This window comes from Manis javanica, chromosome X (genome assembly GCF_040802235.1).
Source record: "Manis javanica isolate MJ-LG chromosome X, MJ_LKY, whole genome shotgun sequence".
NCBI classification, from domain to species: domain Eukaryota; kingdom Metazoa; phylum Chordata; class Mammalia; order Pholidota; family Manidae; genus Manis; species Manis javanica.
Genome location: NC_133174.1, coordinates 98962983 through 99077966, shown reverse-complemented (window position 1 = coordinate 99077966; position 114984 = coordinate 98962983). Strand labels below are relative to the sequence as shown.

Below are 114984 nucleotides of genomic sequence, written 5' to 3'. Positions count from 1 at the left end.
TGAGACTGTGTGTTTTGTCACTGAACTCCAGCACGTGACAAAAGAGGCTATCATGATTTGTTGAATGAACGAATAAATGAGCAATTGAATGAGAACTTGAATTAGTGGCTATGCCTAGACCCTCTCCTCTGCCAAGTAAGGGGTGCCTTTGTGGAAGTTTGAGGAAGAACGGCTAGGCTTGTGGAAACTGGCACATAGGGCCCCTGTTTGGTTGCTGTGTCAAGTGAGCTGCTCTGCCCTTGGAAAATGGAATGTCTTTGGCAATTTCCTACATGGACACATGGAAGGTTGTAAGACAGCCCAGCTGAAATTTGAAATTCAGAGGTGACTAGCTAGAGCAATGTTTGCATCTTTTACAATTAGTGAGTAATGCAGGATAGGGGCAGAAGCCTGAAGTGAAAGCTCAAAAATAATGGTGGCACATGTAAGTGGGGGAGATTGACATGGGAACTTCAAGTGAATAGAAATATGTAAGAGTTTAGTCAGTCACTCCAAAAGGGAATCTCATGGAAGTCCTAAAGTAACAATAATGTTACCCACTGCTCTGTTCTAGGGCTCCGATAATCTGCCCTGATGTGCCGACATTCTTGGGGTAGGTATGCAGATTGACTCCTACCACTACATTCAGTAAATTTGTATTTATGGAAATTCATACTGTTAGAGCTAGAAGGAACCTTAGAAATTACTCATGTAATTGAAAAACTAAGCCAGAGATAGCAAAGGATTTGGGCCTTGGGATTCTCTGGCCTTGGTACTGAATTTTGCCGGGTCTGAATTTATTTTGTGTCCCGTTATTTTTTAAATCTCTGCCCCACCCCATCCCAATCCTTCCAAAATTCAGATGAATGAAAGCACATGAATAGGTCAGCATAAAGGAGGGAGAGAGGAAGTTCCTCAACAGATACTGACTTCACTTCTTTTGCTTACCCAAGTGAAGGTACCTGGGCATTCAGCTAGGTGCTGTAGGAGAACAGCCCCACCATGGCACCATAGACTCTGTAGGCCAAGGTTTAAGCCACAGCTACTCTGTGTCTTGGCAGAACACCTATGATACTTCCAGAGCATGAGAGGATGAGAGGACTGCAAGGAGCTGTTTCAAGGCCATCTCCCCCTGCCTCCGTATCTCCTCTGACTCCTGGGAGGCTGTCAAGAGAGTTTTTCATCCTTTACCACCTCCTGAGCTCTGATGAGATGAGACACTTCCTGACTCAGAGAGCTACAAACACTAAAGCCACTTAGCTTCACTCAAGAATTGGCTTCCTAACAATGGGACTACCATTGCAGTCCTCTGGCCCCTTTTGTTTCAGTGTCATCATTTTTGGTGTTTGGGACAAGGACCACTAGGAGCAGGAAACTTTGACTACTTTTTCTTTCACTGTAAATAATAAACTGCTAGAATCTAAAAGTGATTAGCTATCTTTACCTGCCAAATCAGTCAGGCCTTGGACTTGGGCTTAATGCTGCTTGCTGTGAATTTCCCATTTCAGGTATATCACAGCACCCTTCCTTATCACTGAGGGATTTAAGCTGGACAAGAAGATATGTGGATCATAATGGCTTTTCCCTGCCACTGTACATCAAAGAGAAAATCAGCCCAAATTCCATTTTGGGGGACTTTCAGTCTGCCTGGAGGAGTAGCAGATCCTCTTTGCATTCTGTGCACAAGGCTAGCCCAAAAGAAAGAGTTGACATCTATATTCTGTTATTTGAAAGACTCTTCTTTGCCCAAAATATGTCTTGAAGCCTGCCAGAGTATTTATTGCTGGCTGACCCTTCCAAATCTGAAAGTCTGAAGCTTGCCTTCCAGGCCTTGTCACCTCCAGGTTGGACAACAAAAGCATTGTTTCTAGAAGGCCCTTGTTAACATTTTCTTGTTTTCTGAGAAGCAAGGAAGAGGTAGAGCGAGAAGTTGGTAGGGATGTGAATTTTGTGTACACTCCTCCATTAGTATATTATTGGTAACTAATTTATTAATCCTTCTAAGTGTTCCTTTTGAAGGAGAATGGCCTTAAAAAAACAATGAGTCTGTTTCCAAGAAGCAGTTGTGGGAATGCTGAACCAGCAATACAGGCCTGAGGGGTAATATACAAGTGGTGGTATGGAGTTCACATAAGACAAACTTCACAATGTACAAAGTGGCCTGCTTGTCATTCTGCTTATCAGGTTATGCTTCTATAAAACCAGCATTTACTAAGTATCTCCTTTATACAAGTCAGATAAGAGCTTCCACAATCATCCCTGTATCTCCAGTAAAGGCTTCCTTTTTCAGTGCCACTAATAACCCTAGTTCATAAACTGAAAACTATTTGGGAAGAATTACTGATTTGGGTACCCACTTGTCAAGGTCCCTGGAGTCACCAGCTGGATTCATCATTCTCATGTGAAGCTGTGGAAAGATCCTGCAGTGCAGACTCACAAGGCCCAAGGACCCAGTTAAACCTGTGAGCCTGTAGAAGATCTAAAGTATCTTTTCAAGCAAAAGTCACCTAAGATAAGTGCCCCATGACTCCAGTTTCTTGGGTCTTCCTTGGTGTCTCCATGGGAGTGAAACTTGTCATTTTCCTTATTCTCCTGTGCTATTGTGGACCCCCTTCCTTTGGCCAGCAGTATTTCTGTCCCTGTTGGGTTTAAACCTTGAAAAGAAATGGCCTTAAACCTGCCATTATTACTATTATTGACCCTCACCTTATTAGTCCCTCTCCTGGCAGCTGTATACCCTCTAACCACAATAATTAACAAAGTTGCTAAATTAACCAACCAAGCCAATTGCTGTGTCTGACCCCACCAAGATAATCTTGAAGATGATGTAAATCTTCTGGGCATTCTGATGTCCCTAGAAACTATTGCTAATACTACAGCACAATATTGGAGATTTTCTTATACAATTTACACTACCACCAAAAATGATGGAGTTGGTGGAGGTCTGCTACCCCTAAATCCATAGTGGGTCACTCCAACACCAACTGAATAGGTAGGTAGAGTCCATCACCTAGCTGCAAAAGCTAGTCTGTGCTTCTGTAATTCCTGGGACACCAGTCCCCTCTTGGGAATCCTCAACTATTCATTCTGTAATGTGACCTTTATGTATGATCATACTTTTCATGAGTGGGAACCACAACTCCAAAAGGACTCCACTGATGAAGGAGAAGAATTTAACATCTATAGCCTTAACTGTACCATCACCAGGGAGCCATATTTCCAAGGTTATGGTGGGGCAACAATAAGTACAATGCCACCACGCATTATGCAGGCAAGTCTTGGGCCATAGTCAATAGTTCATTGAGACAGGGACAATCCTTGACATCCCAAATGTCACAATCCCAAATCTTACCCTCCCTCCTTCAGTTCATTTTCAGAAGCCTTCACTGCCAGATTCCTTATACCCACAAGCAATCCTTCGACAGCGTCTCTCCTTTATGTGTAGATGATGATTTCACAGGCATGTGCTACCCTCTACTTTTGACCCTTGGGGACCATGGGATCCCTCTATTTTAGCCAAATATAGTAGCCTCCTAACTTCACACAAGTATGCTTGTCTACAAGGATGGTCCACTGGGGTCACGCTGGCAGGAACAGGACTATTCTTCCTTTGTGGAACAAACGTACTTGACCCTGACTAGAGGATGAAAAGAGTACTGCACAATAATTGCAGCCATCCCTGATGTATTGACTCTTAACAGTACCTCCTTCCCCACCTCTGGGCAGCTGCCTAACCTAGGCTCCTTCCTGGATGTGTCATTATGGTGCCAGACTGGGAAAAGCCTAGTGCCCCAGCCCCCCAGTATCAGCAGGCTAGCCACAGATAACCCAATATTAGACATGAACAGCCTAGGATACTCAATATTCCATGGTCGGTCTCTTTTGGTTTATAAAGATTCCTGAACTTGAGAGGAGCATTAGAAACATATCCCCAGTCATACAAGACACCTGGAAAGTGACAGTAGCAGCCATAGTAGCCCAGCAAAAATCCTCAGACTCCCTAGTGCAAGTAGTCCTCCAGAATAGGAGAGCCTTAGATGTCTTCACTGCCGAGGCTGGCGCACAGTGCCATACTTCATGATATCTATCATTTGTATGTCAACACCTCAGGTTTAGTAGAAGAGAATCTAAAAAAGATCAAAAGAAATATCCACCTCTTTGACAAGCCTGCCAAAAGGAAAACACAGGCCTCCTGGCTAGGCCAGATCTCAAATCCCTCACAGGGTGGGTGTGACCTTGTCCTTGGAGTAGTGGTATTAGCTCTCATATTTGACCATGCTTACTTAATCTTCCAATCCAATTTGTGTCTTCTCACCTAGAAGCACTCAAACTGCAGATGGTCATGACACAAGGATTCCAACCCATACCCTCAGATGACTACACACCCATCTTCATGGGACCACTTGATAGACACCCCTACAGCCAGCCTGAGTCCCCCTTGCCTCAGCAGATAGCAAGTGACTGAGACCCCTAGATAGGGTACCCTTACTGACCTAATCTCCTCCATCCTGATAGTTAGCAAGCAGAAGGACCCAAAAAGCCCACACTGTCCCTCACAGCAGGAAGTAGCCAGAGCGGTCATCACCCCTCACCCCAATGATTTGGATCCCAACTGCTTAAGGGGGGATTGTTAGGCAGAAAGGTAGACACGAGCAGTTGGAGGGAGAATAAAGGCAGTAAAGCCCACTAAAAGGGGCTCAAAGAGTTAACCTGATAAAACCAGAGAGATGGAAAAGACTCAGAGTTAATTAGTTGAAGTTTCAAGGACTAGGAATTACTTGGAATGTCCACACACTCCCCAGACAAGAAAAAAAAACATATCCAAATGAGATATCTCCAAGCACAGACTCTCCCCAGATAAGAGAAAGTAAAACATCCAAAGACAGGCACAGAATTCATCAGAGCAGCCCCTGTCTTCTTTTTATCAATTAGACCAGGCCTTCAAGGCCAGAGATCGTTAATCAAGGACTTCCCCACCCTGCCAAGACCCCATAAAATAAGCCTCAGAGTAAATTGCCTATGCCTGTCTAACTTTAGGCAGACCCACTCTGCTGTACAGGGTGAAATAAAATTCACTTTACCTTCTTACCTTTGGTTTTGTGTCTCACTTTATCTGATTTCTGGGCATGTTCAAATCGACCTTCTCCCCAACACACTAGAATATGTTAGGAATACTTTTTTCATCTTATTATGTCATCCCAGAAGTGAGAGGAATACTGGGAATATCATGAGTGATCAACAAATGCTTCTTGAATGACCAGGTCAAGCCACTCAAAATTGTAATTTGTATATTGTGCTCAGAAGTTATAGAAAGTCCAACTTGATCCTTCACCCCTCGAAATCCACAGTGGGAGAAACTAATTCTCATTAGCTATCACACTATATGCATTTCCAATATCCCTTAACAACCTAGTTGGTCTGTTACTCTTAAACTTTGTATCTGACCATCTTGCCCCCACAGTGGGCTTCACTGAGACTCTAGGACCAACCCTACTCCTCAACAGCGGAACATAAAGAACCTCATGTCTGCTCTAACCTGGCACATTAAATGCAGCCAGGCTTTCCAAATATCACCCCCCCACAAAACACAGAGAATCTCCACTGTAGATAATAGCCCTATATTTGGATTTTTCACAGGCTGCTCTCCAGTTAAACACTAACCCCCTTATATTCCAAATTCCTGCCTCTTTCATATTTTAATTCTCCTTTTTTGGGTTACATTTCCTATAAGCCCTTGGTCTGACAACCTGTTTCAAGCCACTTCTCTAGCTACTCCCTGTGACTGGCCTGCTTCACTTTACACTGCATGGCTCCTTTAGTCTTGGTGCAACCATGAGTCTGATGAAAGGATGCCCAAGCCCAGCTCTGAGGCATCTCCTAACCCTCCAAGCTCCCCTACAGGCCAGGTATTTTAACAGCAAGTCAGCTCACTTCTGGCCCTATAGGCCGTGACCTTAACCAGTAGGTTCCAGCAATGGAATTTTGTTAATCCTTAATTTCCACATTCTGCCCCCATCCCTGAAACCAAGTGTATCATGTTTTCCTGGGCCTTATACCTTCATTTCTTTGGTCTTCCTGACAGTATCTTGCTCCTGAAACCAAATTCTTCATGACTGGATCTTGATTTGCAGATGCTCTAGATCCTCTCTGTCCAAATCTCTACCTATTATATGATAATTAATTTTCCCCAAGTTATTTAGACAATTCCAGTAACGCATGGCCATCTTCATTTTAATCTTCCCCATTTAAACTGTAGAGAGAGACAAGGACTCATGTATACATATATATATTTATTTAATTCATAATATACCATTTTGGATGGGCTGGGATATTTTAGAGGGATGAGGCTGTGTAATCTACAGATGTTCAGATTTCTGTCACTAGCAGAAATGCTATTGGTCCAGAGCTCCCAATACAAACCAACCTGGGGAAAATATTTGATTAAAAATAGTCCAACAATAGTCTAATAAATATTCTAGCTAACAACAACAACACAGCATATGTCTGAAGCTGGCAGACCAGACTGTAAAAGGCAGTTTTACCTGACCTGATGGCAGTCAACCTGGCCAACCTGTAATACACAGCCAAATGCAGCCCAATGGCTCCAAGGCTGTTAATTGGCTTCACGAATTGAAATAAGTATGGGAATGGTTCTTATCTGTCAGCCTCACATTCTCCAATCTGTAGAGGATAGGGTATCAAAAAGTCCATCCATGGATTGCTCCATCCAGGTAGTCATATATAAATATGTAAACCATGGAAGCTTAGAAAATTCACCTAGTGTATTTTAGTGGAAAAGAACATGTAAGTGGTTCTGCTGCAATCTGAATTTCACTGCATCCAAAGTTACACAATGGAATTCATGATAAAAACACATCCAGATGCAGCTACTCTTACTTACAAGCAGCCAGAACTCCAATGTGGCATTAAAATTTATTTCATATTCTCAAAACAGGTTTAACTTTGTTTTTGATTATTTTTGTGCTTCCTTCAACAAGACAATATAAAAATTGGAAACAAGCATAAATTGCAGACAGCATAATTTGCTAGCAGAAAGGATTATAGGAGAATAGGTAGAGTAGAGCAACAACAGTGAAAACTTATGGAGTCACCTTCTTTAAAGATGTTAAATAGAAATCCTATTACCTTTCTGCAACTGGATTTAGCTAGAGGTAGTCAATGACTTACTTCTCTTAAGGTCCCTGGCATTTCTACAAAAGTCTTAAGTTTACTAAAGTGAGTATCTGATACTCACTACACCACCACTGAATATTTTGCCACCCTGTTGTTTTTTGGAAACCACTTTTCATTATTTGGCTCAGTAACCTCATTGCTTACCCCAAAACACAGTTTTATGTCCAACTTTATTCAGTAGGCTTAACTCTTGAGTGATTTTTGGCTATAACAAAAACTTAAATCCACCTTCAAAGAATGAAGTGTGAAAAGATTGAAAAGTTATTGAAAAGAATGGTGCCACATGCTCCAGACAACTCCCCCCATTTATATGGATGAATCCTGGGACATCTTCAAAATTGTATCAGTACAGCCTAAATGGAGAAGTAACCAACCTTTTTCACCCAGGCAACAGCAAACACCAGTATGGATATCGGAGTACAACAGGGAAACTTGATTATTCATTTGTTCATTCATACATTCATTCAATAAACATTAGCCAGGCAACCACTCTGTTTCACACATGATGCAAGGTGTTAAAAATACAACAAGAAAAGATACAGTCCCTGCCCTCAAGGTATTTATAGTCTAGTAGGGAAAATGATTATTATACATTAAATTTTTATGTGCCTCAAAATTATCTGGGAGCTTGTTACAAATGTAAAATGCCACCTATGTGCCCAGATGTTCTATTGCTTTAGCAAACCCAAACGTCCAAGAGGTGGTTTGAAGACCACACTTTGAAAAACACTGCTCTACAATGTGATCATTGCCAAGTGGGGAAATGTTCATGGTGCCACGGGAGCTCCAACGAGGAGAATACAACCCTGTCTAGGGAGTCAGGGGTTAATCTGGTTGACTGGGGGAGCGGGAAGTAGTCCAGGCTACAGACAAAAGTAAGGTGGGGAAATTAGAGCTTTGTTCCAGGGCACTAAAATCAAAAGGGCACAAAAAAATGAATGGCATGGAAGACCCAAGGACAAGGTAAAAGAGGTTGGACTGGGACGGAGGTGCAGTGTTCTGCACTTACAGCCTTTTCACCCAATTCACTTACTTTAAGAGTATTTCCTACTGTTACTCTGCGCTCCAAAATTATTAATAATGAATCTTTTCCAGGCCCAGAGAATAATTTATGTAAATAGTTGAGCTTGGCTAGAGTGACCACCATGAGGAGGCAAGTGCAAAAGATGAAGCTGGAAAAGCAAACAGGGACCTGAAAAGCCAAACCCTAAGTAATTGGCACCTTCTACTGAATGCTCTGGGAATGTGTGAAAGATGTTATGAAAGGGGGAAATCATTTGTTTTATTTAAGAATTTGGATATAGGTCCTAGAGGAGAGACCAGGGGAATTTAGAAATGAAGGGCATACATTTTAAAGAACTGTTACACTGTATTGAGGCTGGGGCTGGGGCTGGGGAATGGGGGTAATATTTGTTGCACACTTAGTTAAATGCCAGGTGGTGTACTAGGCAGTTTAAAAACATGTGCTACCTTTTTTAATCTTTCTAACAGCCTTGTGAGGTAGGTATTACTTTACAGAAGAAGAAACAGGCTCAGAGAAGTACTTACCCTGGGTCACACCACTAGTAAATGGCAGAGGAACTAGGATTATTTTAGTCCAAAGGCTATGAGTTTTCCATTACAGTAAGCTATTTCCCAGCACTGCTGAATCATACTGAGGTTGCTCACATCCTAATTAGCAGGAAGTACATATAGCTTTTAAAACCGAAAAGCTGACTTTGCCACTAGATACGTAAGGTTTGAGCCTGCCGTCTGTATCTGCATCAGTCTTGCTTTCTATGTTAGGTGAACAAACAATACAAAGCAATTATTTAGAGGGTTTATATAGATATTTTGTCTCTCCTACAGAATAGTAGGCCATTTGACAGCAGGGACTGTATTTCATCAACATGTCAGCAGCAGGGTTGTACCTGGCATCTAGTAATTTGTTGAATGAATTAACGAATGGACATCCACAAAAGTAGTGGAAAGAAGAGGAGGGGAAATTTGGGCATTGTTCCAAGGCTCCAATCTGAGGGCTTGTAATAGCTATCACTTTGCCCAACAGTAATATTTTCACAGCTTCCAAGAAGTAGACTCTTTGAAGTAGACCTAGCTCCAGGAAAGGAGAAACCTCTGGTTTTGACATCCCCAGTCCCTGGAGAGGAGTGGACAAAAGCACAGACCGTAGAGCTTGATTTCCTTCAGTGATGGTGATGAGAACTGCAATGAAGTTGACATCACACGGCATTTGCTATAAAGGGTTGGCTTAGCAGATGAATAGTGTAAACAGCATTGCAAGAGGAATGATTGTTTAACCTGTTTACAAAAACTGTTCTCAGGAATTCTTAAGTACTTCTGAAGTGTTTTATCTGAAAATACATTTATATGCAAATACTTGTATCAGTAATACTTAATTCTTACTGGTTATGTAAATAAAGCAGGTTCCTAAAGAACCTCCATTATGCAACTCATTTTTAGCTTAATTCTAGCAACTGTATTTAATAAAAGTAATAAAACTGTATTTCTTTGAGGTATTCTGCAACAGAATTTTTCACAATTCAGATGACCCTCCTCCATTAGGTAGCATCAATGACACTGTGCTACGCATCATTCTTCTGCCTGGATCAATTTTCCATCCAGTAAGAACATCTCTTGTGCAATCTTGTCCCCTCTCCTAACCCAACCCAGAGCTCTTCCCACCATCTATGTTATTATTGCACGTGTATGCATGTGTGACAGGAAGAAGGAAGGGAGGAGTGGATGGAAGGAAGGGAGAAATACCGGCGGATTGTGCTGTTCCCTTTAAGGGACAAAAATGGATGGTATACTTTATTTTCCCTCCTAGTATATTTCTCAGTCAAATGAGCAAATTAAAAAATTTATTATGTGTATATATAATTTATATAAGATGAATATATATAGTCATCTTATATATATTATATATACACATACATGTTTTCTTTATAATAAATCCTTGATTGTAGGTTTTTATCAAAAGCTACATATAATGTATGATCATTTGACACTTCAAAATTCTACTTGGCTACATTGGCCAGTACTAGAGAGCCTGACACCCCTCTCTTTCTCGGGCTTGCTAGCCCCTTGTTCAGAGCATCTTTCTACATTATTTACCTAGAATTACCCTAATTTCTTCCATTATCATTTATACTCCTAAATCATTGGGAATTTTTAATTCTCCAATTACAAGAGAGGCATTCTTTAAATTTCTTCCCCAATGGCTTAAGTTCTGAGAAACTTGATACATTAATTGAAATACAGGCTTTAATGCACAAAAATTTAATCTATAATATCTAGTTATTTTGGATGCTTCAAATGAACTTTATTTTGTGTCTCATATATTGAACACTAACTGAGGTTAGGGAGGGGAAGAACTGCTGAACTGGAGAGCCAGTGAGTTATATGCTCTCTTGAAAGTTAATGGCAAGCTTTCATCCCAGAAACATAAGGGGATTCTTGAGGCCTGCAGTTACATTCCTGGCGCTCAGGGTAATCAATAAAATCTGGGGCAGGCAAGCCAGACAGGATCATTAGGGATTTGTTCCAGATTGTGAATGTTGGACAAACTGGAAGAATGAAGGTCACATCAAAAGTATGAAGATGGAGAGAATTAGCTGGGTCATAGAAAGACAACATATTGTTGTCATAATCCAGAAGGACACCCAGACGCTTCAACTGTGGGGGCACATCCACCAGCATTTCCTTGTTGTTATGTCTCACGACAAAGTTACTATTGCATCGGGAGAATACCCATGAGGAGGCATTCTTGCCAATCCATTCATTCTTGGGAGCTGATTTATAGGCAATGCCAATTGCATACCTGTGAGACAGTGGAAAGGAGAGAGAAATAAATATTTATTAATGACCTGAGTTGTGCTAGACACTACAAGAAATATATAAGAAATAGAATACATGTTCTTCCTTAAATAGTTTACATGTAGATACATAATGCTGATACCAGTAGAGCTTTACAAAGTTAGCAAGTAGAGTGATGTATTAATTTCCAACTGCTAGTCTAGTATATTTTCCATGATTTTATATGAAAAAAAAGCTGGCAATTTTTTCTAGGAGTGGTTTTCATCACATGCCTTTTAACCTTGATTTAACTGGTACTAGGTCTGTGCTACAGAATGAACTCTCTCAGGAAAGTAACAACAGAGGAGATAAGAAAAATGAAAAGTGGGATCCACTCACCATGTTGAGGAACTCATGACCACTTCCCAGTAGTGGCAGCCACTGTCAATGAATATATTTCCTGCTGCCCCATAGCACCCTGTGCCACTAAACCTCTCTGGAGTATGACTCTTCTTCAAAGAGCTTTCATCCTTCTCCATCTGTAATCCATCATTGGAGATCTTCAACTTCTTGTGAGTCATTTTGGGATCCAGTTTAAAGGGTTGGCCTGAAAAAAGTAGAAAAAAGAAAACACATAAGGAAGTATTTAAGAATTCTATCTTTGTCCTCCAGGTCCATCGCTACCAGGGGAGCCTCACTTATGATGATCATTCTTGGGTCAGTGCAAGTTGGCTGCTGTTTGGATTCTATTAAGGAAGCAAGCCAGAAGCCACCATTTTCAGTAAGAACAAGGTGTCCCCCTTCCATGTTATCAAATTAAATGTGGCTCTCTGGGTCTCATGTTCTCAAATATGTTTTTACTTTGCTTTATTTCAGTGGGTGGTGGGGGATTTGAGTAGCTTTTACGGACAGGAGTATCTCAGGTGAAACAACATGAGAGGAATTGATGGGGTAACTGCTGCTTGGTGGCAGAACAAAAGAAACGGACAATTCAGTAATAGGATGATTTTTTTTCTGCCTTCTTACAATTGGTATGGGAACAACATATACTTGGGCAACTTGGAATGACTGTTGCATCATCAATGATCAGAGAAAACATTATTGTGTAGAATCATTCACAACGGAGAATTGCTTATAACTTTATGACAAAACCAGTAACTAGGAGCCAATTTCTGGGTATGGCGAGAGCTATATTATACAGAATGTGTCTGCAGCAGACACTGTTGTTGAACACAATACCCATTTCCTACTTTTTCTTCCTTACTTTCACTATAGAGGCCAAAAGAGCTAAATATGCAAGTTCCTAGCTAGCCTACCTTGTTTCTAGGGGTGGTTAATAAGATGGAAGCAGAAGTCAGAAAGGGTGGGGGAAGCTTCTGGGGGAAGCTTCTAGAGGTTGCAGTGGCCATGTGACCACGTGGGAATAACCCAAGCACAAAGGGAGAAGCAGCCGGGGTCTTTTACAACATCACAGAACTGCTGCACCAGCTCTGAAACTGCCCCTGAATCACCGACTTCCAAACTTCTTGCTATGTGAGAAAGAGAAAAAAACACCCCATTTGTTTTAGCTACTAACAGATACTCTTTGTTAAGCTAAATTGGTTGGATTTTTGGTCACCTGCAGTCAAAAGCATTCCTAATAGGCATGGCTTCTCTGCACAAGTATTTTACCAGATTACCATAGAGTACTCCTTTATTCAGCTGTCCCCCAGGTGTGGGGGAGGGGTACGTGGAAAAACCCTTCTCTACCATTCTGCCAAGCCACCAGCTTTATGTGTGTCTCTGCATCCATATATCCCCCAAGGGCGCCAACAAACCCCTTGCCCAAAGCACACACTACAACCATGAAGTATCTCTATCCAATATCTCTGAGTTTCTTGTGCTGCCGTGGTGTCTGCTCAGGTGAAGTGTACTCCCTGGCACAGAGGGGGCAGGTGACCTCTCCTTTCAGAATCACTGCAACGTACTGTTTGTTTTCAGCCGGGTCGGTTCACTATTCCGGCTGCCCGCTTGGTTTATGGCTTTAACGATGAAGATGTAGCGCGTCCCGCTCTGGAGTCCATGTACTGTGTAATGGTTCTGTTTAATGTTGGGCACAATCATCCAGCTATCCACTGAATTGTACAGGCCTGTAAAGTGGAGAAAGACAGGGATGTTAACTGGAAGGTCGTAGAGATAGGATGAGAAGCATACTGAAAATTCACTGTAACTCCTCCCTCCAAAAAAAGTAAATTTCATTTTGATTTCTTTTGAGTCCTGGAAGACATAATGAGATGAACCTCCTCTGTTTCTTTTCTCCCATGGCTCTAGGCTTATACCAGTCTCCTCACTTTTGGCAAATGAATGTCAACATTAGTGAAAGTTGGGTCACTTCAATTTTCTGCCAAACAATACAGAACTGTGGGAAACTATATACAAATCACAGAACCATCACTTTTACACAGTTTCTGGATCCTGGATCTTTACCCCAAAGGTCCAAATCCTCTGGGAGCTGAGTCTAGCCTTAAGTGGATGGAGTGCGGTCCTGTGCAGAGCACAGGAACATGGAACCTCAAAGCTGAAAGGCCACCTAATGCCATATTTTCCTCACTGAACAAATGGGAAACTAAGATCAAGAGAAGAAAAGTGACTTGCCCAAGGCCCCAGATTGTTGGTGATAGCACTGAGAGTACAATCCTGGTCTCTAATTCTAGGCCAGTGTTCTCTCCACTACATCACAATTCATAGGGGTGAGCAACAATGCTCCTTTGTCTCTGCAAGGTAGCAAAGCTTTCAGGGCTTATGACTCAACTCCTACCCCATCCTCACCCTTACTTACAAAACTAAGTGGGCTCCAAGGTATAGAAAGCCAAAGAGATAACATGATAACCCACGCAAAATGTCATCTTCTCACTTGACACTACCCATTTTTATCCCTTCCTGGTTCTAATTCCAATACCCATTTGAGGAGGTTGGGTGGTTCAAAAACACATTGTTGGCTGGAACCTTTTTTTCCCTCCCAAGTAGGAAAAGGGATCAGAGATCTAGGGTTCTGCTTTTGAAATTCTTTAGACCATAAACATTGATTTAAACAGAGAAAAAAAAGCACATAATTAAAAACATGTATTTGGCTGTTAGTAAAAGAGAGATTGACATCCTAGTTTGTGGATTATCTATACTTCTCTCTTATTATCTGATTTTCAGGAAGTTCACTGATTTTTAACCACAATTCTACCAGAGGGTGGAAAGGAAAGGAAAGGAAAATGTGTGGCGAATTTAGTCACTTCTATGCAGCTCCAGCAAAGGGCTTACTGAGGTTGAAAACCGAAAATAATAATGGGTGTTTTTGAAAGAGATCTCATGAGGGTCTTATAATTAACTTGGGGGGAGGCTGAAAAAGTCTAAATTAAAACTATAAAAGGAAGCATAATGGAGGGCAACCAGATATGCTATGGAAAAAAGAATAATTGGTGGAGATGCTCAGTGAATCTCATGGAAAGACAATAAGGAGAAGGGCCAGGAACAATGTTTGAAGGCTTAGCTGTCTATGTACCAATGCACAATATGAATCATAAACTGTGCATGAAATTTTAATACAAAGAGGGAAAAATATAATTTTCCAGGTAAACTTCTAACAAAACAAAATAAACTTCACAATGAGGTACTATGCAGCTCTGACAAAGAATGAGGATGATCTCTTTGAACTGATATGAAGTGATTCCCAGGGTATATAGTGTTATTGAAAAAAACAAACTTCAGAAAAGCATATATATAGTATGCTACCTTTTACATATATATATATTTGCTTGGATTACAAAACAACAAAACAACAAGAAAGAAAAACCAGAAAATAATGAACTTGGTTACCTATAGGAGAAGGGGGTAGGGGGTGGGATTAAAAGGATATGGCAGAGAATGACACTTTTCTGAACATACCTTTTTTGTACAGTTTTGCATTTGGAAACATGTTTTATGAGTATGCTGTTTTACAAATACAAAAATTAAAATGAATGAGAAGAGTGGGGACCAAAACTGAAGGAAACTGAAATAAATGGACCCAACTACATTTCAAATGAACACCACTACACAAAAGGGATGAGGGCAGAAGGAGAACTGAAAACAAATCTGAACTATTGTGTGGTTTTGTAGTAGTATATAGGCAAAGCAATTCTGAAACTATTTTAGATATGTTATGGGAATGAGCAAATGAATATATATGTTGATGATGTTGGGAGCCAGGGTTCTCATTGTGGAACTAAGAACATACAAATACAGAAAGGCAAGAAAGAACCTGTAAGGATGGACTGGAATTGGACGCATTGGTATGATTTCATGATTTCTCATATATATGTGTGTGTGTGTGTGTGCACATATGTGCACGTTAAGAATGTGTGCATGTATATTATGTGTGTGCATATGTATGTGTACGTGGGTATATGTGTGTATTCCTAGTAGCCAGGTTTTGGTCTCTAATACCATTCTTCCACGAAAAGGAACTGGGGTTTCTTGGAATAATGACTGGTTTCAAGGCTGGCACAGGATAAGGTCAAAAATGGGCCAAGAATCTTTTGTTATGCTGGAAAGTAAGGAAGTGCTAGAAAAAAATGGGAGAATATAAGGACCCAGGAATCAGTTTAAAATGATTTTACTGGTTAAATCTGGGCAATTGGGGCACCAAAATGAGTAAGAGCAGTAAAGAATTATAAACCACTGAAGAAAATTCAAGTCCATACTAAAAAGTAGATGAATGAATAAAAGGAGGGTGGAGCTTTTGCTTATAGTAGAATGCAGAGTGTCAACCTGTAAATGTGGGAGGGAATGCTCAGTTGGAAAATCATCATTTTGCAATCATCCGAGTAAAGATTGGATCAGGCAAGAATTATTGACTGATGCTGAAACAGGAGTGGAGATGGGATTGGTTCGATGAGAAAGTAGGATATTTTCATGGTCTTAAAGTATCACCACACATATTGCTTATTAATTGCAAAAGAAAAATAGTGACTCCAGGTTGAAAAGATCAGGCAACACCTTTGACCAGATGATCAAAATTAGCATCACCAATGAAGGGCAAGTGGACATTGGATGCCTTATGTAGTATTCTAGCCATGAACGCATAATCTGAATACAATTGTGAGGAAATACCAGACAAGCCCCAAATAACGAGAAGTATAATAGAGAAATAAAAGGGCATTTACAAAAATATCAATGTCATTAAAGACAAAGAAAGGCTGAGGAAATGTTTCTGATTAAAGGAGGCTAGAGATATGACAATTAAATGCAATACCTGATCCTTGACTATAAAGGAGAATATTGGATCCTTTATATGTTATAAAGGATATTATTAGGTCAACTGTCAAAACTGAAGTATGAATGGTGGATTAGATAAAATATTTCATCAACATTAAATATCTTAAAATTGATAATGATACTAAAGTTATCCTTATTCTTGGGAAACATATACTGGACAATTTGGGGGTAAAAGGCCATAATGTATTCAATTTACTCTCAAGTGATTCAGAGAAAAATTGAGAGGATACTAACAAATGATCAAGGAGATGGGCAAAATATTAATGATATGTAAATCTGGGTAAGAGTATATGGGTGTTCCTTGTACTAGTCTCACAAAGTTTCTGTAATTTTGAAGTCATTTCTAAAATTTAAAAATATGATCCCCTGGGTATCACCAAGACTTGGTGAGATGGGATTTATGACTGAATTATGGTAATGGAAATATACACTTTGCTCAAAATGGAAAGACCACAATATTGAAATCTCTGAACCTGAGTGTAAATGTGTGGTAGGGAGCATTTGCAAGAGCATGAAAAGAGGTGGGGGGGAATAAAAATTATATCTTTATGTCAGTATGTTATAGACTGCTTGGCCTGCCAGAGGTTATAGCCAGTGCTTTCATAATGCAAAACACAAAATTGAAACAGAGAAATGATATATGGTAATGGGGCAGACAATTATCCAAACATCTGTTGGAATTCTCATTCAGCTAACATCACCATCTGAAACATTAATGGCTTGTGGCCATTTTGAATCTTAGAAGAAGTAGGGAGGAAATTAAAAATGAAGGAAGGAAATAAAAATAAATAAATAAGGGGAATTACTTCTCCAGACAAAATTCTAACCAGAAGGAAGAAATTTCCAGTTGGAGAAAATGTGGAGTTTGACTATTTAAAGGTTCTTCATATAACAGGTATCATGCAGTTTTTATCCTTCTGTGTCTGGCTTATTTCACTTGCATAATGCCCTCCAGGTTCATCCATGTTGTCCCAAATGGCAGAATTTTCTTTTTTAAGGATGAATAACATTCCGTTGCATGTATATACCACATTTTCTTTATCCAATTCATCTGTTGATAGATGACTTTTTGTATGTCAATTATACCTCAGTAAAATGGTTTAAAAAAGAGAATATGTGGAAAACCTCAAGGGAAAGTAGCTCTTGGAACTGAGGTTTAGTCAACAGTGGCAGAACAGTGTGGCAGGCCAGACTGACAGGTAGGACTGAGACCTTGAATCTTCATGAGTATTTATTCCTAGTTTCATCTTATCTGCCCATTGCCATCTGAAATCCTGCTTCAGCACTTTGCCCTTATCCCTGTCCTATTGCATTTTTCTATCAATGATCAGAAGAAGACATAGAAAGCAGGCTGGGAGGGAAAGTAGGTGTATTGGAGGGCAGAAACTGGATCCAAAAGGATTTTGGCAGTCTGGATTGAGGAGTCAAAGCTAACCAGATAAAACATAATAGGAATGAATTCAACTCATTATATTTCCACTTAGATAATCAATCATACAGGAATAAGATTTGAAATACCTAGAGATTTCAGCTGACAGTATGCTCAGTCAACACTCAGTAGTCAATGTAGCTACTGGAAAAAAAGGTACAGGTCAGGGGAGCATCAGGTAATGTACAAGAAAAATAATCCAGCTATTCTTTGCAATGGTCAGACCACTTTTGGAGTATTGTATTCACTTTTTGGACAGCATCTTTTAGAAATAATTTTGACAAACCAGAGTGTGTCCATAAAAAGGATACCAGGATGGTAAAGGGTCTGAAACCATACCACATGAGGAGCAATTCAAAGAACTGAGGACATGTAGCCTGGAAAAAAGAAAGTTTAGAAGGGACATGAGCGCTAACTAATATTATTTGAAGAACTTGCATGTGGAAGATGGATTAGGATCGTCAGTGAGGCACAAAAGGGCAGGTCTAGGGCTAATTGGCAGCTGTGGTTTAATTCAAGGAACATTAAGCTTAAAATCTTACAGGCCTAGGGTCAAATCTATGCTATCAGTTTGTAGCTTTGTGACCTTGGGCAACTCATTTAACTTGAGCCTCAGCTTCTTTATCTATAAAATAGAATCACTATCATCTATTTCATAAGGCTAAATAAGAACTAATGAGGACTAAATCAGGCAATGTATGTGAAATCATTTGGAAATGGAAAAGCATAATACACATGTGAATTATTATTGTCATTATTTACTTGGAGGAAGAGTTAGGCCTTTTATAAGGAAGCACTGACAATTATTTATAGCTGAACAGCAACTGAATGGGCCATTTTGTTAGAAGTGAGCTACCCGTCACTGGAATTTTTCAAGCAAAGACAGGATGATCAGCTACTGGGAGTCTGGTAGAAGGGAAGAAGATTAGACTAGATGACTTCTAGGGTTCCTTCTAATTCTAAGATGCTATGATTCTATTGTTATTAGGAATTATCCGATCAGCTTTTCTTTACAAAGGACTATACATCCTTGAAAATAGAGGTGAAGCTTTTAGATCTTTGTCACTTCTTGGATTTATGCTCAACTCCCAGGAGACCACTGTTCTCCCCATATCAGGAAAGAGAAGCACAGTTGCTGGTTCTGAGACTTTCCAGAGCAAGACAGACAGACAAGTGCCGAAAGGCACATTGGGGGATGCTTAGAATTTATGACTTCATAACCAGAAGAAACACCCAGGAACTCAGCTACACCCAGGAACACAGATGGCTTAAGTTGGAGCTGCATGAGGCAAGTGTTTCTTAAGAGTTTGACCCCAAATGTCTTCTCACCTCCCTAACCCCACCATTACAGCTCAGAAATGTCACAATAGGAAAAGGAAGCCTATCAGGAGAGTCTTGTTGGAAAAACTTCTCCCACGCGGGCCTGTGAAGTCAGACACAGGAGCACAAACATGAAGGTAAAAGAATATTCTAATTTGCAGCTACACAGATGCAACCTTATGGTAGGAGTCAGTTCCAGTTTTGAATCCAGCTTTAATTCTCTTTTCATTTCCATTTTTCCCCAGTGCACTGAGGGAAACTTGCAACTTGATCCCTCTTGTCTGGCAATGGACGAGTTAAGTTCTCCTTTGCTTTGTCTCCTTCCAAATTCATCAGAAGGTGAAACCATAACACGTGAGCAAAACAACGGTTTTTGAACATCTTTCGTTTTGTGGCCCATCAACACATTTTTATATTTGGTGTAATTCTTGAAGGAAAGGGACAGGGGTAAAGGGAAGAGCAACAGAGGCAGGAGGCTTGTCACTATTCACTGATACAAATAGGTACAGTAAAGGAAGTAGTAGTCTTTGAACATAATGTATTTTACCATGATAATGAAGTGGAAAAAGAATCAAGACCAGAGATGTTCACACACATAGAATTAGCAGTGATGGTGGCTTACCTATCCAGGAAAGAATTTTGTTCTGTGTTCTGACTTGAAAGAGTGGAGTGACATGGATTAACTGAGGAAAGGCTAAGGATTACATAAACCAATGGGAGTGGCCCCAGTGATTGCCCAGCAAGGAAATACACAACATGGTTGTCACCCATCAGTAAGGTTTTTGCAATGCTCTGGGGGAGCTTACACTGTCTAGGAAACACTATACTAAACAACCTAACATGTCTTACAACACTTGCCTCGTGGCGCCCCGGCCAATCTTGAGCAGCTTACTGCTTCCTTACATTTCCTTATCTCTGGCCACAGGCCCCAACTACACCATGACTTACTGATGAAGTTAGCCTGGCCAGTGAATATGGTGTACTGAAGCTCATAGGAGCTGATGCTGAACTCATCATCCGAGATCCAGTGGACTGTAATGGTGTCATGGGAAGCAGTACAGAGTTCCTCTCGGATAGATGGTGGATTTGGGGCTGTAAGGAAAAGTGGAAAAGAAGGTAAGGAAGGCACATTCTCTGTGCTGGAATTTTACAACCATTACTCTTGCTGCCCAACCCAACATCTTGTGGCGCCAAGGTCTTCTTAATAGGAAGCTTCAGATGGCACATGCCATACAACCTGAAGCAAAGTACTGAGACCTCAAGTTCCCTAAAACCACTTTTGCTTCAACAATAAAGATATTTTAGGCAAAGATACAAGCCTAAGTTCCTGAGATGACTGCCCAATTGTCTACTTTGCCTGTACAAACACATATGTAGATCTGAGAGCAAAACAGTCACATGGTTTCCTTATTACACGACCTTCATTCAACCCATTTCTTTTATTTCAAAATTAAGTTTTGTTATATATTTTTGACAGTATAGCCAAGTGAAAATAAATATGAGTTCCCTCATCTGTAAAATGATGACAATTGCCCTACAGATTTGTTGTAAGGATTCATGATATAAAAATTAGTATACAGTATCTTGCATAAAGTAGATGTTTAATAAATGACAGCTATCTTAATATACTAACAAAAATAACTACAAGCACAAAGTTATTGTGTGTATGTATTTTTCTCATGAAATGATCATCTAATAATTCTGAAGGCAGCCAGCATTTTTAAAACACTAATTGCATCTTTCATCTTCTAAAATTGTCTGCAAGCCAGATATTTCTTACACTTCTCATCCTAGTCAGCTAATTCCTGTTTCCTTAAAACAGAGCGGTGCATGTACCCATGTGGGACATTCTTTAATACTCCATAATTGCCACCTAACTTGTACCCCCATAACAAGCTACAATATATTACCGACAGGCTCATCAAGAAATCTATCTGCAACTTCTTGTTTTTTCCCTTTAAGTATGGATGGTGTACCCATTATGTCCCCAGAAATATCTGACAAATGACCTTTCTTTTCTGTTATAAAAACTAAATATATTTATCTAAAAAGATACATGTATTGTTTTAAAGGTTATAAAAGTGTTTTCATTAGAAATATTGTCCTTTCCAGATTATCTTAAAGTAAAAGCACACCAAAAGGAAAGGATTAGAATGGAAAGGAAAGCGCAGTGTTTTCACACCTGTTAAATAATCTAGCCCCTCCAACAGTTTCTTTTCTCTGGAAAAATCTAAAGCAAAGTTTTCGAAGGCATCATTAAAATTGATGTCTGGAATAAGAACTTGAGAAGATGCAGTTGCCATAGCGACCCTGGAAAAGAGAAAAAGTACATCAATGTATATCAAAATTGGTTTGCAACCTTTATCTAGTATATGATTTCTGGTTTAATAAGGTGAAAATAAATGATTTGTAGGGCTTGATTCATTGAGTGAAAAATATCATATCTGTGCTTTTCCAATGGAAACCATCCAAATTTTAATCATCAGGAGCCAGTTAAGGGTTATAGCATATTTATTCACATATGTTCACCCCTCAAACATACTCCTGCAGCCTGTCTTAATTTTGAGAAATAAATACAGGATTTTTTCCCCTCTGCATCATTTTCCATCTGGCAGGCAGCATCAAAACTAGACCTCCCAAGGCTTGGTAAGAGCAGTTTGAGAAATTCTTTTCTCTCCCTTTGTTTTTTTATGCTAATCAACAAGCCAGCAAGCTGGAGCTAAGTTAAAGCCTTCCCCTAAACACTATACTTTATTTGATCTTTTGTAACATTTACAATTAATTTTATTTTTCTCTAATTGTGTAATACTATACTAGTTTTATTTCCCCAACTAATTCTAAGCATCTCAAAAGCAGTGTTCATATTATGTAACTCTTACACCGTCTATGGTCCCTAACATGGTGTTGGACACACAGTGAACAAATAATTGTTGAATGACTAACTGAATGGCTAACAACAACAGTAATATAACTGCTAACATTTATTGAGCTTTTAGTATATAGAGGACACCATGCATGCACTTTATATACATTATCTAATTTTACTCTTTACCATAACCCTGTGTAGTAAATGTTATTTCCATTTTGTAAATGAGAAAGTTGACATATAGAAAGGTTAAGTAATTTGCCCAAGGTCACACAACCAGTACGGGTCAGAAAAAAAAAAGAAATACAACCGAACCTATGTTCATTGGATTCAAAACTCTATACCCTTAACCATTTAGACAGTCCCTTTTAAAAAAAATTAAGGTATATTTTCACATACTTTGGCAATTCTTAACCATGGTTACACATCAAGATGATCTCAGGAAATTCTCACTAAAACATACATGCTTAGGCCCTGTGCCAGACCTTCTGAATCAGAGCCAATGAACATCTTTGAGCATGCAAATGATAAGAGTGGAAAGAAAGGTTAACTTGGCAACAAGATGCAGGTTAGAATGGAGGGATGAGGCACTGAATGTAGGAAGACTAGAGAGGAAATTATAGTATACTAGTTGTAAGGGGATAAGGAGTACAACAAATGTATATCCTCATGCATGAATACCCTGCTACATATCTGCCAATAATAGCTCTTGGCTGTTGCTGACAATATGTTGACAAAGATATTTCAGAACTAAACTGCAAGCCAGGATAAAAAAGTGAAAGACTAACTCAGTACAATTTAAGTTCTCACACTGAATAGCCCAATCTCCAGAATTTGATGAGTAAGAGGGTAATAACCTCTTTAGGGCAAGGGTTAAGGCAGAAAATTGGTTCAGGAAACTTCTTCCTGACTTCTCCAATCTCTTCTTTCCATCCTTCTGACCATCCATCCATCCAACCATCCATCCATCCATCCATCCATCCATCCATCCATCTATCCATCCATCCATCCATCCATCCATCCATCCATCCATCCATCCATCCATCCAATACTTACTGAGAACAGCTAATGCGCTAGGCACTAGAGATACACAGGCAGAACAAGTTAGTTGTGGTCATTACCCTCACAAAGCTCACAGATCATGGAAGAGAAAAACATTGTATAGACAGTAGAAGTGGTGCTACAAAATGGAGCATAGACAAGAGCCACCCGGCAGGCACTTGGATGCTACAGGAAATCTCCCTGAAGCAAGTTCGTTTTAAGCAATGACCTACACAGTGAGTAGGAGCTAGCTAAGCAAAGACTATGTGGATGTTCTCTTTGTCTGAATCCTGGAGCATTGGCAAAGTCATGCAGGGTCTTGTAGGCCATGTTATAAACTTTGCACTTTATCCTAAGAACAATAGGAGCTGCTGAAGCGTTTTAGGCAGAGGAGTAATATGCCCAAATTTATGTTTCAAGAAAAATACTCTGGCTGTAATGGATGGACTAGAAGGGGTCAAAATTGGAGGCACATCAGATTTCAAGATGTCTAGAAATGAGCAGAAAGTAAAGTGACAGTAGTATAGACAATAAAACAAAGTTAATTCACAAAACATAAAAACAAATAGCCAAAAAATATATTAAGAAGACCAATAACATGAGAATCAAATAAATGTAAATTAAAAGGAGATAGCATTTAAGATTATAAATAATGACAGTATAGGAGCTTTATATGCCTATATTAAATAATGCCTACATATTTTTATTAGGACGGAAATTGACAAATTTTAGAGGTCAATTTAGCATTAAATATCAAACTAGTTTAAAATGTAAATATTCTTTGACACCACAGTTCTGCTTCATAAGTTTTTTACTAAGGAAATTAACTGAGATGTATGCAAAGATACAACCACAAGAGCACTGAACATACCATATGTAACCTAATTATTCAACCATGGGGACTGAGCTAAGTAATGTGTTATACATCCAAAGATGAGGTACATGAGGCCACTGAGAATCAGATTATACAATAATATCCAATGACAGGGAAAAGTTCATAATATATCGTTAAGCCTTGGTCCTTAATATACTATAATGAATAATGGTAAGGAAGAATTTCGGACTCTATGAGAGACCAGTAAGGAAGCTATTTAGGTTGGGTTGCTGATTCTCAAGCCATACCTCATAGATAGCCATCTATTCCACCTACCCCATAGGCTATACCTAATCCTACAGAAAGAAGATTTAGATAGAGAGTTGGGAATCATCAACATCTAGATGATATTTGAAGCCCTAGGAGCTGTAAATTTGCAACAGGGAGAATGTGTATTAAGAGAACAGAATAGCCTGAAACAGAATGACAAAGAGCAATAGCATCAAAGGAGTAGATCAAGGAAACGTTGCTCACAAAGGCAAAAGAAATTAGATACGTAGGAAGAAAACCAGGAACATTCATGGAAGTTAAGGGCAGAGAAATTTTAAGTACAAATGGTTAGTAGGGAAAAATGCTGTTGAGAGATCAAGTATAATGGAACAGTAAGATAAAACAACGGAATTTCTATTATATTTAGCGACAAGGTATTCATTTGATGACCTTGGGAAGAACATTTTCAATAGTGTGGTAGTGGCAGAAGACATTTCATAGAGTTGAAGAATGAGTGGGGATGATTAAATACAGTGGTTCAAATATATATTTTATATCTGCTCTCTTGAAATACCAGTGAAATGACAATCAAAGAATAAAATGCCATAAACCCACAAAGACAAAGAGAGTGGAAAAAGAGATGCCAGTAAATAAGAGTTGTCAACAAATATTTGGAAGCTAAAAAGGGATGGATGAGTGGTAACCAACAACAGACCGGAGAAAGCTGGATCAGGAAGCCAACATCATGCTGATTTAGTGCCACAGTAAGGTTGAAAATTTGCATGAGGAACAGCTAGACCCCAGATCCACTCACCCAGAGACTACCCCTCCCTCATCTTGGCAAGAGAAATAAGGTTTATTTCCTATAGAGCTTTGACGCTATACTAAAACCAGTCTTAAATCCCTCAGCTCCCTTTCCCTGCTTGGCTCCCAGAATGGCGGCAGCCAAGCTTATACCCTCCATCCCTCACCAGAAGTGGGAAATTAGTGGGTTCCTTCGAGGGGAGACTGACTCAAAAGAAAACACCTACAGAACTGACACTTGGGGGTCAATAAAAGTCTGGCATTATGCCTTACACTCTGATGGCAAAGTTTCCCAAACAACAAACTGTGTTCATATCCCTGCAGATTTCCAGTCACCTTTTAGTGCTTAAATTCAAACAGGCAGCCAAAAGCTTACCAGACACTTGGGGAGAGCAGAAACTAAAACTAACAGAAAAGGAACTTGGAGGAAAACAAAACAATACAGAGTCTGGAAGAAAACTTTTTAAATGATCATTAATAGCTTCAGCAAGACAAACATATAGTTTGTATCCACAAAGCAAAGATAGAATGCTTAAAATGAAACAAAGATCATGAAAAATTAAGGAAACCTTAGATAATAGAACAAAGTCATAGAAAATAGGAAACAAAAGATTTAAAAACTAGGCTGTCAGACATCTGACTAATTAGAATCCCTTAAAGAGAAAAGAGAATATAAAAGGGAGGAAATTATTAGCAAATACAAGAAAATGTCCCAGAACTAAAAGTCACTAGTCTTTTGATTAGAAATGCCCACTTAGTGACCAACAAGAGTGAAGGATAAAAGACCCACATCAAGGCATACCTTGGTTCAGAAAATCCAGAATAAAGATAGACCTTAAAAGCTTCAGATTTTAAAATACAGGTCATATTCAAAAGATCAGTAATCAAAATAGCAGTGGACTTCTCAACACAACACTAGAAGTTAGGAGACTATAGAGCCATTCCTTCAAAAATTATAAGGGTAATTTATTTCCAACCTACCAAATGTGAAAATACATTTTAAATATTTTTAAAGCAAAGTGGTTTCAAAAATTTACTTCCCATGTACTGTTTCTCAGGAAGCTATGGGAAAAATTTATTCCAACAAAATTGAGTGCAAAATGGTACATGAAGGTGAAATCAGGCAGGGCCTGGTAGAGTCCCTAATTAAGAACACAATGCTGAGAGTCCAGAGGGAATAGTTGGTTGGAGTTCACAGTGCAGAGTACCAGAGAAGAGAAAGCTGCACAGAGAGAATTATGGAGGCCTTCAGAGGGTTCCCCTCTAGCTTTCAACAAAATACTGAGCAACATATATATATATATAAGGAAAGTGCCCAATGCCAGGGAAAGAGCCACAAAAAAAGATTAAAGGCAACAATCCCTGGTGCTCAGGCAGGGCCAGGAATAGTGTCTATTCCCACCAGACAAACTTGAAAGTCTGACAGAGTACTTAGTAGAGTATTCAGAAGGGTCTTGCCTCAGTAGTCGGGAAAGATTTCCCCTAACACTGCTCTGATCCCACCTACCAAATCTTAAAAGTAGGATCTGGAAGGATTAACCTATTTCCAAGTAACATAACTGTGTCCCAGAACAAAGCTTATGAATATTTAGGAATACAAAAATATACAGCATCCAATAAGATAAAATTTACAATGTCTGGCATCTTATAAAAAATTACCAGGTATGCAAAGAAGCAAGAAAATACAACCCATAATGAGGAGATAAAGTAACCAGTTGAAACCAATCCAGAACTGATACAGATATTAGAATTAGACCTTAAAACAGTTATTAGAACTGCATTCCACATGTTCAAAAAGCTAGAGGAAGGTCTAAATATGTTAAGTAGAGATATGGAGCTAAAGTCTTCAATGAATGAGAGGGAGCTATAAGGAGGTCAAATCTGGCCTAATGATCCCCAGGAGCCCCTTGATGACTATGCTGAACAAAGTTTCACTTTAGACCTCAAAGTTTTTGCAAATGGCATATAAACAGGCTTCTAAGGATCCACAAGTTCTCTGAAATCATATGTATGTGTGTATTTATCTAATATGCAGTTTTTTTCCTTAGGGAAAGGGTTCATAACTTTCATCAAATTTTCAAAGGGGTAACATTAAATAAAAGCTTAAGAATTACTCCTCTAAAGGATTTATATGAGGAATAACTAAATGACAATAGACACTACATGTAGATATAGGAAGGGCACACACCTGTCTATGTGGCTTAAAGTTTCTCTGCCCCTACACAAATACCAACATAGAAAGTTTCAGCCCCAGGGGATGGGGTGGAGAGCTGCGGCACAGCTAGGGCATGTGAATGGCTGTGTATTAGGAGAACTGGTAGGCTGCAGAGACAGAAAGAAGGGGACCAGAAATCCACAGGGCAATGTAGCACTGAGGCTTAGTAACTAACTAGCTGGTAAAATCTTCAGGTGGCAGCAGCTACATACATGGCTGAACAGAATTAAGTTACCTGAAGCTGGCCCCTTTTCGTAGGAGCAGTCATGTCAAAAGAACTTAAGGAACTCACCTCTCAGCAATATTTTTTGCAGACTGGAGAAACCGTGCCTGGTCATTTTCTTTCAGGATATGCTCAGCTTGGTTGATGAGGACTGTTGACCGTTCAAGACACTGGCGGCAATTAGCAACCTGCTGTGCCAACTTTCTCAGTTTCATAACCTTAAATGAATTAGCGACAGAAAAATAATAAAACATCCAGTGCTTAATTAAAAACGATAAGACAACATGAAAGATATTTGCTACAGTAATTCTAAATAAGGTCGATTTATATCACATGGTCCCTGAACTAGCCACTCACCTTCTCATCCTACCCTCTACGTCTGTCTTGCCAACCCCTCCTCCGAACTATAGCCACTTACCTATCCTGCAATACATTCAGTCATATACTCTAGGTTATCAGCCTCCTCTTTTTATTGAGACACTAATTTTTCTGATTATAAAAGCAAGGCATGCTCATTATAGAAAATTTGGAAAATAAAATGTATAAAAAGAAATACTACCACCTGGAGATCATCATTAACACTTTATTGTCAATATATTTTCACATACATGTTCACTAAAAGTACCTCCCTTTTCTTTATGAGTATCTACATTTCTCTATATATATTTCTCTAAGTATCTTAACACATACCTGTTTGTTCACAGATCTGTATTTTCAGAAACCTCAATTCTTGTGTTATTTGGGAACACCCAGCATGGCAAAGTATATTGGTCATCAATCCAGGCTCTCAAAACTTCTCACATTGTACACACAGCATAAGTTTATAATCACTACACTGACCAGCAGACCAATAAGCTTAAAACCGTATAGTTGCATGGAGGCTCACATCTGACCTTGACCATGATTCTTCAGGTCCCAGGCTAAATGACTAGAAGTCCTCTCTCCTTTATTGTTTACATCTAATCAGCCCATGATTCCATCATTTCCCTTTTAGCAATGCCTGTTATGTTCTTCCCTTCCATATGTACTGCCACTTCCCTGACTGAGGTCTTCATCAACTCATGCCAAGAATCATTCCATAAGCCTCATAACTTGCTTCCCTGACTTCAGTATTCTCTCATTCTGATGTTCCCTGCATATCTCTGCCTTATCAGTCTTCCCTCTCCCTAAGAAACTACAATGGTTTCCCAGTGTCTTTCAAATTAAGCCCGAAGTCCTTATACTGGCATTCACAGTCCTTCCATAATTCTGGCCTGCATTTCTACCATTACTTTTTTCTTTTGTATTGGTTTGTAAGATACAGAAAGTAAAGCACCCGAATCTGAAGTGCACAGCTCAATGATTTTTTTTTTTGCATATACATATACCCACATAACCATCAACCAGGTCAAGGCATAAAACATTTCCAACCACAGAACTGCCATCATTTTTATTGGTTCATAGCACTAGGTGCTTCTTCTTTGTGTCCCTCTCTAAAACCTCATTTCTTTTTGCTTTCATGATCTAAGTTCAAACTAGAATCACTGGGATGAAACTTTGACATTAGTAAAGTCAACTCTGCCTCGGCTTCACTGGAACACTGTGCTTTACCTTTGTCTCTTTGATTTTGACAGCAATCATTTGCTTCCTCTGCTGGATGATCTCTACCAACTCATCACATTCTTCCATAAGTTTTGCTTCATGCATAGCAGTATTCACCTGCCAAGAAAGCCCAGAATATTACACAGTGATTGCTGCCTTGTCCCCTGCTGGCTCTCAAAGGTTCGGACCGACAGCTAAGCATGCACAATTTCTTCCATACCTCCCTCATAAGATCCACTCCTAGAAGAAGGGTAGAGATGAATATTAATGATGCAAGGGCATTGAAGCACCACAGACAGGAAGCTCTCTGGTCTCTGGTAGGTCATGATCGTTAATGGAAGGCTGGGCAGAAGGACAGATGAGATGGGAGCCTATTATTCCCACTGTGTAATTCAAAACTAGAATGGCAAACATTAGAAAATATACTACTGTAAACGCATTTTCTAGAGAAAATGTAGATTGAAGTGAAGGAGCTAGGGTGGGTTTGCACAGTTGCATCAGGTGAGATAAAACAGCCACGCACAACTAATAGAGCAGAAATATGGCTGAAGAGGCAAAATCTCAAACTAAAGGTAAAGCAGTGATATTAAAATATTTCCATGTCAAGAAGCAGCTCAAAAGAGCAGGGTCCTTGAGTGTTTTCTGAACAGGAAATACTCCAGGGAAAAACTGTCTTCATGATGTGAATAAAACATCTCAAATTGCTTGGAAGGCATTGAAAGCCCTGGCATTTTCCTTGTCTGCAGTTTCTTTGAAAATATAGTGAGGTATTTTCTTGCTTATTAACTCTTAGTTGAAAACAACTGGAGTTACCTTGATATGCATTCTTGGATGGTTGGGTGGGTGGGTGGTTAGTTGATTGACTGGTTTGTGGAAGACTCAATCTCTTTCTTTGACTTTTGCTCTTTAGTTTGGATTAGTAGGTTTGACTAAATGGCTTCATGTCTGTGGAAAAACTTATCATCTCTGAAAATACCACTAAGGTAATCTTAGCAACCTACATATGTAAATCTCTCCCCAACCCCAAAAGACTTTTGGAACGGTTTCTGATGTTTAAGACTAAGTTTCAGTACCAGTCTTCCAAGGCCTAGGCATTAGGGAACACAGGCCTTCCTTTTAAGTCACTACATCCTCTTCTTTGCTCTGTGCTCTTTCCTTTCTTCCCAAAGGCAGCAAGAATTTGACTTACACATTTCTTCCCAATTGCCCACCTTACTCTATTTCCTGAAGTTCTTTCCTACCTCCCAGCCTAATGATTAAACCCAGAGTCAGACCTAGTCTTCCCCAATTTCCACTCTTCCCTGACAAAAACACACACATACCCTGTGTGGAGAAAATGAAGGTTCCTGTGGCCAGGATTCTCCCCTGGCTCTGGTCAGCTAGCTCACTACACACGTGTGCACAACATGTTGTTATTGACTCTATATAAAGAGCTCGGCCAGGTGCTCTGGGATGCTGCACGGCTGAAGGGCTGCAAGGCTGCAGGAGAGCAGAGGCTGGAGTGGTGGCTGCACCAAGGACAGAGACTGAGACAGCTGCAGGGGCAGGGAGACCGAGAGGCAGAGACCTGCTTGCTGCAGACTTGCTCTGAGTGGATGGGATTCTAGTGATTGACCTGCCACCATGGGAATGAAGTTGGGTATAAACCGTTTTACCCCAAGAATGTTCCATTCATTTTTTCAGTCTCATTGAATCCATAGTGAATTTGTCCGGGGCTGAAACCCATTGGCAAGACACCTTGTTTGAAGGCAAATATGTAGTTCACAAATGCCACAAGCCGCAGAGGTTTAAGAGACTACAAAAAACTGATTTTGGTAATGCTCCTGTTCTGTGTTGAAATGTAAATGAACTAGACCTTTTTACCTTTCACTTCTTTCAGAGAGCATATTTGATAGTTTCTTGGGAGATTTCCCACATGCATATTCTATAGACCTTTTATTCCTGGATTTAGAGTTTGTCAGCCTACCCTCCAATCCACCCCCATGAAGAACTTCCCCACTTATACCCTCCCCTCAGCTCAGTTGTATCCATCAGTCCTACAGAGCACTGCATGGGAGTTCAGAAGGAACTGAGATTTCCTGTAGAGGTGGAACAGTATGTATGAAATAGTGGGTGAGCCCTATACCCACTGTAGAGAAAATGGAAGTTCCTATGGCCAGGATCCTCACCTGACCCTAAACTACTTAATAATGTAATTGGCCTACTGTGTAGACTAATGTTTCCACACCCATTGGCAACTAGCCATTATTGTCAGTGTTACTATATAAAGAGCTCTGTCCAGTGCTCTGCCTGGAGGCAAATGCAGAGATGGAAATGGATTGTGAATGACCCAGAAGTGAACATGATTCTAACATTCAACCTGCCACCGTGAGAATAAAACTTGGCATAAATCCTTTTACCCCTAATGTTCTCTTGTTGTTACTCAGTCTCACTGAATCCAGAGTGAACTCGCAGGGAGCAGCACCTCTCAGGGAAGACACTCAGGCTTACATGAAATTGACTTATGGAAACAGAACTCCTCATTGGCATCTCCATTTCTACAGTGTCCTCCACTCTACAGTCAATACCAGCCAAGTTTATTCCTTGAAATATTTTGCCCAAATTGATTTTCCATTTCCACAAAGAAGATTGTGAAATGTCAGCATTAAAGATCATTTAGGAAAGTTTTCATTTCAGCAAATGTTTATTGTGTGTTTACATCACATACAAGGCACTAAGTGGGTTCCTGATGGAACAGAATGATGAAAAAGACTCAGCTTCTGCCTTCAAGGTACTTACACTCTAGTGGAGATGAGTACATTCAGCTAAATACAATTTAAGGAATAGCAGAACAGGTAATGTAACAGAATACAAACAGAGCTTTATGAGAGCACAGAGAAAGGAAAAGTAGTTGCCTGTGGAAAAGGACAATCATGATTAGGGAAGGTTTCATGTAGCTGAGATGGTCTTCAAAGATGAGCAAGACTTGGACATGCAGAAATGAGATTTAAGGGGAGAGAATTACAGGCAGAGAGGACAGTATGAATCACATGTGCAAAAGCACAGACAGGAAAGTAGAGAACATGTTTGGGTAAAGCATATCAGCCAGACAGATGCAAAGGAGGGAATAAAGTTAGAAACGGAGGTTGCAGATATATTATGGAGACTGCACAGTCATTTTGAGTCTTTCAGTGTATGTGGATAAAATTTCAGAATCTTAACATTATAGGAACACCTTAACTATTGTTAGTTAATGCGTTAGTTGATAAGGTGTGGACAGAAAAAGCAGGCACAGTCTTCAAAGAAGTGGGAAGGCACAACAAACTTCTTAATTCCCATTATTGCCCAGCACAGGACCGCTACCCTACATTCTCAGACTCCACAACATCACAGAAAAGAGGCTGAGGTGGGCTTTGTTCAACATGCAGCACTTTCTGTGCAAAGGCAATGGGAAGGGTAAGTGAGAAGTAAATCTGACATCTGATGGATTATCAAGGAATTGTTATGAACAGTTTTGTCACCCTACTGAGCTGCAAAGAATTCATTACTTATAATGATGCACTCAAGAAAATGCAATATTCTCTTTGTTTCTTTGGGTTTGGCTTTTTTAGATTCCTTGATTGTAGTTAACAAGACTGTATTGTATACTTGAAGCTGCTCAGAGAGTGGATCTTGTATGTTCTCACCACACAGACAAAAAAAGGGTAACTATGTGAGGTGATGGATATGTTAACTAACTTCATCACTAACAGCATTTTGCAATATATATGTGTATCAAATCACCACATTGTACACCTAAAACTTACACAAGTTATGTGTCAATTATATCTTAATAAAACTGGGAAAAATAAAGAAACACAGTATTTATAAAGGAGATGTAGCACCAACTGAGGCAGCATCTCAGCTAAGGTGTTAATCCAGATCATACACACCATCCCCACCACGGCCCTCTGTACCAGGAATGTTCAAGGCATAAAAGGAAGAGAAAGATGGAGCAATCTTCTTATTTCTTTTCTAAAGCAAAACACTGCAATATTTCAAAAATGGTCTTGCCAGCTTTACATAAGAACTAAATGAAGCAGGGATGGTTTATAAAATGGATTTTATTTGTGTTTTTAGATCTGGGGGAAGGGTGGTCTTTTAAAGGGTTAGGGGATATGTAAAACTGTTAATAGAAATTTTTGTCCTCTGCATAGAGCAACCATGGCTTAGGAGGCCAAAAAATTACAGAGGCAGAGCTAAGCAACCTACTGCCTTGGTGCCTATGTTAATTTTTTGGCAGAGGAGGCAGTAAGGGGTTTGGTGGGTAGAGATAGTTGAGGGTTTGGGATGTTGAAGTTAGAAAAGTAGTGTGGGTGGGGAGCTGGTAGCCAGACCATCTCTATTAGCATAAGAATTCCAGTATATTGGTCTCAAGAATCCATGCTGTGGGAGGTCTCCAGACAGACACACAGACATCGACTGACAGACATGTTTCCTGTCAGGTTGCGGGTGCTTACAATGCAACAGGCACTGTTCTATTTGTTTCATACATTTAACTCACTTACTTCTCCCATTAATCTTAATGAAGTTTTCACTACTATAATCATTGCCATTTTACAGAAGGAAAACTGAGAAACATAGAGGTTATGTAACTTGGCCAAGGTCATATAAGTAATAAATGAAATGGCAGAGCCAGGAATTACACCCAGACAGTCTGGCTCTTGTCCATGATTTTAACCACTGTGTATGCATGTGAGAAAGAGAGAGAGAGAGAGACAGATACAGATACAGAAAGACAGAAACTGTGCTCACAAACTTACTACTTTGCCTCTCAGAGTTTGTCTTTCAAGAATTTCACATCCCTGAGTGTTAATCATTGCAAACATTTTGTGTAATTCCTTCTTAACTTTTGAAAAAAAAATACAATATAAAAGTGCATATAATGTAACATTTAGAAAACATATAATACACACACGTATATGGACACACGCACATTCTCCATGTTTATTTTATCCTGAATTCAACTAACAAAAATATTGTCAGCAGAGGGAGAGGACAACTTGTTCCATATACAAGCCTTAAGAATGGCCCTGTGGCGACTCCAAGAAGGGACTAACGGTTACCAAAAGGAAGGGGTTAGGGAGGGGGTGTAGAGGGATGGAGAAGGGGATTAAGGGGCATTATAATTAGCACACATAATATAGGAAGGCAGTATAGCACGGAGAAGACAAGTAATGACTCTATAGCATCTTATTATGCTGATGGACAGTGATTGCAGTGGGGTGTGGTGGGGGTAATAGATAATATGGGTGAATGCTGAAACCGCAATGTTGCTCATGTGAAACCTCCATAAGATTGTATATCAATGATACCTTAATAAAAAAATAAAAATAAAGAAGAATGGCCCTGTGGCATGTGGCAATTCTGTATTGATTTTAGAGTCTTCTCTCCTCAGGAATCAGACCTCCAAACTTTGTAGCCTTAGGGTTAATTTCTTTGTCTGCCCTCCATCCTCTTTCCATACAAGGTAATTGCTTAGAACATGCCAGAAAAAAGTGGGAGAGGTATAATCTAGATTGAACCCAGTATTCTTATGGATATAGCTATAAATCCTACTTGAAATGAGGCAGAAACTGGAAACCTTCTCTCCATCTCTTCAGAACCACAGAATTGTTAGATCTGTAAAAGACTGAAGAAATTTTTTATTCCTAGCCCTTCTTTACAGGTAGATATATGAGGCCTAGAGAGGAGAAGGGCTTACCCAACATCATGTTACTGATCAACGACAAAGCAAGGCTGGAGCCAGATCTCCTGACCCCCATATGCAGTGTTCCCTCCATTCTTATTGCCTGTTTTGTGAAGCACAGCACTTGCTTATTATCTCTGATGATGATATAAAACTCTCTGGATCTCACCTCTGTGTATTTATCCTAGAAATATGAACAGTTTTGTCTACACAAAAAGAACTACATGAATTTATTTGTATTAGTTGAAAATTGGCAATACCTGAAATGTTTTCCAGTGGGGGAATGGGTAAACAAATTATGGAACATCAACAATAAAAAAATTTTTTGAACTATTGACACACACAACAACTTGAATAGAACTCAGGGCATTATGATGAGTGACATAAGCAAATCATAACATGTTACATACTGTATGAGTCCATTTACATAATATTCTAGAAGTTAAAAAATTATAGTGATAAACAACAGATCAGTGGTTGCCAGGAGGACAGATTTGACTATAAAGAGATAGCACAAATGAATTTTGGCGGGGGGGTGGGTGGGTCATGAAACTGTACTGTTCTAATTGTGGTGGTGATTATACAACTCTATACATGCAATAAAATTCATGGAAATACATACCATCCCTGTCCCCCAAAAGGTTGAGTGTACGTAAAAATTGGTGAAATTTGAATGAGGTCTGTAGTTTACTTAGTAGAATATTGTACTAATGACAATTTCCTGGTTGTGATAGTTATGTGGTTATGAGAGATGTTAACATTAGGGAGAAATACATGAATGGCATGTGGGCATTCTCAGTATTATTTTAGCAATTTCTATGTGACATTAAACTTATTTCAAAATTTAGAAGAAAAAAAAGAAATAAAATTCTAGAAGTCCCATAATATTTTATGCAGTTCTGGTGAACCAACATTTATGTAGTTTTCTAAAGTTATAAAATATGTCTTCAGGCCTTTGTTCAAGTGGAATTTCAACTCACACCACACTCTGTACCCTAGTTTACTTTTTCCCAGTTTTATTGAGAAATAATGGACATACATCACTGTATAAGCTTAAGACATATTGCATGATAGTTTGCATTACATGTATTGTGGAATGATTATCAAAGTAGGTTCAACCAATATCCATCGTCTCATATAGACAGAATAAAAAGAAAAGAAAGAAAAAATGAAAAAAATTTCTCCTTATGAAGAGAACTCACAGAATTTACTCTCTTAACAACTTTCCTATATATCACACAACAGTGTTAGCTGTAGTCATCATGTTGCATGTTACACTCTAGTACTTATTTATCTTACAACTGGATGTTTGTACCTTTTGACCACTTTCCCTCAATTCTCTTCCCCCACCCCCACCCCTGTGCCTCTGGTAACCATAAGTCTGGTCTCTTTTTCTATGAGTTGGGGGGGATTTTGTTTTATGTTTTAGAGCCCACATTTAAGTAAGATTATATAGTATTTGTCTTCCTCTGTCTAACTTATTTTACTTATCATAATTTCTTCAAGGTCCATCCATGTTGTTGCAAATGGTAGGAGTTCCTTATTTTTTAATGGCTCAATAACATTCCATTGAATATTTATACCACAACTTCTTTGTCCATTAATCCACTGATGGACACTAGGTTGTTTCTATGTGTTGGCTACTGTAAATAATGCTGCTATGAACCTGGGGTTGTAGATATCTTTTTGAATTAGTGTTTTTATTTCCTTTGGATATATTCCCAGAAGTTGAGTTGCTGGATCATGTGGTAGTTCTAATTTTTTGAGGATGCTCCATTCTGTTTTCCATTGTGGCTATACCAATTTACAATCTCACCAACAGTGCACAAGGGTTCCTTTTCTCCAAATCCACACCAGCATTTGTTATCGCTTGTCTTTTTTGATGATGGCCCTTGTAACAGTCATGAGGTGATATCTCATTGTGGTTTTAATTTTCATTTCCCTGATGATTAGTGTTTAGCATCTTTCCATGTACCTGTTGTCCTTTCATATATTTGGAGAAATGTCTGGTCATCTCTGTTGTTCATTTATTAATTGGGTTGTTTTCTTGCATTGAGTTGTGTGAGTTAACTTTGGATATTAACTCCTTATCAGATATATGGTTTGCAAATATTTTTTATTATCTGTGGGTTGTCTTTTCACTTTGTTGATGGTTTCTTTTGCTGTGCAGAAGCTTTTTAGTTTGATGTAATCCCATTTGTTTTTTTATTTTGTTGCTTGCACTTTAGATGTAATATCCAAACATTTCCAAGACTCATGGCAGGAAGATGTATTCCTATGCTTTCTTCTAGAAGCTTCGTATTTTCTGATCTTACATGTAAGTTTTTAATACATTTTGAGTTAATTTTTGTGAGTGCTGTAATAATAGGTCTAGTTTCATTCTTTTACATGTGAATATCCAGTTATTCCAGCACCATTTATTGAAAAGGTTATCTTTCCTCCATTGAGTATTCTTGGCTCCCTTGTCATATATTAGTTGACCATATACCTGGGATTATTTCTGGGCTTTTGATTCTGTTCCATTGATCTACCTGTTTTTATGCCAGTACCATAGTGTTTTGATGACTATAACTTTATAGTATAGCTTGAAATCAGGAAGTGTGATGCCTCCTACTCTGTTCTTCTTTCTCAAGATTTTTTTTGGCTATTCAGGGTCTTTCATGGTTCCATATAAATTTTAGGAGTGTTTTTCCTACTTCTGTAAAAAATTCCATTGGAATATTAATAGGGATTACACTGGATCTATTGATAGCCTTTGGTAATATTGACATTTTAATATTAATTCTTTCAATCTATGAACACAAGATACCTTCCACTTATTTGTGTCTTCTTCGATATCTTTCACCAATTTCTTGTCATTTTCAGAGTAAAGATCTTTTTTCACCTCTTTAGTTAAATTTATTTCTAAGTATTTTATTGTTTTTGATGCTATTGTAAATGGGATCAATTATTTCTTTTTCAGAAAATTTGCTGTTAGTATATAGAAATGCTACTGATTTTGGTATGTTAAGTTTGTATCCTGCAACTTTACTTAATTCATTGGTTAGATCTAACAGTTTTTTGGTTGAGTCTTTGGGATTTTCCATATATAAAATGATGTCATCTGCAAATACAGACAAATTTACTTCTTCCTTTCCAGTTCTAATACATTTTCTTTTTCTTGCCCTATTTCTGTAGTTAGGACTTCTGGTATTATGTTGAATAAGAGTGGTAAGAGTGAACACCCTTGTCTTATTCCATCTTAGAGGAAAAGTTTTCCAACTTTCACCATTGAGTATCATGTTGGCTGTAGACTTGTCATATATGGCTTTATTATGTTAGGATATGTTTCTTCTATGCCTAATTTGTTAAAAGTTTATATCATGAATGGATGTTGAGATTTATCAAATACGTTTTGTTTATCTATTGAGATGATCATATGATTTTTCCTTTCATTCTATTAATGTGATATATCACATTGATTGATTTGCATATGTTGAACCATCCTTGCATCCTGGTTATAAATTCCACTTCATCATGATTATATAATCTCTTTAATGAAATGTTGAATTCAGTTTGCTAGTATTTTACTTAGAATTTATGCATCTATATTCATCAGGAATATTGGTCTGTAATTTTCTTTTTTAAAAAGTACTGTCCTTTTCTTATTTGGGTATCAGGATATGCTGGCTCTGTAAAATGAGTTTGGGAGTATTCCCTCCTCTTCAATTTTTTGGAACAGTTTGAAAAGGATTGGTGTTAATTCTTGAAATGTTTTGTAAAATTCAGCAGTGAAGTCATCTGGTTCTGGTATTTTCTTCATTGGGAAATTTTTTATTACTGATACAATCTCCTTACTACTAATTGGTCTATTCAGATTTTATATTTCTTCCTGATTCAGTCTTGGTAAGTTTTATGTTTCTAAGAATTTTTCCATTTCTTCTAGGCTGCCCAGTTTATTGGTGCATAGTTGTTCATAGTAGCTTCTTAGGATCCTGTGAATTTCTTGTGTTATCAGTTGTAATGTCTCCTTTTTCATTTATAATTTTGTTGATTTGGGGCCTTTCTCTTTTTTCCTTTATTAGTCTAGCCAAGGGCTTGTTTCTGAGCTCTGATGACAGGCATTTGGGGGAAGAGGGGTGGAGTGAGTGCCACTGGCTGAGAATTGGATAGGACTGCAGGCTTGGTTCCCTACCCAAGTGAGGCTATAGGATGGGCTCCACAGTTGCCTGGATTCTCTGGTTGGGCTTACTAGATGGTCAGAACTAGGTACTTTACGCAGTAATAGATGGGGCTATGAGTTAGCTTCCTTGTCCTGGAGGTTGCATCATAACAGGACCCAGGGCCTATACAGCTCATTGTTTTGGAACCCAAATCAGGCCAGAGTATACACTAAACTCCCTGGTCAGATGAGGCCACCAGTTTTGTTCTGAAGATGGGGGGAGCCACAGGCTGTGCTTGCTGTTTAAGTGCCACTGTATGTAAGGCTGTTGTATGGACTATGTAGTTTCCTGTGCACTCAGATTAGGGTACCTGGTTGGACAGGCTAAAGGCTGTATTTAGCAATGAGCAGAGCTATGAATTAGATTCCCTGCCCAGACACAACAGGAGAAGCAGCTCTACAGCCCATAAACTTCTTTGTTGTCTGAACTCAGGCCGACCTGTACCCCAAGTTCCCTGACCAAACAGGGCCACTGACTTTGCTCTGAAAGCTATCAGCTCTCCCTGCCAATATCTTTGCTCATGGGCTGCTGGGCTGCACAGCTTTCAGGAGTTGTCTCTGGCTCTTCTGGTCAGATAGGGTCAGAAGACACACTCCACAGCAGGTGCAGCTATGTCTTAGCACCCTTGCCTGGGCAAAAGAGGGAGGGGCCACTCTAAGCTACTGGTTTCCCAATTTTCCACTCAATTTCCCATACAGGCTGTCTGGTTGGGAGGGGCTGAGAGCTACCCTCAGCCTTGACTATGAATTAACCCCCCTGCCTGTGCATAGCATGGGAACACCCCATGCCCGGTACTGGCTTTGCTGTGGGTACCATCAGCTCTGCCTGCCCTCCTCTCAACTCAAACAGCCCTGGGCTGCACTGCTTCTAGGAGTTACTGCCAGCCCTTCTGGTTACACAGGGCCAGAAGACACTCCACTGTGGGAGGGACTATGATTCAGCTACTTGCCTGCACATGAGCAAACCAGGATCTAGGGCCACAAAACTCCTCATTTATGAATCCTAACCAGGCAGATCTGCACTCTGCTGAGTTCCCTGGTCAGAGTGTACCCCCAACTTGGTTCTGAAAGTAAACAAAGCTTCTGGTTGGGACTACTACTTTGGCACTGCAGGTGTGAACTCGGTCTACCCACTCCCCACTTCTCTGTCACAGTCATATTCCCAGTGACTGAGCCCCACAGATTACCCTGCAATCCCCATGGTGTGGGATCAGAGTGGGAGCTCCTGAAAAGTGACCCACAATGCTAAGGGGTATGGTTTTTCCCCCAGGTTCTCCTTTCTCACTGGAGGAAATGACAGCTCAGAGGAGACCTCTTCATGTGGTGCTGTGCTGGCCTAGGGGAGGGGCAATGCAGTCAGTGTGTAGCTGCTACTCTTACCCTTTTCATGCAGCCTGTCTTGGTTTCTGTGGACAGGGAGATGCTTCAGCTTCAATCCCGTCTTCTAGGATTCTCTCAGTGATGTCCTGTTCTTGAATAGTTATTGACCATTCTTGTGACAGGGAGTGAAGTCAGGAACAACCTATGTCACCATCTTGGTGACATCACTCTCACCTAGTTTTCTTATTTTTATCTATAACACTTATAACCCTAAATAAAATATATGTTTATTTATTGTGTCCCCCTCCCAACTAGAATGTAAGTTTCTTAATGTTAAGGACTGTTTTGTTCACTACTGCATCTCTAACACCTAGAACAGTGCCTGACCCACTGTAGATGGAACAAATATTTGTTGAATGAATGAATGTGAGTGTGTTGGCACTGAAATAAAGGTATAATGAATTATATACTAGGTTATACATCTTTATTACATGAGACAAATTTCCCTTACATTTTCATTTTACATAATTACTCAAAATAGTAATTTTGTTCTGTAATCTACATATTTTTTGCATTATGAAAGATTCAAAAAGATGTTGGAATAACAACCTAGGTGCTAGGAGATCACATATTCTGAAATGGTTCCTTACCCAATGTCAAAAGAAACCAGTTACCTCTCCTGGGTAATTGGCTGTGCTTTACTCAACTCACTCTTATGATGCATAAAGATTGTATTTATAACAGCTAGCCACCAGAGGGTACTGTTTATTCAGTTATCTTTTTTCAGCACCTATTGTGTACCAAGCCATGTGCTGGGTATGAAAAAGTACAGGACACAGTACTCACTCTGAGTTTACAGTCTGGTAGGGAGACAAATTGGTACATAGAAGTGCTATGCATAGGGTGCTCTGGGTACATAGGGAAGGAACACCTGAACCAGATTAGGGAGAAGGGGAGGGATAGAGCATGGTCATGGCTTCCTGAAAGATGTAATGCCTGAGCTGAGGCTTAAGGGGCAAGCAGTAGTCGGCCAGCAGAAAAGGGGAGGAATGTAAGTTCGGTGAGGGAAGGTGCCACATTCACCTTCCTGGTGTCTTTCCAACACCTGGCCCGAGGCAGAAATATGGTTATATACCTGTGGAATGAATGAACAATGTATAAAATGCAGGTGGTAAAAGGGTATTCTAGAGAAGATCATGATGGGTTTTATAAACCTTTGTCTTAATGGTGATGAGGAACCACTGAAGTGTTGGTGGTAGGAGAGTGACATGTGGGCTTTGCATTTGAGAAAGCACATTCCCACAGTACTGTGAAAAATGGAGTGGAGGGGGACAGTGTAAGTGAGAAGACGAGTTAGGAACTGTGGTTTCTGGAATTAATGTGGCATGGTCATGGCCACTGCCATCAAGCTTACTGTACAACAAAGGAAAAGAGGACCTAATCAGATAGTTCCACTGCAGCAGAGCAGGCCATGTGATGGATGTGTGCACAGGCTGCTGCCCAAGTTCATGCAGCCAGTGGGTGGCAGAGCAGTACCAGAACCCAGATTTCCTAATTCCTAGTCTGGCCCTTCCCCCGAAGCCCTCCTTTCCACTGCCTTTCACAACCACAGAATTATGTAAAGGAAGGAGAGCAGGGCGAGCCATTGAAAAATCATGCCTTCTTTAGCCTCAGACTAGACTTTGGGGAACATTTACCCCCTCTTTGTACTCAAATCTGACACAAACAGCTCTCCCTAAGACGTCTGTTTCTGGGAGATGGCTTCGGCATGCTGATACTCCCTGTATACTCACAGAACAAGGAACCCCTACTGGGAGAGCCAGGGAAACTCGCTCCTGGTAGCTAAGGAAGAAGTCATTCTTTCAGAGATAGGGGACTTCAGATGACAAAAGGATAAAAAAAAACCTGGTTCCACATTCACAAAAGATAGATGGTCACTAGAAGAAGCAAGGGCCCAAGTGGAAGAGTAAAACTAGCTGAAGAAGAGCTATATAGTGCTTCTAAGCTGAGGGGGTAGAATGACGTGGAAGAGTGGAGAAGGTGAAAGAAGATATAGAAGGACCAGGAAAGGGCCCCAGGACAGGAACCTGAAGAATTGTGTATGACAGCATCAGGGGGAAGGAAGCCTCAGAACAATACCCAACCCCATGACTAGGTAACAAAGATTTCCAGGGGCCCAAATACTTTATGAGTCAGGACAGAGACTAGAGCTAAGGGGTTTCTATGGGGGAAAATCCTAAAGATGTAAAAGGGTCTTCAGGAGAGCCTTTGATCAAGTTGTCTTGGTGAGGTTAGGGTTAGAGATCTCTGGACAGGTTATCTTGGGGTTAGAGATGGAAAGGGGGAGAGGGAGAGAGAAAGTGAGAGAGTGAGTCCAGTGGATAGGAAGGGAGGGAGAGAGAGACAGAGAAATAGAGACAGAGACAGAGGGAGACAGAGCACATGCAAGGGGCTCTCTGGGAAGGGTGTCTGGGAATCCTGGCATGAGGGTTTATATTTACTGAACCAAACCAAATTTAAAATTGTAAATAGTTAAAAGAATGGGCTTTGAAGTCATTCAAACCCCAGAGCAGCTTCCTAGTTCTGCTGCATATCAGCCACCTTTCTGGTCTTCAGCAAATGGCCCAAGTTTTCTCCTCCGTAAACGAGGATAACACTAGTATCTAGCCTCATAGGGTTTTGTTCATGTTTGTTCTATTAAACAACAGAAATAAAGTGCCTAACACATTTTCTGATATATGATAGGTAGTCAAAAAGTTGTTTTTGTTTTGACTACTACCACTGTGATGATGACGATGCCCGTGAATGCTATTGCTATAACCACTATATCTTCTGGGGTCTTCTGCAGAACAAACAAGCAGGCACTCTTTTATCATCTGGTTTATTTTTAATCAGTTTCTGCATCTGTTTTGCTTTCTGGAACATACTAGATCATGAGTTGCTTTTCTCTGAGATTGCCACGTACATCCCTTTTGTTATTCTTCCCACACCGAAGCATCTAGACCTAATTCCCAAATGCAGTTACCTCTACACTGCTGGACAGGCTCGCCCTGCCTTTGAAGGGAAGATGGCCTCTCTTCCTACTAGGTGGCAGACCATTACCTACTTCCTCCATTCAGAGCAGAAGGCTGATGCCAGTAGGGAGGGCAGTTGCTGATTTCTGACAAAACATTGATTACATTTCACATCCTTAGCTAGGAAGGAATTTGGCTGGCTGGAGCTTGTTATTCTTTTTTTCTACTCTGTGCTCCTCTTTAATTAACACAATCCCCCAGGCTAAGAGCCCAAAAGATATTAGACTGAGTCTAGAAAAAATAGGTGTGCAAGCAAGAAAGCTATCTAACACATTCCTTCACTTATAAAAATATAACACTGTGATTACATTCCATTTTAGTCTCTTCTGTGGTGCTCCCTGGGGAAGAGGACCCCCCATCTTTCCTGTACCTTGAGCTCCAAGCAGAGAAGAACTCCATCCCTTGGAGGCTCATTAAAATCTGAGTCACTAAAAATGCTTGTTAATGCACTGATGAATACGCTACTTCCCACCTCCAAACCCTGCACTACAGAGAAGGGAATTCACCAATTAGCCTGCCTGTGGCACTGGTAAAGAAGAATGAGAGGCAGTTGTGAAAAATATGAACACAAGAGTGTGGTATGAAATTATTACTGGGCTCAGAGATGCCCTAGGTTACACCAACTCATTCAGGGATCCTATACAGATGGGCGCTGCCTTACAGTAAAAAAAATCCCTGAGGTTCACATATGTGTGAGTGAGCACTTGTGTGTGTACTTGTGTGTATATCATGCTTATAATTCATAATCTCTCTCCACTGTCACTAGGACAAAACAGGTAGGTCTCTGTCCCTACCCCCGCACTCGCTCAGACAACTACTATTTTGGAATTTCTTTTCCCTTACAGGTCTGCCCTTGATGTTTCTCTTAACCTGACTCACCTATATATAAATGGTGAGGGTATGAGGGGGAACAGAGAGAGTTACTTTCGGTCTTTACTTTTTGTCTAGGGCTCAGGGGCTCAGTTCTTCACTTTGGGAAGTACAGTAGCTTCTAGAGAAAATATAGAGCAAAGGAGAAGAGATCTCCACTGGGGAAATTTCAACGAGCTGATCATCTTAATACGTTGTTACCATTAATCAAATAAATGATTAATTATAATTGTGTAGTTATTATAGCTATATAGTTGTTACGGTTTAGACTAGAGAGTGCATCCAAATATATCTGATCTCTGTATTTGATCTTTACAACATTCTTATGAGACAGATAGGGCAGGAATTACTTCTACATTTTATGGATGAGAAAACCAAGATCCAAAGAGATAAAGTGAATTATTGAAGTCATATAAACCAGCAAGTGATAGAGTTACAACCCAAACTAGGTTTTCTAATTCCAAGGCCAGAGCTCCTTCAGATTCCCCATAATTCATTCTAACCATCAAAGTTATCCTGCCCTTTGATCACTCTCTTTGTAGCTACAAGTTCTTTTTTTTTTCTTTGGAGGAAAAACATCCTCCTTTTTTCTTTTTGAGGTTTGCACATGCTAGGTTTCCATTTCTTCTCAGTACTTTTTTTTCCCAGGAAGCTTTGAGTGGAAAGAGCTCTGTATTTGAAGTTAAGGAGGCCTGAGTCTAAATTCCAGCTTTAACATTTGCAGGCTGAGTGACCTCAGACAAGTTGCTTAATATTGCTGAACCCATCTTTCTGATGGGGGAAATAAAAACGTCTTAGCACAGAGCATGGAACATAGTAGGAGTTAAATAAATATTAACTCCCTTCCCCACTCCTCCTCTGCCCCCACTTGGTATTCTAGTCTGGAAACATGCAATACTTCTTTCCCAAAAGGCTGAAATTCAGGCTTTATGTCTATACTTACTTATTTTACTGTAAAATAAGATGGCTGGCGTTTCAGCTCTTGATGGTTTATCATTTACAACTGATATTTCATAATATTTTGTTAGTTAATTGAGATAATTTTGGAATTTCTAACTTTTAAGAGAGTATGCTTGCACACACAAATGTGTTTCTAAATCATTTAAAGGCTTAAATTATTACTCAGAAATTACTTCCATTCTCTAAATCTGGATGAATCATTCTTAATCTCATCTAAGACCTAAAGGGTTGGGTTGGCTTTATTTGGATAGTGAACTAACTTACTCAGTTACTTTGTTCTGAATATACTGTAGAATTCAAGACTATGATATCTTAGATTTCAAGATTTCACATCTTCCAGTGCCAGATTCTAAATGTATTTTCTAAGGAAAGATATATCTACTAGCAGCCAGTTTCCTGTGGGCTGTCTTTAGACAGAAATGTAGTTTAGCTCTTGCACCTGGGTCTTTCCTTATTGTCATATTCTCCTCATTGAGGAGCTTCAGTGTGATAAAAAAAAAAAGGAAGATAAATTGGTCATGGGAGGGTGGGGATTTGGGACTTTGACAGAAATGGATTTGGTAGACAAAAAATAAGCTAGGCCGTAGAAGATTTTGACTGGAGAGAGGGTAGAGAAAACTTTACAATGTTTTCTTTATACATTTTAGCATTGTTGTAGTGGTTGCAGTGAACAGATGTGACTATTACCATTTTAAATATTTTATTATTAAATTTTGTAAAGCTTCCTAAAACTAGAGAATGTGATGGAATCTCATGTACCCATCCCCCAGCTTCCACAGCCATCAACATATCGCTATACTTGTTTGGTCTATTTCTCCCTTATCTTTTCTTGAAGTATTTTAAAGCAAATCAAAGACATCATATTATTTCACCCTGAAATATTTCAGTTTGCATCTCAAAAATTAAAGGATGTTTTATTGCATAATCACAATACTTTAAAAAATTCCTTAATATCATTCATCTAATGCTTGCTCCACATTTAAATTTTCTGAATTGTATTAAAAATATACTTTTAAAATTGATTTGTTTCAATCAGATACTTTATGATCAGAAATTTGATATTGATTTTTCAAAGTACATGTTTATTTCTAATGAATAACTAAATACTGCTATTTCATAGTGAAAAAATAGAAGACCCAATCAGTACCATGCACCCCTTCTTCTCTAATTATTGACCCTTAAAATTCTACCTTCAGAAATGTATGTCCTTCATGAAAATGCAGATTTTCATTCACTCATAAAACAGTGAATTTCAGGGCCCCAGCAAATATGTTTTGAGGGAGATTATTGGAGAGAAGAAAAGGTTACCACTGGGCAGAACAAAGAGAATGAGAAAATTGAGGGAAATGCAGCGGCAGGGGTGGTGGGAACTGTGGAGGGAACTACTTAAAGACCAACAGGGGGATAATATATGGCTGCTTAATCAAACCTGCTCTACCTCTTTCTGTATCGAAGCAACACAATCCCAAAGGTTCAGCAGTCTCATTTGTAACAGGAGTACTAGGCCTACTAGGTGATATCTGTCTGTTTTGTAAAGCCAGTGGGAGCTCTTGTTCTCCACTACTGTCTGGCACCCAAGAATTTTTCTGTTAGAAGACCAAAAGGCTAGATGCAGGTGACTGGATTCAGCAGCATTCTGCAACAGCACGGTAGAAGGATCATGGGAAAGCCCCATCTGCTCCCAGGGGACATTGCTGGTGGGAATGTAAGTGGCTTTGGCGAGCAGGGATTGTTGACAATATGTATTAATAACTTTTAAAATGTGCCTATGCTTTAAATTGTCAGTTGTACTTCTAGGAAACAAATATTCTTAAAAATAGAGAAATGGTAAGAAAAACGACAATGTGAAACCAACAGATGAAGGAAGTAGGTTTCACACTAAAAAAATAAGCAAGGATGTAGAAGATTTGGAAAAAAGTACTATCAATAAAACAATGTAATAGTTACATGTAGAATTTTGTACCCTATGGAAAATATACATTCTTCTCTTCCATTCATGGAATATTGACAATGGATCATGTACTCCACCACAAAGAACAACATAATACAGATACATTTTAAAAGTAGAGATTTATAGTCTACCTTCTCTGATGATAATGCTGCAAAACACAATGAAAATAACAAAAATATGAAATCCTAAATCCTTAACTACTTGGAAATTAAGAAACATGCTCCTAAACAATTCTGGAATCAAAGAAGAAATCAAAACTGAAATTCTTAATTTTATAGAAAATAATGAGAAAGCACACAATTAATTACAAGATCTACAGGATACACTTAAAGCCATACTCAGGAAAATGTATAAGGATTTGAAAATAAATGCATTTTTTAACTTAAGAAACTGGAAAAGGACAATAAAATAAAATAAATCAAAAGGAAATATTTAATTTTTAAAAAGCTGAAATTAATGAAATCAGAATGAAACTATCATGCAAACGATAACTGAAATTAACAGTGGGTTCTCTGAAAGTCCTGATTAAGGAAAAAGAAAGCAAAACAAAAGAGAAAATACAATATTAACAGTGGAAAAGATGATACACTCATAGAAACAGACAACAGTGTGCTGATGAACACTTAACAATTTGCTCTTTTAAAAAGCCACTATTTGTAGTGACTGTTGATTTCCACAGTGTAAAAACTCCCACCATGATGGATTTTAAGCTACCAAGGTGTAGTCACTAAACCCAAAAATGGAAATAAATTTGCATAATTGGTGAGCCAACTCCAGCACACCACTGGATAGATAAAGACAGGGAATATTATGTGTAACCTATGGGGCACAGTTGAAAAATCTGCTGAACACTACCTACTTTTACCTAAGAAGGTACAAAACTTTGAAAGACTGATAACCTGAGGCCAAATTGGAAGGTGATTAAAGATGTGTACTTTTTTAAAAAGACTCCAGGTTCAGATGGTTTTAGAGCTGAGCTCCAATGAACTCTTTAGAGAACAGATCACTCCTGAGCTGTTACTGAAGACCACAGAGAAAGATAAAAGGATCCCTAATGCATTTGGTGAATCTAGTATGACCACAATACCAGAAACCTAAAAATGATATCAGAAATAATAAGACTATACATTGACTTTACTTCTGAATATACACAGAAAAGTTCTAAAGAAAATAGAAACTGAAATCCAAAAGGGAAACAAAAGAATAAAATACTATAACCAAACAGGTTTATTCCAAAGTAAAGGAATGATTCAACAAAGAAAATGCATCAACATATAATGTTATATTAATGCATTCTGAAAGGTTTTTAAACAAAACTCAGCAGCCATACCAAATAAAAACTCTAAATAAAAAAAACTCTTAAAAATGATTAAATAAACACAAAGAGCAAACATCATATTAAATTGTGAAAATGCTAAGGATTATGAACAAGGAAGGATGTCTGATATCACCACTGTTATTCAATAGTCTTACTAGTGTTTTAGCTGAGACAAAAGAAAATGAAAAAATTAAATAATTAGTATAAATATTGGTAAAGAAGAGATATATATATATGTACTTCAGATAACCAAAGAGATTCTAGTTTTTTAAAAAATCAAAAATGATTAATTTGGTAAAATTCTTATATACAAGAAAATACAAAAAGCAAGAACTTTTCTCCATATACTGATTTAAATGGAAATAGAAAAGCAACCCATCCACAGCAGGGAAAAGACTTAACAATCAATCTAATAAGAAAGGTACTGTGCCTATTTGAAGAAAACAATAAAATCTTAAAGAGAAGATCCCAAAAATAAAACCTGAAAAAATGCAGAGATATACTATGATTCTGTTTGGGAAGATTTCATATCATTTCTTCCCCAAATTAATATATAACTATAATACAATGATAATCACAATTCAAACTGAGTATATTTTATAACTGTATGAAAGTTTTTTAAAGTTCACATGGAGAAGAAAATACTCAAAAACAGCAAGAAAATTATGACAAAGAAATATGGTATTACCAAACATTAAAACTTACCATAAATCCAGTATAATCAGAATAGTAAGGTGTTGGCATAAGAATAGAAAATTAAATCAGTGGAACAGAGTAGAGTCTAGAATTGGTCCCAGTACCTATGGAAACCCAGTATATGGCAAAGGTGGCATATCCATTCGATGGGAAAAGGACTATCGTGTGAATAAATGGTCTTGGCATAGTAATGATTTATCCAGAAGAAAACAAAACCACATATCCTAAAATAAATTTCAAAACCTCTTATCCTAAAATAAATTCCAGGTATATTAAAGACTTAACAAATAAAAAAAAAATCACTGAGAATATGGAAAGAAAGCTTAAGGAGGGGAACTTCCCTCCTCCACAAGCCAGAAAAAAACAAATGCTAAACAGGAAAATAAAGATCAGTGACAAACTGGGGGAAAGAATCACAACACATTTGAGAGATAAACGGTTAATATCAGTAAAATAATATTGCAATATTTTTAATATTTTTCTTGTAGAGAGAAGACCAAAAAGGCTAGGTGTAGGTGACTGAATTCAGTAGCATTCTACAAGAGCATGGTAGAGGAAAACATAGAAAAGCTCCATCTGCTCCCTTGGACATTGCTGGTGGGAGTGTTATATGGATATATATATATCCATATATAGTGTTATATATCCATATATATCCATATATATATCCATATATAGTGTTATATGGATATATATATATATATATATATATATACATATATCCATCCCTCTATTCATGTAACCAATATCCTCTCCCTGGGCATTTTCATTTTCATTCTCGTGGCTTTAAATGTGACCTATATGCTGATCACACAAGCAATAGATTCCCCTTTAAATTTATGGTGTCCAGCTTTAAGCAGGCCTCAATGCTTCCTTCTAGTCCTTTATTCCTCCTAACAGCTCTCTCTGCATCTCTGCAGTAGCTAATTCAAATCTCTTCATTCCTCAAAGCTCCAATCCCACCACCTCCCTTCTCATAGTAAAATCATAGCAAATGACTTCACTTCCTTCTTCACACACACACGGAAAAAATAGAACTCATCCCAGAGAATTCCCTCAAATTATCACAGCAAATCAATAAACACACATACCCTCATCTTCAACCATACTTCCCTTCTTCTCTTTTATTACAAAGAAGTAGTATCTCTCTTCCTCTAGAAAGAGCATGCCTCTATCTGTGCTTTGCATCCCATCCTCTCCTGCCCACTTGGGGTCCTCACTTGATCTATCTTCCCCTCTCCTTCAGCTTCTCCCTGTCAACTGGCTGCTTCCCATTGGCATTTGAAGATATTTAAGTCTCTCATATCATTAAAAGAAAAAACATCATCCATTTTCTTCTTTTGGAAATACTCTCTTTCCTTAGCTTTCATGATACTAATTCCCCTAGATTTCCTTCTGATCATTCCAACTCCTTCGCCTGTACCTTAAATGTCAGTATTCCAAGAGTTCTGTCATATAAACTCTGTCTTAAGTGATCTCATGCATTTCTAAGGCCTCAATATCACCTATACACCAGTACCTTGCTTATTTTTTTTAATTTTAAGAGCTTTATTGAAATCTAATTTACATACCATAAAATTCATCTGGACAGATAAGTCAGTGATTTGGGGGAAATTTATAGAATTGTGCAACCATTCCCACAATCCAATTTTAGAATAATTCCATCACCCCCAAAAGATCCCTGTTTGTCTCAGTTACTTCTATCTCCATCCTAAATCCCGCTCCTGAAATTTAGACCCATTTATCTAACCGCTTACTAGATGTTTTTATTTGCATAACCACAGGCACCACAAAGTCAGTGCTCCCAAAACTGAATTCACCTCTTTCCCACACCCTTTTCCATTAAATCTGACTCTTCTCTAATGTTCCCTAAATGAATGAATGGTACCACTGGCCCCTCAGAAATCCTGGGCATCATTCTTAACTTTTCTTTCTCATCCCCCACATCCAATTAATCATCAAATCCCATATATTTTACTTCCTAAATATAATTCAAACCTACCTTTTTCTACATTTATTATTACTTCACTAGTTCTATCCTCTAGAATCTCTTCCTTAAATTAATCCATCTATCCACCCATCAAACAAATATGTATTGAGTGCCTGCTATGTACCAGGCAAAGTGCTACAACAGTCACTTAACTAATTCCTCTGTCTCTGGTCTTGTATCTTCCTGATATGTTCTTAATCCAGCATCCAGGCAGCATAATCTCTTTAAAAACACACTACTCCCATGCTTAAAATGGCTTCATACTGACTTTAAATCGGCTTCCCTCTGACCTTGGAATACATTCCAAACTTCTTAACATGGCTGTCCTTTGTAATCAGGTCCCTTCTTGCCTCTCTAAGTCTCATGTTTCATCATGTCCCTTGTATAAATCATTTAGTTATCTGAGTTTCCTCATCTGAAAAAATGGGAATAATAATAGTGCATATCTCAGAGGCTGTTGAGAGAATTAAATGAGATAATACATGTAAAGCACTTAGCACAATACCTGGCACATATTAAGTGTCAAAAATGTTAGCTATTGATGATTGACATGGGATGTTAGCCTTCTTTAATCTCCCTCTCCTCTGAATTCCTTCAGCACTTGAAGTTGGTATCACATAATTTAGCATTCAATTATTTTATTTTGTATTGTCTACAATTACTTCACACTGTTCTGCTTCCCCAGCTAGACTATAATGTCCTTGAAGACAAGACCAGTGACTTACATGCCTGCTTGAAGCCCCTGTAGCACTTAGCACAATGCTAAGCACACAGAGGAGTTTAAAGTACCTTTTGATAAAAGTTCACAAAGGAAAAAGTGACAGGCTTTGCTGACTCTCTATTAGGGTAGTTATTTTTTTTGAAAGACTATAAATAATAAACACCAAAGCCCTGGGGACATCATTTGCTTTCCCCTCGTGGGCTAATGATGTGTTGATGGCTTAGCAGCTGTACAGTGGGTTAGCATTAAGCATGGGGCTTGGCAGTATTCACTGTAGTTAAGTGGTTTTTTTCAGATGGCTTGCTGCCAATATCCTGTTTTTGACAGAAATGGAGTGTGAAAGCATGAAAATGTTTAATTCTACTCCCTGTCATGCAGACAATATGCACTTTGCCTACTCATCTGTGAGATCAGATTTTTTTTACTTCTTAAATATAAATGTTCTTGCTATGCTACCAATAGAATATAAATTTCATTTCATTCGAAAGCCAATGCGATCCTCCTTAAGTGGTTTGGATTTCTTGGCTGATGACTGGGTGGCAATCAGAATCCCAGCATACCCCAGGAGGCTAGAAGACTCAGAGCTCCTCAGATGCTAGAACACTCCACAAATTTGGCAAGAATTTCATTGTGTGTGCAGTATACAGTAAACTGGCATCTTGTGATTTTTCCCCTTTCTTTTCACATAATTTCTTGCCATCTACCATTGCAGTCCTTTCCTGCCTAGTCCTCTTTAATCCTTCTCATGTCCTGTGCTTGCCCCTCCACATGAAATGTTTCTAAGAAGGCATCTCTGTGCACTCACAGGCCTGCTGTTCTGTGCTAAAATGCAATTACCCAGCTATAGATTGGGAATGAAGGAGCTAAAGAGGGAACTGTATGGTTCTGTAGACTCCCAATGGTACAATACAATCTTCTAGCTGAAGTTGATTGGTTTAGAAATTATCCCAAGACAATGATTGTCTTGTGCCTCTGATGTTACTAAGGAGAAGATGGACCAAGTGTGGGATATGAAGAAGAGAGGGAAAACCAGCTTTGAACGCAAGAGATGATGTTTCCAATCAGGAAACTGAAGGTAACCTCCTCCAGTTGTATCCCAGTTTCTTCTCCTATATACAGAAAATACCAAGGGTTTAAAAAGAACCCTCTGAGGGAAAAAACCCGGAGGTCAAAGTAGTCCTCATGACCTATTTTCAACACTAATTTTCTCACTGGTTATGTATTCTTCTTTTCACATATATCCTTTTTTACAACACCCCCCCACCACCACACACACACACACAAGATGAATACCCAGGCAGCCACCTATGAAACAGCAGATACATAGCATGTGCAAGGGCTTTGACATGCATGCTCTATAGAAAGCTTATCACCACAAAGAAAGGCTTGCCCAAATACTGCCCTAGATACACACTGTGCCATTCCCACATGGATACACATTTCACATAACACACCAAGACTGGTTATTCAGACAGACATCAGTTCTTAACCAGACCCCAGACTCAGTAATCAGCAACTTGCAAAACACTGCACAGAGAGCCAATGACTGACGAATCCTGAGAGCTTTGCCCTTCACTCTTCATACAGTATAGTGGTTGAGAGCATGGACTCTAAAGTCTAACTGGATGCAAACCCTCAGTGTGCCACTTACTCCCTGTGTGACTGTACAAATTAGTTTCCTGCTCTGTGCCTCAGTTTCACCATCTATAAAATAATAATACTAGTACTTGCCTTGTAAGGTTATTGTGAGGACTAAATAAGCTAATGCACATAAAGTTCTTAGGAGTAATAAGAGTTCCTAAAACTGCCTGAGATAGGGTAAACTTGGATTCAAGGTATAATTTGGATGAGAGGAGAGAGTGGGAATGCCCTGAGGTGTGGAATTCTCTTTCTGTTCTGAGGTAGTAAATAGCTGATTCTCTGGTTATACATGCACGTCCCAATAATTCTACCAAAGGATATGGGTCTACCACTTAAAAGTAACGATGTATCCACTCTTTTTCTGAGAAAATCTTTATTTATTTACAGTCATTGTGATGCTTATATATAGTCTGTTTAAATGTGATAACATTAAGTATACTTTGAGAGTAAATCTTTACTGCTGAACTCTTTTGAACTATTAAGAGAACCTTGTGTTGCATTGAGATTACTTTTATCTTGTAAGATGGTCATGCACATCCCTAGAAAGAGGACCCAGCAAGGCAGTCTCAAGAAGGACATGCAGATCCCACAGTAAACTCTGGAGGTCAGTAACAACTTTATTGTTACCCCTCACTTGAGTTTCACAGCACAAAAATAATCTGAGCAAGTAGCACCTTAAGAGTGGGCACTACTTCTTCCTTTTGCTAACTTTAGCAGTAGACCTCCCTCTGCTCCCTACCCTACAAAGGGCTATTAGGACAAAGAGCTTCTCCGGGCTATCAAAGATAGGTACATAAGAGGCTTACCATGGAGTCTGGAATGCCATGCCCCCAAACAGAACATCCATTCTTCTAGAGCTGTTTAATGAAAGGAGAAAAACAGTGGGCATCCTAAGCTGTGTCCTTTCTACTTGAACACAAACGAATCAATGGCAAGTAAACAAAGAACATCTCCAGTAGGCTGCATAGTTCAGTGGAAAGAATATGGACTTTGGAGCTGGAGGGATGCCGGACTGAAACCTATTGTACTCTATGTGCATCCTTCAGTAAGTCATCCAATTTCTCTCTCTCCGACTCCTCATTTGTAAAATGGGACTATCACTAAGGGTATCAAGGGTTGTCATAACACTAATTGAAATTAGAAACAAAAATGCATCTAGTATCACATCATGCCCAGTCATGATTCAAATATGATTCTCTCCCATTCCCAATCCCTACTTTCCATCACACAGCTGGACTCATCTAGACAGGCAGAGAGAAAGGGCATTTCAATGGCTGGGCACATCTGTTAGAGTGCTGGTGGTTGTTTTAGTTTTAGGGCTTTGTCATTTCATTTTGTTTGTTTGGTTTGGTTGGGTCAATGGCAAGAGAGATTGGAAGTAGGGGTGGAATTAGAACAGAGCAGGCTTGATAGGGCTTTAGCTTGAATTATTAGAATTCCACCAACTTGCCAAGAGCATGTTGGAGATGTGGAACCTGGGGGAATAGTGCAAACAGTGGAGGAAGAAGAATGGTCCAAAATTAGGAAAGTGTTTTGGTAATTTAGTGAGTAACCTGGAATTCAAACACTGGGAAACAGGAAGTGGAGGAGGATGGCAGCATATGGGAAATGGGGCTATAACAGGAGCTTCATTGTAGCAAAGACAGTGCAAAAAACAAAACAAAAGAGTATGCCAATATGAACTGTTTTGACTATGAAAACAGGACCACACTGGAAAGCTCACATACCATACAGATGTGGGAGAGGAGGGGAAGGGAAAACAATATTAATCCTAACTGATTTTATCCTTATAACCCTGTCTCATGTTCATACCCTCCAAATGTTTCAAATGCAACATTTAAAGTCCTCAAAAATTTTATTTGACTGGAATATATTGAGAACTGTCACAATGTATTTTTGAAAAAGAACTGAACACATTAGGTGTCTGAAAAATTATAAAGCATTTTCTTTTCTAGTATAAAAGTAGGCTACTCCCGCACTTCAGATTACACAGTTGATTCAGGTTTTTCATCTATATTAAATGTCATCTGCCATAGGCTTAGTAGAATTGAATGTAATACTCTGAATTAGTCATTTCGGTAGTATAAATGAACAGACTGGCTAGGCATCATGCACTTATTTTCCATTGTTTGTGAAAACCATTTTTTCCACCTATAGTTCCACATTGGTTTCAAAATAGCTATTTCATTCTCATGAGGTCCTGGTAGCCAAACTTCTCCCCAGGAGCTATTAAGTCTGCTCCTCTTTCCCTTCCATCTCTCACAAAATACAGAACGTTTTGGCTAAAAAACGTTAAAAAATCCCAAAGAACTCTCTCTTTTTAGAACAGCTAGAGATAAAAGCATATATTCCTCCCCAAAACTTTTCTTTTGTCTTTGTTTAGAGGCAGTGATGAAGAGGAATTAGGGCAGGATAATAGGCAAGTTTACTTAAGTATCAACTTAAAGAATCTCTTCAATATTCTTGCAGAAGGGCAGTGAACTTTCCCTACTAAATAAAATTTACTTAATGTGGTACCTGAAAACCAGCAGCTTATTGAGCATAAAAACCCTTTTTAGTGCACCGCTTTTGCAGAGTACCACTTATTAAATAAGGTCATATGGCTCAGGTTCCCAACATTTTTAGTGCTACAATTTTATTACCACTATCCCTTCCCAAAGAAGTTCTAGTTCATGAATGTTACATTTGAAAGTGAATGTGAGCTTTTGGGAGTGATGATCCTCTGCACCCTCAGAAATAATGATAAATATCTCTAGAAATCCTGAAGTCATGGATAGAAATCTCTGGCAGAAGTGTGGTGCCCAGAAATACTAGTACTACTACTACTAACTGCTTCTACTATTACTCCTACTCGTGGTTTTATCACTACTACTACTACTACCATCATTTATTGAGCCTCAACTATCTTCCAGACACTTTACATATATACTACCTTTCCCTTCAAGGTTTGATTAGTCTGTTTACAGATGATGAAATTGATGTTCACAGAAGTTGTGTCCAAGGTTACAACAGCTAGCATGACTCCTGTCTGTCCAATTCCAAAATTACCACAGCACGCTGAGCCCTAGAACCTACATACAATTATGAAGAGGAGAGAGATGTAGAAATTGAGGCTTTCGAGATGGGCAAGAGGACCCTGGAAGACACATCAGGAAGAGAAATGAAGCACCTGTAGTCAAAGTCTGAATGGATCTAGTGACTCCTATTGTTAGCTACCCAGTAACAGAATAAACAACTAGAGGATTGTGTTTTTGTCTGATTGTTCTGCATTACAAAAGGATAATAAGTACTACTCTATTTCTCTCTTCATCTTTACAAACCTCTCACAATCTGCATTTCCTTACAACTTACTTTCTCCCTGACCTCTTTGAATCTATCTCTCATCCTAACTTTCCCACTGAAGTTTCTATCTCAAAGGTCACTAATGATATCTTCCTGTATGGTGTCACTGCTCCAATGGACTCTGTCAAACCTTTCACAACTTGAAGGCCTCTCTTCCTTTGCAATTTTGATCCCCCATTTTGTTGGTTTTCCTTCTCTCTTCTCCTTCTGCTTCTCTTTCACTCTTCTCCAGAATTCCCATCCCTACGTCATATCCCTTTACTCACTACAAGTCATCCTTTGTGATGGGTCCTGAACCATGCGTGATGAACAAGGACATCCATGTGGCATGTACTCTGGCCTTGCAAAATTAAGTGTGATGGGGTGGTTATGGGCCCAGGCTCTGGAGCAAAATTGCTTGGATTCAAATTCCCATTCTGTCATCTACTAGCAGCATGACTTTAGCAAATCACCCCAATCTGTGTCAGTGTTTTTATCTATAAAGCAGGAATAATAATAGGATTTACCCCATAGACTTGTGAGGCTTAAATGGAGTTAACACACATAATGTTCTTACCTGAAACACAGGAAATCTTTATTACCTGTTACTTACTATTATAGTCTATATGAAGGTCATGTCTGAAATGCTGATTATTTTCACAAATCAATAATTTATTTCTCATATTTAATGTTTTAAATGCACACTATCCTTCAGCAATCTCATAAAAAGCTCCACACTCTTTCCATGTACTTTGGGAAGGTTGGGTGGTTGTTGCATTTCAAGTGACAACTGGATGCATCCATCCTAGGCCTTCTTCCCATTCTCCATTCTCCATGGCTTTAGTACTCCTTAGATGCTGATGACTCCCAAGGCTTATTCCTTTCCCAGACCCCTCTCCTGACCTCCAGATCCAGCCAGCCACCTGCCTACTAAGGCGTTTCCTACCTGAAACCCTGACCGACAGCTCAACATGCCTCATGTGTCTAAAAAGAACTCCATCTGTACATCCTAATCTAGTTAAAAGTGACACATCCATTCAGTCACTCACACCAGTAACCTGTGGATTGTCCTACTATTCTCTTACCCCTTTACCTATTGCATCTAACTGATCACCAGGTAAAACTAATTCCAACTCCTAGAAGAATTTTCAATTTATCCCTTCCTCCCAAAGCCTACCACCACTGCCTTACATAGGGACTTTGTCTCTCCTTAGATCAGTAAAAGCCACCTGAGTGGTGTCTTTGCCTTCACTTTTGACCACTGACTCTTGCTCCAGCCTGTATACTATAGCCAGAGCTATCCTGAAATGCAAATCTTATCCAGTTATTCACCTGCCTTAAATCCTTCCATGGCTCCCTGGAGTCTTCAGGATCAAGTCCAAACACAAGGCATGGCATACAGGGCCCTCCATTATTTAGGCGCTACCTACTACTCTACACTCACCTCTTGCAATAATCTTCACATGTCACATTCTGCCTGAACCAAACTTCTAGTGGTTCCCTGGACATGTCTATGCTATTTATCCTCCTGTGTTCTTCCATGTGGTCCCCTCACTCCCTTATCTCATTTTTGTTAGCAAAAGTCTACTCTTATTTCAAGATAACTCCATTTTTAATTATATTCTGCAGTCTTTCCTAAGTCTCTCAAGTAGATAGTTATTTCTATCTCTTGCTAGCCTGTCATCATGCACTTAACCTTCATTACAATTATCACTTGACATTAGATTTGACATTTTATCTGTTAGGTAAGCTCCTTGAGGGCAGGGACCATTTCCCATTTATCTCTATACACCCAGTGTACACCCAGTACATAGCACAGCATACCCTTTTGCCCACACATTTTGCTCATTTCCACCTCCACGAAAACCTCTGCCCTCTGTCTCAACTGTCACAGTAATTTATTTTTCCTCTTCAACGTCTGGCTACATTACATTTTCTCTATTAAATTTTCACTGATTACACTTACTTTAATCACTATTTCATTTTATCATGTCCTTATTGCTTGTAGAAGACCCCTCCAATGAGCACGTTTGTGCTTTAATGATTTAGATTCTATTCCTTCTAGCTCAACCACTCTAAAACACTGAAGGATGAGCTGCTAAAATCTTCCATGGCAGTGCTTTTTAAAATTAATTTCTGTTAAAATACCTATTTTTATGGTTGTAGAAGCAGTCAGACATTGACTCTTGCCCTTCCCAAACCACTCTTCCACAGGAGCAGAAGGGGAGAACACCAAGCCACCTACAGTTTGAACTGCCTAGAGGAAAACTCCAGAAAGCTATTGAAGACCTGGTGGCAAGACAGAAAGCTCAAATTCCCTAAACTGCGGGAAGCCTCTCCCTCTCTTCCAACTCATCTCCTTTCTTTCTTGTTTCTCTGATGCTAAAGAACAGGGCCACCCAGCTCCTTACAAGGCTTGAGAGACGACCAGAAAGAAATCAGTCTGCCCACAGAGCCTCTGGGATGCACGAACCCACTGTGCTGCAGCAGTTCTGGCAGGGAGGAGAACAGGTGGCACACACAATATCCAGGGAAGTGCTTTCACTACCCTAAAAACTAACAAGATTAAATAGTAAGAATGGAAGAAAAGCTATCCTGCCTTCATTGGTACTCTGAACTGCACGCTGCTGTATAAGAATAACCCAGGTTCTCACTAGATACCGTGTTTTCACTAGCTAGACTAAAAGTTCCCGGACGCCATCAACAACATGTTTCTTTTGTTGCCCCCAAATGGTGCACCACACTGAGTACATAGTGTTTGCTCAAGAAATGTTGTTTACTCACTGATTACTATTTTTCTTCCCCTCAGTATTTTCAGGAATGCTTATATTCACAAAACCATGCAGTCTTGGAAGCCAAGAGGAAATATTCATCTATTGGTATACATTTTCTCTTGGCTATGCATTAAACAGAGATTTCCTTTGGAAATGTAAACAAAGGATGCCTGATGAGACAGGACAAAGAACTATATATAGAGATCAAGTGGCCAGAGCAGCAAGGTCAAAGCATGCCCTTCCTGAACCAGATTAAAGGAGTCTTCGGTCTGCCTCTACCTCCTTCCCAGGCTCTCCAGCCCAGACCGAAAATGTTTTCCAACTGACTATCCAGTGAATTCGGAAAGCTGGGCAACAACTGTAATAGGCTGCATTACCAAAGAATTCAGCTAACAAATCTGTGGTGATCCTAATCTCTGTTTCTGCAATAATAGGAAGACTGCAGCTTTGTTTACTTTCTGAGGAGAATAAAGAACAGGGAGAAAGAACCAGAAGAGGGAGGCAGTATTTATGGCCCATTTATGAAAAGTCAATCTGTGACAAAAACATTTGCAGACAATGAGGAAGGGGAACAGGTTTGGCAGGAAAATAGCCTATTCCAGTTCTCTCAGAAGTGCCTCAGCTGGTATCCTCCAGCCCCGCCCAATGCAAAATGCCTGTTTTACACTGGAAATAGTCATTCCCTACAGACGTATCTGGATTAGATAAAATGAAAAAATTTCAAATCATTCTTCCATGTGTCGCTCTCATGATGGACAGTATCCTCCTGTTTATTTCATTTTATAAAGTATGTGTAAGTATTTCTGAAGTCTCAAGTCCCTTCTTTAACTGCCTTTCTAATCCTAGGGCTTGTCCTGAAGCCTTCTGGACCAACAGGCTGTGTGCTGAATGAGTATAATAAGTACCCCGGATTCACCCTATTATTATGGGGAAGTTTAGGGCACATCCCTAACCTTTCACAAAGGATGATGTCATAGTGCACAGCCATGGGCTTCCATAAACCATCCCGTAGGGCCCTTGTCGAAAATAAACTGTTAAGCGGAATAGACTACGGAGTTAACTCCCAAAATATATTCTCACCCTTGACATGTAATGCAGTGGCTAAAATTCTTTCCCAATTCTCAATTAACATTTTTTATGCCACTGTCTTTACTTCCTGTACATGTGTATACATATCAGGGTGGATCGTATAGTATGTAAGTCCTCCAAAGGTAAATACTGTGACTGCGCTATTTTCTTTGTACATGGTACAAAGCCATGCATACATAACTCTTAGTAAAAGGTGATCTTTTGTGTGCCAGAGCAGACAGTGGCCTACACATGGATTTAACAAGTATCCCTAAGGGGGCCTTTTAAACACCTCCTTTGCTGGTTTGTCATGGGGCTGCTCTTCCTCCTACTTTGCTGACATTTGATGGCATTAGTGTCACCTCATGAAGGCTTAAACAGGAATATTAACTTCAGAAAGGCACTTTTAAAACATTGCCTGTTACCTCGAAAGCCATAATGAGTCTTCCTCTATTAACACAATGAGGCATTGTTTTATGAGACTAGCTCCTTGCAGCTCAAAAAGAGTAGGGCCATGAATACAAAGGTTTCATTAGTGCAATGGGCTGTGAAAGGTTGGAACAGGGCTCTGTTTGGGTGAGGCTGGCCAGAGTGATAAGCTTCCCAGGGGTGGGATGATAAGTTAGAGAGGTCCTAAAGTGAATAAGCAATGAAAATATACTGCTGGTACTACAGCACGGAGAATACAGTTAATGATTCTGTAATATCTTACACGTTGATAGATAGTGACGGCACTAGAAGGGGTGAGGATTTAATAATATGAGTAACTGTTGAACCACTGTGTTATATATTTGAAACCAACATAAGATTGTATATCAGTGGTACTTTAATAAAATTAAAAAAAAATTTTAAAGAAAATAAATTGCATATCTTAGCAATTTGACTACAACTTCCCCTATACTTAATAGCCTTTTTGATGAAAATGAGCAAGATGATGATTTTAACTTCTAGCCACATTTTATTCACTCTTAGCTGTTACCCCACCCTTAATCATGCAAATTCTAAGCCAAGGGATTCTTTATCTTGTCTCCTGCTTACAATACTTCCTTGTCTTCTCACCAGTGTGGATTTTTTATACTGTAATCTAACAGCATAATCAGAAGCTTTGATAGAATGGAACATAGAGGGATTCTGATTAGCTGAAAACCACACTCTAAAATGCCTTTTGTTTTGTTTCCCCATCTTGGAAAGGACAAGACCAAAAAGAAAGGAGAATAAAGAATGTAACCATTCACAGATTGTGACCTATGAAATCTGGAAGTCACACTAAAGGCCATATAAGTCAGGTCAACCCCTCATTTTATAGGTAAGGATGCTGAAGCTGAGAAACTAAATAACTTAGACTCAAGTTCATACTACTAGTTAATGGAAGGGTCAACTCTAGAACTAATTTTTCAACTTACGTTCCAGTATTCTTTCTTTCCATTCCTTCTGCTTCTGCCTAAATTCCCCACCCCATTCTATAATCTCTCAGATGAGATGAACTGGTATCCTATGTGCTCACCATATAGCACCATTATCCACAAAATGGAGTGCCCAGCCAGGATTAAATTGCTATGGTGTACTCATCATGCAAGCATACTACTTTGCAAAATGCAATATTTTAAGAAATCCAAACAATCAGGAGTGTTATTCATATAAGAAGATTCTTGGCCTAACAAGAAGATTTTCCACACTCTTAAATAGGAATCCCCAAGTGGGATAAAGAGATGAGATCTTAATAAAATTATTTTACTGCTTAAAATAAAATAAACTTGAATCATTACATTTATCCTTTATCTACCATACAAGTTAGATGACAACTAGACAATCAAGTTATAAATAGATTCGAAACATTTTTGCCCAACCACTGCCCATGAGGAGTCCTTTAATACTTTACCCTATCTTGTTCACTCTTTAAGCCCTACCATTGCCTCTTCTACAAAATCGACATAAAATCAAACACTGCAGCTGAAGTTTCATGCTCTTCAGAAGAGAAATAACATCTTTCTTTTATCACATCCATTTATATTGAGGTCAACTACTCTTGTAAGCTCTGCTCTGAGATTCAATATTAGTAACAATTTTTGAAAACCTTACATTTGTATAACACTTTATAATTCACAGACAAGCTTAGCATATGTATCATTTGTTGATGACAAGAAAAAGCAGAAAGTTGAGTGAGGACCAGGGAAAGTGTATGGGGACAAAGGGAGGAGAAGGAGGGAAGAGGAGAAACTATTCTGATAATACTGTTACAGAAACAATATTGCATGGAATGAACCTCATCCTACTCCAAGGACCCAGGATCCTCTACTTCCCTGTGACATCCCAGCAATCTCTTCAAGGCACTATGATGTCCAGTTTGATGAAGGAAGAAACATACTTCATGTCGGATTCTCATACTGCCTGCTGTTTGGAAAGAAGGGATTGTCCCTTGGACAGTTGTCTCCCCAACCCATCACCACTGCCTGTTTTTTTTAAACAATAGCTAACGGCCATTTTTCTTGGAACAAGTATCCTAAAGGAAGGAGACTTCCTAGAAGTATCATTCAGCCCATCCCTCCAAATGGCTGAGCTAGACTCTGACAAAAGTCAAAGTTTTGTCCCCTCAAAGAATTACCCAATCCAAGTCCTCTGAAAGAATCACATATGTTTCTGTTACATACCTCAACTTGCTGGCAGATCTGTATTAGTTTGGCCATTTGGTTTTCTAGTTCACTGTTGCGCTTAACCAGGTTGGTGAGGTTCATCTCCAAAGTTTGCTGGCATCGCAGAAAGTATGAAACCAGAGGGAAACAGGGAAGAGGGGAAAAAAGAAGAAATGTTCAATGAGCTTGAGAAACATTATCATGTGGAGATCAGTCAGTCAACAAACAGTTCAAGGATGCATTGAGCACTTGCTTTGGACCACACACTGTTCTAGGTGCTACTTAATAATGTTGTATGTTTGCTCCAGACTGTCATACTGGGAAAAGATGACATTCATGACTTTGTGGATGTAGGAATTCAATGACATTAAAGCAACTTTATCTTTTCTGTAATATTTTACCTTTTTAAAAGTGTGCCATAGTCAGTATCTCATTTTGCCTTTATAGTAATCCTGTGACATAGGAAGTACAGGTACTATTGAATGATTACCACTTGCCAGACACTATGCTAGACAATTTCATATATATCACTGAGTAATCATAACAATCCATGAAGTAGGAGATGTCAGCATTTTACAGATGAGAACTGAGCTTCACAGTGGGGGTAAAGTGTTTTGCACAGTCATATACTAGTATGTGGCAAAGCTAGAGCTTGGAACCCAAATCTCTAGCCTTCAGTCAGTGCTTTGCCCTAGTTTTGCATGATTTCTTTTATCCTTTTTTGATAACATTTTATATTTATCAGTAGGTTTCTTCAGAAAAAGAAAGATGGCATTTTAAATGTGGGATTTATCAAAATCTAGCATTGTACCTCATAGTTTCCTTCTCTGACACTAAGGAACAGCCCATGGAAATGCCAGACTTCATAACACAAAGCCTGACTACATCAAGATAGAACACCTACTGCTTACCATTCCTTACTGCTACATAGATTCTTTGGGGTATACATTAGAAGAGCTTTGCAAATCTGTTTAATATAACATGATTACAATACTACTTAGAACTCTTAGCATATTTTCAGCAAGCTACTCTCTTTTATTCCTTAAGTGAAAAAAACAGAATGTTATTTTGATAATGGGCTTTTTTATTCCTCCCCATTTCCAAGTCTTCAGCTCAAATCTATTCCAAATGTAATACCCCAACTCCCTTCCCTTATTCTGCAGACATTCCTTTCCTTGGTCATGTTCATTGCTTCATTGCTATCTCTACAGTTCCTGTGATTTGTAGTTGCTCAAAGGTCATGCTTTTAGCTGAGGGTGATGAGAGGGAGAGAGGAGGAGAGAGGGGAAGAGGGGAGAATGGGAAAAGACTTGTGGACGTGGTCCCTTTCTTGCCTATTAAGTAGCTGTGGCTCCTTAGTATCCCTGGCACTATCTGATGAATCCACCCCAGATGACACATTCCCATGGACATATGAATTTCTAGAATGGGCAGTCTGATCTCACTTATTCTCAGACTGGATTATAAGAACCAGCTTAATCTTTGCTTCCCTTCTTGCCAGGTATCTCATGGTTTCTTTGGCTTTAATTATATGGAAATGATTTTTCACCATTTATTCCATTTTCCTTGGCTTGGGTAGTGCCTCCCCTGGCCATCTTTAACTCCATGACCATCTCAATCTGCAGCCTTCTCCTTAGCAAGAACAAAGAGAGGGAAAAGGAAAAAAGAAAGGCAACAATCATTGGTTTGGCCATAACCTCTAAGCTGAGTAGATTCAGAGGAAAAAAAGAAATGGGAGTTCAGTGATTTAAAACAACAAAGGTACTGAGGACCTACTCTGTTCAAGGTGCAGTGACTTCAGTGATAAAGAGGTGAAATTAAGATGGGTCTTGAAAAGATAAGTAGGAGTTTAATAGGCAGAGATGGAGTGGGGCAGGGTGTTCCAGGCACAAGGAAAAGCATGATGAAAAGTAAAAGGGAATGTTCAGGAAATAAAAGCTGACTTTGGCTAGAACATAGGCTATAAGAGAGTAGAGGAGACAAGGTTGGAAATGGAGATTGAGGCCCTGTGATGAAGTTCTTGAATGCCTAGGTGAGGAGTTTGTAGTTACTTTTTTTAAGGAGTAGGGGCCTACCAAAGGCTTTTAAGCCAGATAATGATATAATCAGGTCTGCATTTATGAAGTCAACCTGCCAGCAATATGTGGGGCACACTGAAACAGGAGAGCCTGGGGGCAGGGACACGGGTTAGGAGGAGGCTACAATACTCAAGGCAGTTTCTAATGCAGGTCTGGGCCATCCTAAGTGGATAATGGAGAGAAACACATTTCAAGAAAGTATTCATCACTCTCAAATACACAGAGAGTACAAGAAATATGAAGACTGATAAAAGACAGCCAGATTTGGTGATTAAAAGTTACTACTGACCTTTGAAAAAAGAGTTCCATCAGAGTTTTGGAAGTAAATGCCAAACTGTACAGAGTTAAGGAGCACATCAGTAGTAAAAATGTGGAGGTTACAGTCTGAACTCCTCTTCAAAAATGTGGCCATAAGGTGAATATGATAGATTTGATGAAAGGGTCCAGCTTAAGTTAAATAGTGGGCACTTGTAATGGACCCACTCAGTTTGTCACTTCAACTAGCAGAGTAGTCTAGGCTCCTAGATCAGAAGAAATCCCATGTATCACAAATTACTATACTGACATATTATGCAAACATAATGTAGATAGATGAACTCAGAGCAGATACAATATTGGAAATTTTAGAAATATTAGAAATATCTGTGTTTTAAACTGTATTGTGTTTCCATTAAAAAGGGGGGGATTCCATGGGGAGAAGTTCTTCTAACAAGTACATGCAACCTGTTGTAACACTTGTCATGAAAGTGATATCTTATGAATAATTCATAGTACAGAGCAGGACTAAGATCTCTGCTGTGTGTTCCGTGTTTATGGCCCAGAACTGAGACTCACAGCTTCTGTAAAGCCACTGAAAACAAAAATTAGGGCTGAACACATAATTTGGGGTCTGGTGAGACCATGGACCTTGGGTTACCATCACAAAATTATGGAAAATGGTTGTTTTGCCCTGGTCCCCTAGCAATTTACAGAATGCCAGTACATTTTAGCAACATAGAACTAGAACTGACAAGATGACTCTAATTTCAACCTTACTTCATTAATATGAAAATGCTTTGAAAAATAAATCTTTGGCTAATGAAAACACCATCTGCTGATGGCTTTTTGCCACTGTTTTCTTTCATTATGAGACATAATTTGAGGAAAACCCTGAACATTTACTTACTCACTTCCTCTTCATTTACAAGGAATTAAAGCCTCCTCTCAAACTGGAATTGATTTTCAATAATGAACATATGCAAAGGGAAGTGGAGAATTGAAGCACTAATGCAGTCTATTCCTTCACCCTTCCTTATCATGCTTCGTGCTGAGCAATCATTTAGAACTAGCAACTATGGGCCACTCTAGGTTTGAATGATTTCATTGATTTGGCCAAGTAATTATCTTGTGTACACTCTGGCTGAGACAACAAAGAGAACACAATCGTGTGTGTGTGTGTGTGTGTGTGTATGCATATGTATAAAACCTCCTAATGAAACCCAAACATGTCTCTTTGTTATTGTGTTGTTGTTTGTTCTTTAAAAATTGTTTTATTTTGCTCTTTTTTATGTGCAGTCCAGTTAATGACTGGGCCAGGATCCCTCTGTTCAAGCCCAGTTAGTGCAGGTTTCTCAGAACAGGTGACCCGTGACTACAAGAGAGTCAAAGTGGTAGGGGAGATTGGAATGGAGATATCTGCTGGGAGGAAATGAGGACAGGAGGTTGGCAGGGGATCAGGATGAAGCTCCCATTTCCTGCTATAGGAGGTCACCTCTGAGCCCTTCTGTGCTTCCCCTGTGTGAGGGTTAGAGAAGCCATTTGTGCTACGGAACTGTGAGACCCTCTTCACCCCCTGATGACTACATCTTTAGAGCTTTCACTTAACTGTACACGTGTCTAAACAGCACAGAGTGAGGGGAATGTTTGGCTGATCTGCATAATTTAGATTTTAAAAGGCCCAAGACAGCTAAATTGGCAGTCTACACTGATTCCATTTTTACCCACGTTTCACTTCATTTGTGTCATACAGACTAACTCTTTTCGTGTTGTCATACTCTTCCAAAGAGGAAAATGTTTTTGCTATTTCCAAGAAAGCCAGGCACAGCCTAGCCTTCTTCCAGACAGCATTCCATAAAATAAAATGGCTTCTCTAACCCTCTCAAATAATCACTGGGTTTTCTTCACTTCTCTAGACAGAGGTTATTTCAGGTAGCTATCTCACTGGCTCTCTCAAGAAACCTAGCTGTATGTCAAAACACCAGCTCTTCATTAAAGCCACAGAGATTCCCCTGATGGCACATGCTCACCTATGATCTCCATTTGTTATGCTCTATGAAACCACATGCATTCACACATATGTGAGCACACCTGTGCATACCTACCTACCACAGCAAGTCTTAAAGCCTAAAAAGGGGTGGAGACTATTTGTTCTATTGAAACATGTAATATTGCCACTGAATGCCTGTATATTCTCTTACTTTCTAAAAGGTACAAGGGAAACATTTTCAAAACCTACACAAGATCCTAACTGTTTTGATGTGGGAATTGACCCTTGGGATTTGGGTGGAGAAGTGAAGGGAAGAAAGGCCAACCCACTCCCAACCTAAGCCTTCCCAACTGACAGAAGACAACTTCATCTTTAAAAATAATCTGTGCCAATGACCCCATTACTCTCCTTTGACATGCTCTTTTTTGACATCCAGTCTACTCACCAATGCTCCTAGCTCTTCCAAAAGCCAGTAGCCAAAAATATTAGCACCCTTATGAGGTCACATTCTACCCTCTTTTTTTTAAACTGATTGTCTTTAAATACTTACTTTGCTTTTGCTTCAGTCTGTCACTTTATGTATCAATTACATATGGCCAGAACACACCATCTGGTCCACAAACTGAAGCCCACACCCTCATGCCAGAATTATTCCTTCTCCAAACATTTATTTGCTGTTGTATAGACACAAGCCACTCAGAACAAGATGCAGGTGACATATTGGATGTATAAGATCTACTCTACGTGAGGTTTGTAATAGAATAACCAGAGCAGTCCTCAAGCCCAGTGAAACAGGTTGCCATCCCTCTTCTCTTCAGAAGGTTCTGAAATCATCAGCAAAGACCCACACCTACATCATTCTCTTTATTAGAAATGCTACACAAAATATCCTGTATTCTTTTCTTTCCCCACTCTTTCAGGTGCATACCATGATTAAATCTCTAGTTTGATGTGTAAATTATTATTTGGGCCTTCTAAAACAAAACCTATACTAAAAATCTAAAGCTGATATTTATTTTGATAACACACAGAATAGCGAGGCAAAGCCAACTCTACTTGCCTGGCCTCCATGTTGTTTTCTATTTGCACTACTTCGGTTCTTGCCTCTCATACACATCCTCCTCTTCTTCCCTTGCTCTTCCTTCACGCCTACCTTCTAGACCATTAATGTGCTGCAAGGCTTACTCCTGGGCCCTCACTTAGCTCACTACTGCATGGCTTTATTTGGATACTTAAGGTACCCAAATCTATGTCTCTAGCCCTGATTTTTCAGCCACCACAAAGGCCTGAATTTCAACTTCTTCTCGAACACTTGCCCATTCAGTTATGAGAGTACCTCATGTTTTCCCTTCTCCAGATACTTAAACAAACTGTTTTCTCTTGCCTAGAGCACTCCTTGCCCTTTATTCCATCCCTGCCCCACAACTGGGAATCCAAAAACCCACCCAAAGTGTCTCCTGATGTCCCTCCTATGCTCTCTCATAACCTGCTGTGCTCCCACTGTCACAGCACTCACCACGCTGTCCTGTAACTGTGTCCTTAATTGTCAGTCTCCCCACAATAAGCTGAGAGTGCCTCTGGGGTTGGGGCTGTGCTGCCTTTATCCTTATAACCCCAATATCTTTTTGGTGCTTGGCACCTAATGGGTGTTCAGTAAGTGTCTGATGAATGAGTGAATGTTAAATGACTCACAATCACATCAAACTCAAATTTAAAGTCAAATCATTCCTCCAAAACTGATAAACCCTTCCTGATGTCCCTATTTCTGTCCCTCAAGATTCTTCAGGACCTCTCCTACTCAAAATCATTTTTTAATTCTTTTTCTCCATCATCTATAACCACCAAGTCCTTTTAATTCTTTCTTCACAGTCTCTCTCCAATTTAACCCTCTTCTCCAACAAATACATTCATTCATGATCCCCTGGTTTTGAGCGTGATGGTTTCCTTTCCTTGACTCTTCCTCTGTGCTTCAGAGTATCCTGGGCAAACCTTTGTCATGGTACTTACCATACTCAATTAGAATTTGTGACATACTTATCTGTTTCCATTACTAAGTTCAAAGCTCCTCAGGGCAGGGACTGTGCCTTATTAACTGTGCCCCCAGCTCCGACCATACTGACTCAAACATTTTAAGTGCTCAATAAACAAAATAAGTGTTCATTATTTGTTTGTTAAGTGAATGAATGAACTGCTGGCCTAAATCCCTGGTGCTATACAGTGTAAGTTGTTGTCTGTTCTATCTTCAGAGGCAATAAGGAACAAAATATTACCTCATTATATCAACCCTTCATGAACGTGAATGTCATTACATTTTCCCCTTTAATATCATTACATTTTCCCCTTTAAACTTCACTTCTTTGGGCTCCATAATTCTCTTTTCCTTACTATTTCCTCACCTATATGTTATTCCTGTAATATGTTATTTTGCCCAAAAATACCAGACAGGATTTTCATCTGCCCATGAACCAATATGAGTCAACATTTTGTAAATTGTTCTCAGATTGATGGTTGTTAGCTCCTTTCAGATGTTGGTGAGGAGAAGACGGGACAAAAGAAATAACAGAAAAACAGAAAGATGAAAGCCCAGATAATAGGGGTATCCACTTGCTAAACTTGCTCTCAAACTTAAGAAACAATAGAAAACATCTCCCAGCACAGGGCCCTGCTAATACTGTATGAGAACAGTGCCAGAGAATTGGTATAATTATTGGAAGGAAAAGAACAGGAGTTCAAATGAGTGTTAGCACACAGTTTGAGTGGAGATGGAAATTCCTTTTTTGCCCATAGACACATAGACACACACAAAATGCATACAGATTTATATATACTATAAGTCATGAGGAGCAAGTTTTGGACAATAAAGAAACCATAGAGAAGACAGATCTACAAGCAAGAATGATCTTATGAATGTTGGAGGCTGGCTTAGCTGAGAAACCCCATGATAGGTATTACCCCCAATGCCATACACATATGTCCACCACTATCCCTTAGAGAGTGCAAATCTGGGCTCAAATCTTTGCTTTTGTTACATTTAGCAACTATGATTCAGTATCTAAGTGGGGGAAAAGCGAGAAGCAACTTTTCCTGTTCCCTCACCTATGGTAACCCACCCTGGCCTCCACTGAACATTTTTACCATGAGGATGTATGATCTGACTCATTTATTTAGAGAGATTCTTTAGTTCCAGGATGGTTTCTCCTGAGGCCCTAACTCTCCCTAGGGTGGCCACAGAAAGCTTGCCTTACTTACACTTATGGCCCCTTCATGCCCAACTTATCTATAGATATGCTCACGGAAGATTGACAGAAACACTCTCTCCTCCTCACATACAGTGACACACATCTGTAGATACACACAGACATAGTCATTCTCAGACACTCGTCCATGCAGAAATACATACTCATATATAGTGACACATACAAATGTATGCAAATATACTCTCAACCTAGTCTCTCATAAATATATTTCTTTCTTTCTTTTATATTCATACTCATACCAGTTCATAAAGAGTCAAATGCCCATTGGTAGATAAGTTGAGAGGGTATCTATCTTGGCAGACAGAAGTGGGTGTCAAGTGGGTGAGTAGACAAATGACTGGGAGAAGGTGGCAGCTGAGTGAGAATGGCTGGATGGGGATGGATGACAGAGTGACTGAGTAGGAAGAAGGACAAGTAATCAACTATGATAAGACCCTAGAATATCATATTTTCCAACCTTTTAACTCTTGTTGTGGCTTTCCTTTGAACATTTTCCAAGTCTCCTATCTCTCTTCTCTTTGTCTAGCAACTTTAAGGTCTGTCTCAGTGTGTGTGTGTGTGTGTGTGTGTGTGTGTGTGTGTGTGTGTGTGTGTGTGTGTGTGTATGTGTGTGTTTTACTTTCCCATAAAAAAGGCTTACTCTAGTGCCAGGTAATATTTTATAACAACAAGACCCCTGATATGTAAAATGTAACTACATTTAAGAATTATTTGTAGAAATGAATTTGTGGAAATGTAATGAGAAAAAGAAAATGCGCTTGTTTATTCCTTTCAGGAAATTCCTCTATTCCCCTTGGCTTTCATCAGCTATATTTTTGGCAGGCTGTGGGCATGGAAATGTGAAGACATCACTCTCAAAGAGAATTATGATAATCACATTTGATTTATACAGATGTCACCATAAGGTTAGGCAGTTGGAAAATCCAGCAATCAAAATGAATAGGCTCTTAAAATTAAGGACATGCCATACTTTTGCTAACACTCTTGTTTTTAACATACTTTTGCTAACCCTCTGGTTTTTAATTTTAACATTATCAGTCACAGGAGATATTTTTTTCAGACTTCTAAGGTATTCACAATGGCAAGATAGATTTGTATGAGAACCAAAGCAAGCTGTAGACACTGATCAATACTTCCTGAAAATCTATTACAAAGATTTAATTCATTTGATTTCTTGAGCAAATACTATATGTGCTAAGGAGGGTACAAAAAAAGTAAAAGACATTGTACTTGGCTTCAAAGAATGTATGGTACATTTGGGGTGTGTCGGAGTGGTCTTGTGGGCTTTCAACTGAGCACTGAAGAATAGGTAGGATTCCTAAGCAGGTCAAGAGAAGAGCACAGACACAAATTGAGTCAGAAAAGGTACTGAATGGTGTGTTTAGCAGTTAGGAGGCTAGTCTAAGTGGATAAAGATAGCATGTTTGAAAGTGATAGCAAGAAGAGATTTAGATGGGCAGCATGAAAACTGAGTCATACAGGACTCAGAATATCAAATTGAGATATGTCACCAATAGAAAGCCCCGGATATTTGGCCTTTTTGTAAAGCCATTATTTATTCATACAAGAATATCAACCTTTTCTAGGAGGTGGAATTCATGTAACAATGAAAATTCTGAAATGCAAAGCAGTTTTATAGAAAAGCTGCCCATATCATGAATTAAGATCTATATTGGGACTAATAAGTGCAAAGAGAAGTAATGGAAAAAATACTTATTCTGATGGGCCTTACTACTGTAATAACTGTTGTGAACACAATTATTCTTTGAAATTGAAGAATTAATTGAACCCAGGTAGCCTTCTGACAGACATGTAGGTAGAATGGACAAATAAAGATAATAAACTATACTAAGTATCCCAAACCAACTTTTCCATTTTGAGTACATGTTAAGAAGTCAGGCTGGCTTCCGGTTATTCTGACTGTTTGTCTATAACATAATGGTTTGTTTATTCTTTATTGAAAAAATAAGTATTAGAGACCACTAATCCTAATCAGGGAGGTTAGTACTTAAACTTAAAAAACCAGTGATGAAGCTCTAGAACCAAAAAGTACAAATAAACACCGTATCACTTACTGGCCAGAAAGTCAACCCCCTAGGCATGTATACTATCATCCCTCCCCTTCTCCTGTAGGACTCCTGTGCTACTCTTAGGGCCAGGGCAGTACACTCAGAGCCATCTCCCCCAGAGGTTCTGACAGTCAGCTTTCTCCTTTCTCCTGGGGGAAGAATCAAACAGATTAAGGGGATAATCCTAAATACTTTCTAAATGAAAATGAACTCAAAGAAGTGTGTGTGACCCTAGAAGTCAGACTTCCTCTCTGCTTAATGTGGAGAACTAACATCCTTTTATGCTTGACACCAAACCAAAGTGACCCCCACCGGCCACCACACACATACACACACAAGCACAAGCAGCACCTCCCTCTCCCTTCCCAAAGTCCAAGATGTTCCAGACAACATAATAAACCACATGGTTGGGAATGATTCATGTTTCCACTCTCCATCCAAAAGTGAGCAAAAAAAGTTTCCACTTAATTTATAATCAGAATTTTCTCCACTTTTCCTAAAAAATTAAAGGGGAATGATTCAAAATCTGGCCTTGCTTTCTCCAAAAATTACTGATTAGTTACAGACGAAATCTTTTGGTAAAATATTTCTGTGCTCCATCTATCCCTGGAGATGAGGGCCATACCTGCATGATGCCAAATAGCTAATCAATCATCCAATGTTTTCATGTTTTCAGATGTTTTCAAAAAGCTGGAGTTCTGTAGATACAGGCTTATTCTATCCAGTCTTTTGTTATCTCAATAGCACATATGGATACAGATTTTTGTGTTTGGAATATTTCTCAAGGCCAATGCCTTATTATAGTTCCAACACCTGCAAATATTTGGCAGAGATTGTTCCATCCTCTCCATATCCCCCACTCTTCCTGCAACCCCGCCCCCATCTCTTGCCACCATGAAGCTGTAAGTTTATACAATATGTCCTTTGCTTGATGCTGTTAATTGTTTATCTCTGATCCACAAAATAGGCAATTGCTGGAGCATGAAGTTAAGTTTCAAATCACATTCCATGGGGGAAAACAGGTCCAAAACAAAGTGGGAGAGGCTGCAATAGAAAGGATACTTAGTTCAGGGTCTAGAAGCTGAATTCTAGATCCAATTCTGTGCCTTTGACCAAATCACTTAACCTATCAAAGTCTCAGTTTATACCACTTAAGTGTGGGGCTTCAACTAGACCATGTCCAAGGTCTAACATCTTATGATTCTAAGAATTGAAGTCAATGAGATTTTTCTTCTCTGCAGCCTTGATATGAATGAGACTATCATGTTGAGTGAAATCAACAGATAAACATGGAACTTTGTACAAATTTATAAATATTAGATATAAATAATCATCAAAAAGGGCCAAAACTATTGTCAATGTGACTACTCTCAAATATTTTCATTAAACTGCAGAAGGGAAAATGTATCCCATTCTGAGTATTGCTACCCTCACCAGCATTATAATTTTTACTTAAGTTACAATGACTTTTCCAGAGCATGGCAAAGGGAAAATCTCCACTCTCTTCTTGCCCTCCTTTCATCCCATCTGGGTCTTCCTTCCAGCTTGGCTCATACATCCAGGCCCTGTTTTGGGGTGGTAATCTTATTATTCATTTAAACATTTTATTTTTCTGGAATTTCTGTTAAGTAGCTCCTTTCTTAAGAGAGGTTAAACAAGACAGCAGGCAGGCAATGCAAATAAAACAATTTGCTGGATCTGGCATTTGTTAACATCAACGTGAGGCAGTAGGGCTTTAAAAGCAGGTGCTTAGACTTGCACATAAATACTACACAGCACAACAGCTTCAGAAAACTCTGTCCACTGAACACAAATGAAAGATTAGGAACTTCCAAACCAGGGCCTGCAAACAAATGCTTCAATCCATAACCCACAAAAACAAACACTGGCACAAAATCCGATAGTGGATTAAATATTTATTGCCTTCAATTTATATTTTTAGTTCAAGTATTTGATTATCCCTCCTGACTTTATGATACACTGAAATTCCTTTTCTTATTTGTTTTGTTTTGAAGACAGGCTTAGCATTAGCCCTGTGTTAAGGGCTTGATGGCAATTTTTTAGTGGGGCCAAGGCCAAACCTTTGTTTCTTTAGTGTACTGAATATGCAAACACATACACTACTGGCCGCCACAGAAATCTCTCTCCTACATAGATATACTCAGACACCTCCACCCACACTTTCACAGAGACATACCCAACCTTCCCATTGCTATACGCATACATAAACAAATCAGCACATATGCTAATTGTAGTACACCTACACAGGTACTCACATACTTAAAAGAAGAGGTGGAAAGATCATGGCAAAGGTATGTAGTGTGCAGTATGTCACTCACAGAGAAGGGAGGGTGCCGTTTCCCTGGACAGATTACTGGTATGGTGGGCTGGGGGCTAACTCCCCTAGAATGGGCCAGAGGTGAGTGAATGCAAGCAGGTTTATGCAACAGGTGAAATAGATTCCAGTGAGAGCTTGTAGGTGAGTAGGTTATTCCTCACAAGAACAACTTGGAGTTAATGCACTTGTCATACAGGAAAAGCAGATCATTTAATTAGGGAACTTGATACTGCATAACTGTGTGTAAAGAGACAAAGTTGTGTAAGGGATATTCCCCAGATCTCTTACCTTGAGTTTCTCAAACCGATCATTCAGGGATGCAACCTGATGGTCTCGGTGACGCCCCACCAGTTTGCATAAGGCACAGATCAATTGGTCATCGGATACACAATACATGTTCACTTTCTCATTCTCATGGTCCAAGCAAGTGATCCCTCGAAGATGTGTGTCTGGCACTGGTTCCACCAGGCGGTGGCTGGTGAAAGGTTTCTTGTTGGGGTGTGTGGCCCGCAGGCAACGGTCACAGTAGGAGACCTCACAGGTGATGCATGTTTTCACTGCATCCCTTGGCGGGTCCTGCTCACAGAATTGGCAAGCAATTCGCTCACTAGACATGGCAGTGCTGGGCCTGTACGTCCTCTCCCGGCGGCTCTCACTTGGGGAATTGGGTCCACTGACTGAAGCCTTCTGGAAACGGTCAATAATGTTCTGCAGAGTCACATTTCTCTTAAGGCCATCCAGGCCCCGGTGGTTCAGTGAGATAACATACCTGCACGTAGGACACTGGAAAGCAGTAATGGGTTCAATGGATTCACCAGAACTGCAGCTTGAGACCAAGATGCGATGGGCACAGCTGAAGCAGAGGCTATGAGCACAAGGGAGCAGAAGGGGGTCTTCAAACAATTCTAGACAGATTGGGCAGGTCAATTCAGACTCCAGTGTTTCCATCTTTAGTGAAAATAATCCTGCTGAGGCATTAAGAACCACAGAGGCTGAGCTCTCACCTGCAAGGAATACAAAACAAAAGTCATGAAGCAGTTCCAAAGGAAAAGTGGATGCAGCATAATTAGACATGAACCAATGGAGGCTTTCCATGCTGGATTCCCCAGGGACGCTGGAGAAATAGGAAAGCAATCTGGGAATTAATCAAAAAGCCTCTCTCCCTCTTCAAATGTTCTTTCTGACAAATGCCTGAGTTTATTTTCCTACACTAATAAACAGAATCTAGTGGCCACTTCTGAATCCTGGTGTAATGATTAACATTCCCATTCCATCTCACAACACTGGCATAGATCATTCTCTCACATATATTCCACTGACATCTCTTGTCCTGGACTATGATGAGCCTGAAGCCCTACAAAATACTCAATCTCCATTCTCCAATATTGTTCTCTATTTAACGTCAAGGTAAAATACAGGGCCTGCTTCTATTGCACATCTAGTGGAAAGAAAACAAGGCCATATTTCAAACTAACTCTCTAGGTCTTGAAATGATTTCATTCTGAGAGCCTGTGTAAAAAAGAAAAGAGTTTGAGAAAAATGTAGTTCTTGATGCAGGATAATAAGGTCTTCAGAGTGTGAACTTTAATTACTTCCTACTACCACACACGGAAATTTCTGTTCCATCCCATTTCTAGTAAACTGAGTTACTAGACACAAAGATGATAGTTTTCACTTTAGCTTTCTTTGCCTCACCTTCAGAAAACTCTTCATCTCATCAAGTTGAATGAGAAATGATTTCAACTCTTCGACTTACTCGGCAATACTTGTTAATCGATAATGAGGACAACTACCTTGTGCCCTCAGCTTGCTTTTATTATTAAACAGCCATTGAACTAGCACAAGCGTACTGTGAAGCTCACCTCCCATGTGACTTTTCATACTTTCTGAAACATAGCAAGATGCAAATCAAGAGTGAGGTATAAATTGGCGAGGTGAAGAGCCAGAAATTGTCAGATCTGGTAACCTTCATTTTAGTATGTGCATCAGAGAGTAAAAGTAGTCACTCAATGAACAAGAAACTAATCTCTTTAGTCAATCTCTCTCTTTTCCCAGACATTTCTGAGCTAATCATATAGATTCTTATTGCCATGGGTATTCCATTAATTAAAATCAACACACATAAGTGTCCTAAGCTAGCCCTAACTAAGGAAAAACATAACATTTATCTTACTGACTGAAAAATGTTAATCCTACTTATAGTAAAGAGAGAGACATCTTTTCTTTTGAGTAACTTTTGTTCATCATCTCACTATCAATGGAGACTTTGATCAGGACTTGAAGATTTCGTTCTGCCATTGATATTTGTTCAGATTTTGCCATCTATCAATGATATCTGCATAACCCTCTCACCAGATGCTTAAATACTGAGTACAATTATACCTTGTGTGTAAGTACAAAAGATAGATGCCTAAAAGCTGGTTCTAAATCAAACCTTTCAAGGGCACTGAACTAATTAAGCTATTTAATGGAAATCTATAGGAAATTAGGTTGTAAAAGTGAAGAATCTTTTTGTAAAAAGTCACTCTCAGTTGGTTTGGTAAGCTCAGATGTTTGTATAATCATTTATTTATAAACTGAGATGTGTGGTATTCCTATTTTATAATTTGCAAGTGCTTGAAAATTGTTGTCAAGTATTTTGTAGCTTATAATATCTATTAGTATTCACCTATCAAGATGCAAAAATAAAACAATTAAAATTTACATATATCATAAAATCTTAGAATTGGAAGGGACTTTAGAGATGATTGAGTCAAACTTTAATTCAAGGATTCTTGCTTTATCAATACATAAGCAATAATGTTACTTTATCAATATATAGCTGTCAAAATATAGGTCCTCTGAAATATCAAAATACAGGTCCTCTGCTCAAATTCAACATGTCCATAAATGAACTTGTTGTTCTCCCCTTCCCTCAAAAATGAAACACCTGCTCCTCTTCCAGTTTTCCCTATCTGGTGAATATCACCACCCAAGACTAGGAACCTAGGAGTTCTCTCATTTACCTGTTTATCACCTCAGCCACTGGTGGCTTCCAGAACATTTTGTGTCTCCAGCTAACTCTCCTCCTTGAGGGTATCAGCTATTTCTTATTTTTATTCATAGCATGATGACTCACACACACTAGGTATTCAATAATTGTTAAATGAAGGATTCCCTTAAAGTAGAAGTTAGAAAAAGGGACCTAGTATTTATTAAGCATCTGTATTCTGAGTACTACGTTAAACACTTTACACACATTATTTCATTAAATTCTTTCTGAAAGGCTGTGAGGAAGGCATTGCTCCTATACCCATGTTACACTTAGGAAACTGAGGCTCAGTGTTGTTGAGTAAATCAACCAGGAACATACACACCCAGAACAGTGGATCAGTCTAATGTCAATGCCTGTGCTCTTTCCACAACACCTTTATTTCAATCATCGCTCCTTCACTGAATTTTACCTTGACTATTTACAGGAGGTTTTTCTAAACAGCAGGCTTCCACTTCTATTTTTGTCTCTCTGAATCCCTCTCAGTTTCTCCGAATCTGCCTCTCATTCTGAGTCCCTTCCAGAATCATACTTTTTTCTTCTAGACCTATCTTCATGCCACACTGCATTTCTGTTACTACCTCTTCCAGAACTGCATGTCTGCATTCCTCAGTGTCTGTGTTGGAAGCTACCTGGGAGACTAGAGTAAGGCCTTCCACCAAAATGACAATTGGTCAGGAGCATTGTTGAAAGACATCCATGTGCTCGCGCCTACGCAAAAATAGAGTACCAACACTCTTCTAACTCTTAGCAGGTTGCCGTGTAAATTCTTCTGTACTGTACAGAGGAAAAGCTCTTCAAATTTCCCTGAAACCTTAAAAACTGCTCCCAAGTAAATGTGACACCTCCACCTCACTATGAGATTAAGCTTGGGAAAGCATGCTGTGGTCTGCATTGCCTTGGATAAAGTCAAAATGGGACTTCTCATCAGGGATTTCTGAACTTCTTAGAACTGTTTGAAGAATGTTGTATGTTTGTCATACATGCATTTTCATGGGTAGAGGGCTGTCCATAGCATTCAACATGTGCTCAAAAGAGTTCTTGACAGAAAAAAAGTCGAACACCAGTGCTCTAAAATAACCTACCTTAACTGATTTCAGCTCTATAAAGAATAACATAAGATGGTTACAGTCTGTTGCTTATGGTAATTTTCCTATACTGTTTCTATTCTATTTTATCAACATAGTAACTGCTTTAGCCAACTTGGGGGAACTGAATATTTTTTCAACTTCTTCAAACATCTGTTCATCTCATCTCTCATTTATGAGGCCACTTGTTCAGGTCACTCCTAATATTTCAGTATCCTTTCATCTATCCCCCATTTTCCCTACCTCCCTGATTATCTAAGCACCTTTCCCCTTAAAATGTATTGGGCATTTACTATATGCCAGGCACTAAATAATACCCTTTACATGCATTATCTCATTTAATTTTCACAACAACCCTCTGAAAGAAAGGTACACCAAAAAAAAAAAAAAAGTAACTTGTGCAGGGTCCCACTTGTTTGCAAGGAATAAAGGCAAGATTCAAACCCAGAATAAAGCTGAGAGTCCAGAAATAAACTCATACACTCATATATTTACAGTCAATTGGCTTTTGACAAGGATTCCAAGACCAATCAATGGGGAAAGGATAAGCTTTTCAACAAATGATGCTGTGACTAGATTTCCACATGCAAAAGGATGAAGTTAGAGGCATACCTCACACCATACATAAAAATGAACTCAATAGGGATCAACAATACAAATTTAAGTGCAGAAACTATAAAACTCTTGGTAGGAAACATTGGTGTAAATCTTTGTGAACTTAGGTTAGGCAAGGGTTTCTTAGATGACAACAAATGCACAAGCAACCAAAGGAAAAAAATAGATGAATTGTACTTCATCACAATTTTAAACTTCTGTGCTGCAAGTAACACTATCAAATAAGTGAAAAGAAAGCTCATGGAATGGGAAAAAAACATTTGCAAGTCACATATGTGATATGAGTCTAGTATCTAGAAATATACAGAACTCTTACAACTCAACATAAAATGACAAAAAAAAGTTTTAATGGGCAAACGATTTAGATAGACAATTCTCCAAAGAAGATGTACAAATAAATTATCAGTAAGCATACGAAAAGATACTCAACATCATTAGCCATTAGGGAAATGCTAATCAAAGCCACATTGAGATACCACTTCATATTCACTAAAATGGCCATAATACTAATTTGCACCCATCAGGACAGCTATAATACCTACTCACAACCACTAGGATGACTATAATTTTAAAACATAGCAAATGTCAGCCAGGTTGTGGAGAAACTGGAACCCTCATACATTGCTAATGGGAATGTAAAATATTTCTGGGAAATAGTTTGACACAGTTCCTCAAATGGTTAAATGCAGAGATACCATATGATCTAGAAGAATTGAAGAGGTGCTCACTCAAACAGCGGTACACAAATGTTCACAGCAGCATTATTCAAAAGAGCCAAATGGTGGAAACAATCCAAATGTCCATCAACTAATGAATGGGATAAATGAATATGGTATTCCATACAATGGAATACTATTCATCAAGAAAAAGGGATGAAGCACTAACACATTCTACAATATGGATAAACCTTGAAAACATTAGGCAAAGTGAAAGAAGCCTGCCACAAAAGGCCAAAAAGTATATGAGTCTCTTTATGTGAAATGCCCAAAATAGGCAAATCCGTAAGAACAGAAAGCATATTAGTGGTTGCCAAGGGCTGGGAGGAGGAAAGATTAGGAAGTGATTACCAATGGGAATGGGGTCTCTTTTTGAAATGATGAAAATGTTCAGGAATTAGTGAGGATGGTTGCATAACTTTGTGAATATACTAAAAACCATTGAATTGTATACTTTAAAATGGTGAATATTGTGATATGTGAACTGTATCTCAATTTTAAAAAAAGATTCAAACCTAGGTCTGATCCCAGAGTATAAATAGTGAACCACTCTACTATACTGCCAGCTGTATAAGTATGCAGTATTTCTAAACTCTGTTGGATTGCTTACCCCTCCCAATTGTTTTTCTAAGTCAGTGTTTCCCTGTCTAGGTTTTGCAGTACCCTGGGATATCTCCAATGATCAATGAATGTCAAAAAATTATCAGTTCCCAATTTTTTTTCATTTAAAAAATATAAGACTCCTAAGAAATATTTGACTCCTATATTATAAAATACTTTAAGGAAGAACAGGACGAAGCGCTATAATAAAAATTAAACAATGGCAGAGTGTTGCAACTTCAAAACATTTGTGAATCACTCATCTATGCCAAAGTAGAGAGTGTGCTGAGGATAAAGACAGGATGTGAACTCAGTAGGGTGCAACCCAATAATAGGTGATCATGAAGCTTTTGCCAGAAAACACAATAGTTTGTCATAAAAATGCACAGGTGAGAGGGCAAACTGCCATATTAAGAAATAAATACCCATGTCCACATACACTGATTTTTTCCTTTCTATATCATTTAGTTACTGCCATGTAGTCAAATACGTATGTTTATATATTTGCCCTTGCTCTACTATAAAACTGTTTCTGTATGGTTTTCTTCACCCTACACCCCTTTTCAGGCTGAGACCCCTGAAGAAAGAAGTCAATGAGAATAAACTATAAGAAGGTATCACAAGGTTGTATGAGTAAGTACAATACAAAAGAGGAGTTTCAATACAAGTGATTAAGATAAAAACAATACATTCTACACTTACAAAATCAAAGGCTGATTTCAGCGTCACTGAAAAATCCATCATTCAGTTAACTCTGATCAGAGAGAGAAGTGATCTGAACTTGGCCAAATTCTGTTATTTCAAATGCTATTTGAACATAATTAAGGGCCCACTTTTTTCAATAGTTTACACTAGTTTTCATCTTCCACATCTGCAGAGCATGGCTCTGGGCTCTCACTTCTACCCGGAAGAGCCATGGTCTCCCCTTCTGCACAGAAAAACCATGAGTACAAAAGCAAGCCTGACCTCTGAGCTATTGTAGAATGAGGATGGAGCTGAGTTGTAGGATTTGTTTTAAAAAAATTAATATAAAATAAACATTCTCCAGGATATTAACAACACTAATGTCGCATGAGCAATTCCTGAAAACACTAGAAACTGTCTTCCTGCCTTAGGGGAGAGAGAATGAGTCCTGGCTTAGTGTGATGCTTCCTTAACTGTAAAACGGTATTCAAGCTAGACTAGAATCACCAGATGATCTCTTTAAGATGCTTTTGTGACATCCTATTATTACAGAGCTCTTGCTATCTGTTACCACATAGGAAAGACACCTTGGATTATTGAAAACCAGCTCCTCAAAACACAAGTGCTATTTATTAGTGTGACTACAAAGGCTGAGAGGCGACAGACACCATCATGAAAGGGGCTGGCAATACAGAAAATGCATTACTTTCTCTTGGCTAACCCAGGGTGCTGAAGGACAGTGGGTGGTTTTGTCTGCTGTACCTAAAGGAAGATATAATGGCTGTTCCTGAGGACAACTTAAGAGGAGGGGAGCCCCAGGGAGTATAAACTAATGAGAACACCTTTCGGAACTGGAAAGGAAGACAACCAAATCCTAGCATACTATGAGTAAGAAAGGACCACTGAAGCTCAAAATACATCATTTGGGACCACAAAAGACAATGGATGCATAGAATTCTCACCCTAAAAGGATAAAGACTGAAAATAGAAACCCAGAAAAAAAGGGTAGGTGGTCAGTAAGTATAATTAATAACAACAGTTATTTTCTATTTGTGTATCAATTTATACTTTTCAAATGATTCCAAAGCCATTAATCTCATTTGATCCTCATAACAGAGCCTGGTTACAATCCTGACTCTCAACTGAATTAGCTGAGTGATCCTATGTAAGAAATTTAAACTATTTGGGCCTCCTCATTTGTCAAATGAAAACTAACTGCCCTACTCATCTCACAAGCTCTTGTGAGGATCAAAAAAAGATAAAATTTTTAATTTGCTTTACAAATGTAGATATTCTCATTCATTCTTTGATGACAAATATATAAATCAAGTTATTAAGGAAAGTAGCAAACATTTAAAAATTCATCCCAAACATATGGTTGACATAACAGGACAATCCTACTCCCCCAAGTTTTCTGGAGGACCATGGGTCTGACTGTGGTATTTCTTATCCTCACATATCTTTCCTGTTAGAATGGAATCGCCCCAAGAGAAGAACTGTCTCTCTTCTCTTCTCTTAAGCATTTATCATGCACAGAGAGAGCTCAGTACTCAAGGCTGATTACCAAATGACAGAGTGCCAGAGCTAGTTCCTGTCTAATAGGTTATTAAAGCCTTCTGAGTATGTTATAGTACATGGATTTAATGATAATTTCTTTACAATAATTAGGTCTTAAATCCAGCCATTGGCTATTTTACACAATGTAGTCATAATAACATGAAAATGAATATTGCAATAGCAGAACTAAAAGTCCAAAATCTGCTACAAACTCACAAGATTAATCTAAGTAACTAAGAAATGGATTTGCCAAGGTGACACATGATAATTGACAGGAATCCTAAATACAATTCATAACACCTTTATCTTAATGCAGATTACACTGGTACTTGCAAGGTTGGGGAACAAATGGAAAAAAAATTTAATTTACCTACTGCTACCAGTACAGCTTTCCATCTATTCTAGGACTGCTTTTTCCAACCTCCATTACCCAATGAAATCTATAAATGTTCTAATGTTCGGTGACACAACTTGAGGGGCAGTCATCTCCACTTTACAGAATAAAATTGGCAATACATGTATGTAGGGCATGCTGTTGAATGTCAGGCTGAGAGGATCCCAGGTTCAGGTCAGAAACAAGGGACAGAGAACAGAAGCCTATTTGAAATCAAGCCTCTACTCCCCTGGGAACCACATGGATCCTAGCAACACTGAACAAAGGCTATAGACAAAGCAATCAAGGATTCTGGACCGTAAACCATTCTTCTATCTTTGGGCTTTTTATTTGTATACATTCAGGCATGTCATCGTCCTGCATTAGCACTGTCCTGCATAAACGATGCTTATACATTATGCTCCTAACTGGGAAAATTGTAAATACTGGGATTTTCTGCTTCAGGAGGATTAGATTATATAATGAGTTTGTTATCAGATCGTTTGGTCTCTGTAAGCGGAAGATCCAGAGACTAGAGATGCTGTTCATCAACCAGAGGAGTCTGGACTGCAGAAAAGAGGCTGAGACAAAGCCCAAGGTCAGGCAGTCAGAGCTCTGCAGGGAGACAAGGACCCAAGTAGGACAAGTCTTTTTAACGATACTTTGCTAACCCACTTAGGCTGAATCAACACCCTAGTGTGCATTCAGGTGAACCCCACAGGGAGAAGGGAGTGGTGGGATATTGGCACATTGCTCAAAATCCCTCCATCACCCATTCTTTAACCATCTAGCAGTCTTAGAAGCTTATTGAATTTCTGAAGGAAATGCAGGAGCTGGGATTGACTATCAAAAAGATTATGTCTACCTCTGGTCACAAAGAAGGGGAAGATGGACAAAGAGAAACAGCAGAAAGAGCCACAGACCTCCAGTGCCCACAGAAGACTGTAAGCAGAGTTTCAAATAATGAAAATGAAGAGAAAAAAATGTATTGATCCTGGGAAATTGATCCTCTCTAGGGGAAATAAAAAGGGGACTAACAGTCTGCACAGGGGGATAAATGGAGTTGTAATTTCTTGTCTCGACTCCACTCATCTGGTCTTCTCACTTGTTGGCATAATCTAATACACTGGTTGAAAAACAGTTTTTTAATCTCTTCTCTACACTGCTCAGTGATAAACACAAAGTTTTTTTTTTGAAAGACCTGAAATAAAGACATTAGAGCAACATTACCTTGGTACCAAAGTTTCATTCATCCAAAAGTGAACAATTGTGAACTCTCCCCAACTGACATATATCCAGTATCAACACGTTACATGTCACATTTTGATGATAAATGCTCTAAGTCAAGACTCCCAACTTAAGGAGCTGCTTCACAAACCTGGTGCCTCATCTTCCTCTCTGCACAGAAGAGAAGACAAAAACTTATTGCTAAATGAAAATGGAGTGCCTCCTGGCCTCCACTAGCAACAAGTCCCATGGCCTAATGGCTAGGAAGTTACAAGATCTGTAAATTGAATGACAGACACTCATGAGGCTAAGAAGGTACGTCTGAAAACAGCCATTCAAGACATTCTGTGCCTCAGCCTTGTCTTCACCACCTTTTTAGGGCTCTGTGTCCCTGCTGGAAAGGTAGAACTTGGTGTTACATGACTAAGTAAAAAAGGGTATGCTCTCCTCTTCACCAAGCCACTGAGGTTTGCTGAGGGGTAAAGACATCTTCCTTGTGCAGTTTCCTTCTCAACTGTCATGGTGTCAGCAGATTTTATGGGAGGAGGGATGAGGGAAGGGTCAAGTTCACTACCCAGAGCAATTTTTGGATGTAATTATGAGACTCCACTGGCACTGCTTTAGGATCTGCAAGTTGGAGCAAGTTGCCCTGCACTTAGAGGAGGGATTAGCTAAACCAATTTCATCTAAATCAATCTGCACACAATCGAATATGTCCATGAGGCAACCAAGTCACTCTGATTTGCAGCAGTACGACCCGGGGGTGGCCTTGCAAGGTACAACATGCTAGATGAGAAGTCTGGTAATCACAAAAGTAAACAGGAGGGAAACAATTGCCCCTTCATGTCCCTAGCCTCTTTCCCTGTTCTACAAAGCCCCTCCCTGCCCTAATCCTGGAGCTGCAAGTAAGGAGGGAGGCCTCAAACAAGCAGGATCTGGGGCCTCAGCCTAGTCAGCAGAAGACTGTGCACATTGTAGGCACTTCATAAATATTGTTGACTCACTGCTACTAGATGCTAATGATGCTATGTAGCCGTGCCTAAAATAATTTATGCCACTTTTCAGTAGAAATTAACTAACTGCCCCCATAGAGACTAAAAATGGATGAGGTTATGTTTTCAAGTGAGTCTGACTCACATTGTTAGGTTGCAGTACATTAGATTAGAGTCAAACCTTGACTTAAAATAATCACCATAACGTACTGTATGCTTAATTCTATGTATGTTTTAATTCAGTTGTACATGCATTAGGGGTAAAAAAAAAAGCACACTTAGGACCGAAGTACAGTGATATATTTGGCTCCCAGGGGGACTAATAATGGAAAGTTAAGGTTTCCAGTAAACTAGGGTTCCTACTTACACCCAGTCAGTCTGTTATCTCAATAAAAGGTAAATGAAGTACTTTCCTTGAAAAGCATAATGCTGAAGGTTTATAGAACCCTTTCATCTTCAAAGGATCAAACCAAGATTCACAATACCCAGTACACAATACTATGCCTTTTACACAAGTGCATCAGGTATGAAAGAAAGGTCATAGGAATGTCCTAAGGTCACAAAGCCAAAGCAACATCAGATCTGGGATGAACTCTCTGATCTTCTCGGCTCCTAGACCTGGATTCCAACCACTTAAATCAAGTTGCAAGGAACAATCTGGGAAAATCTAATTCACATTATATATCTGTATGAAGTTAACTGATTGGGTAGGAATATATAAAAACAGCAAAGACTATTTCCCCTCCAGGGCAGTGGTGAGTGGAGGGGAGTGCAAAGAGGGATGTGAGGATTAGGGTAACCAGCTGGGGTAGAGCTGAGGAGTAGAGGAGGGAATCTCCCTATTCAGCTTTCCCCTTCTGTTAGAACATTGCCAGAGAATGATTAAAATAGTCGGAGGGAGCAGAAGGGGGTTAAAGGCAGCCCTTATGGCCCAACTTGAGAATCAGAGGAATCAACCCACACACAGTACTTGTCTATTTACACAGTCTCCAATATATTCCTTGATGAGGACTCACATAGCCATCTCCCTGTCCTCCAACCCCACACTCAAACATCCTCAAAAGGCAAACTGGTTGAGAAGCCAAAGGCTTGCATAGCTGGGAGGCTGGGAGTGCAGGGGTTGATGGGGAGGAGTCTGGGGGATGGGTGGGTTTTGGTGGGAGATTTAGGAGGGCAGGTAGGTGTGTGACGACCTAGAGGAAGGTTAGTGAGCTTGGAGGTGGGTAGGGGAGCGTGGAAGAGGGAAAGTGAAGAACCCAGCGACCCCAGGATACAAATTTCCTGCTCGGAGAAAAAACCCCTCGAAGAAATAACGTGCTGTACACGAAGTGCAAAGTAACCTAAACCTTCTCATCACCAAAAATGTTTCTGTAAATCTGCTCCGCTGTTAATTTACTTCATTCTTACCAGCCAGGAATGGAAAAACCCCACTTTGGCCCTGTTCAGTCACAGTCTGTCCTGTGGACCTCCGTTAAGTTTCCCTCTCCCCCACTGAGCTGGTTTCACAGCTAGGCCAGAAATGAGGAACCACCCAGGCGGAGACTCGAGGATTAAGTTGCATCGGGCCTCCCCGCCGACAGGGTGTCCGCAGTATCTCCGGCTGCCGCAGCAGCCATCGCGGAGCAGACAGCTGGCTAAGGGCGCCGCCCGGGCCGGAAGGCTGCCGGCCGCGAGAGCGTGGGAAGGCGGCGGTGCCCTTTCCCAGACTCGAGCCCAGGCGCCGGCGGAGCCGCTCGGCTGCCCACGCCGGGCCCGCCCGGCTGCGCCGGAGGCCTCGGGCTGCCCCCGCCCCGCACTCCGGAGCGCAAACTCCGTCCCAGGAGGGCGCCCGGGTCCCCACGGCGCAACCGGGAGTCAGGGCCAGGCTGGGGCCCCGGCCGCCGCCGCCGCCACCTCGAGCCTCTCGGGCCCCGTCACCCGCCCCGCCGAGCCCCTGAGCCCTCGGCCCGCCCCGGCCCCGGCGGCACCTGAGAGGCGGCCGGAGCCGGGGCCGAGCCCTGCGCGGGCGGTGGCGCCCGGCCCCCGGGGCCGCGGCGAGGAGGCGCATTTTACCCATTGCGTTCCCGGGTGCCAGCCATGTCCTCGGCGCGCCCGAGGGCGCCAAGCGCTCGCCTGCCTCGGCCGCGAGCTGGCTGGGGCCCCTGCTCGAGCTCCCGGGCGCCCGCCGCCGCTACCGCCGCAGCCGCCGCCTCTCTAGGCCGCCGCCCGCCTTCGCCGCCGCCGCCGCCGCGCAGCAGCCGGGATCCGCCCGCCAGCGCGCCCCGCCAGGGACAGCACCGTGGCCGCGACGCTACCGCGGCTGAGTCTCCCGAGCCAAAGTTGAGAGTTTTCGCCCCTTAGTCCAAGGGCAGCACCATGACACCACGGCAGCACCACACTGTCATTTCCGCCGCCGCAGAGGAAAAAAAAAGGCAATCCCTCCGAAAAGAGGGGTGGGGTGGGGGGCAAACAGGGCAGGGGCTGGCGCCCCGACGGAGCACTGGGAAGGGCCCCGGCAGCAGAGGCTCTCGGCCACCTTCCCGGGCTCACCTTCCGCCGCCCCCGCCGCTCCCAGCTCCCCCAGCCCCTCCTCTGGAGGCGCGTTTACATGTTTTCTCCCCTGGCAGGAGTGACCGGAGAAACCTGAGCAAGCAAAGGCAGCGGGTGGGTGGGGTTCGCGTTACTACTGTACCTACCAGCTGATTCCAGCAGCCTTTTCTCCAGCGCCCTGTCATCTTGAAGGAAGATACACCGAGAGGGGCCCGAACCGGAGTGCGTGTGTGGAGAGAGAGAGAAAGAGAGAGAGAGAGAGAGAGAGAGAGAGAGAGAGAGAGAGAGAGAGAGAGAGAGAGAGAGAGAGAGAGAGAGGAGCAGAATGTGTGTGAAATGCAGAAGGAAGACTATGGCCAAACTATACTCCCACCAGCCAACCCCCTGGTCCCACAAACCCCCAGGTTAGAACAACGAAGGGCCGTTGCAACCCGCAATGAGAAGAGAGTGCCTAAATCCACCGCACAGGTCCTCAGATGAAACTGCTCTATGCAAAGTTAACTACAGAGTAAAACAAAAATAGTAGAGGAGACAGAAAAGGGCAGACAATTGAAGGAAACCCAACCCCTCTTTCTTTTTACGAAGGGAGAATGGCTGTGTTTTATTGGCCTTGGGCAGAAGTTGTGGGGATGGATTAAAGCCACTAAATTTTAAAAAACAAAACAAAACAAAAGCAAAGTTGGATTTTATTTGCACATTCAAATTCTTGATGGGCAAAACAAGAGGGTCCTTACCAAGAGACAATAGGACATTTACCAGCTATCCAGGTATTCAATGTCCCTAAGAAACTAATTGGCCTATCTGGAACCCAGAAGTCTCATTGGTCTGGATCCAGGCTGTAGGCTGACCTGTGATTGGCTCCGAGACCAACCACCCACTCGCAAGGAGGATGGGAGAAGGGGGGAGGAGGCCCAGAGAAGATTCTGTACCTAACATGGGGCAAAAGGGAAGATGAAAGGGACAGAGGCCAGAAAATGAGAAGAAACACCCGCCTTTCAATTAGGCCTCCCATTACTGGGCATGGGAACAAGTCCAGAAAAATTAAGGTAGCTCTGGGTGTATCCCATCAGGGAGCCAATAGTAATTAGCCAACACCCCTGTTAAACAATGTGCTGGAGAGCACCGAGGTGAAAACGAACGCAAAAACCAGAACCTGGCTATCCTGATGAAAGTCTGGCCCTAAGAGAAGTGAAAGTTAATGAGTCACATCAAAAGCACAGGCAACAAAAGCAAAAAAAGACAAGTGGAACTACACCAAACTTAAAGACTTCTGCACAGCAAAAGAATCAACAGTGAAAAGGCAAGAATGGAGAGAAAAATATGTGCAAACTGTGTATCTAACAAGTGTTTAATATCCAGAATATATGAAGAACTCTTACCACCCAGTTATAAAACAACCCAATTTTAAAAAGGGGCAAAGGACTTTAATAGACATTTCTCTAAAGAAGATACAAAAATATCCAATAAGTATATGAAACACTGCTCAACATCTCTGATCATCAGGGAAATGCAAATCAAAACCACAGTGAGATACTTCATACCCTTTAAGATGGCCTTTATTTAAAAAAAAAACAGAAAACTCTAAGCATTGGCTAGGATGGGGAGAAATTGGAACCCTTGTACACTGTTGACAGGAATATAAAACACTGTAACTGCTATGGAAAACAGTACGGAGTTTCCTCAAAAAATTAAAAATAGAACTATTATAGGATTCAACTATCTGACTTCTGGAAATATATCTGAAAGAATCAAAAGCTGAATCCCAAAGAGATATTTGTACCACCATGTTCATTAAAGCATTATTCACAAGAGCCAAGAAGTGGAAGCAAACTAAATGTTCATCAATAGATGAATGGATAAAGAAAATGTGGCAAATCATATAGTAGAATGTGGCATATACATTCAGACTTAAAAAAGAAGCAAATCTGCCATATGCTACAACTTGGGTGAACTTTGAGGATAAATGCTAAGTGAGATAAGCCAGTCACAGAAAGACAAATACTGCATGATTCCACTTGTAGGAAGTATCTGAAACAGTGGAACTCATAGAAACAGTAAGTAGACCATGGTTGCCAGAAACTGGGGGAGAGAGGATAGAGTTGTTCCTTGGATGTAGAGTTTCAGTCATGTAGGAATTGGGGTGGGGGAGGTTTCTGGGGAATCTGTTGCACAACAGTGTGCATGTGGTTGACAGTACAGAAACTGTTGGGTGGGTGAATTTTATGTTATGTGTCTTTGCCACAATAAAAAATTAATTTTTTAAAAAGTTGAGTCAGAAGTAAACTCATCTTAGCATAACAGAGGAGTGGATAAATAAGATTTATATATATCTCAGATTGTGTTAAATGAAAAAAGCAAGCTGTGTATGCTTTGCTACCACTGTGTGAAAAGAGGGGAGGGCATATGTCCATGTATGCTTGCCTATACATAGACTCTTCAGTAAAGATACCTAAGAAACTGATTACACTGGTTGCTTTGGGGGTCAAGCATAAGAGGGAGAAGTATTTAACATTGTATATGCCCTTTTCCCTTTTTGTATTGTTTGAATTTTTTATAATACCCATGTATTAACTTTTCAAAAGCAATTTTAGAAAAATGAGGAGCAGCAAGACAGAAAATAAAGAATAAAGGTTACCAGGGACTGAAGGGAAGGGAGAATGAGGAGTTGCTCTTTAGTGGTTGCAGAGTTTCTATTTGGAATGATGAAAAAAATCTGAAACTACATAGTGAAGATGGTTACACAAGATTGTACATGTACTAACTACCACTGAATTGTGCATTCAGAAATGGGTAAAATGGCAAATTTTGTCATGTATATCTTGCCACAGTAAGACAAATTTAAAAATTAAGAGAATAAGGAACTATACAGAATAGGTAGCGATTACTGTAGTTGTGTAAGAAAATAGATGCACGTATACACCCAAAAATGCATAGAAAAGAACCTGGGAGCACACTGTAAATAGTGTGAGCCGGATTATGTTGGGTAATTTTTCAAAACATTCAGGTTTGATTCTATATGTTTTATAACTTCGAATTTTCTATAAAATGAATTTCTTTTGTAGTTAAAATTATTTTTTTAAGGCATGTCTCAAAAAGACCCAAAGTCAAGTCAGAAGTCAACTGACCCCTGAGAATCCTTTGACTTCGCTTGATATGAACCCCACAGAGAACTGGAGAATTATCTAAAATGTAAAGAAGCAACCACTTTCATCATGGACACACCCGAACCAAGCTAGTTCTTGGTAGAACAGTCACTTAAGGGAGATTTGCTTCTAACGGCCTTCAGTGCCCTTTAGAAACCACCTTTGCCTTTACCTTTTTAGCAGTCTGTCTTCCACCTGAGCTTCCATTGCATTCAAGCTAGTGCCTGGCTTATCAGAGCTCTACTCCCTCCCCAGATAATGGCCCACATTTTGGACCTTTCTTTTCCTTCCTCAATTCTTAAAACCGCTTCTGGGTCCCTTTCACAAAGGACTTACTGATTAAGGATTTCAATCAATTTGAGCTAAATGTTAATAGCTTCATTTGTCTCTCTATTAGTAGATAATGTTTTAATTTTAACAGAGGCCTTTAATGTATTAACTCAGAGGAATGACTAATAGAGTGTGTGGGTGAGAAAGGGGGGGGGTAGATATTGCTAATCACATCACATAAGCAGCTGCTTTGAAAATATCCCCACGTTCAGTGGTTTTATGCAAATTGTAACTATAAATGTATTAAAGTAAATGTTTCATATCTGGCAAGAGATGCAAAATCAGCTGGGAGTAGGTCATGAAATTATTTGTTTATAATTATTTAATGTCTACCTTTGTATATAACATGTGTTGGTCCTATTAACAAAATAAATCATGCCCATGGAAAAAAAAAGTTTGACCGGTTCAGCTTGAGTTGTTTAACTGAATTAATCTGAAGCAGATTCACCACACCATAGTCCTAGAGTATGAGAGGGGCAGATCATGGGCTCTTTTTTGCCAGCTAAGAATTGGAGAGGGGGTTGGAGTAGGGGAATGGCTCCAGATACTTTTTACAGAGAGAAGCACAGAGCCCAGTCTGTTTCAGAAGGCAAAATCACAGAAGGGAGATTTGTTGCACAAGAGAATTGTTGCTTCTGCAGAAGGAAACCTTCATATTGCTCTCAAAAGAAGACGCTAGTTGTCTGAAATCCAGAGGTTGACCAAAGGCTTTTCTAACCAGGGGGCTCTTAACAGGATAGTGAAAAGAAAAGTACTTTGGCATGGACTCATCAATAGGACATTGTTCTAAGACTAACTGTGAAGGAGCCATGTTGGCTGCTTAAGAGACAGTGATTCAAAATATGAAGAAACGGCATGCTCCTGAAACTTTTTATCCTCCTTTGATCTTTATTTTGGTTTTGCTTTTATTAAATTTGTAATTTATCTGAATTGATGTGTTTGTTACAATAAACACATATGTTTGGTGTCTATATTCAGTAAATATTTTCCTGGAGTTTTAATTAAGCTTCAGGCCCAAACTTAAACCTTCCTGCTGGCCAAGCCTTCCTAACCAGCAAACCATGTCACTTAGTCTGGCTTCTGTGACTGCATCCTCCTGGTTTTTCTCCCATCTTACTGCCTAGTCTCACGCTCCACCATTTCCTCTTCCTGGTCTTTTGTCACTGAAGGTTGCTGTGTTCTGGGGCTGAGTCCTTGGCTCTCTTCCCCACCAACATTCACTCCATAGGTGACGCCCCCTAGTCCCATGGTTTTAGGTACAATCCCCACTTTATCTCTCCACCTCAGCCCTCTCCCCTGAGTCCAGACTTGCATATCCACCTGTCTTACATCTTTACCTAGATGCCTCACAGACCCTCTAACTTGATGTGAACAAAAGAGAACTCTTGGTTTTTACTCCCCACCCCCATTAGTAAATGGCATCACCCAAAGGCTTACACAGACACTGGGATGTCATCCTTGACATGCAACATCTAGCCTTCAATCCATCATCTCATCAAGTCTTAATTTGGGTCTCCCCGCTTCCACTCTTTCCCCCTTGCAATCAGTACTGCAGCCACATGCTCTTTTTAAAATGGAAATCTGATCGTTTTACTCCCTGCTCTCACTGCCATTAGAGTAAAATTCAAATTACTTAACGTGGTCTATGAGACTTAACATTAGCTGGCCTCTGCCTACCTCTCCTGTTCCAGTCTCATCCTTGCTCACTGCAATCCAAACACACTGGCCTTCTGACATGCCTTGAACTGCAAGCTCTTGGCCTCCACAGGAACTTTGCACATTCTCTTCCCTCTGGCAGAATGCTCTTCCTTCCACTCTTTACGTGGTTGTATAGTTCCTTTTCTCGGGTTATGCATCACCTCTTCAGATATGCCTTCCCTGACCACCCTAATGACATAACCCCTTCATATTATTCTCTAATATAACACCCTATTTGTTTTCTTCAATATTCTTATCACTAGTTAAAATTACCATATGTGTTTATTTTGTCCCCCACCATGCACACTCATACTAGCGTATACATTCCATGAAAACAAGAACCTTGTCTGTCTCCATCATTGATGTATCTCCAGCACCTAGGAACTGTACCTGGCTCAGAGTAAGTGCTAATGTTTGCTGGATGAATGGGAATAAACAGGAAAGAGTGTGTCCACAGATGACCTTCACCACCCTAACACAGATTTATACCAGTCTTCAATCTGCAATGAGAATATCACACATGGAAAGGACCTTTTGGCAGAACTAGTGCATTTATAGAAGATTCATGCTGGGAGGCCAGACACAGTACTCAGGGCCTCAACTGCCTTTATGCCAGCAATTTTCAAACTGACTCAAGAAACACCAATTAGTGTCCCTCACAACACTAACAAGTGTTCTGAGAAAATAATTTGTCAAGTAAGTTTAGGAAATGCTTCACACTGAATGTCCCTCTCAGGGACTCATAGCACACATCAGCATATTAGACTTCAAGAAGTCTTGCCAGAAATAAAACCAATTTTAGCTTTGTTTAGCATTTCCCAAATATGTCTGACCATGGGACTTTCATGTTCTTCTCAGTTATTAATATCACACAGGACACTAGTATTTCTTAAAATATAGTTCTGAAAATACTGTCATAGAGAGATATAGATACAGATTGTGAAAATCAAGAAAGGGAAACATCACTGATACAGCCCTCCAGAGGCCTGCAGAGGGAGCATCCATGCCCACCATTCCTCCTCAATTGCAGACTCCAGAGGAAGGAATAGAGGACTTCTTACAACTCATACAATTTTGGCTACTTTCCCACCCAGTAGGAGGAGGGAAGAGCTTCTACCTCCCCCAGCAAAAGCCCAGCTAACAAGAGACTGTCACAACTCAATGAATAAACAACTACAACACATGGGACTCCCAGTTTCTGCCAATGGGCCATTTCCTTAGGACAGTTCTCTTTCCTCTATGAAAGAGCAGCTCCTCTCCTTTGTTTTCTGGACATACCTATGGTTTCACCATAGCTTGCTTGTCCTGAACTGTGATTTTCTGCTGTTCCCAAATAAACCCATTTTTGCTGGTAAAATAACTGACAGTCTATTTTTAAGGCTAACAAGATATACAGAGATATAAATAGATATAGATAAAATGTATGTATATAGATATATAGATATGTATAGATGCACACAGGTTTCCCCTGGTACCTGAAAGTAGAGTGATCCTATGGAACATTTTGTAAGCCAAAATGGCATGAAGCAAAAAAACAATTACCATTAACTTATATGGCAAAAATTTTGAGTATTTCCAGACCCCCAAAATTACCTCTCTTAGGCTTTTCTGATACCTTGGGACACATCTTGGTAACCAATGAGCAAGATAACTCAAGATAAGGCACAGAAGCTCACAGACACCAAGCAAAGCTATGGCAGCTTGATGAGATGCTGAGTGTGGTTCCTGGGGAAGCAGGTTGGCAGGGCCACTCTTGCTACTCGGAGTGTGCACTGTCTCTGTAACTGCTGGCTGCAAAACAAATGTTGACTGCTATTTTTGATTTTCACATCTTTTTCATAGAAGTGAAAAATCCTCCTTGGATTTCTTTTCATTAGGGAAAACAGGTACTATTGTAGGACTTTCATAAAAGTGAAGTGATGAAACTTGAACTTTTGAAAAGGGGGGAATACCTATACAATGGATACTAATCAGAGCTAAGTTGAGATCTATGACAATAAACTCCAGCTCAAAGATATCAATGAAATGAGGTCAAGTGGGATTCAAGTTTAAAATAAGGCAATGATTGGAGATAGTGCCTTCTATTAATACTGCCCTGTTAGGAGTATATTGGTCTGTGGTAGGTTAAGAATGCTGCTCTAAATTAGTTCAAATATTTTGGCCTGAATGAATTATTCCCCAGGCTAAGTGAGAACCAGCAAGATTAATGAACTACTGTCAGTGAATCCTTGGGAAATTGTACACATGGGAGAAGTACCAGTATCAGATCCTCAAAGACTAGAGATGAATGGGTTTCAGAAGGGGAAAGCAGGTGGATAAACAATAATAAAGGAGCCAATACCCCTTTTCAGGTGGCAGATAGACTATATTGCACTTCTGCCCACCTCAGAAGGATATCTGCATGCCATGACTTATATGGACACAGCTACTGGACTGTTGGTTGCTTTTCCTGCATGTTATACAGATCAACAAATGATCAAAAGGGGCCTAGAGTGTCTCTTTGCATCCTATGGCCGGCCACAGGTGATTGAGAATGATCAAGGCACTCACTTTACTGGACATACGTTACAAGAATGGGTACAGCAATTAGGAATAAAGTGGAAGTTCCATGTACCATAGAACCCTACCAGGGCAGGCATGATAAAGAGGTACAATGGTTTGTTGAAATCTAGCCTGAAGTCAGACACCAATAGTGTACAGGGCTGGTCGGTTCACTTATGAACAGTGCTACAGCATTTGAATGAGAAGCCCTGAAAAGAAGCCTTGAGCCCTGTGGAAATGCTCACACATCTTGCTGCCTCTCATATACAGTTGTACATGCAAACCAAGGAAGAATTATGGAAGCCAGGATATGGCCAGCAGAGCAACATCCTGCTGCCAGCCCCAACTGTATTAAACACTGGAGACTCTGTCAAGTGGACGTCGCCCTGGACATTTCAACACATGGACAAAGTGATGGCTGGCCCTTCTGGCACTTTGGGGAAAAGGCCTGGAAGCTGGCCTCCTGTGTATTCCTGGAGCAACAGCAGAATTGTCCCCCCAAATCACTGTAGTGTGAAAGGGTATCTCGCCACGACCCTCCTTACCCAGAACAACTCAGGAGACACGGGCCCACGCAAGAGATTTTATTATCTAAAAGAGAAAGTGGCTGCCCCCAGAGAGAGGGAGCAGCAGCTTGTGGGTGAGGAAGCATGTTTTTAAGGAGTAGGGGTAGGGTGTGTTCTTCATTGGTGATTGGATCTTAAGGGTTGGGGGTCTTAGCATGCCAGAATTTGCCTTCATAGTGTATCCAAAACATCCGGGAAGTAAGAGCATCTTATGGGGATGTTTTGTTTTTTCTTTATGTGCAGTGCATGTATCTCCCATAGCCCTATATATTGACACATCTGTAACTCCCACAGGGAGTAGAGTGAAGGTCTGGTATACTAGACCGGGATGAGATCTCATTCCTACCACAGTCCTATCATAGGACAACTCTCTTGCATGCATCTGCCATGATGGACAAGATTTGTCTATGCTGGTGTCATTAAAACATATATGTTATCACCCTTAAGGTTATTTTCTTCTACAGTTACCTGTGACCTAGACCCACGACATGGCTGCAGCTGCTATGTGATGATTGCTTTGAATTCCCTACCCATTCATCTACTGGTGCTTATGGAATGGGTGAGCTATGGACATAATCTGCATAGGACTTAGCCTAGCTGAATCCTTTGGGTTGAGGATTATCATGATTTTATTGCTGTTGTTATTATATGTTATTAGTCTGGTTACAGTGCTCCCTCCAGTTTTCTCGCATGGGGGCCACTGCAGAAGATGGGGAAAGAGTAAATTGTGAGGCAACATTTCTGGAGGGTGGGCTGTGGGTAAAATTACAGTATTTCCAGAATCTCTTGCCTGGCCTTAGTGCATCCCCATATCAATAGGTATTTCCAAGGGGTGTAGATACATAGTCCATCTCCATATCAATAGTTGATTACAAGGGGGAGTGACGGGATATCTGAACCGAAGGGGTTGGGTGGGGTCTTTTTTTTGCAGCTGGATCACAAGAGACATGGGCAAGCAGAAGTGGATGACTGCTTGTAAGCAATGAACAGATTTCTCCCACTTTACTTCTCCCTTTGGCTGATTTTGGCTTCAAATGTTATTTGCCCTGGGTTGGGAACATATTTTACTCCCAGAGTTACACATGAGAATTTGAGAAGTGGGAAGAACAAAGGACTGAGGATGGAATTTTGCTCAACATCCACAAGTTAATGAAAGGAGGATCATGTGAAGGGCAAAGTAAGAATAGTCATACAGGTGTGAAGAGAACTAGGAAGTGTGGTGTCATGGAAACCAAAAAAGAAGAAAAAGAGCAGCAGTGTTAAATGACACCAAAAGGTCTAGTAAAATAAGGGTTCTAGGATAGACCTTGTTTAATATTTTGCTAAAATCCAAAGAAATCCAAAATTCTATTCCCATTTCTTTGTTCATCCTATCAATTAACCTCATCAAAGAAGAAAATCAAGTTTGACTTATTTTTAGTGAAAACTGTCTCTCTTTAATAATCCTAGCATTCTGGAATTTCAGATATGGGCAAATATTTATTGAGCACTTATGGTACACCAGGCATTGTTCTAGGCTCTATTCTAGGTTCACCTTAGTAAACAAGACAGATAAAACCCCTGCTTTCATGGAGCTTATATTGAGGTGCACTATAGCTATGATTCTGATTCCAATTCTGATGTGTGACAGTGAGTTTTCCCATATAACCAAGGAATTCTCCAGCTTCAGGTGGGTGTCCTACAATGCAACTCAATTCTTAACTACTTCCTGGACATAGCAACAGGTCCTACAGGTTAAAGGCTCAGTCTACAAGGCTGACACCCTTCCCAAACACTTTCCCTGAAAATTACAAGTCCAGGTTGTCACTATGCTTCTGACCTGCTGGCTACAGATGGAGGTTCCAATGACCCCTGCTCCCTTTGGGTATGATTACTTTGCTAGTGTGGCTCACAGAACTCAGAGAAACATTAACTTATTAGATTACTGGTTTATTGTAAAAAAGATAAAATTTAGGAAAAGCTAGATGGAAGAGATGCATAGGGCAAGGTATGTAGGAAAGGGCACAGAGTTTCCATGCCTTCCCTTTGCCCCCAAACTCTCAGCATCAACATGTATTCACCAACTTGAAAGCTCTCCAAACCTGTCTTTTTATATTTTTATGGAGGCTTCATTACCTAGGCTTGATTGATTAATCATTGGCCATTGGTGATTGATTCAACCTCCAGCTTGTTCCTTCCCTGGAGGTCAGGTGGGACTGAAAGTTCCAATCCTCTAATCACATGATAAGTTTTCCTCACAACCAGCCCCCATCCTTACCTGTGGGCCAAAAGTCACCTCACTAACATAACAAAAGATATTTTCCACTCTCATTGCTTAGGAAATTTTTGGCTTTGGTCCAAAAATAGGGACAAAGACCAAACATACATTTCTTATTATAAATCACAATAGCACAGTAGCACAATGCTTATGAGCCTAGGTCTAAGTCCTGGAACCACCACCTGCTAAACTATGTGACCATGGATGAGTTAATTTCTCAGCCTTAGTTTCTTCATCTATAAAATGGGGAGATGAAGGATTATTGTCAGGAGGTTATTATTAAGAATAAGAGTTAATACATGTAAAATGCTTTGAGCAATGTCAGGTGCATAATAAGAGCTCAATAGAAGTTATTCTGGGGTGATGGGGGAGGTGGGGGCAAGTCAATAAACAAGAAAATCTGGGTCAGTGGTAGGTGCTATGGAAATAATTAAAATTGAGAGATTTGAAAGCAAGTAAATGCATACTTTAAATTGGATGGTATACTATGAGACAATCATGTTTGAGCTGAATTCCAAACAAAAGGGAATTAACTACATAACAATCCTGGCAAACTACACTTCAGGTCAAGTAACTATGGCCCTTGGGCCAAATCTGACCCACAGTCATCTTCTGTAAATAAAGTTTTACTATTTATGCAGTGTCTATGACGGCTTTTGCTCAGAGCTGAATAGTTGAAACAGAGACCATATGGTTTACAGAGTCTAATATATTTACTATTCGGCTTATTACAGAAAAAGTTTGCCCATTCCTGTTCTCGGTAGAGGGAACAGCAAATGCAAAGGCCCTTGGAAGGAATGATCTTAGAGAGTTCAAAGAAAGAAATAAATACTGAAATGGGTAAGAGGAAGAGTGGTATGAATCTCACCTAATATCAAGAGATCAACTAAGCCCACTGGTCTATAGTCTGCTCCACAACCTCGTGAGGGAGCTGCTCTTCCCCTTGAGGATCCTGCCGCTGTTGCATTTTTATTTTCTCAGTTACAACTGAGTGGGCCTTTACTATGGGAGGGGCTGGTGCCTCAGGTGGTGGCCTCAGCAACAGTTCAGCCCTCAATCCCAACCCTTCATCCTCGCCATCTCCAGGACTGAAGACACTGCTCCTTCCTTCCCCTCCCCTATGGCCTCCTGCCATGCAGATTCTCCTGCTGCCTCCTCCCTTGCTGCTAATGTATCTTACAGGAGCTCGACCCATCTTCTCAATAACTGTCCCTCTTTCTTAAGGGCATCCCATAGGTCATCACCCAGCTACTCCAAATGATGCTAAAGTGTGTCTCTTTCCCTGATAAGCCTTTCTACTAGTTCAAGAAACAAACATCCCACAATTCTGGCTGCTATACAGCCACTCAGGGCCTCTAAACAGTGGAGTGCTAATTCCACAGCTTTCAGTTTCTCCACACTTACCACACTAATGCAGGAAGGGCCCACTCATCTAGGAAGTGCTTTATATTAGACCAATTCCCCACTGGGGGCTCTGCAAGTGGAAGCCCCAGGGATGGGGGCTCCCGGGTGAAGCCGCACCCTCCACCACTGTCGGAGGTAAGGGTGAGTTGTCACCCCCTACTGAAGCAGCCAATAGGACCTCCCCACCATCCATAGGGTGACTTCTGGGTATGTCCCCACCATATCTAGGGGCAGCCCGCCCAAGCATCCCACACATGAAGACAGATTTTGGGTTCATCAGTTCTACCAACTATTGCCAGGTGTAACTCTGGAGGGAATATATATTCCCAGCCTGGGGCAAATAACCTTTGAAGCCAAAATCAGTCAAAGGGAGGAATACTTCTGTTCTCCCATGTCTCTCATTACTCAGCTGCAAAAAAGGGACCCTACCCAACCTCTCTGGTCCAGATATGCCTTCATTCCCCCTTGTAATTACCTATTGATATGGGGATGGACTATTTCTCTCCACCACTTGGAAACACCTATTGATATGGAGATGTACTAAGGCCAGGTGAGAGATTCTGGAAATATTGCATTTGCCCACACCATCCATTCTCATTGTTTCCATTTTTACCTCTGCTCTGATGACACCCAAATCTTTATCTGCAGTCCAGAACTTTATACCAAGGCTGAAAAATCACACATTCAGCATCAAATTTAACATGTCCAAAACAAAGCTCAGTATCTCCTCCCCAGACTTATTTCTTTTCCTATATTTCCTGTCTCAACTGATGGCATCACCCAGCCACCCCCACATCAAGAACCTGAAAGTCATTTTTGCCTCTTCACTCTCTCTCACTGCCCCTACAGCTAAACCCCAACTCAATCTTGACAATTTTACTTCTCAAATATTTCTCAACTCATCACACACCTACTAGCTGTCACCAACTTTGAGGTGCTATCCCTGCCTCCACTTTTGACTCTATCTAATTCTCCACACAGACACCAGAATTGATTTTTTAATATGCAAATATTATCATGTAACACCCTATTGCCTACAAGATGGAGCACAAGCTACAAGATTGTCAAATCTCCTCAAACATGCCAGCTTCATCTCCCGCTAGTTTCTTACTCACAGCTAATGTTACAGCAATACTGAATTGCTTGCAACCTTGCAATTCTCCAAACACTTCTACATCTTTGCCCATGCTGCAGCCTTTGCTTTAATGACCAGCCCCTCTGCCCCTCACTCCCTCTTTGCCTGGCAACTTTTTGTCACCCTCTCAGACTCAGCCCAGGCAGCATGTCCTCAAGGAAGGTTACCCTTAATACACCTCATCCTGGGCTGGGTTATGTCCTTCTTCCATACTTTCACAGCTCCCTGAACTTGCCTCTATCACAGCACTTGTCTCACCATATTTGTCTTGTCCGTTCACATGCCTGTATCCCTTATTAAACTATGAGCTCCCTGAGGGCAAGTACTATGCTTTATTCAAAATTGTATCTGTCACTCCATATACAGGGCCTGGCACATAGTAAGATTTCAATTAATGTTTGATGAATCTTTTATGACCAGAGCACACTGTTGGCTCATTGAGATGACTTACAACACCCTAAATTCTTTTTTGCATGAATAATTGTTACTTACTGTGGTAAGTGCAATGATACAGGTAAACCAAAGGAATAGAAAGGGGTCACCTTTCTTGGCCTGAGATGCGGGGAGATACAGAATATGCACTAATTCAAAGTTAGGCTGCATTGATAGAAATAGAATCTGTAGAACCAACAGGGAGATCCTGTGGGTGTATTTTGCATGGTCAAACTGTTAGGCAGAAAGACAGATATGAGTGGGATGAAAAGAGGGTGAGGCCCATAAAGAACTCAGGGAGTTAATAAGATAAAGCCAGAGAGCCAGAAAGGACTCATGACCTTTGCAGTATGAGTTTATTCCACATGCTCTGAATCTGGGCTGACCTGGAGACTTGTTCTAGCTAATGCAGAGACAAGGGACAAGCATCATGATTAATTTTCCTAAAAAATGCCTAGATTAGCATAATAAAAACAAGAAGGACTTACCTTAAGGCAAGGCAAGCAGTCTTAACTGATGTGTTTCCAATACCTGGGAGTGGCTACTATCTTAGGGAGAAACAAAAGGTTTGTCCTACAGAATTACCTAGAGGACTAGCTATAGACAATGACATATTGTCTCTCACCAGAGTTAGAATCATGAGATTAGACAGGCTGACAAGCCTACGCCCTGACCCTTTACCTTTGCCCCATTCTTGAAAGCCTTAAAAGAGAATCTCAGCTTTTGGGTGCCCCTCATCCTCTCTGAGGTTGCCCACACTCCCCTTGGTGTGTGTATTTTCAAAAGACATTTTACTGCTTAACTTACTACACTTTGTCTCTGTGCTCTCCCAGTGGTGTCTTTGTCACTTTGCTATTCCATTCTATTTTCCAGACTCTAAGCATAAGTCTTCAGTCTCTCTGTCCTACTCCAGATAAGCAAGTAAACCTGCCTTTATCAACCTTGACTCTAGCCCATTTATCCCTTAGAGTATATGCAAATAAAACTTTCATTCTGCTTCATACTGTGTTTCTGCCCTTCAGTTCTTTGTTGTGGTGGGGACAAGAACCTAGGAGAACAAATTCATCACTCCTAACAAAACCATGCCCGAACAATATTTCAATCAGGAAGCTAAATTGGATTATTCAATAAATGACAGTGATTTGTAAAAATGAAGCCAAACCCTAGGAATGGTTAAAGAGACAGGGAAGGTTTAACCAGGATAAGAGAAGACTACAAGGGACTGGTGGTTTTCTTAGAAGATTTGAAGAGTTGTGTTATGGGTTGAATTGTATCCCCCAAAAGGTTATGTTGAAGTACTAATCCCTGGAATGTCAGTGCATGTCCTTATTTTTTGAATGGAGTATTGGCAGATGCAATTAGTTTAGATGAGATCATACTGACATGGGGAAGGGGTCCTTAATCCAATATGACTGATGTCCTTATAAAAGGGAAATTTGGTCACAGACACAGGGAAGATGGCCATGTGAAGACAGAGACAGAGATTGGAATTGAGCTGCCACAAGTAAGGAAACAAGAGCCCCCAGAAGCTGGAAGAGACAGGGAAGGATTTTCCTCTTGAGCCTTCAAAGGAAACAGCCCTGCCAGTACCGTGATTTCAGACTTTCAGGCTCTGAAACTGTGAGACAATAAATTTTTGTTGCTTTAAGCCCCCTGGTTCGTGTTGCTTTAGTACAGCAGCCCCAAGAAATACAGGCTAAGACCCAGTGGAGGAAAGATATACAGGGACACAGAAATGCCTCTATACATCAAATGGAAACCTTATGTCATGTTATCCAAAGATAAAATGAGCTCCCCATTACTGGAGGCCTAGCCTGAAAATTTGTGTGACAGAAATTATGATGATGATGATGATACAACTTCCATCTTTATTCTGATTTGAGCAAGCCAGTTTCAAAAAGATGTTTATGAGACAATTGGAGATATTTGAATGATGACTGGATGTTTGATTATATTAAGGATTTTGTGTTACATTTTTAGGTGAAATTAGTGCCATAGTCATTATCGTGAGACAGAAAGAGCAAGAGTGAGAGTGAGAGAAATTTTATCGTTTAACAATAGGTACTGAAGTATTTATGGAGGAAATGATATGGGTCTCTAGGATTTGCTTTAAAATAACCCAGAGAAAAAGAGATGAGTTAGTGCACAGATGAAACATGATTGCCCATGTGTTGGTAGTTGTTGAAACTGGGCAATGAATAAATACATGGAGGTTCATTTATACTATCCTCCCTAGTTTGTGTGTATTTGAAATTTTCCACAATGAACTGTTTTTAAAAAGTAGCCACTGGCTACTATTTACTGAGCATTTGTGATGTCCAGGAAGCAAGCCAACTGCTTTTAAGGCATTATCTCATTTAATTTAATCATAGCACATAAAAAAAGACTTCAATAGAAAGTGACATGTTCCTGTATAGGAAGGCACATTACTGCAAAGATGTTCTCTTCAAATTAGTCTGCATATCAAGATGAAGAGGGGATTCTGGGAAGATGGCAGAGTAGAGAGAACCTGAATCCATTTTGTCCCACCTACACACTGAATCTACACCTACACACAGAGCATTTCACTCTGAGGAAGAGTGGAGACCAAAATGAACACCCTCTATACAAGGAGTAACAGAAAGATCAAATTTTAAAAAACCCCAAATGGCAGAAAAGACAGAGACATGGTAACTGAGAGAGGAGAGATGTCACTGAGAAAGTCAGGCATGGACTCTTTGCCCTGAGGCACAGTAAAAAAGCCTTGCAATTTAAAAGGTAACTGGACCGTAAGTGAAAGAACCTAAGTTTCAGAACTAAACATCCACTGCTTGGCAAGGAAACTGTTGGAGGCAATCTGGGAATGAAAGAGCCAGTTAGTGCCTTTGTTTGCACTTCTCCCACACATCTCAGTGAAGCCAAGAGCAGGATCTGGGAGCCATCCAGCAGTCCCACCTGGTTGCCTGCTGTTATCCACCAGCCCAGCCCCCATCAGCAGGACCGGAAAGTTCCCTGGTTTACGAGGAAGGTGCATAAACTTGAGAGCTGGTGCCACTGAGACAACTCCCCAGACCACCACGGAGGAACATGCTGGGCCTGACTCCTGGTCATGAGTGAGACCTGGCAGGCACTGACAGAGGAATTTCCTGGAGCAGCCCAGGGCATGCAGCAGCCATGGGGAATGGTCATGCATGGTGCCCAATCCCAGTCCCCAGCATGACCTGCAGGCATGTAGGAATTCCTTGGAACAGCCCAGAGCACCCAGGGGCCAAAAAGAAATGTGCACAGAGCCTGACCACCCTGCCAGCAGGAGCTGGTGGGTGCCCGATGCAGGAGTTCCCTAAAGCAGTCCTGAGCAGCCCAGAGTGTGTATGGGCATATGGGTGAGGAGGCCTAGGAGACTCATGGTCTGGGAGTTATGTGGAGAGTGCCCTCACCCACTACTGGCCCACCACCCTCCCCCAACCAGCACAGAATCCATAGGTGTCCACCCAGGAGCCTTTCCAGTTGACCCCCAAGGCCACAATCCTGGGTCCATGTCCTGAGATCCCCAGCACTAGAAAAAGCCTGTCTCACAGTTACTTAGCCTCGAGCTTGCCAAAACTATGAGACACACACAGTCTACACAGGGGCTCTCCTATACAAGGCCAATCCTTTAAGACTGCGGGAGTGAGCCCTTTCAACTAATTCGAAAGAAATAAGCACAGAAGTCATACAAAATGATGAAACAGAGGAATATGCTCCAGAGAACAAAGGAAAACCCCAGAAAAAAAAAATGAAACAGAGTTAACCAATCCACCTGATGGAGTTTAAAACAATGGTTATAAACATACTCCCTGGACGTGAGAAAACAATAGTGGAACTCAAGGCAAACCTCAGTAAAGAGTCTAAAAAGGAAGCAATCAGAGATGAAGAATTCAATAGATGAAATAAAAAATATACTGGAGGGAATGAATAGCACTCAATAGACTATGCAGAAGGACAGATTAGTGACTTGGAAGGCAGAGTAGTAGAAAACACTCAAGCTGTAAAGCAGAAAGAAGAAAGAATGAAAAGAAACGAGGATAGGGTAAGAGAGCTCTCAGACAACATGAAACATCCTAACATCTGCATTATAGGAATCCCAGAAGGAGAAGAGAGAGAGAAAAGGAGTAGAAAATTTATTTGAAGAGATAATAGCTGAAAACTTCCTTAACCTGAGGAAGGAAAAAGTCTACCAGGTCAAAGAAGCACAGAGAGCTCCAAATAAGATGAACTCAAGGAGTCCATACCAAAAGACATCATAATCAAAATGTCAAAGATCACAGACAGAGAGAATATTAAAAGCAAAAAGTGATATAGTGCTTTAAAAGCATTTAGCATGGTTTCTGGACATCATAAGTGTTCAGTACATGGTAGCCAGAAGCTATTTTTTAAGCACTTGATTATGAAAAATTTCAAACACACACTAAGTAGGTTAAGAGTAAATATAATATAATGTAGATAACATGTATCAGATTTCTTGCTGTTGATGAAGAGAGTCAAAATATGGAAAGGGAGAAGGACAGAATGAATACTGTGGTGTTGAATTAGAATTGGAGGACCCATGTGAATTTATTGCTTTTAATATAAATATAGATGCAGAGAGTCAGATATAGCCATAGACATAGATGTATGTGGATATTCACATATACATGCAAATGCATATACACATATGTGTTTTGTAGCTCTGTCACCTGAGAGGTTCTATAGGCAATGAGTACACTAAGCACCCAGATCTTAGCTTCTAAATGCCTTTCTCCACTAAAAAGAACAGGGTTCTGTGGAGAAATGGCTGATTCCAGGGTCAGGGCAAGGAAAGTACAAGATGAGCATAGAATATCTTTGTGCAAGAACTAACGAAGTACTCAAAGAATGATGGGGGCATGTCAAATGAATATGAGAGCCATTATGAAGAGATTTCCACTGGCCAAATCTAGAAAGTTTGAGCATTAAAATAAAGTATCATAATAAATGATGATAACCCTTTGAATAACATATGAATCTATGAGTCCACACTGATAGAAATAAACAAATGGAAGAGAAGGGAAGGTGGTTCATCTTTACAGTAATAATAAATGTAGAACTGGTGAAATTACAAAAAAATATTAGCCACCACATAATAGTAATTGAACCAGGCAAAAATCATCAATGCATATTAAAACTAGTGGATGAAAATTTGAGGCATAACAAGATATTTATACAGTCTCAAAGTGCCTCCCTAAGAGATGCCTACCAGTACAAGAGGAAAAAATAGAAATTTTACAATGGAATCCCAGCAAACAGGAACTTAAGTAAGTGATAAAAGTTAATATATGACAAGTGATGGGACAAATCAACCTCATGTGCCTACTGAGGACACAACATTTCTGTGATTTTCCTTTCAAAAATGCATAATCTGAATCTAATCATGAGGAAAACTCAGATACACTCAAATTGAAGGACATTCTACAAAGTAGCTGTGCTGTACTCTTCAGAATTGACAATGTTATGAAACACAAAGACCATAGAACTATTCCAGATTAGAGGAGACATGATAGCTGAGTGCTACTCATGAACCAAGTTTTTCTTCTGCTATAGAGGACATTATTGGAACAATGCATTCAGTGAAATCTGAATTAGGAATTAGGTCTGTAGATTAGTTAATACTATGTCACGTTAATTTCCTGATTTTGATCACTATGCCAGGGTTATGTAAGACTGTTCTTATTATTAAGAAATACACTCTGAAGTATTTAAGTTTAAATGACATCATGTCTGCCACTTACTTTCAAATAGTTCAGAACAAAAGAGGATGTGTGTGTGTGTGTGTGTGTGTGTGTGTGTGTGAGAGAGAGAGAGAGAGAGACAGACAGACAGACAGAAGGATGAAGTGGTAAATGTGGTAAAATGTCAACATTTGGGGAATCTGGGTAAAGGGCAAAATGGGATTTTTTAAAAATTCATATTGCAACTTTTCTGTATGAAATCATGTCCAAATAAAAAGTTAAAAGAGAAAAAAAGTGATTCTGAGTTGAAAAAGTGGAGACAGTAGCCTCTTCTCAACTAGCGGTACTTTATTTTCAACTTCTTTCAGCAAGTTTGTCTGTGATGGCAAGTCCAGAGGTAGGACAGTGGTGGTAGTGATTGCAGCTGCTGCTGTTGTATGGATGGAACAGATCTGTAGTCATTGATAGCCCTGGGGTAAACATCGAATAGAAGCAGGGTAAAGATACAGGAGAAAAGGATATTGCCAGAATGGGTCACATTGGTGGAGCTACACATCGAAAGAGCATTAGCCTCAGACAGGAGAATGGATAGAGTCCCACTTAAGGAAGAAGATATGGAACTGTGCATATGTAGGTAAGTTTGTATGTAAGGAGTTGGTGAGAGAGATTTTCCTCCTGATGACCTATTTTCTTTGTTGAGTAGGAGGCAAAGTCATCTACAAAATGTGAGAAAGAGGTACCTAATTTGGTGTATAGAATATGATCAAAATAGCTGTTCTAAGGATGGAAGAGGGAGCTAATCAAGGAAATGCTGAGTTATCTAGTATTGTTGAGGGCCCAGCTGAGGATCAGGGGACTTAAAATCCAAACACAAAATTGGTTTCTTTGCAAAAGAATAAACACATTGATTGACTCACACTCTGTAGATGACTTTGCCTCCTACTCCACAGTTAGTGCCTCAGCATTCACATGAATAAACCACTGGATTCTCAGTTCCTTGACCCATTCATCTCCCATGATCTTTTTCCTCCATTCCAACTCAGCCACCTACCATTGTTACATCCTAGACCTTATCATCACAAAAATTCTATCACCTTTGCCATTTTTATTTGTAACAGCTCACTCCTCTTCCACCCACCCTCACTGCCAGTACACACACACACACACACACACACACACACACACACACACACACAGCCTCTCCAAAACCACCAGTCCATTGGCCATAACTCTTCTCGTTATCCATCAGCCTCCCTTCTGAGTTCACTTCATTCCTTAATGAATCATAAATCCATGTTTCACCCTTGCAAATATTCTCAATTCCCCTGGCCATCTTCCCCTCTGTTGACTCTACTGGCAAACCTCCAACCTCAAATAAATGATGCCATCCCTCTTCCTGAAGCCTGCATCCAAACAGCTGAGTAGTTCAGGAGAGTGTCACATAACCAAGCCAATTGGTTTCAACTCAAGAGGCCATTCAGTCCCTCTATTGGGCTCTGAAACCCATCCCTTCTCTTTTCCTCAAGAAATAATCTCCTTCAATTGTCTCCTTTCTCTTCTGCAACATCAATCTGTCCCTCTCCTTTGGATCATTTCCATCAGAGTTCAAAGCATACTCCAGTACTGGTGATCTTAAAAAAGAAACACTCTCCCTTGGCCATATATCCACCTCCAACTTCCATTCCATGTATCTATTCCCCTTTATAGCGAGCTTTCACATATAGAGCTCTCTACATATGCTATCTCCACTTCCTACCTTCCCATTTAATCCTCAGTCCACTACAATTAGACCTCCACCTCTACCATTGTACCAAACCAGTACCAAACCAGCTCTTGTCAACAAGGACATAGATGTTGCCAAATCCAATGGGCACTTACCTGTTCTCATTTTACTCTCAGCAGCATTCAGCACTGTGGACCACTTCTCCCACTTTGAAATACACTTCTCCCTTGCCTTTCTTGACACCACAATCCTGTGGTATCTTTCCTTTTAGCCACTACTCATTCTGCTTTGCTATCTGCTCCTCCTTTAGCTATCTAAAAAATATTAGTATTCTTTAGTGATATGTCTTATACTTCCTTCTCTTTTCACTCTGTATTCCATTATTGGGTGACCTCAGCCATTCCCATAGATTTAAATACCATTTTTATTCTGATGATCCCCAAATTTAAAGCTCCCAAATCAAAGTTCTTCTCTGAGTTCCAGTTATCTACTTGAAACCTATATGGAGATATCTCACAAATATATCACACTTTATATATCCAAAAATGAAGTCTGCACTCCCCTAGTCATCTCTTCACTTTCAGTAAAGAGTACCACTACCAATCCCATTGCCTGAGCCAGAAGTCTATGTGCCATCTTTAATTCTTCTGTTTCTCTTACCCTGTCCTCCACATATCACTCATCAGCAGGCTGTATCTTGAAATTACATCTTAAAGGCAGTGACATTTCTCCATATTCATTGTCATCACTCTAACCTGGCTACTTTCAATTCTACCTTACATCACAATATGACCTGATTTCTCTACTTATATTTTTGCCATCACCCCCAAGTTCATTCTCCCACAGCAGCAAAAATGACCCTTTTATAATGAAAGATCATGTCACTACACTGTTTAAAACTCTTCAGTGTTGCTAAGAAAAAAAATACAAATTCTTTACCAACTGGCTAGACCTTGTATAATTTAGTCTCTGTCTATTTCTCTGGTCTCAGGTCCCTTGTTTTAGTCCCCACCCTGGTCTTCTTTCAGTGTTTCTTTAAGCTGTCTTTATCAGGGTCTTTGCACTTGCTCTTCTCTCTTCCTAGTACACTTTTACCACCATTTCTCTATATCCTTTAAGTCTGAACTCAAATGTCAATTCCTTAGAGAGGCCTTCCTTGGCTAGTCCCTCTAAAGCAGGTCTGCTGTATTCTTCTTCTTAGCCTCTTGTTTGTTTCCTTTGTAGAACTTGCTAAAATCTGTAACTATTTTATCTATTTACTTTTTTTGGTCTGTCTCCTCTTTGGGAAGAGCTCAGCAGGGATAGCTCATTTCTGTTCTACCCAGTGTCAGATGGAACAGCTTGACTGGGTCTGGAGGATCCAAGATGGCCTCACTCTCATGACTGGACCTTGGTGCTGGCTGTCAACTGGGACACCCTTATTCTTCTCCTTGTGGACTTTCTCTAGAAGAAGAGCTTGGACTTCTTTATAGAGCAGCTGAGTTCTAAGAAAGAAAAAAAAAAAGCTGCAAGACCTCTTACGGCCTAGTCTTGACAGTTTTACAAATCATTCCTGTCCTATTCTATTAGTCAAAGCAAGTCACAAGACCAGTCCAGATTCAAGGAAAGGAGAGGGAAAACTCCACTTCTGATAGGAAGAATAGCAAAGTCACATTACAAAAAGGTCATGCTGAATAGGAAAAATTGTTACAGTCATACGATCTATTACATTCAAATATCCAAATGGTTTGCTCCTTCTCTTAAAGAGTGTTACTCAAGGGATGCCTTCTTAATGATGCCTTTCCTTACCACTCTATGTTAAGTTGCAATCCCACCTTGCACATTCCCTATCCCTTTTCCTTGTTTTATTTTAACACTTCAGAACTTATCACTATCCAACACATACATTTTACGTATTTATTGTCTGCCTCCTACTTCTAGAATACAGGTTCCATGACTGCAGGAATTTTTGTCCATTTTGTTCATTGCTATATTCCCAAGCCCTGTACAGTGGCTGGCACATAGTTGATACTCACTAGTCATTTATTTAATGAATATGAGTTCACAAATAGTGGAAACAAAAAAGCATAGTGAAACTCTTTATTTCCAAATACTTAGCGCATATTAAAGGATTTCTGACTCACTGGTTTTCCATCCTTTTTCTTTCTCTGATTTCTTGGTAAGCCTTAAATAAATTTTAACTGCAGGTCCTATCTGCCAACAGCCAATGAACATACATAATAAATCAATGAGTTTTCTTACAGGAAAGCATGGGTTATCTCATTACGGAGGTTTGGGGAAGATCCTATGAGATGAGATGCCAGGCAATTTTCAACTTATTATTTTGTACCTTGTGTCCAATTAATACCCACTTGGAAATAGCAAGTGAAAGTTCCAGGGAAAATTTTTTTAATCTGGAAAATGAATAAGGATGAAAATTTCATTGGCCAGATACAAAAAAAAATCCAAGAGCATCAATCGGACAGAGAAAACTGTCTTTCAGAGAGGTGACTTAAAGGTAGCATTATGTATTCTTTCCAGTTATCTCTGATTTGAGATCAGAAAGTGGCCCAGTGCCCTATCCTTGCCTGGACAAAGATAGAGCTCTTCTAGGATAGGATACAACAAAGAATCCAAATACCTGACTAAAATATACAGCCCCCCTCCCTACAAAGGAAGGTGTTGGCTGTGCTAGCACCATAGAAAAACACATCAAGGAAGACAAATTGAAAGAAGATGGTTTAGAAGTGAAAGTAGGGTTGTGGAAAAGGCAAGTCTTATGTAAGAACTTTTCAATATTACCAGGAGAGACACAGATAAAATAGAGTAACTTGACTCTCCCTATCTGAGCCCATCTTCAACAAGCTTTTTATTTAGAGTCATTTTTAACAGATTTGTTGAGATATGTCACATGCCCTACAAATCTTCCATTTAAATCTTTTAGTATATTCACAGAGTTGTGCAACCATCACTACAATCAATTTTAGGACATTTCCACCATCCCAAAAAGAAACTTCATTCCCACTTATGATCACTCTCCCCAGCCTCCATGGATCCTGGCAACTATTAATCTACTTTCTGCTGTGGATTTACCTAGTGTGGATATTTTATATAAGTGGAATCATGCAATCTGTGATCCTTTTTGACTGGTTTCTTTCACAGCATAATGTGGTCAAAGTTCACCCATGTTATAACATTTATCATCAATACTTCATTCCTTTTTATAGCCAAATAATATTCCACTGTATGGCTATACCACCTTTTCTTTACCCATTAACCACTAGGTGGACATGTGGGTTGTTTCCACTTTTAGGCTATTATGAATTGTGGTGCTATGATCTTTTGCATGTAAGTTTTTGTGTGAACATATGTTTTCATTTCTCTTGGGTGTATACTTAAGAGTAGAATTACTGGGTCAAATGACAACTCTATGTTTAACATTCCAAGAACTGCCAGACTATTTCCAAAGCAGCTGCACCACTTTATATTCCCATCAGCAATGTATGAAGGTTCCAACTTCTCTACATCCTCACCAATGCTGGTTCTTATCTGAGTATTTGGTTATTGTTATCCTAGTGTTTAAGAAGAAGTATCTCACTGTGCTTTTGTTTTGTGTTTTCTAATGGTTAATGATGCTGAGCATCTTTTCATGTGCTTATTAACCATGTGTAATTCTTCTTTGGAGAAATATCTATTCAAATTTTTTGCCCATTTTTAAATTCTATTGTTTTTTTATTTTGAAATTGTAAGAATTCTTTATTCTAGATACAAGTTCCTTATCAGATACATGATTTACAAAAATATTTCTCTCATTATGTGGATTGTCTTTCTACTTCCTTGATGGTGTCCTCTGAAGCATGAATGTTTTAATTTTGATGATATCCAAGTTACCTATTTTTTCTTTGGTTGTTTGTGTCATATCTAAGAAACCATTGCCTAACCTGAGGTCTTGAAGATTTATGTCTATCTTTTCTTCTAAGATTTTAATAGCTTTAGCTCTTTATGCCTTTATCCATTTTGAGTTAATATTTGTATATGGTATGTGGTATGGGTCCAACTTCATTCTTTTGCATGTGGATATCCAGTTGTTCCAGCACCTTGTTTAAAAAACTATTCTTTCTCCATTGAATTGTCTTGGTACCCTTGTCAAAAATAATCTGACCATAAATGTGAGAGTTTACTTCTGGCCTCTCAATTCTATTCCATCAATCTACATGTCCATCCTTATTTCAGAATAACACTGTCTTGCTCACTATAGCTTTGTAGTAAATTTGGAAATCAGGAAGTGTGTCTTCCAACTTTGTTCTCTTTCCAGATTATTCTGGCTATTATATTACATTTCCATATGAATTTTTGGATCAACGTGTCAGTTTCTACCAAAAAAAGCTACCTAGGCTTTTGATAGGAAAGGCATTGAATCTATGGATCAGTTTGGGGGATAGTTCCTTCTTAACAATAGTAAGAAGTTTTCCATCCATGACCACAGCAGTATCCTTCCATTTATTTTAGTCTTCTTTAATTTCTTTCAACAATGTTTTATAGTTTTCCGAGTACAAATTTGGGGCTTTTTTGTTATAATTTTCATTTTATTCTTTTTGATGTTATTGTAAGTATAATTGCTTTTTAAATTTCATTTTGAATTTTTTATTGCTAGTTAGTTCATAGAAGTGCAATTGATTTTTTGTATATTGATTTTGTATCCTGCAACTTTGCTGAACTATTTTATAGCTCTAATAATTCCTTTTTGTGGACACCTTAGAATTTTATTTATACCAGATCATGCAACCTGCAAATAATATATTTTCACTTATTCTTTTCCCATCTAAATGTTTTTTTTTTCATTTTCTTGCCTAATTGTCCTAGCTTGAGATCTCCAATACAATATTGAATAAAAGTGTTTTGTTCCTGGTCTTACAGGAAAAGCTGTCAGTCTTTCAGCATTGACTATGATATTAGCTGTGAGGTTTTCATAGATGCCTTTTTATCAGAGTGAGGAAGTTCTGTTGTATTCCTAGTTTGTTGAGCATTTTTATCATGAATAGGTGTTGAACTTTTACAAATGTTTTTTTTCTGTGTCAATTGAGATGGTCATGTGATTTTTAATCCTTTTTTCTATTGATATATCCAGCAAGATTCTGAAGAATGGGCATATTGCAAGAACTACTGAAAGAGTCTTCTAGCCATACAGTATGAAAGTTCCTTTACTTAACCAAAAGTATACTTCACAAGACATTGTTAAATGCTTTTTCTGAGCCTAGGAAAAGGCATCTTTGGGAGCAATCCATGTGGGGAGCCACTAAGAGGGGTAGTTGAGAGACATGCCAAAGTATACTACAGAAACATTCTCTGATTAAAAACAAAATTTTATTCCCATGACTTTAAAAAGTTTTTTCCTAGGCGCACCTCTCTTTGGAGTCACCCACACTTTCTAACCTTCTACCTTAAACTTTCTCTCTCCAACCTTTCAGGGCTCCTCTCCTCCCTGAGGTCGCCTGCAATTTTTCTCTCTTTAAGTAACTTTAAATAAAACTTTTACTCTGCTTCAAAAAAAAAAGTTTTTTTCTATTTTAAAGAAGCTGCAAAGGGGAAATGCTAAAAAAGTTAGCAACTCCG

At 39.8% G+C, this 114984-nt stretch overlaps 1 protein-coding gene across 5 annotated transcripts; it reads right to left on the bottom strand.

Annotated features, from left to right (window-relative positions):
• Nucleotides 1–6256: 6256 nt before the first annotated feature.
• MID2 (midline 2) lies at nucleotides 6257–88735 on the bottom strand. 5 transcript variants are annotated; one of them, XM_017657243.3, is made up of 10 exons: nucleotides 88605–88735; nucleotides 75335–76050; nucleotides 63078–63173; nucleotides 28827–28934; nucleotides 27306–27454; nucleotides 21186–21313; nucleotides 19862–20095; nucleotides 12936–13097; nucleotides 11368–11575; nucleotides 6257–10993 (listed from the first exon to the last, which is right to left on the bottom strand). In XM_017657243.3, the coding sequence occupies exons 2-10, from the start codon at nucleotides 75992–75994 to the stop codon at nucleotides 10591–10593; spliced, it is 2148 nt and encodes a 715-aa protein (XP_017512732.1). In that variant the 5' UTR covers nucleotides 75995–76050; nucleotides 88605–88735; the 3' UTR covers nucleotides 6257–10590. The 5 variants fall into 5 exon arrangements, with proteins under 5 accessions (XP_017512732.1, XP_036847303.1, XP_036847301.1 ...); XM_036991408.2 differs by lacking the exon at nucleotides 88605–88735 and adding an exon at nucleotides 88459–88549; XM_036991406.2 differs by lacking the exon at nucleotides 88605–88735 and adding an exon at nucleotides 87982–88445.
• Between the last annotated feature and the right edge of the window lie 26249 nt (nucleotides 88736–114984).

Coding starts and splice junctions, on each gene's coding strand:
- MID2 (XM_017657241.3), bottom strand. Junction 20,096..21,185: donor GGGGCTAGATTATTTAACAG/GTGTGAAAACAC, acceptor TTTTCCTTACAG/CCCCAAATCCACCATCTATC. Junction 11,576..12,935: donor GACCCGGCTGAAAACAAACA/GTACGTTGCAGT, acceptor TACTTTTTTCAG/GCCAACCCTTTAAACTGGAT.